The following is a 144179-nucleotide window of genomic DNA, read 5'->3' as shown; positions in this document are numbered from 1 at the left end:
ATCTTAAAGATAATGCCATCAATATTCCTATGTATACAGCGTGTCATATAATATGATTATTTGCATCATCACGTTGGGCATCTAATACAGCCAAACACCAAGCCACCTGGTTTTCTTTTATTTTCTTTTCTTTCTTTCTTTTTTTTTTTTTTTTTTTTTTGTATTTAGTTTTTTTATTTCTCTGTTTGCCACCTGGTTTTCTGTAAGTACTTGGATTCATTTAAGATGTATAATGATGCTACTTACTGAACATTTAGGCAGCCAATGCTTTGAACCTGCTGTGAAGTGATCACCATGTCACCAGATGCTGCACTGAAGTTAGCATGAAGGTAACACTTCATTAAAAGCATGTAACTTATGGTTGAGTTAATAATTCAAGAGAAAAGGAGTAGAATACACTCAGAAGATCTTTATTGTTTACAGCAAAGCCCCATTAAGGATTTTTTTTTAAAACCTTTACTTTTTATGGTATCATGAATTTCTTTATTAAACAATAAAATGGAGTCTTCCAGCAAGATGTTCACAACAAAATCCACTGACAGAACATAGGAAGCTGGTGCCTTCCGATGTATGGGATTTAAAGGGCTCTAGAGTGCTCCGAAGAACACTAAACTGTTCATGTGTAATGACCTGGACAGAAGCTAAAATGTGACCTTTGCCCTTTGAATAAACAAAAAGACTCACTGTGGGGAGTGAAAATAAATATAGCATATAAATAAACCAACCCAAAGCCAAGTGGATTGTGGTTCATATTTAAGAAAAGTTCAATTTTGTAATGTATCAAAGTCTTTTTTATTTTATTTATTTATTTATTTTCCAATTATAGTTTACATTTAATGTTATTTTGTATATTAGTTTCATGTATGTAGCATAATGGTTAGGCAATCATATACTTTACAAAGTGGTCCCCCTGATATTTCAAGTACATAGTTATTATAGTATTATTGATTATAGTCCCTATGCTGTACTTCACAACCCATGACTATTTTGTAACTGTCACTTTATATTTAATCCCTTTGCCTTTTTCACCCAGCCCCTAACCTCCTCTCCTCTGACAACCATAAGCCTGGTCTCTATCAGAGTCCTTTTTAAATTTTCTCTCCTTTTTTTTTTCTTTTTAATTAAAGTAAACTTTCCAGGAAATTAAACACCACATCTTCCTTGAAGGAGTACCTTGTTATATTCCTTGTGTTGAAATTGGTTAATGCTATGATGACTTGCTATCTGCCTTTCCCAGAACAACTCCTGGTGCTCAAAAGTTACTTACTGGCTGCTTTAAGTTTTGAGACAAAACCAAGACCTAAAATGAACAGGCAGAGAGGCACTGAGACAGCGCAGAATGTGAGCAGTGAAGGAAGCTGGGATGTTGAGTCTGTGTGACTCTCAGAGGCCCTCCCATCCCAAATCATCCAGAGCTACAGACCAGTAGTCAACCCTCAGCTTTGAGCCTTTCCCTGGAATCAAGACTCAGCTCATTCCTTCCTGGGACCCAGGAGTCTTGGAGGTGTGACATACCAGGACAATGCTGAATCTTAAGAGGCTTGACCCATTATTTCTCCTGCATCTTTTTTAAATATATATTTTTATTGATTTCAGAGAGGAAGGAAGAGGGAGAGAGAAGTAGAAACATCAATGATGAGAATCATTGATTAGCTGCCTCCTGCACGCCCCCCACTGGGGATCCAGCCTGCAACCCGGGCATATGGCCTTGACTGGAATCAAGGAACTGAGAGGTCAAACCTGGGACCCTTCAGTCTGCAGGCTGATGCTCTATCCACTGAGCCAAACCAGCTAGGGCATCTCCTGTGTCTTTGCAGCTGTCAAATGCATCGCCCCTCAGACCTTTGATATCCTTGATGTGCCCAAAAGGGAAGCTCTTTCAATGAGTTATCTTGTTATGACCTCTATCCTCATACTTGACTCAGCCTCCCACTCCACCCTGTGCTAAACTTTTCCTCTGTGATCTCAAGAAGCCCATTCCATCATCAACTAAGTTGGAATAAACCCTAGCCTTTCCACCGAACATTCTTTAGCTTTCTAGCCCTAAGAAATCTGGCTTTCCCCCACAAACACACTTCTTCCTCAGCAGTCCTCCCAGGTGGAGGCTACTGGGTCAGATTCTGTCCCACGCTGCCATGTCCAGAGATCTCAGTTCTTCCTCTGAGATCCAAGCTATAAGCCATTATGTCATGCCATTGAACCCAGTTGTCTTCTATGGACTGCCTGACCATACTCATTACTTATTGAAGATATTGCAAAGGATCCATACTGTTCTTTTTCATGCCAAATTCTGCCAACAACCTGCCACATTTGGTATATCTATGAGGCATGCTTGACCTCTTAGTTCCTTGATTCCATCTCTGATTACCTTCTCCATTCTGTTTCAGTCACCCAATCCCATGGCCACCCCAGGCTTTGTCATCAAGAAACCACAGCCCTTCTTATCCCATGACTTTCTGTTCCTCTAGTACTTCTCATTTGGTTATTTTTTACTTTGTTGACTTTCCAAATCTATTAAAATTTCTACTCTTTCTTCTTTCTCCTTACCTATTATCTATTTGCTGTCTCCTTTTCCTTCTCTACCCAGGAAGGATTTCATGCTTCATGACATTTGCCTCTGACCTGTGTCCTCAATTCGATTTATTTTTAAGTCTTATTTGTTGATTTTAGAGAGAGAGGAAGGGAGAGAGAAAAAGAGAATTTATTATCCCACTTATTTATGCTTCATTGGTTGCATCTTGTATGTGCCCCAATGGGAGGTTGAACCTGCAACCTTGGCCTATTGGGACAGTGCTCTAACCAACTGAGCTAACTGGCCAGGGCCTCAACTCATTGCTCCGTCATTCTTCTGTTTCATCTGCCTGACAAACTTTGGAACATGTACCTTGAAATTAGTTGTCTGCCTTGGCCATTTATTTACCTGGACTACTGGACTCTGCTGGAAAAAAACACAACCACACAGATTGAGCTACCCTAAAGTCATGCTCAGCAACCTCAAGTACTACTTCAGTGCTGTCTGTGGCCTTACCACTTGACATACTTGCTCTTTCTTTCAAATCTTCAGCGGCTATTTCAAGAATTCTTCTTTTTCCAAACCTCCATGCTTGCTTGCTCTTTCTATCATTCTCTGTAGGTGGTTTTATTTTCCACTCATTAAGCAGGAAAATAGATGTTATGGGACGTGAGCAATCTTAGTTTTCCATGCCAGCCTATAAATTTGCATCTTTACCCACCTTGCCTCTTATTATAAAAGAAGTTCTCTTCCCCCATCTAAGGCAGATCTCTGAATCCCATCTCCTCCTGACCTGTCAATGACCTCACTCTCAGTACCTCTTTCTCACTCTTAACTATTTACCCTTTTCTTCTTAACTGGCTCCTTCCTTCTCTGGTTAAAAAAAAGCCACATTCCCCTCCATCTGCAGCCCTCTCACCCCTGGCCAGCTAAACTTCTTGGAAAAGTTATCTCCATTCACTGTTCCAACTTCCCACTCACTCTCCCAGATTTCCTTCTCCAAGCTACCCAGTGATCTATGTGGAGCTAAATTCAAGAGATTCTTTTCAGTTCTATGTATTTGACCTTTTGCAGCATTTGGCATGTCCTTCTTAATACCATCCCTTTGCTGGGCATTTATGATACATCTATATGCTCCCAGATATTTCTCTCTAGCCCAGATCTTTCTCCTGAGCTTCATTTTCAGATAGCTACATTTTAATCAGTTTTGCCTATATGTACCATTGCCACCTTAAAGTAAAACTGAACTCACTCTCTTTTAACATGTACCTCTTCCTGAATTCTCCCTAATTTGTGGCAGGCACTACCATGGATTCATTGATGCAGCCAGAAATGTGTATACCAACCCTGACTGATTTCTTCTCACTTGCATCTCCTATGAACTCTTGATTTTGTTTCTCATATCCTGTAACTTACATCCTTTCTCTACACCCTCACACCTTACCTAAATCAATTTCCTGTTTCCATTCTTTCTCTTAAACCATTCCTCACACAGTAACCATGTGATTGTAACAACAAGACACCCCATAGGTACATGAGTCCCAAAACACTCAGGTATGCAAAAATGGAACTTTTTTTTTTTTTCTGGAGTAATTTACTGTCGGAATTTAAACATCCAGCCTTCTTTTTGGCAGCCAATTTATTCTAAATGCTCTAAAGTGAATTCAGTGATTTGTCTGAAATTGAGATTACTTAAGAATTTTAGTTCATAATTCAATTTGAGGCCTTTCCTCCCCTCTTCTTGCCTCTTACACTTGGCCTCGTTGGCTGGTTGACCAAGGGAAGTGGAGAAGAGGATGGAGGTCCATGTGTGATTGGCTCTATGCTGTGATGGAGTGGGAACTCTCCATCTAGTCCCATGTAGGGTGGTCCTAATTCTAGCATGAACTGCTAATGCCATTCCTGTCTATCTTTGCAAGACAGGCAGGGCCCAATGTGCCCTCTAGATTTTTGGGCCCTGCATGCTCTGACAGGTAGTAATGGATTGGCAGGTGTACATGCAGGTAGGTTTCGTGTAGTTTCCTCTCTCAGAGTGACAGCCATGTCTCCCACAACCCCAGTGGGCAATTCAAGAACATCTCTTCCTTTTGTCTAGTGTTTCTTCCAAATCAGTTAATTTCTTCTCCCCTCCCAACACAGATGGGAAAAACAATTCAGTGATGTTTCTATCTCTCTCCCTATCCCTTTTTGGGAAAAAAAAAAAATATATATATATATATATATATATATATATATATATATATATATATATATATATATATATATATATATATATATATATATTTTAGAAGCCCAGTGCATGAAATTCATGCACTGAGTGTGTGTGTGTGTGGGGGGGGGGGGGCCCTCAGCCCAGCCTGCCCCCTCTCACAGACTGTGAGCCCTCAGGGTATGTCCTACTGATGGCTTAGGACCGCTCCCCACCCTAAGCCACAGTCTGGCCTCCCTCTGCGGGAGGTAACTGGGCTAATCAGAAAAGGTGCCAGCCCCATCACCCTGCTGCTTCTGCCACTGCCATAGCCACCAAGGTGTTTTCATCAACACAGACTCCAGTTGCTTCACCATAAAAAAATGACAACTTTCTTTAGGCATTTTCAAGATGTCTCTTTCATAGGATATGACATTTCTTTCTTTCTTTCTTTCTTTCTTTCTTTCTTTCTTTCTTTCTTTCTTTTTAATCCTCATCTGAGGATATGTTTCCATTGAGTTTTAGAGAGCTTAGAAGAGAGAGGGAAAGACAGAGAGAAACATCAGTGTGAGAGGGACACTTCGATTGGTTGCCTCCTGCCTGAGCCCTGATCTGGGCCCCGACCAAGGAGGATCCTGCAACCTAGGTGCATGCCCTTGATCAGAATTGAACCCGGATCCTATGGTTGGCAGGCTGAGGCTCTATCCACTGAGCAAAACTGGCTAGGGCAGGATATGACATTTCTTAGCCCCATCCAGCAGCAGATCTTAGTTTTTTCCTCCAGGAGTATGGTGGAAAAACCCTACATCATCCTCTTGGATTCTTAACCCATGTTACCAAGAACAGTGCGAGTGGAGGTGTACAGGGAGCTTATCCAATGAGTTGGTCAGAAAAGGTGTTTCCTCTGCAGCTCATGTGCAGAGGGCCCCCTGCATTGTATCCACTGGGCCAGGGCATTCACGGAGCTGTGCGGTGGTTGCTGGGAGCATGCCCCTGGCCCAGCAACCCCACATTGTGTCCACAGCCCTCCCCCACTCTGTGGCCAGAGCGCTATGGGCGCCACCATCTTTGTGTTGGAGTGATGGTTAATTTGCATATTACCCTTTCATTAGATTATATATATTATGTGATATATATTAGACACACACACACACACACACACACACACACATATATATATATATATATATATAAATATATATATATATATATGTATATATATATATATATATATATAGAGAGAGAGAGAGAGAGAGAGAGAGAGAGAGAGAGAGTTAGAATTACCACCAAGGAAAGTAGGCGATGTTATTAAGCAAGGAAGGATAACTATAAGGATTATTACCTCTTGAGAGTTTAACTGAGGTTAGAGGCCAAAATTGGTATTGGCACTAGTCTACATAATTATATGATTTTTCCTTAATAACTTGGGTTATGAATGGTAAGAGCTGATAAAATGGGTGGTGGATTGATCCAAGACTTGGGGTTTGCTGGGAAGATGGGGCAGAAGAACCAAGGGGCAAGGAGTAAGGCGATTGGTGATGCTATGAAAAGAGGTTCAAAGTGATGGATAATTATATCTAGGCTCAATAGTGGTCAATTTGAGCCAGGTTGGCGCTGAAAGGTTACAGGGGACAGGGAGTAGAAGGTGGGTCAAGAATTGGATATTCTGATGTAGTGAAGAGAAAAAACAAACAAACAAACAAACAAACAAACAAAAACTAACATATTAGGAAACAGAAGATATAGAACAGAGAAGAGACTATGCATGATGCAATGGTTGCAGGGCGTAGGAAGCCTTAGACACCAGGACCCAGGGGAAAACAAACCCTGGAAAGGAGAGGATTCTCTTCTTCCTCTGAAATGAGAGGGAAGGATGGTAGAGAATGTCTTGTTTTAATTTTTCTTAGTAGAGAAAAAGCAGAAAGAGAGGATTCACATTGTAGAATTTATTCTATTAAGCAAGGTGGCAAAGCCATATGCAGAAAGTGGGATTTGAGCTTGAGAGAAGTTGGGAAGATTTAGAAAAGAAGCAGCAGGGAAGGTGGTAGGAAAGCACCTACCTTGATTGAAAAATCAGAGAATTGCCTGTTAGTAGTGAGGACTCAGCAGGAACCAGTCAGTTGACATTGGCTTGGATCAGAATTCTGATCTTCTCCAGCAATTTCTTCTGTTTTGGAACAGAAACAGAAAGTATTACGTGGTGAATTTCATTTGGGTCTGGGGATTAGGAAAACAGGAATGAATGAAGGACCAAGGAAACGAGGGCACCTATCAGGATTATTGCTGAAATTGTCAATACTGATCACAGACTAACTAAGAGGATGCCATGTGAGGGCTGATGGGTCCTTGGCACTATGAGAACAGTTATGAGCAAGGTTACAATGAGGAGGACAAACACTAGAGTATTCCAGACATTTTCTCCATAAAGTGAAAAGGTGAATGCCCCTGTAAATCATTAACAAAACTGGAATTTAAATCTGGGCACACTCTCCCATGTTGGGCTGTTCTGCTTGGCTAAGCACTGATAAGCTTCTGTGAACCCTTCAGGGCGAGCGAAGCATGATCCATCTTCCCTGTCTGGACAGGTTTGGTCCACCCTCCCTTCTCCTGCTGATGCAGGCTTGAGGTATGCATTAGGATTGCACATCTTAGACTATTTATCACATTCCAGAATGTAGGGCCCCTGCTGATTTCACCTTTTGGCTTTTAGAGGGCTCTGCTCTGGCCCTTTCTAGCTTGATCACAGAGTGAGGAGACTGGGGTCAATGGGATGTGCCCACTTACAATCCACATCAATCCCTTGTAGACTCTACTCTGGGTACCTTGGGCCACCTCAGAATCTCTTGCCCAAATGCCTCAAGCCCACTTCCAAGGACCCCCCTAAACTTCTTCCCAGTCCCTTCCTCTTAAGGGCAAACTATGCAACCAGTACATGTACTCCTCGGCCAGAAGGTGGCCTAGGGGAGCCTTGGAAATGTGCACAGAGTATGAACGTGTGGGCTGGGGCAACCACGCTTGAGAGGCCCTTCTCAGACAAAGCCAGGGATGGGAAGAGAAGAGGGCAGCTTCAGCCTGGGGTTCAACTCCCCCATGCCTCCACGTCCTGGTGCAGAACTCCAAGGAATCCAAGAATTGCACATTCAGACTTGGCCTTCAGGTCATTAGGATGATCAAATTAGGAGAATAGGACATATTTTATTTATAACCTTTTACATAGTTACACATGTGAAATGCGGGCCTCTTTTGTACTCTTGCTCTTGGTTCCTCAAAAGTTAGGAGCACTCCTGGTTCTTGCAATGTGCTGTTTGCCTGTTGTGAAGGAAGGTTTTCAAAAATTATTATTGTAAGTTTATTTGACATATAGTTAGGTCTAAATTGCATCCCAAGATGGTAAAAAATGGAAGTCCATTAAAAATCTGGTTTGAGCCCTAGTCATTTTGGTTCGGTGGGTAGAGCGTCAGCCTATGGGCTGACGGGTCCCAGATTCGATTATGGTCAAGGGCACCATTGAGGGCTCAATCCCCAGTGTGGGGCGTAGAGGTGGCAGCCAATCAATGATTCTCTCTCATAGCTGGTATTTCTATCTCTCCCTCTCCCTTCTTCTCTGAAATCAATAAAAATATATTTAAAAAACAAAAAATTCTGGTTTGGGCCCAGCCTACATGGCTCAGTGGTTGAGTATTGACCTATGAACCAGGATGATGGTTCGGTTCCTGGTCAGGCACATGCCCAAGTTGTGTGCTCCATTCCCAGTGAGGGGCATTCAGGAGGTAGCCAATCAATGGTTCTCTCTCATCATTGATGTTCTTATCTTTCTCTCCCTCTCCCTTCCTCTCGAAAACAAAAATCTGATTTGGATTTTTTAAGTGTTGGGACCTTAACCCAATTTTACAATTTTTAATATCATTTGATAGAGTATGTTTCCCTGTTTTACTAATGTTCATATTTAAGTTGAATTTTCTAAAAGAATCTGTGAACATTTATCCTACTATGACATTCAAAGTACTCAGGTTGACCTTGAGTATAAACTGCATCAAATAAACATTGGGACATATCTTCAGTACATCCTTTTTGAAGTTGAAGATGTTATCACATCTTTTTCATGCATTCCAAATGCTTACTGATACATTAAATATGATTAATGCTAGATTTGAGACCTGTCCTGCAAATTCATGCATTATATCTTCATTTCTTCATTATCAGATCTTAATTAAGGAGCAGAATCAGGTAGAGCTGAAAATGTTTAGTCATGAAGCTACAGAAAAGAGAAAGGAGAGCCTCTAGATTGCCTAACATGGCCTACTGTTACCATTCCATTTGCACCTTGACATGCCCTCTGTTACATCTTGCATCTCAGAATGAGAGGTAACCTCTTAAGAGGATCTGTGCTAGGACCCTTCTAATAGTAGTTCATAATCTGCCAATAAATCTTAGAGCTTAATTTGATGGGGATCCAGTTCTGAGGTGGAGGGCTGGGTTTCTAAAAGAGTCAAAAGAGAACATTGATCTGGGCTAGAGAAGACCCAAGTTCTGGACTCAGAGCTATGATTAAGTTGTTGCTAAAGTGACACTAAGCAAGTTACTTCACTTTTCTGTTCAGGTACTAACACTGATGTAAGATATGGGGGTGGGGAAGGGGAAAGAGAATTCATTTAGCTTACTGACTTCCAAATGTACTAAACTGTGAAACACCTTTTATTGCAGCAATATGCAAAAGGAACAATTCTTAGGGAAATGCTAGACTAAATCATTGGTTCTCAACAGGCAGGGAAAGCAGGGATTTTGCCCCACCCTCACCCCCAGGAGATATTTGGCACTATCTAGAAACATTTTTGGTTATCACAACTGGAGGTGACCAGGGATTCTGCTAAGGAATAGGTGCATAGGACAGCTCTCAAAAAAACAAAAACAAAAATTATCCAGCCGCCGATACCAGTTTGGCTCAGTGGATAGAGCGTCGGCCTGCGGACTGAAAGGTTCCGGGTTCGATTCCGGTCAAGGGCATGTACCTTGGTTGCGGGTACATCAGTAGGGAGTGTGCAAGAGGCAGCTGATCAATGATTCTCTCTCATCGATGTTTCTAATTCTCTATCCCTTTCTCTTCTGCTCTGTAAAAAATCAATAAAAATATATTTATAAAAAAAAATTATCCAGCCCAAAATATCAATAATGCTAAGGAGTTAAGAAACCCTAGACTAGATCAACTTTCTCTAAATCCTCTTTCAATTCTAAAATCTAAATGAGGTGGGGTTTGTTTGTTTTTTAACACACAAAATTTACTCAAAGTCAGCTATAGGTCTGGGTAAATTTCTATGTACCTCCATATTTAAGCTACTTTGATCTTATAGCACCTTCTTATCAATATGTACTCCTCTGAGTCTATGATTGCCTTGACAGAGGAAGAGAAAGCATAGAGGATTAAGGTTCACCCATGTTTCAACATATATCAGTACTTTTATTGCTGAATAATATTCCATTGTATGAATATAACACATTTTATTTATCTGTTCATTAGTTGATGAAATTTGGGTGGTTTCCACTTTTTAGATGTTATGAATTGTGCTGCTATGAAAATTTGTATACAAGTTCTTGTGTGGACATGTGTTTTCATTTATCTTGGATTATCTACCTAAAATGAGCATTACTGGATCATCTTATGCTTAGCCTTTTGAGAAATTGCCAGACTGTTTTCCTAAATGACTGCATCATTTTACATATCCATTAGCAATGAATGGCCATTCCAATTTCTACACTTCCTCACCAATGCTTGTTATTACCTGTGTTTTTTATTGTAGCCATCCTAGTTGGTATGCTGGTGTCTCATTGAGATTTTGACTGACATTTTCCTGAAGGCTAATGATGCTGTACATCTTTACATGTTCCCTTTAGCCATTTATATATCTTCTTTGGAGAAATGTCTATTCAAATCCTATTCCCATTTTTAAATTGGGTTATTTGTCTTTTCATTATTGAGTTGTAAAAGTTCTTTATGTGTCCTAGTTACACATATCATGTATGATTTGCAAATATTTTTTCTTATTCTATAGGTTTCTTGCTGGTGTCCTTTAGAGCACATAAGTTATAATTTTGATGAAGTGAAATTTATTTCTGTTTTCTTTGGTTTCTTGTGCTTTGGTGTCACATCAAAGCAACTATTAACCAATCTAAGGTCACAAAAGTTTATGCCTATCTTTTCTTCTAAACCTTTTTAATTTTAGCGCCTATATTTAGGTCTTTGTCCCATTTTGTGTTAATTTTTATATTTGGTGTGAGGTAGAATTTCAACTTTATCCTTTTGTATGTGATAAACCATTTGTCGCCAACCATTTGTTGAAAAGACTATTTCCCCCTATGAATATCTTAGGACCCTTGTCAAAAATCAGTTGACCATAGGTGCGAAAGTATATGAGTTTTTTAAATACTGCTTTTCTGATATCTATAATTTCTTTTCTAATAGGTTGAGTAATAGGCCATATCTCAGGTTTCTGTGAATTCTAAATAAAAAATTCTGGAATAAAAGCTACTTTTACAATTATTTTGTTCCTTAGAGCCATTTAGAAAAATTCTACTTGCAGCTGAAAGTCTTCTTTCCCCTTGGATGTATTTCACCACAGAGGTAACAGAAGTCTAAATTTGGGGACACAAAGGGTCTCCTTAATCTCTCGGTATGTGTTCTAATTTCCTCTTTTTATCCTCATTTTTATCTAGTAAAATAATATTAACTCTCTGTAAATTCATAGAGATCTCTAGTGTTTGGGCCCAGAATGTATTTCTTGGCTAAAAGATCTCTTTACCCACTTCCACATGTAGAAAAAAACTAAGCTATGGGATCCTGATCTCACAAATGTGGCACAAGGGTTGTTTCCTCAAATGAGACAAGGGCTTAGACTGAGAACGTGCCTTGGGTTGAGATGTTTTTTGTAAACTCAGCTTGAATTCTAGGCTTATTTGACTGCTTGTATTTTGTCCCCATTTATACTGATGATAATAGATTTAACTGTGTTATATTAATTATATCATTAATATTTCCCCTAGGTTTGAGTGCTATGTAGTTCTCCTTTAAACTTGTATGAGGATTAAACTTGGCAGTGATTTATGGTAATTATTTCATATGTCAGTTGTTAACAAGAACCAGTAATTAAAGTCTACTTTAGAGTAAGTTATTAACTCTTCAATAAAAACAAAGTAGTTTATCAACTTATCAGTTTTAGTTATTTGTTCTAGTTGACAGATGACATAGGGACATTATTGACTGTACATAATCACCTCTGTACTTTCACCATTGAACAACGGGGTCAAATGGAAGTTTGAGTTGTTCAAGTTCGTCATTTAAATCTAGAATAAACCAGTTCAGGTTGGTGGGGTAGGGGAGGGTGCCCTTGAGTCTTGATACCTTTGCAGTACTGTCTCCTTAAATTTTACAAAATCCATTTTCTCTCAGTTCAAAATTTTCAAACATCTAAACTAGATCAAGGATCTCAAATAGACATCTGAGATATTAAATCACCTTACTGTTTGTGTTTTTTATAATACTTTTAAAAATAACCTTTTAGTGTTCTCCTTATGAACCGGCTAAAGGGAGGAACTCTAGTTAAGTATAATCCCTAGGACACAACAGGTGCAAGCCTTTTATTTTAAGGCCTCAACTTGTCACAGATTTCCATCTCATGATAGCAGAGTTCCTTTTATTCTGCTCTAGTTCTTCTCCTGGCATCTGGTTACGTTTATTCAGTTCACAGGCACACCATAATGAGCCTTTGCTTTAACCTTGTTGGCTTGTGGTGAACTGTGACCAACGTTAAATCCAGCTCTGACTCTTTCATGTGGTCAGGGTGTCTATAGTAGTGGTTCCCAAATCCAGCTAATTATCGGAATTACCTGTAGTGATTTCTAAAGAGCTTCTCAGGCCTCACCCCAAATGTATTGAATCTGGACCTCAAGGGTGGAGCCAGTGGATCTGTATGTTTCAAATTGTCCCAAGATAATAGGGAGGTTCAGCCAAGTTTGAAACATGGTCCAGAACTCTCTCCAGGTACTTGGAGGTCCTGTGGGTTTAGCCTTAGGGCATTGCCTCTGAGAAAATGCTATCTACTTACCCAAAAGGCTAAAAAGACAGGGGGTGCCTATTTACAATTTGCACTTAATGACTTCTAACCTTGGCAAAAAGTCTTATGTTCCTTCTCTAACTCCCTTGGGCTGTTCTTGTGACTTGTTTTGTAAAGTTACTGGTAAAAGTAAGAGAGACTTGCCCTAGCTGATTTGGTTCAGTGGATAGAGCATTGGCCGTTGGACTGAAGGGTCCCTGGTTCGATTCCAGTCAAGGGCATATATGTTGGTTGCAGGCTGGATCCCTGTGCAGGAGACAACCAATCAATGTGTCTCTCACATCGATGTTTTTCTCTCTCTCTCACTGTCTCTCCCCTTCCACTCTCTCTAAAAATCAATGGGAAGATATCCTTGGGTGAGAATTAACAAAAACAAAACAAAACAAAAATAAGATAGACTTTGGTCCTGAAGACCTAATGTGGACTCTCTGTTCAGCCTCCTCTATGGATGCCATTTGCCTCATTTATAAAATGGAGGTAATATTGTCCTCCCAAGGGGGGTCACTTCATAAGTTACATAAATGTCTGACGATTGTGCTGTATAACTGAAACTAATAAAATGTGGAATGTCAACTGTAATTAAAAAATAAAAAATTTAAAAATATAGATACATTGTCCTCCCAAGGATGTTATGACCACCAGAATGTATTTGTATAGCTTCCAGAATACAATGCACCCTGCATTAGGCACTATTACTTGTTTGGTTGTACTTGTCCACCTCTATGAATATGGTGGGTTAATGAAGCTTGCTCATCAATTTTCCCTGATTGTAGTGCCCTGGATTGCTCTGGGCAGTATGTCTCAAATTAAAGGACACAGACCACCTGCATCTGAGTAGAAGGAAATGAGGACAGAAATCAGCTCTTATGTAACTAACATTCTTCACTTTTTAATTTTGTTGTTGTTGTATAACATACATATAGAAGTGTGTTGATTATAAGTGAACAGCTCAGTGAATTTTCATAAACTGAACACACCCATGTAACCAGATTAAGAAACAGAACATTCCCAGCACCCCAGAAGGCCTCCTCTGTGTGAGAACTTTTAGAGCCTCTGTTCTAGGAAGAGCCCAGCTGAGGAGCACTGCATCCAGTCTCACCTTCTCTGATGGGCCAAATCTCCATTACACGTGAGCCCTCTCCAATCTGAGAGGCTGGGCCTGTGGCCTCACATGCACCCTTAATAGTGATGCAACTTCCTTTGTGAGAAGGATCACAGAGGGTGTTTCCATATTCTTAGCATACACCCTAAACTGCTGAAAGTAAATGGATTCAGGTCGTGGCCAGCACGGAGTGGAGATCAGTCATTGCCTGAAAGCATCGGCAAATGCAGCATTTTCTCACAGAGGGTTGAATGAGGTGGATTCTAGGGTAATTACCTTAGTGTAATTGAAAACTGAATCACTGATGACTGCATAGTTTAAATATCTATTTAAATACTTTCACTTTATTTCACTTGTTTTTTACAGGACATGCTAGCACCAAATAGGCTATTAATTTTTCTAGCAGATTAAAATCTGAATGGGTACATTAAAAACTAGCACAGCTCAAATAGATGCCCTCTTTTTCCAGAGATCAATAGAGCTTTTCAGCCAAAACCGGTTTGGCTCAGTGGTAGAGCGTCGGTCTGCGGACTGAAAGGTCCCAGGTTCGATTCCGGTCAAGGGCATATACCTTGGTTGCGGGCACATCCCAGGTAGGGGGTGTGCAGGAGGCGGCTGGTCGATGTTTCTCTCTCATCGACGTTTCTGGCTCTCTATCTCTCTCCCTTCCTCTCTGTAAAAAAAAAAAAATCGATAAAATATATTTTAAAAAATAGAGCTTTTCATTCATCTTTAATCCAACTATTCAAACAATCTAATAGACCAGGACCTGTCATAATATAGATCTTGCCCAACAGAAGCCAGATATTCTAAGTAATGTAATTTAGGCAATATTTTACATAGTAGTACAAGAGCCTGGGGTATTTTTGCCTATATCCTCTCCAATTTTTACATGCATACAAATCACATGGAGATGTGGTCAAAATGCAGGTTCTGATTTGGTGGGTTCTGAAGAGCCCTGAGATTCTGCATGTCTTATGAGCTCCCAGGTACTGCTGATACTGCTGGTCTGAGGACCACACCTTGAGTAGCAAGATAATTCAGAATAAGCACTGATGAGAGGCCCATATAAATATCTGAGTTTCCATTTCCTGGTACAGTTAGACTCTTTCTAAGGTGCCATCTAACTGTACAATTTCACAATTCAGTAATCCCTCTTCAACTATTAACTAATTTTTTAAAAATATATTTTATTGATTTATTTTTTACAGAGAGGGATAGAGAGTTAGAAACATCGATGAGAGAGAAACATCAATCAGCTGTCTCTTGCACACCCCCTACTTGGGATGTGCCCACAACCAAGGTACATGCCCTTGACCGGAATTGAACCTGAGACCCTTCAGTCCACAGGCCAATGCTCTATCCACTGAGCCAAACCCATCAGGGCTATTAACTAATTTTTCCTTAGGCTGGTGATTCTCATTGTTTATATGCTGTTATATTAAATATTGTTCTTTTTTAGAAAGCCAGGTAAAAACTCTTGCTTATGGCTGACAAGTTTTATTTTTCAGCCTTCTACAAGTCTACCTCAATCCATGGGAAGTTTTAGCTAATAATAGCGTGATACTGGGCTTGGACCATAAGTTAAACTTGAGTCAGCATGGTTGGGCTTTGGTTAGATAAGCAAATGTAAACCTGGGAGTATACCCAAAAGAAAGGAACAGTTAATCCTACCAGAATTGGCAGTCCTTTTATGAATACAGGGTGGGGCAAAAGTAGATTCACAATTGTGAGTATGGGAAACACAGTTTATTCTCGTATTATATTTATTAATGATTGTATTATTTTCATATGAACAACTGTTAACTTACTTTTGCTGTACCCTGTACTTCACTCAAATAGGCAAAACTGGGAAGAGCTGCAGAATATGTAAAGAAAAATTCAAGGAACTGGAATTATTTAACTTGTGAAGAGAAAACAAGGATGGCTTAAGAATCATTTATTTTTGTTTTTAATTTATTGATTTTTGAGAGAGAGAGAGAGAGAAACATTTATGTGAAAGCATAACATTGCCCCATGCTGCATGCCCCGTACTGGGGATTGAGCCTGCAACCTGGGCATGTGCCCTGACCAGGAATTGAACCATCAACCTTTTGATGCACAAGATGACACTCAACCAACCAAGCCCCATCAGCCAGGGCAAGAACCATTTGTCAATGGCAGCAGAAATTAGCATATCCTACGAAGTAAATGGCTTTACGGTGCATCAGAATAAATTTAGGTTAGCTCTAAGGTAGAACTTTCTTGTGATAATGATGACTCTACATGCTGGGATTGCCAGTGGTCACTTTTTTAAGACTCTTAAAACCAACCATAACCTTACTCCATTGCCAATCAGCTGTGTTATTTGTTGATATATCAATGGATGACACCATTTTAGATATTGAATACAAAGAATTATATGCTTACAGAGCCATTAGGGGGACTAAAAGGACAGAAGTTAGAGGACTGTCCTTAGACTCTCTCAGGTCAGACCATATAGCAACAATCTAAAAGTCAAGACGCTATGGAAACTACTGCCAACATCACAGCTACTTCTCACCAATGAAGTTGGTGGCAAGAGAGAGGCACAGAAAGTCTTGCCAATGAAAATAATGTCTAGTACTAGAGGCCAATGCACGAAATTCGTGCACGGGGGTGGGGGAGAGTTTCCTCAGTCCAGCCTGCACCCTCTCCAATCCAGGACACCTTGGGGGATGTTTGACTGCCAGTTTAGACACAATCCTGGGGATCGGGGCTAAACCAGCAGTCGGACATCCCTCTCACAATCCTGGACCACTCACCTGCTTGCCTTATCACCCCTAACTGCCCCCCCCCCCCCGCCAGTCTGGTCATCCCTTACTGTCCCCACTACTGGCCTGGTCTCCCCAACTGCCCCCCTCTGTTGGCCTGGTCACCCCTAACTGCCCACCCCACTGGCCTGGTTGCCTTTTATTGCCCCCTCCTCTGCCAGCCTGGTCACCCCTAACTGACCCCCCTCCCCCCACTGTCCTGGTTGCTTCTCACAGCCCCCCTGATGGCCTGATTGCTCCGCACAGCCTGCTATTCAGTTGTTTAGTTGTCCCTCACTAACCTCCTGCTGGCCTAGTCACAGGCAGCCATCTTGTGAGGGCATGAGAGTTAATTTGCATATTACCTCTTTATTATGTAGAATGGCATGCACATCACAAATAACAGGGAAAACTGACAAATTTTCCTTTCAAGTTTCACATCATTGTATCTAGTTGGCAAAATCTATACAGAATCCTATTAGCATGGAAGTCTAAGAATTATAGTTTTGTGGGTTTTTTTTAACTATAAGTCAATTTTTATTAAAGTATAACACACAGAAAAAATGTGCAAATCATAATCAGACAGCTTGATGAATTTTCATAAAGTGAACACCCCCATGTAACCCGTACCCAGACTGGGAGGCAGAAATGACTGTCACACCAGAAGCTCCCCTCATGCTCTCTTATAGGCATTCACCTCTCTGAAAATGACTGCAATCTTGCCTTCTAATATAATAGAGCAAATTTGCCTATTTTTAAACCTTATACCAAGTGGAATACAGTATATACTCTCTTGCAACTGGCTTTTTTCACTCAATATTATATGTGTGAGAATTAGCTATGTTGTATATAGTCATAGTGTACAGAATTTTATTGGATGAGTACCACAGTTTTTACATCCTAATGCAGATGGACATTTGGGTTGTTTCTAGTTTGGGGCTATTACAAATAGCAATGCTAATGAACATTGGTGAACATATGTATGCATTTCCATTGGATATATAAGAGTGGAATTTCTGGGTTATAGGGGTTGCATATGTTTAGCTTAGTAGATACTGCCAAACAATTTTCCAAAGTAGTGGATTTGTCACATCCTTACCAAAATTTTGGGTTTTCCATCTCTAATATTTGAGCCATGAAATGCCTATTCAAGTATTTCTCCCAGTTTTCTATTATCTTATCTGACTTTTTTCTTGTTGTTCTTTGTAGTTATTTATTGTAAACCAGGGGCCCAGTGCACGAATTCGTGTGCCTTGAAAGGAACTGTGGGCCGCAAGGCTACAGTGGGCACAGGGGTGGGTCTTGGCCCATCCTCTGTGCCCCTGCCTGGCCCCTCCCACTGTGGCCCCCATTCCCCTGTCTGCCAGCAGCTCTGCTCCTGCCTCCGCCGCTCCCACACTGACAGTGCCAACCCTGCTCGCACCCACTGATGTTGCATAGTTGATTTCGGGCCGGTGCCAGCAGCTGCTGCAAATGGAGTCTTCACAGTCAGTAGGTGCAAGCGATGGCTACTGCCCTGATTGCCCCCTCAGGATCAGGGGGAGGTGGAGAAGCCTTCAGGGGCAATTAGGGCTGGCAGCCGCCGCTCGCACCTTCTGATGGTGTTGAGTGATTGGGGCTGGCACCGAGCACTGGCAGTGGGTGCGAGTGCCAGGAAGGACTGCAGCATGCAGGAGCAAAGAATTTTCAGCAACCAGCAGAGGCTCGCCCCAATGACAGCAACTAGCACCCCGCCTTGGTCTGGTGCCCCTGCTCACCTGCTCCATCATCCTGCCACAGCCAATACCCACCATGTTCTGCATGTATCCCCTGGTGGTCAGCACACATCATAGCAACTGGTTGTTCAATGTTTGGTTGTTCCACTGTTCAGTCTATTTGCATGTTAACCTTTTATTATATAGAATGAGCCCTTTGTTGGGTATATCTATATATATAAGAGGCTAAGTGACCATCTGATCGTCTGACTGTCCAGCTAGCCAATAGGTATGATTCGCACAGACCACCCGGGGGCAGATGCTCAACAGAGGAGCTGCCAAGTTGTGGTGACATGACAGCAGTGGTTCTCAGGTGATGCATCCCGGAACCAGAGAGGAGGGAGTCCAATTCCTCGCAGGGCCACGCTATTCCACCTTCAACATTGGGTTATGTTGTTGCTGGGGCACTGTTGGCCCCAAATTTGGTTTACTGCTGAGCTGCAGTGACCGCAGACGCCCTTCGAGCCATGGTGTTGCCCCAGGTGTGGCAGGCTGGGGAAGGACCGGGGGAGGTTGGCTGCAGGGCATGTCTGGCTAGCTTCTAATTAATTTCTTTTCAATGTGCACAAATCTGTGAACCGGGCCACTAGAGTATTGATAATACCTTTTGCCACTCTATGGCTATTTTTTTCACTCCTTTAACTGTGCCTTTTGATGACAAAGTTCAAAGTTTTTACATAGTTCAGTTCATTTGAGGTTTTCCTTTCTGTTTGTTTATTTTGAGTATGTTCAGTTTAAGAAATCTTTGCTGACTCCAAGGTCATGAACATATACTCCTATGTTTCTTGTAAAAGCTTTATTGGTTTACTGTTCACATTTGGCTTTATAATTTGTCTAGAATTGATTTTTGTGTCTGGTGAAAAAGGGGAAATACAACTTTAAGCTTCTCATCTTCTGTAATACTGTGGAGTGAGGATAGGTATCTATAAAAGGTGGTGAGAATGAATGCGGAGTGCCAAGAGACCACATATAACAGTTAACTTAGTTGAGTTTTTTTCATTATGAAACAGCCCCAAACTGAATTTTTCTGAACCCCTTTTCAAATGCGATGGTCTGTGATAACCATTTTCCACATTCCACACTTCCCTAATGGCAACAGTCCACCTCAGGCAGTTGCTTTGACTCTTTTTTCCTTACTCTGCCTCTTGGAACATCATCATTGTTACAAGAGCACCATGTTCTTTTCTAGAAATAACAGGGAGAATTGATCTGCTTCCAAATAAATGAAATTCTAACCAGGGTTAGACTTGGTGAATAATATGAATGGGAGAATACTCTTAAAGAAATTTAATTTTACAACCTAATCTAAAAAAAATATGATCAAATATTGGGCATTGTTCTAAAAGGCTTGAGAAAAAGTGGGTTCTTCTAAGTGAGTTAAACAAGCTCCCTCACTCTACCTCTTCCCACTTAGAGGCACAGCCACGCCCTACAATTTATTTTTCATGTGAAGTAATTGATGTCTCAATCCTATATCAGGTCTTGTATAAAGGAGGTTTGGAAACAAGTTCCTTAGCTTCCCTACACTGGACTGCTCCCAAAAGAGTCCTCTTCCAGAAATCACAGAATGGCCAATGGAACACTATGTATCTAATGCAAAATTCTTCTCAAGCATCTTGTATCTGAATCTCTGCTCTTTCCTTTGACACTTGGATATATCCTTTGGTTCCCTAATAAACAATAACTGAAGTGGGTTTTTTAATCAATTCTGTTCCATGCTGCCATGTGCCTGGGCTGTTAGGAAAAATAACACTGCTCATTTCAGGTCATACTGAAATGGTCATTTCCAAGCCATATTACAGCTCCAGGATTGTACACAGTTCCTTTTACAATGGGGTGAGTTTCTTAGCTGGTCTTTAACAAATTCACAATGATATGCCAAGACTAATACATACAAGGTCCCATGGCTTCTTTATGTCTAAGAGCCTTCTGTTGTTTCTGGGTCCCCTAGAGATCTGGCCATCTGCAGAGATGTACCCGATAGCCATTGCCCTTAGGTTCTTCTGGGTCCTATTTGTCAAGTACTCTTCTGATCACTCTATATGCATTTTCTTCTTTAACCCTCATCATAATCTAGATTATACTTCTATTATCTGTATTTTATATGTGAGTACCTTGAGGCTAAATAATATGTTCCATGCCCTTGTATCTTGTTAATGGTGATGCTTTTGCTGTGGGTTGATTTTTTTGGCTCTTTTGTGTGAATGCCCATAAATAATCTATTGGCCCGCCCTTGACCTCCCCCTCAGATATTAAACAAACCTGTCTACATCATTTTCACTTGCCTCCAAAATTTATCTTTGCAAAGACCCATCACACCACCCCCTGGCAATGGGCAAGGGGACTCCAGATTGGTGGTGTCACTCTTTTATCCATCAGGGGTAAAGCAGGCCCAGAGCTCTTAGTTCATCCTAGCTGCTGCTTGTGTTGTGGCAGGCTGTTTCATGCTTAAAGCTCATTAAAAAAAAAAAAAAAAAAAAAAAAAAAAAAAAAAGACGGAGAGAGACTCATCACACCAAGTCATGTCAGTCATTTTAGTTAATCTCTACTCGATTCATAAAGCAAATAGAAAGGCACCAGCTATATGTCCCACACAAGTTCTGACACTGAATGGGGTAGGAAGCAAAAGAAGTACAATTCCCTTTCATAGGAAACACAAGGAATTTAACTTACTGTAATTGGGAAGAAAAGTAAGTTACTAACCCATTGATTTGACACTTTGGACTCAGATACATAAACAGCTATTGTTTTTTATGGCCCTTTATTCTGGATCATCTCCTAAAAGAACAAAAGTTTCCTCTTCTGCTCATTTGAGAGTTACTGACCCCCTAAAGGCTTAACCATACCCACAGTCCCCCTCAGAGTTCAGTGAATCTCTAGTCTAAGTTTCCCAGTTCTTCAGTATACTCATGGCTTCCACAGGAATTAGGATGGGAATGGAATCTTGGGGCGATTGAAAGTGCCATTTCAGAGTCAGTATAGTTTTGATAGATTTTAAGGATGAACTTGGCACCTAACCACCGCATATAAGATTTTTATAGAAAAATATGAACATATGTCCCCCAAAAATACTCTTGGAATTTAATCTGGTGATATTCCTTGATTACCATGTAACCATGTTATAGTCTTTGCATTTCTTAAGAACTTTAACTTATAAACCTGGCCACTTTAGTATTTTTTCTATTTTTAACTCTCTCAGACTGAAGTACAGGGTTCTTCCTGACGCCAGTTATGGACTTGAGCAAAGTAGTGCTTCTAGCCACTTCAGGGAAAACAAAGCTCTCTGGCAGGGATCATTTAAGACTTTACAGCATTGTCGAAACCGGTTTGGCTCAGTGGATGGAGCATCGGCCTGCGGACTGAAGGGTCCCAGGTTTGGTTCCAGTCAGGGGCATGTGCATTGGTTGCAGGCATGTCCCCAGTGGGGGTGTGCAAGAGGCAGCTGATCGATGATTCTCTCTCATCGGTGTTTCTAACTCTCTATCCCTCTCTCTTCCTCTCTGTAAAAAATCAATTTTATATATATATATATATATATATATATATATATATATATATATATATATATATATATTTTTTTTTTTTTTTAAAAGACTTTACAGCATTGTTTTTCTAAGTTCTAATCACCCTCATTAATCTGAAATTTTTTGAAAACGCATCCCTCATTTGCTGAATGTAAGATAATTTACTGTGGGGCCTACTGGTACTGGGCCATTTCATCCTAGACTTCTGTGATGAGTTTAGTTGTAGAGAAAGGATCATCAGGACCATTTTCTCCACCCCATCATGTTGGTCCAGTACAGGAGCTTGGGCAAACAGTTCATGATACCAGGGGAAAAGCAGAGTGTCTGAGTTTCCTAAAAAGAAACATAAAATCCCTAACCCCAGAGAGTGATCAGTTCATCTTATTGCTTTCTCCTCAGATTAAGAATAATTTCAGTAGCGTGAGACCCCTGGGCACAGTATCTGCGAAAGGAGAGAGAAAGTGAAGAGGAGAAAGAACAAAAAAGATACCACGCCTCTAAGCAGCGCCCCAAGAAGAGGAGGCCAAGGAATAAGACAGGAATCACATCCCAGGCCCTGTTTGCAAGGGCAAGTGGAAAAATATGAAACGAATTCTCACCTTTTCTTCCAAAGGAAGAGATTTCAGAACAAGACATTTAATGCAAGACTTAAGAATGTTGATGCCTCATTCTAAAGCAGATACTAAAATGGATCGTAAAGATAAGTTGTTTGTGATTAATGAGTTTTGTGGAATGAAAAACTGCAATGTATCTATTTTGAAGCTAATAAGAAACAAATCTCTATATGTGGCTTTCAAATTCATCTCGTGGACTATCTGCTAAATTCCTAGTTCAAAATATCCAACCCCTCGCTGAACTAAAGGTGACTGGAAACTATTTGAAAGGTCCTCGGTCCCTTTTGTCTTTTGCTACTGCTTTTGATGAATTACTATATTATGCTTTGTTAAAAGAGCTCTTAATTCAGATCTTTAGTACACCATGCTACCATCCCAAAAGCCAACCATTTGTGGACCACGTGTTTACCTTCACTATTTGGATAATAGGATGTGGTTTCAGAACTTTCAGATCATAAAAGAAGATGCTGCCCTTGTAGAAATAGGACCTCGTTTCGTCTTAAATCTCATAAAGATTTTCCAGGGAAGTTTTGGAGGACCAATTTTATAGAAAATCCTCACTACCAGTCACCAAACATGCATTGGTATGTCATAAGATCCATCACAGCTGCAAAATACAAGGAGACACAGCAAGTTAAAGATGCACAAAAACTGAGAAGAAAGAACCAAAGACTATTCTTTCACATGATGTCACTGCCGATGTTTTTGTTACACCAGCTGAGGAAAAACCTATAGAAATACAGTGGGTAAAAACAGAGCCAAAAGTTTATTTGAAAGCAAGAAAGAAAAAGGTTTACAAAAGACAAAGAAAAGTGAAACAGAAGATGAACAGTGGAAATGTAAAATGAACCACTGGATAACTAATTTTTCAGTTATTTTGTATTTATTTTGTATTCAATACATAAATACTTTTATTATTCAGGACTATCTTAAATCTAATTAGTGTGGCATTTAAAAAACTTAAAATCTCGCCGAAACCAGTTTGGCTCAGTGGTAGAGCGTCAGTCTGCGGACTGAAAGGTCCCAGGTTCGATTCCGGTCAAGGGCATGTACATTGGTTGCGGGCACATCCCCAGTAGGGGGTGTGCAAGAGGCAGCTGGTCAATGTTTCTCTCTCATCGACATTTCTAGCTCTCTATCCCTCTCTCCTCCTCTCTGTAAAAAATCAATAAAACATATTTAATAAATAAATAAATAAATAAATAAATAAAATAACAAACTTAAAATCTTGTGGCTTCAGTAGTATCTGTTTTTCTAAATAAATATTCCTAGAATTCAAAACAAACAAACAAAACAGCCATTTTTATAGCTAATGGTTTTCAAAGACTGGAGATTGTTTTACTTGTTAAGTTGGATAAGATTTATTAAATTAGCTTTTAAGATAAGAGCTCATCTTAAGGTAAATTCCAACCTGGAAGCAAGAATGACTTAGAATAGATATCTTTTTCCAATCCATTCCAGTGGAAACCTTAGCCTGATTCCACCTGTGGAAGGAAAAAAAAAGGTCGGGGATGCGTGTGAACTCAGTAAGGGAGGAGAAAGGAAAGCTGATAGTGACTCACTCAGTTTTTGGAATGAGGATTATGCTTCCACTCCCTCAAGCCTGATGCCGAGAACTTCCACTTTGGAAGACCAGGCAGATCTTGACACGAAAGCCTGTTGAAGTAGTGACGCACCCTAGGAAAGAAGCTGAGTTCACTGCGAGCTTCTAGACCGCACAGTTAAAAATGCAAGGCAGCAATACACGGTGCCCAGTACACTCAAAGTGCACATACATTTTGATGAGCAATTTTAATTTTAGGACTATGCTTAGAAGTAATTAAGCATATATCCAAAGGTTGAACTACTAGGCAGATCATCCAAACTAGGTTCATCATACAGAAATAATAAGAGCAACCTAAATATCCAACTATAAAAGTTCAGACAAATACATCCATATATAGAATGGGGCAATAGATTTTTAATTGTTTATATGGAAAATAATACAAAAATTAATAAATACCAATACAATTGTTTCATGTATTCACAACTGTTAACCTACTTTTGCCCTACCCTCTATTATATACCATTTATATTTAAAGTAATGGAATAGACAAATATTGATTAATGTGATAAGATGTCTAAAAGTTATTAAGGACAAACACAGGTAACTAACCAATATGTACTCAATGATTCAGTTTTTGTAAAGTAAATGTGTGAATGTAAGTGTGGTTTTAAAAGCTCTTAAAGGGCTTCTGGTTCAAGGTGGTGGGCTAAATAGATGTATTTAATCTCCTCTTGCTCTTCAAATATCACTAAAATGATTTTAAAACACACACTCTCACAAAGAAGACAGCTTATAAAGGGGTGAAAAGAAACTCCTCTTGGTTTTACTCCCCAACCCAACTCCGGGTCTTGCTTCCATTTCTCCAAGTGGAAGAATGAGGAGGGATGAGACAGGAGGATGGGAAAAGGAGATTTCCCCCCCCTTTTTATTTCACATATTCTGTACCATTTGAAAATGTTCATTAGTATGTGTGTATTTTGGTAACTTTAAAAGTTATTGAAGAATATATATAAATATGTTAATATAATAGCATCACATCATTTTGCCCTTAGTTTCAGTAAGATACACCTAAACTTGGTAAGGGCAGAAGGCAAAAAAGAAAAAAATAAAAGAGAGAAGGAGGCAAAGAGCAAAAGAGTACATTTTTTTCTTTTTTTAAAATAAAATATATTTTATTGATTCTTTACAGAAAGGAATGGAGAAGGATAGAGAGCTAGAAACATCGATCAGCTGCCTTTTGCAAACCCCCTACTGGGGATGTGCCCACAACCAATATACATGCCCTTGAACCGAATCAAACCTAGGACTTTTCAGTCCGCAGACCTACCCTCTATCCACTGAGCCAAACCGGTTTTGGCAAGAGAGTACATTTTAAATGGAGTGCTGATTTCTGCCTTACTGTCCTTCCCACCAGCTTGAACTTTATCCAAAGTATATCTGAAAGAATGCGACCTGTTCTGGTCCCACAAGTTTTTCATACTTGAAGAGTCTGGTCACGCAGTGTGTGATTCTAATGTTAACAAATCCTTTTATTTGTGTTTGTTTACATTTAAATAACATGACTTTTTAATGCAACTACTTCATTAGGTGCTCAATTGTGGAAGCAACAGTTTTATTCCAACACAGTGATTTAAGGTACTTTCAAGGGTAATTCTCATTTCTCCCTTCCTAATTTAAATATTAATTCCCAAAACTATGAAAAGCTAGTGCAGATATTAGTAATCAGCAGTAGTACTAAGGTATGTTTTATTTTCTCCCCCTCTCTCTTTAGTCGTATTTTCTATTTGAATAATGAGGAAGTGTTCCTTTTGTATTATAGAAAACTATATTTTAAAATTTAACCATAGCCATATCTCTCATTCCACCTTCACTTGGCCTGTGGGCACCCAATGGCTCATTTTCTTTTCCAAATGCAACAAGACTTCATGACTCAACTCTGTTTTTAGACTCCAGCTGCCCCAAATAGAGCACTTTGTAAAAATATCAGCCCAGCCAGCAGCCAGCATGGCTCAGTGTTGAGTGTTGACCTATGAACCAAAAGGTCACAGTTTGATTCCTGGTCAGGGTGCATCCCCAGGTTATGAACCCCAGTTCATTTAAAAAAAAAAAAATAATAATATCACAATACCATAGTTTTGTATCTTACAAAACTTACCCAATCCCAACCATAGGGAAAGAGGTGATGGGGAGGTAGAAGAGGTTATAGGGGGATAAAAGGTAATGGAAGGAGACTTAACATGTAAACACACAATACAATATACAGATAATATATTATAGAATTGTAAAATGTATTATAGAATTGTATTGATGTATTATAGAACCTATAGAATTTTATAATATTAACCAAAGTCACCCCAATAAATTCAATTGAAAAGTTAAAGTAAATAAGTAAAGTTCTTCTGGGTCAAAAGGAAATCAAAACTAAAATAGAACATCACTAAAGTAGCAATAACAAAAATACTAAAACTATAGGAAAATAAAACTTTACTTGCAAACAAAGGTATACCTTAAACACTTTAATTACTAAAATAGGAAGAAATTAATATGAAGTAGTTATGCATTCAAAGAAAAAGTTAGAAAAGGAAAAAGCAAAATAAATTAACCTGGAAGAATTTTTTAAAAAATCAATAAACAAATTAAAATCATAAAATTGATACAGCAAAAAAATAAGTAAAGCTTTTTCAAAGTTGTAAGGGAAAAACACACCTTATCAAATTCCAATTTGTGTCAGGTGGTACTAATAACTAGCCCAATTGTTTTTCTTTTTCCTTGTATAAAATGCTTTTTAAATTTTTAAGAAGCTCAAATTTATATTCATCAGTAAAAAAAAAAAAATATTTTCAGAATTTGAATTATACTTGGAAAATGCCATTTGTAGCAGAAACATTAAGTACACTGCTACTTTATTATATAAATTTTTAAAATGATTCAGAAAACTGAAGATAACATAGAAAAGAAATTCTCTGATGAATTATCCACGTTCCTTTTTTCTATTGTCTGCTCTCCTTTAGTTGTTATAATAGTTACAAAATCTCATTTGGCTAGTCTCAGAGGTAGAGGCTCTCAGAGACGAAAATCTAAGTCTCTTCACAGTCTGTTCCTGCGTTTTTCTTTGGCCTCCTTCCTTCTCTTAGCCAAAAGTTTAGCATATTCTGCGTCCTCTTCCTTGTTTTTCTTAGTACTACGTTGTTTCTTCAGAGCAATAAGTCTGCGTTTGTGTCACAGGGCACGTGGGGTAACAAGACGCTGAATCTTGGGTGCTTTAGTCCTAGTTTCTTACCTTCTTTGTCTAGAGGCTTCTTCACAATGTATTTGTGGACATCATCTCCTTTAGAGACTGAAAAGTCCGCGGATTCTGCTGGCTCTTTGGGGCCCCAGGCGACGAGGCACAGTGGTGTCAGTGAGACCAGGATTGGCTTCCTCCCTCGTTTTCTACAATGACCAAGTTGAGAACACTGAGATTGGCATCCACAATGCACCACCCCGAACAGATTTGCGTTTTCTCTCTCCAGTCCTCCTCGGTCTGTAACAGGAGTGCCCCTTACTCAGCGCCAGGTGGACTCGGCCGTGGGTCAAGACACCCTGCTTCCTGGGGAAACCTTGTTTGTTGTTCCCACCACTGACTCGCTTCTCATAAAAGGTACGAAGTTTGCGTTCATCGTCCACTTCAATGCGTTTCTGGAACCCGTGGCTTTAAAGAAATGTTGAGCTTCACCCTGAAGCAGCTGAGGCGCCACGAAAAATAGCTTATCCGCGTTTCTGACTGCAAACCTGAAGAATGAGGATTGGGCTGCTCCCAAAGAATAATTTTGAAATCCTGAAAGGACAAGCAAGCGGCCATTTATCTCTGGCCTGTGGGATAAGCAAATCCTTTAGCAATTTTAGAAGTTAGAGAGTAAGATGCAGCTGAACGCTGCCTGGGGTCCAATCCTATGGAAATCTGTCCCGGGTGGTCACCTGACCAAGTTTTAGGGTTAACGGTTCTGATCTGGAGAGAGTGACACTCCAAGACTGCATGTGCTCTATGGAGGATGGATGCATGGATAGATACCTCATTACAAGGGATACAGTTTTTAATATCTTACTATGTGATGAAGGATAATTTAGTTTCCTGGGCTCCTTTATTTTTATAGATTTAAAATGGGATTCTACTCTTCGTTTATTCTGCAAATTAAATGAGAGATTCCCTGTGGGTGTATGATGCTGGCGAACGTTCTAAAGTATAAGAATAAGCTTTAAAATATTTATTAAGGAAAAAAGGATAAAACATGCTATGTACAGCAGAGTAGTTGGGCCTTTAAGTGTGGGAAGCAGACAAGCAGTTCTCAGTAAGCCCAAGTGGGAAGCCTGGGAAAATCATGTTCCCCTTTAGCATTTTGCACCTTGTTTACTAGTTAAATTAATGCCTTGGCAACAAGAATTGCATTTTTCTTGCATGGAATCCATCTCTAAGAAAACACACACCTGGTGGCTGTCAACAGCAATTTGCTAGCCAAACTAGAGTGAGCCCACTGACAGGGTTGGCATGGATCAGCCTTAATCCTTCCTCAGGGCGCTGAAAAGCAAAGGGCAAAGAGGAGTACCTGTCCGGGATGTCAAGTTAATCTCATTCTGCCTGACCATTCACCGGAGCCCGGCACCACCGCCGCCTTCCCTGTCATCTGAAATTAGGACTGCTGAACTATATTTTGGGAAACCTCAAACAGCTACAAGTCAGATATAAGTTCTGAAAATCTTGAGACAAAGGTCTGTTTTCTTAGCTCCACTAAGATGCCTGACAGCACCTCAACCTGGGTCTCTTTGTTCATCACCTCTAAGATCTTGGACATGCTGCTAAAACACTTATCCAATACCCAACTGCATCCCCAAACTTACCATAACTTTTCTGGGATATTCTGTCCATTGCACCATTTTACCCAGAACTTTTAGGTATCTAATATTTCCTTCCAGACTATGCTCCGCAACTCTGATGCATTCTAACAATTATTCCCATGCCCACCCTCACCAGCCTGCTGAGTTGGGCCTATTCTAGATCTTAATACCACCCTCACACACTCCACCCTACCCCACCGTTCTTCATTGGGACAGGGCCCTCTAGCAGAAAGCTAAAGTGTAACCTCAACTAGTCTGGCCTATTTTTTTTGGCCCTTGATTACATATGATAGATCTTGGACATGTCCCTTAGAGTCTACAATGTTTAATAATAAAATAGATTGTGACGGTGTATTTTCTGCTCCTCCTATTTTAATTTTTATTTATTTATTTATTTATTTATTTTTGCTTCTGTTGTTGATATTCTTTTGTTGTGGTTATTTATTTAACTTAACATAATATTTTCGAGGTTTTTCTGTATTTTAGCATATATCAGAATTCTATTTCTTTTTTTTCTTCCTGGTTTTTAATTCCTCCTTGTTTCCCTGAGAAGGGCACTGATAGGGAGGTACCAAATTGATCTGGAAAGGATGAACTAGGTGTGCTTAGATCATGGAGCTTGACCTCAATGGGGAGGAATTGGAATCCTTACCTATCAGTCCAACCATGATGTCTAATTTTAAGCTTTAAATATTTAAAATAAGAACTGCTATAAAAGTCCGACCTTCTTGTGAAAATGAAATCAAATTAAGTAAAATAAATGAAAGCACTTTGCCAGCTATAAACTACTTAAAACAAATAAACCATGTCAATAATCATTGTAGTGATTCTCTGCTAAGGCAAACAACCAAGACCTTGAGTGGAAAAGTTAGTGCATCTCCCATCTCCTGCCTTCTTCCTGGCCCCACCCCTAATGTCCCAATGCTCACTGTCTTCTATCAGATCCAAATCTCCCACTCCTTTTCCCTCCCCTGATTATTTCCTCACATCCTTCAGCACCAGTGGAAACTTCTCAACTAGTTCTTGATCTCATTATCAGATTATAGAATTCACGATAAGGCATGAATGAGGATTAATCCTTCTGGAATACATTTACATTTTAAAATGGTGTGTTAATCAGAAGAATTTTCTGTAAAGAAAAATGGGAAGCTTATTTTTCAGAGTTTAAGGTAATATCTATGATAGTCAGCAGAAATGTATTCATATTTTCACCAAAATATATGTACAGAAATATTCATAGGCGCAGTATTTATAACAGCCCAAAACCAGAAACAATCGAAATGCCCATCAACAGTAGAACAGATAGGTGCACAGTTTATGTTCAGTCTCTTCCCATAACTCCTCTCCCCTTTTCCCCAAGAATCGTCAGTTCACTCCCCTTCCATACCTCTGATTCTATTATATTCACCAGTTAATATTGTTCATCAGATTTTTTTTAATTTCCTTGGTTTTTAGATTCACTTGTTGATAGTTACGTATTTGTTGTTCATAATTTTTATCTTTATTTACTTTCTCTTCCAATTCAGCAATTCATATAATTCTGGTTTGGTGGTGATGAACTCCTTTAGCTTTTTTTTATTAGTGAAGCTCTTTATCTGACCTTCGATTCTGAGTGATAGCTTTGCTGGATAGATTATCTTTGGCTGTAGGTTCTTACTATTCATCACCTTGAATATTTCTTGCCATTCTCATCTGGACTGCATGGTTTCTGTTGAGAAATCGGCTGACAATCGTATAGATAAATTATAATCTATTCACATAATGGAATACTACACAGCAATGAGAATGAACTAAAACTTTATGCAACAACATGGATAAATCTCACAAACATCATGATGAATAAAGGAATCCAGGAACAAATGAGTATACACCAAAAGACTCCATGGATAGAAAATACAGTATAAATCAGAAAGAAAAAAAAAGAATCTTTGATGTTAGAAATCAGGATAGTGTTTACCTATTTGGTGGGGAGGTGATAGTTACTAGGAAGGAAGCACAGGGACAACTTCTGGGTTGGTAATAATGTGTTCCATGATCTGAAGACTGGTTACCTAGGTGTATTGATTCTGTGAAAATTCACTGAGCTATAAACCTATGTGTGCATGCATGATTTACCTAAATTAAAACATGCATTTTTAATTTAGTATGCATACATGTTATATTTAAGTTTAAGTATGTATGCATATTGTACTTAAATTAATAGTTTATTTAAAAATTAGCAACACAGCACTGGCCTGTGTGGTTCCATGCACCAAAAGATTGCTGGTTCAATTCCAGATCAGGGCACATGCCTGGGTTGCAGACTTGATCCCTAGCAGGAGGCATGCAGAAGGCAGCTGATCTACGTTCAACTCTCATATCAATGTTTCCTTTTCTTTCACCCTCTCCCTTTCTCTCTCTCTCAAAAAAAAAAAAAAAATCAATGAAAAAGTTAGCCATTCAAATGAATTTACTGTAGAAAATTCAGAATATAGGAAGTATAGAGTATTAAAGGAAAACTTTCAAAAAGGGTAAAATTATGACTCATTTAAATAGCAAATGAAAACATATCAAAGATTTTTTTAACTCATTAATTAATGAGGGAACCAGTAAGATGTTATAGCCAGTTCAAATGGATTTGATTTATGGAGATTTATATTATCTACCAGACAAAATTCATGTATATGTATTAATAGGAATCATTTATATAGCTATGGACAGGAAACTGTCCATTACTATCCATTTTCTTTTTATTTTGTTTTATTTATTTTTAATAGATTTTTATTGATTTCAGAGAGAAAAGGAGAGGAAGAGAAAGATAGAAACATCAATGATGAGAGAATTATTGATTGGCTGCTTCCTGCATGCCCCCTAATAAGGATCTAACCCCCAACCCAGGCAAGTGCCCTTGACTGGAATTGAGCCCAAGACTCTTTAGTCCGCAGGCCAACGCTCTATTCACTGAGCAAACCGGCTAGGACTATTCATTTTCTATATGTTAACTTTTTTCCTACGAAGTTGTAAAATAGTCTAATCAAAAACAGTGAAAGGAGAAATACCAGAATGGATAAACTAAATTTTATCCTCTGAATTTCAAAGACTTTCTTATACTAGAATAAAATCAAAACAACCCATAATCCTTTTATTTAGGCATCACCTACATATACACATTTGTGCCATATTTTTTAATAGCATGTGAGAATTGTCTCATCTCTATAGCAAAAAAAAAAAAAAAAAAAAAAAAAAGTTTATCGTTTTCTTCTCTATAGATGCTCATTGAAAGCAAAATACTCAACTGTTTCCATATTGAATACGGATTTTTCTTTTTGTTCCAGAAAGCATTTGTTCACGTTTCTAATTATTTCCTTAGCATACTTTCTTAGAAGGGAAAGTAATGGACCAAAATATGTGACTATTCTAAGACTTAATACATATTGTCAAATATGATCAGAATTACTTTGGAGTATATAGTGGAGTTTGTTGAAGAGAGAAACAACTTTTGTAGGCCACTTACATACTCAGATATTACTCCTGTGCACCAGACTTCAGGAGTAAAATGTGTGTTTACAGTCTTGCACGTACCCCCTATTGCCAACTTCTCCTTTACTTTTGGACTTCACCAGGATTGAGTAAAAACTCAGTCATTGAATAAGAAAAAAGTGTGGGTTGGCACAACACATTACAAAACCCCAAGCTCAAACACAAACCCAAGACTAGAAGAGGTCTTCCTACACTGTTGGCTTCATCTGTAATCCTTGAGGGATTTTCCAAAACAGAACTCAAATGTCTTCCTCCATAAATTTTCTGTGTTCACACCTATTTCCTGATCTGTTTTGCCTGTCTGGATTTTAAATTCTATAAGCTACATGTATCCAACCAAGACCTCAATTATTCAATAGTGTTTATCAATTGCCTACTAAGATCTAGGCATTGTGACATGTTTTTGCCCTGGAAGTCCAAAAAGTATGGTTACCATATAATATATAAAAATACTATATATTTTGAATGAGCATTATAATGTCAACTTATTTATTGTTTCATTGCATTTGCTGATTGTTTTCAGGAGGTAGGTCTTCTCTTTTCGCCAGATAAGATGCCTCTCGAAGGCAAGGCATTAGTTATATCGTCACTTCTCTGATATCTTCCAAATTATTATGCCCGTAATAAGTGCCCAGTAAAGAGCAACTGAATTGAAAACATTAGTGCCTCATGTTTGCATGGACCAAGCAAACTATTCCTTCCAGCTCCTCAAATAACTCTTAGAATCTCTGGGGGAATAAATAACAAATGATTGGGAGACATGAAGTAACTTATTACATAAGTGATCATTTTATATCTTCACCAATAGGTGGCACCATCAATTTTGAAATTATATTTTTTATATTGTTATAGCCCAAATATCTAAGTATGGAGTTCATTCAATAAATATTTATTGGGCACCTTCTATGTGAATGCTGCTCAAACAGCCACCACTAATAATAAAAATTAAAATTATTCAGATATGCTTTATCATATTTCCTCTTCCAGTAATGCCCTAAGGGACATTCTACTTTTATCCTTGTTTTATAAAATAACATCTAAGTCTTGGGTAACTACTCAAAAACAATAGTTTTGCAAGTGTGTGTGTGTGTGTGTGTGTGTGTGTGTGTGTGTGTTCCTACCACTGGATGAAAAAAGGGGCCCATATGCTAACCTGACAAGCATGGCAGTCTTGCAGACTCAAAGACCTAAAGTACCACAAAGGATGAGCTGAAATCAAAACTTTAATTAAAAGCAGTTCATAGTGGGTAGTTGTGTCCTAGGCCAGTATCTTCCTTGACAAAGGTCACTCTTACTTTAACAGCCTATTGTTTTATTGCATCTAAGATAACATACCTGTGAAATGTCAGTATAACTTGTAACTTTCCTTTTTCCTGATCTCTCAGGGCACAACCAAATGCACCATAAATTCCTTCATTGTTATTGTTATCATGTTAATTGTTGACTGTTAATTCTCCTGTACCCCCTTAAGTAAAAGAAGTATGTGTCTAGCCTTTTGCTATTTATCCAATCCCAGAGGTTTCCCCAATTTTCTTTCTCCCGCCTCCCTAACCTATCACCAGTGGATTTCATGTAACCCATTTACGCATCCTTTGATTGTAATGTATAAAACCATGTGTGACACTCATTAAAATGTCATTCTCTGGCCAAAACCAGTTTGGCTCAGTGGATAGAGCGTCGGCCTGTGGACTGAGGGGTCCCAGTCAAGGACATGTACCTTGGTTGCGGGCACATCCTCAGTGGGGGGGTGCAGGAAGCAGCTGATCGATGTTTCTCTCTCATCGATGTTTCTGGCTTTCTGTCCCCCTCCCTTCCTCTCTGTAAAAAAAAACAATAATAGAGTGACATTTAAAAAAATAAATAATATAAATGTCACTCTCTGGAGCATTATCCTAATACTCTTGAGATTGGGATAATGCTCCCGGGATTCTGCTCAAGATTCTGTTTCCTGGCAATTGTCGACAATTTGGCTTAAATAAACTCGCACACACACACACACACACACACACACACACATACAAAAAAAATTTTTTTTAGATGTTTGAATGCTTTTTTTTTATGTTAACACTACCCAATCCAATATCTTATTTTAAAGGGGGGGAGGGGAAACAAAGTTAAATAAAAAAGCAAATCGGAAAAATCTGGATCTGGAAAGGTTTAATCTTCAGAATTTAGTCCAAGTTGGCTTTTTAATTAACACAAGGTACCACTTCAAAGTGAGAAGATCTTTCTTTCCCTTTGGAAGATAACAGATGTGTGATCCAGGCATACCAGAATTGTTTCTACATCTTCCAAGGCTGCTCTGTCCATCTGGAGATGATAAAGGTCCATTCCCCTGTGTTTATTTCAAAAGGTTTGTTCTCTGGAATGACCTGATGTTAAAAATGCAGAGCATTAGTCAGCTGAAGAAGGCTGCTGCCTGAATGCTACTCAGGAAGCCTCTACTCCCTAGAAGACCCCCTCCAACTTCTCCTTAGAGTAGAAAGAGGCCCTTCGGCCCTTCCTGATAACTATTGTCTTCATCACAGGCTGAGGGGAACGGGCAAAAAAGAAAGAAACAGGGAAGGGGAGCAGTAGGAAAAAGGAACCACAGTATATGCATCAAACACCATAGAATAGTCATGAATTTATGACTAAATCTGTACCTCTTTTTACTGAGATTCTTTAAAGTGTCATTATGTACTTTGGCATTATGTACTTTGTGACCTGCAAGGATGGAGCATACAAGGATTTTGCTATCCAGGAGCTCCTTGTCTATTGTCTTGTGTAGTCGTGGTTACGAAGTGTAAGCTCTGTTCGTTTGAACCCTGGCCTGACCGCTTAAGCATTCTTGGATAAATTATTTAACCTCTCCATGTCTCAGTTTCCTAATCTACAAAATGGGGATAATATCTCTTATGGAGATATTAGGAGGATTAAATGAAGAGCATTAACATTTTAACAAAGGATTGCCTATTGTTATTTTTTTTTAAATCTAATACACAAAGGAAATGTTTGGTATTGTAGGAGAGGTCTAGAAAAAGCTATGAAAACTCGCCGAAACCGGTTTGGCTCAGTGGATAGAGCGTCGGCCTGCGGACTGAAGGGTCCCAGGTTCAATTCCGGTCAAGGGCATGTACAGTGGTTGCGGGCACATCCCTGATAGGGGGTATGCAGGAGGCAGCTGGTCGATGTTTCTAGCTCTCTATCCCTCTCCTTTCCTCTCTGTAAAATATCAATAATTAATAAATAAATAAATAAATAAATAAAGCTATGAAAACTCAAAGGCTGGAGCAATGACTTCCAATTATGGGGGCAGGGCAGGGCAGAGCATTCATTGCTGGCTTTATGAAAATGGCTTGGCAATTGAGTTTTGAAGAATAAGTAGTATTTGAAAATGGAGAGCTGGGAGAACAGAGGTTACTGTACACAGTGGTGATGGAAAAGGAGGTGAGAAGGTGTGGAGCGCTTGCAGCAGAGATAATGATTCGGTTTAGCTGGTGCGAAGGGCACATGAAGGGAAATGAATGTTGAAAATTTTACTGTAACAATAGGTGCAAGTTATGTGCAATGGAATTTGGAAGCCACGGGAGGTTTCTGAGCGGGAAAGTGGCATGCTTACAACCATGCTTTCATGAGTTGGCAACCATGTGTGACACTGATTAAAAGAAGAGAGCTGGCTATGATGTCAATAGCTGCCATTTGCTGAGTGCTAACATACTAACTCATTTATATGGTGAGAATAATAAAGGCAAAGGTGGTGAGCACTGAGAGAGAAAAGAGATATGAGATACTGGGTGGTTAGAACTTACTGATATTGACATGTATCGCATGCAGAAGACAAGACAAAGGGAGGAATCTCTGGCTTGGGGGAGTGAAAAGATAAAAGTAAGGATCTAGCCCTATCCTGTTTGGATCAGAGTGCTGGCCTGCAGACTAAAGGGTCCCAGGTTCAATTCTGGTCAAGGGCACATGCCCAGGTTTCAGAGGCAGCTGATCAATGATTCTCTCTTATCATTGATGTTTCTATGCCTCTCTCCCTCTCCCTTCATCTCAGAAATCAATAAAAATATTTTTTAAAAATAAATAAATGAAATGAAATGAATGAATGAATGAATGAACAAATAAATGTAAGGATCTAGCAAGCCTGGAGGGAGAGGGAGAAACTCAGTGAGTTCATTTGTTGAGTTTAGAGCAGCAAGGCACCAGGCAGTGTTGTCCAGGAGGCAGCTGAAGTGTGGACCTTGAGAGAAAAGAGCATTCTGAACACTAGGAAATGGTGGAGGTGCTCCTGCCCTCAAATGGGTCTGAGTTTGGGATGACTATATGGCATGATTTATACAGATTTAATTACATCTCTAGCTTTAGAACGTTGTTTTCTTAATCATTGGGAACTGACTTGGGTATGTGAGTTAGGTGCTTTGCTAAAGCTCCAGTGTTTATGGACCCAGTCCTCTGCAGAGGCCTGGCGTACTGATCTGCTTGGAAGTGGAAGTCAAGGGGAGTTTTCCTAAAGCCATGTTTTATGGCAAGCCTATCGTGTTTACATGGTGAATTATTATTTGGGGTGACCTGGGTTTAGAAGAGCGGATGAATGTGAGGCCAGACTTCCAACCAGTCCTTGGACTAGCTTATCCTTTCATGTTGCTGACCTTTCGAGATCTACTGTAACTATATTAACCCATTAGTTCCATTTACAACTAACAAATGTGTTAGTTGTAAATGGAACTAAGACCACATGATTTCCATGCCCTCAGACTCACTTGCTGGCTCCACGCACATCTAGATTGAGGGCAGTATGAGAGTTAACTTTTCTAGAACAGTAGGGCAAGCATTTTCGGGCAGCCTATAGCAGCTTAACACAGGCCTTTGCTGCCCTTGGAAGACTGGATAAGAAACTGCACACAACACAACACAACACAACACACAACCTGTTACAGCATAGATTTTACAACAACGCACAGAAACAACAAGATGTACATTTAATTAAGTACAGCAGAATGGTTGCTTCTAGAGCAGTGGTTCCCAACCTTTTTTTGGCCATGCCCCACCTAAGCATCTCTAAAATCCTGATGCCCCCCTGTGACATATAATTCTTTTTATTCAAAAAGTGAACTCCTATTCACATGGAGGAAGCCTAAAAGGCCTCTAACTTGGTCTAAACAAGCTCCCAAAGAACATGGCATCCATGAAAGAGAAAAGTAAAAGAACAAAAGGACAGTTGAAGTACTGAGAAAGAAATTACTAAGAAATTATTTTAAAATAATAATATGAAGTAATATGAAAAATAGCAAATAAAGTTTAAAACATAAAATAGAGAACTGAAATGCATAGATATGTCACCATATATATTTATATACTGTATATGAGGCCCCTAGAACCATAAAAAATGCAACAAAAAAAATCTCTGTTAATAACTCATTCTAAAATTGCCCCCTGTTAAAAATCAAATTGCCCTCCTGTGGGGGAGGGGAGTGTCCCAAATTGGGAACCACTGTTCCAGAGGGAGGGAGCAGAATGGGAGGAGATGATAGGTAGGCAGGTAGATAAAAGACAGATAAAACCAAAGAAGAGCCTTGCAGTGACCAATGAAGAGAGGGTCCTATGGACTAAACAGTGTGCTTAATGCAACCTCCTCCACCTGAAATTTTAAAAATCCAACAAGAGGCAGCTTTTCCTAGGGAGCACACTCGCGCCTTTCCAGGGGATGTTTTCCTTGCTTCTCTCTCTTTCTCCCAAGCTCCGAAGGCCCTTCTTTTGCCTCTTTAACTTGTTTCCTGAGCCAATTTCTTCAACGGATCATTTCTCCCTGTGTGACTTTCTAAATAAACTTTCTTTTATCGTTTGGGGGAAAAAATTTTTAATTACCAAATAATTTTAAAAATAAAAAATCCAACCAAAAGGACAATGATATCTGGGTCAGAACTGTGAACCCACTACTCATTGACTTTTTGTAAGTTAGCTGTCCCTCATTCATCACCTGTACAGTGGTGATAATATTAGTACCTACCTTGTGGGATTGTGAGAATGAAATGAATCTGAGTGTGTAAAGTGCTTAGAAGGGTAGCTGGCACAGCTATGGGGTCATGAGAATTAAGTAAAATAATCCATATAAAGTGCTAAGTGCAGCAACTGATCCATGGTGTTCAAGGGATGTTAATTAGCCATTCTTATCCTAGTCCATCATCATCGTCATCATTTCTTTCCCTGGGCAACACCATTCCTTTCATCAGGGAGACCTGGAGACTCTTTGCACAATGGAAAGCAATGCTTTCTCCTGGACTAATTCCACCTCCACCATTTCCTTTTGTGTAATCTTAGGCAAGTCGCTTTTCTTTCAGCTTCTCCAGGTAAGCCTCCTATACCTGTGGTCAGCATTAAGTCTCATTCTTGGCACATCACTCATTTGAAGGTTCTAGTGTTAGAATCCCCACTTAGTCTGTTCAGTTCTTGTGATAGGACCGAAGGCAAAGGCAAGGGCCTGAGCCTCAGGGAAGTCACATCGGTTCTAGTGCAGGTGCCAGACCCCTTAGGCATACCCTGCCTGTAACACAAGCCCCATCAGCACAGCATAGCCGTGTAGCCTGAATGTAGGGGTCATTGGGAACCATCCGTGCTACGTGGAAGCAGAGGCCCAAATCGAGAGGGGATCATCTGGGTCACCACCGTTGTCTCAGGGGTACTTGTCTGGTCCTGTCTTTTTGTTTTCTGTTTTGTGTCAGTTGCCAAGGACTTGCTATGTGTCAGGTGTTGTACTGTTTCATATGTAGTCTCTTATTTAGTCCTCAAAACAACCCAGTGAGCAAAGAGTTATTAGTCTCACCTATTTACGGTTGAGAAAACCAAGGCATAGGGAGGTTGAATATAACTTGCCCCAGGTTACAGAGCTAGTAAGTGGCTAAGCCACTAGCTGACCCCAGGCAGCCTGGCAGCAGAACCCTTGCTACTGTACTGATTCTTAGAAATTTCCAGGGAGTTTGGAAGTTTGGATCAAAATGGAAATTTGACATAATCTTGATCCAAAAATTTCATAGAGCTGTTTGTCTTGCTGTCTGAATGCAAAAGAAAAAAGTAAACTCACTTATAGGAAACTAGTTAAACAACTTATGCTACACAGTTGCAATGGGGTGATACAGACTCATGAAAAAGAATAATGCAAGTTCATATGCATTCGTAGGAAATATATATATATATAGTCTTAAGTAAAAATATAGTCTTAAGTTATAGTCTTGCCTGGTTGGTGTGGCTGGGTGGTTGAGCATCAACCTATGAACCAGGAGGTCACGGTTCAATTCCCAGTCAGGGCACATGCCCAGGTTGAGGGCTTGATTCTCAGTTTGGGTGTGCAGGAGGCAGCTGATCAATGATTCTCTCACATGACTGATGTTTCTATCTTTCTCTCCCTCTCTAAAGTCAATAAAAATGTATTTTTAAAAGATATAGTCTTAAGTGAAAAACAATTTGCATAGCTAGGTATATTTTTTAAAAGATTGCAAAATATATAGCATACTATCATACTATATACTCCTCCAGAGATCATAAAAATAAAGAATAGACCTCCCTGTCACTATTCTATTCATTTTTTAAGGATACTGGACATCTCCAAGACCAGTGCTTCTCAAAATATGGTCTCCAGACCAGCAGCAACATTATCATCTGAGAACTTGTTAGAAATGCATATTCTCAGACCCTGCCCCAGACTAATTAAGTCACAACTCTGGGGATGGAACTCAGAGATCTGTGGGTTTTTTGTTTTGTTTTTTTAATATTTTAAAATTTATTTTTAGAGAGAGAGGAAGGGAGAGGGAGAGAGAGAACCATCAATGTGAGAGCCCAAGCATTGATCAGCGACCTAGCCTGCAACCTGGACTTGTGCCCTGCGGGTAATTGAATCAGTAATCTTTTGGTGCATGGGATGACACCCAGCCAACTGAGCCACCTGGCCGGGGCCAGAGAGCTGTGTTTTAACAAGCCCTCCATGTGATTCTGATGCATGTTAAAGTGTGAGAACCAATGGCTTCACCTGGGAAGCATTAAAAAAATAATGCCTGAGTCTCACCCCACTCCAGAAATTCTGATTTAATTGGCTCAGGATGTGGCCTGGGCATGGGCTTTTCAATGTTCCACAGATGAGTGAGACACTATGACCTAGACCTTTGGAAGCAGCTACTTGTATCTGCAAATGGCTAATGGCACACCTATGGCATAAAATCAAACTACAGGGACCATCAAATATGAAAGAACACCACAACTTCCCAGTTTTAAGTTTCATCCCATTCCCCAAACCCAGCAGTGCTCTTTGGCTAAGGAGGTTTCAGCTTATTAGTTTGAGCACTTTAATAATATAACTTACGTTAGGCTTCTAAATTCAGTCTATTTAGTGAATGTTGAGAAGCAGAAGAGAAAATATAAAATAATTTAATAGAGGAAATGAGATCTATATACAGCACAGTAAAAGTCTAATCTTACCAGCTCACTATTTCTTGGGATTATAAATATATTGTATTGAAGATTACATAATATTGCATAGCACATCTCCAGCACAACAGGGGTTCAGTCAGCATTTGTCTAATAAATGAACTCACTAATCGATAAATGAATGAATGGATCTCATTGAAGGAGAAGCTGATACTGTCTTTAGCATCTACTTGCCAATGCTGTTCTTAGAGTGTAGCAGGGGGAACAGAAGTCCATTGACAATAAATGTTCTAGGAGCAGGTGCTAGAGCTGAAAGTCACCTGAGGGTCTATAAACCCAGATGGGACAGGAGGGAGAAAACAGGTGTGGTAGTCATTGGAGCTGGCAAATAAATAACTTAGGTCCCTTCCCTTGGATATAGTTGGGATGACTTGTCCCTACTTCTTGTAGTTCTTTGTGGCCATGTGACTTGCCTGAGTCATTGAAATGAGCAGAAGTGTTGTGTTTTGCTTTCAAATAGAAGCTTCAAGAGCCAGTGTGTGATTTGTCCCACTTCTCTGTGGGATGATCTGTGTTTCTAATTCACCTAAGATTGAGGAGTTTCCCAGGGTGTGGAATTTTCAGTGCTAGAATTGGGACAGTTCCAGGCATCAATATTTCAGGTATCAATCATTTCATCATCTTGGGTTCAAGAGTGGGGGCCCCAGAGATTCAGAGCATTGAAATAACCTGGCTATGTCCACACCACTAATAAGATCAGGGATGAGTTCCAGACCACATCTGTCTGGCTGCAGAATCCACAATCAGGCACCACTCCTGCCAGCTATAGGTCATCTTGATTGCAGGTATTTTTTTTATTTTGTTTTCAACTTTGGAGACTCTGGTCCACAAAGGTAGGTGAAAACATCACTTTTCCTAAATTAATTGAATGGCCTTCATTTCATAAACATTTACTGTGCTCTCCTGTATTCAAGGCTCTGTGTCTGGGTGTAATGAGCTACACAGATGCTATGATTTCTTTCCTCAAGAAACATATAATGTAGAGGAGAGAGAGACATGTACATGGCTAACTGTATCAAAAGGCAGAAGATGATAGATGTTATTAAAACATTTTATATACCTTTCTGTACTTGGCAAGTGTACTACATTAAGCACATAGTGGTAATATTATTTTTAAAGCATTTATTTTAGAAAGCAGCAATTAGAAGCAGTCAAAGTAAATTCTTCAGGTTACCAATTCTCTGAAAGCAACAATTAGAAACAAAGTATCTTTACTCTTCAGGTAGTCAATTCTCAGAATAATAATAATAATAATAATAATATCTAGAGAAAATATATTAATTCCTTCTTTTTTCTGAAAGTCAGCACCATTTATTCAAATTTATACAGTTGCACTTACCGGTCTTCATTGGGAGGAAGACTTTATTCCATTTTGTTGACAGATTTCCCATTGTATTCATGTTTCTTCCTTTGTCCTGTGTGACCAGTCCCCCAAGTCGGCATGCCCACTGGGCAGGATTCTCCACCAGGGATCAAAGCCAGCTAACTGGTCCAAAGGAGGTAATTCTTGTTAAGGAAAGAAGTAGTCAGCCCTCCCTAAAGATGCTACCCACAGGTCCAAAGGTGTTAGAAAAAAGCTTTACCCACAGAGGGGATGGTGACCAGGCATGCCACAGAGGATATTTGAAGCCCAGGGCCTCAAAGATAACAGGGTTTCCTTGCCAGTCCTAGACAAAGGAAGTGTGGTTTCTGGAGAAAGCATCACTGTCCTGCTGTCTGCAGCTGGACAGTCTCCAGGGCTGCAGTGAGGTTTTGGTCTGAGTGCAGCTCTGGTGGCTGGAACAGAAGTTAAGCTGCAGCTGTGTTTTGGGAATGGAGGGAGCAGGAACAAACCTGCACTGCGTACTGCTTTGAGATGTTTTGGGATGATGGTGTTCCCTACAGTATGGGTTTCCTTATTGCCTAGTCCAGGGGTCCTCAAACTTTTTAAAGTGGGGGCCAGATCACGGTCCCTCAGAGAGCTGGAGGGCCGGACTATATGAACTACTAATTCCTACTGTAACACCTCGGCTGCGCTCACTGCCCAAAAAACCTGGCGGGCCGGATCAGACTCCTCGGCGGGCCGCATGTGGCCCGCAGGCTGTAGTTTGAAGACCCCTGGGGTGGAGCTTTTGACGCTGACTGGCATAGAAACCAATCAATCAGTACCAAATCTGAGTGAAGTGTGAGGAGCCAATGGCTGCCTAGGAGGTGGATCTTTTGAAGCTGACTGGCACAGAAACTGACCAATCAGTACCTAATCTGGGTGAACTGCAAAGGCAGAACCTAAGGTGGGGGCTGAAGAGGGGTTTTAAAGGCAACAGCTATTTGGTGTAAGGTGTAAGGAAGCATCAATTTTTTAATGACTGGTTTGGCAGTATAGTGCATATGGCTGGCTATCAGTCCAGATAAAGGGACTATGTATTTTTGTCTGCCAAGAGCATCTCCTCATGATGAAAAAGGCTTTCCCCTCCCCCCACATTTAAACAATTCTATCCTACGTAATCTATCTATACTACTAAAAGGATAATATTAGACTGGGCTAATTAGACTGGGTCAACCAGCCATCTTCCAGATGTCCAGCTTCCTTCTGGACAAAGCCATTGTGGTGGGAGCCGAGGCAGAGGACGTTAGAGGCAATCAGGCTGGCAGTGGCTGGCAGTTGGGGGCAACCAAACCTGCAGGGGAGGGCAGTTGGGGTCGAGATCAGGCCAGCAGCACAGGACCATGGCGGGGGAGGGTGAGATCAGGCCAGCAGGAGAGGGCATTTAGGGGCGATATCAGGCCAGCAGAGCAGAGCAGAGCAGTTGGGGGCAAAATCAGGCTGGCAGGGGAGGGCAGTTAGGGGGTAATCAGGCAGGTAGGCAGAGGTAGTTAGGGGAGACCAGGCAGGCAGGCAGATGAGCGGTTAGGAGCCAGCAGTCCCAGATTGTGAGAGGATGTTTGATTGGAAAGGGTGCAGGCTGGGCTGAGGTAACCCCCTGCCCCATGCATGAATTTCATGCACTGGGCCCCTAGTGTGTGTGTGTGTGTGTGTGTGTGTGTGTGTGTGTGTGTATACTGCTTAAGATTATGCACTGCTTGTAAGAGCTGAAGGAGCTCAGGCCAAACAACAGGCAAAGAGATCCTGCATTTAAGCAAAACATCGCTTGAAAAAAAAAACCTGACTTTCTTAGGTTTTTTCAAAGTGGATTGGATTTTAAAATCATTTCAAAGCACTCTAATCTTTCAAAAGAAGTTTGCTTTAAAGAATACAGTTGGCTTTTGGTCAAAAAATGAAGTTTCGGTAACGCACAGTAACAATTGTATTATAATTACTGGCCACAAAATACCAGGTGTCTAACCAAGTCTTTTCTACTCATTCAAGAGAGCCAAGCCAAACAAAAATGCCCTGCCTAGCCATACCCAGTAGTTTGTGAGCTCTGTCTTTGTCACCAGGAAGGAATTAATTCAAAGAGCAAAGCCATTATTAGGCACAGCCTGGCATTTCTGTTGTAAACACCATTTGTTAATACACGCTGAGCATTGAACTTTCTCACATTTGAAAGAGTCCAGCTTGGGAGATAATTTACACTAAGCCAGTTTCAAGGTTATTTTCTTTTTTCTTTTCTTTTCCTCTCTTCTGTTTTCTTTTTTTAGATTTCTGACATCATATCTTTGGGATCTTCATAGTAGGGAAGTGCTGGCCTTGGAGTCCAAAGACTTTCCCAGCTATCATTTGAATTAAGGATTGTGGTGTTTTCTTCTGTGAACAGATTGCTTCAGCGCCAAAAGAATGAACTAGAAAAGAACAGGCAAGACACAGGAGTGTTATACGGAAGAAACATATTAAGAGACTTAAAGGTGTACTTCCTAGTTGTACGTAAGAAAGCTATTTCTTGGATTCCTGGATTCCTCAAGATATAAAAAACCAAGGGAATTTACTTAAGTTAATAATCTTATTTAATTATAATGCTAATACCACAGCAAACTGTTTTTACATTTCCTCTCTTTTCATTGCTTCCTGTTCATTAATGAGAGAGAAAAATCCAGTGTAACTTTTTTGTACTCTGATAATGATGAGGTTATCTAATTTGTTTTATATTTGCTTCGCAAGTATGTGCACGTGTGGGTGGGTATATCTTTAAATTGAATAAGAGAGACACGTTGTGTGGTTGCTATAAACACAGATATAAAGCTAAAGATGGGGCCCAGGTTTGTTAGAGCAAAACCCCATCATAAAAGCCCTCTGCTATGCTCTGGAACTGAGAGGAAAAACAAAATCTTCAGTTCTCAGGACAACCTGAAAAATCTGTGGCAATGAGTCAAAGGCCTTATTCTTCTTTTCTAATCCTGGGATTGGAAAGAAATTCTACATTCAGCTAAGGTGTCTGATCCACTTTGGTTTGTCAGTTTCCCACATCCTGGAAGCATCTGGATGTTCAGCTGGTGGGTCCTTGTGCTTCTCTGCCTATGGTGGCAGAGGAGGCAGCCACACCACTGACAGGGAATGTGCGTTGGCCTGTTCTGGTCCCCTGTGGTCCTCCTCAGGTAGGTTGGTGCCTATCTGCATTTCAGGGAAAAGAGAGAATGAGTTATCAGGCTTAACCATGCAGCATTCCTGTTTTTGCAGGTCAAAAAAAGAAGGCCTAATATCAGAAAGTTTATGTGAGGCCACCTAATACTTGCCCAATATCACAGAGTGAGTAGGTGCTAATTCCAGAGTTTGAACTACCCCAAAATGATAACTGTGTATCTATATTTCAGGTGACAGACCAGGGCTTGGAGCAAATGCATTTAAAAATAAATTAATAACATTGGCAAATATGTTCTCCCATGCAATGGGCTTTCTTGTTTTGTTAATAGTTTCTTTTGCTGTGCAGAAGCTTTTTATTTTGATGTAGTTCCATTTGTTCTTTTTCTCCTTAGTTTCCATTGCCCTCGGAGCTATATCAGTAAAGATATTGCTAGGACAATGTCTGATATTTTGCTGCCAATGGCTTCTTCAAGATTTTTATGGTTTCCCATCTTACGTTTAAGTCCTTTATCCATTTTGAGTTTATTTTTTGTGGATGGTGTAAGTTGGTGGTCTAGTTTGCATGTATCTGTCCAATTTTCCCAACACCATTTATTGAAGAGACATCTTGACTCCATTGTATGCTCTTGCCTCCCTTGTAAAATATGAATTGGGCATAATGATTAGGGTCGATTTCTGTTCCATTGGTCCATATACCTGTTCTAGTGCCAGTACCAGACATTTTTGAGAGCAGAGGCTTTGTAATATAGCTTGATATCTGGTATTGTGATCCCTTCAACTTTTTCTTTCTCAAAATTGCTGCAGCTATTTGGGATCTTTTCTTGTTCCAGATGAATTTTTGGAGATTTGTTCTAGATATTTGAAGTATGTTGTTGGTATTTGAACAGGAGTTGCATTGAATCTATAGATTGCTTTGGGTAAGATGGACATTTTAATAATGCTGATTCTACTAATCCATGAACACAAAATATCCTTTCATTTGTTTATGTCTTCCTCTATCTCTTTTTTCAACATTCTGTAATTTTATCAGTACAGATACTTAACTTCCTGGTTAAATTTATTCCTAGGTACCTTAATTTTTTTTTATATATAGACTGCCTAGAATTGGCACAAACTCCAAATTACTCTTGCGTACACTGTTAGGTACCTTAATTTTTGTGTTGCAATGGTAAATGGAATTATTTTTGGGTTTTTTTGGTTGTTTCTTTGGTTGAATGGTTGGTTGATTGGTTTTTTGTTTGTTTGTTTGTTTCTCTTTATGTGAGTTCATTATTGGTATATAAAAAAAGCCATAGGTTTCTGGGTATTAATTTTGTTTCCTGCTACACTACCAAATTCATTTATTAAGTCTAGTAGTTTTATGATGGATGCTTTAATCTCCAAATTTTATAGGAAACACCTACAATTTAACAAAAGGAAGATAAACAATAAAACAAAATAAAAATGGGCAAAGGACCTAAATAGACATCTTTCAAATATGAAAACATGCTCAAAATCACTAATCATCCAAGAGATACAAATCAAAACAACAGTGAGGTACCATCTCACACCTGTCAGAATGTCTATCAGCAATAAATCAACAAACGACAAGTGCTGGAGAGGATGTGGAGAAAAAGGAACCCTCTTGCACTGCTGGTGAAAATGCGGACTGGTGCAGCCATTGTGGAGAACAGTATGGTGTTTCCTCAAAAATTAAAAATGGAACTTCCATTTGACCAGGTAATACAATTTCTAGGAATATATCCCAAGAAAACAGAAACACCAATCAGAAAGGATATAAATACCCTTATGTTCATATCAGCACAATTTACAATAGTTAAGATTTAGAAACAGCCTAAGTGCCCGTCACCAGATAAGTGGATTAGAAAACTGTGGTACATCTACACAATGAAATATTATACTGCTATAAAAAAGAAGGAATTCTTAGTATTTACAACACCATGGATGGAACTGGAGAGCATTATGCTAAGTGAAATAAGCTAGTCAGAGAAAGATAAATATCACATGGTCTCACTCATTTGTGGAATACAATGAAAAACATAAACTGATGAACAAAAATAGAACCAAAGTCATAGAAGCATCAAATAAACTGTCCAACCTATGAGGGAAGGCAGGGTTCAAGGTAGTAAGAGAACAACCAAAGGACTTGTATGCATGCATATGAGCATAACCAATGGACACAGAGAGGGGGGTGGGGGAAGGGCATGTGCCAGGGGTTGGGGGAAGCTGGAGAGAGGTCAATGGGGGAAAAGGGGAGACTTATGTAATATATTAAACAATAAAGAACTTAAATTTAGAAATAAATAAAAAATAAATAAATAATGCTATTAGTAGATTACTTCCCTTCTTCTTCAGTCTGATTTCAACTACCAGACTTGATTTACATCATAGTGTGAAAGTTGGCTCAAGTCAGATAAGACTGCCCTGCCTGTGGCTACTGTTCCTGCTGTGCAGCTGAAACCAGCCCACCAACCCAGCTCTCTCAGACTGGCTGCCTCCACACCCACCTGCCCCAAAATATCTTCCTCTCAGGATGGCACAGAGCCTCACACCCCATCTTCCCAGCTGAACTCCCACTATTCAGGCCTTCCTCCCAGAGCCGTTGTTACACGTTGTCTGCAAACCCTATCAACCTTTCCTGTGAACACACCAATGATTAGTTTATCATCAGATTAAGTGAACTCGGGACTTGTATCTAGTGAATTTTGTTTGGGAGTATGAGGGTAAATCACAAACTGTTAGATGGGGCAGTTATGTGAGAAACTGTGTTGGCCAATTCATGCATTATACAGCTGAGGAAACTGACATTCAGGTACCCAAGACTTGGCATCTTGATTATGGTTCACCGATCGCCCCAGTTTACCTGGGATTATGGGAGTCCTGGGGTATGGACTTAGGTGCTGAAACCGGGAAAGTCCTGGACAAACCAGGATGAGTTGACCACTCTACTTGGTTGGAGCCTTCTGTTTTTCTTCACAGGCTGGACGTGGGCAGGGCCTTGCAGCAGGGCCTCAAGAATGCTCTATGCAGCTCAAAACCCTCGGTGAGGAAATAGCCGTACACACATTTACATCTCACAGCTTAATCAAGGCTGGCTCCCCCGAACGATCAGTCTCCAAGCATGAATAGGAGGCCACCTGGAAGCACCATGTGAGGGAAAGCTTGGTCTGCCTCCTGACTGCCTGCCCTCTGCCTCTCGGGCCACAGCCTCAGGGAAAGCTGGTTAGATGGAGTCAGTCTCAGAAAAGGAAAAGAAGAAAAATGGGCAAAGGACCTAAATAGACACCTTACATCAAACCAAGTCTGTGACCTGGTTTATTCACTTCATTGAGACAGGGCCACTGTGTCAGCCACGGCTGCGGCTGTGCGGTTCAGAGGCTTCGCGCAGCGGGCTGCTGCTGTCTGTCTCTGCTCCCTGTGCTGCTCAGAGGCTGGAATGGAGAAGTGCTCGGGCAGAAAGAAGGGTCAGCAGGGTGCCCCGTGCTCCCATCACTTCCTCCTTCAGAAGTTTGTCATTTAGAGGTTTTGAATTCGGCAATAAGCGGTCATTCTTGGCTAACTTTGGACTTTTTTCCTTAAGTGTTTTCTAATTTTAAAATATGTTTTGGTTTTATTTCTCCTCCTCGTCTATGTTGCCCCCAGCCCTTGGTTGCTTGGCAGTTGTTTCCTCCGCTAGACCTCCTGCTTCCTGTTCTGCGGAGACCCAGCCTCTAGCTCATGCCCGGCACCTGGGGATAAGCATGGGTTGAATAAGGAAGGGAGGAAAAGGGAGAATGAGGAGGGAATGGTGCCAAGATGCCAGTCAGGCAAAACTGTCACATGGTACAAGTGCTCTTCACCATTCCCTTTCCTGCATGCATTCCTTTAAGCTTCACCCAGCCTCCCCTCCACACCCCTGCTGGAACTGAGCATTTTCATGATCCACCCTTGTTCTCAACTACCACGGAAATGTCCTTCTTAGTCCCCGAACCAAGTGACTGGTCAGATAAATTAATCACTGCCAATGGAAGTTAAAGTCAGAAGCAGAGGCCTCAAAAGTAAATCTTAACACCCCTTCTCGGTCGTCTTATCACTTTAGTGAACCTAATTCCAGTGAAGGGGTTTTGAAATTGGAGGAGGGAGTAGGAAGCATAGTGGAGAATTATTTTAGGAGCAGCTCTTTGATGAGGGTTGCCAGATTTATTTTAAAAAATATATATATGGGATGAACAGTTGAATTTGAACTTCCTATAAACAATGAATAAATTTTTGATGTAAGGATGTCCCTTGCAATGTTGGTGAAGTAATTATACTAAACATTATTCATTGATTCTCTGAAATTCAAATTTAACTGGGCATCCTCTATTTTCTCTGGCAACCCCATGACCTGCAGTGTCTCCCATTATATACAGGCTGTATAGTAGAAGGCCAGGCTTGCTGTGGACTTTGGAACAGTCTCCACAAGTTTAACAGAAGGGAAGAACCAGCCCCTCCAAGAGGGCATCCTGTGGTTCAGTCACGTGAAATATCTTTCCTCCAAGCCAGGCCTGCTGAGGTGTGAGGCATCTGAGGTAGGCCTGGACAGGACGCCCGTGGAGGCTGGCCAAGGTGTCAGTAACAAGGGCATATTCTGCTGGATTCTTTCCCAAAGATACAGTGTCTGGTTCCGATGCTGACATCTGATCATCTAATACTCGTCATACTAGAACATTATTTTTAGGTCTGAGGAAGGAGTGGCAAGTTTTTTTTTAATCGGGTACTAGATATTGGGGGGGGGGCAGGGGGGGTGTAGAGGGAATCTACATTCAAAAGCTCAGTCCTGTCCAGGAAATGCAATCCGTGGGCCTGTTAACATTAGATGTAGAAAGGGTCAGTATGAGCAGCTTTCCAAAATGTAAAAAGGCCTAAAACGGAGACCCCACATTTCTTATACACAAAAGTGATGCTACTCCAAGAAAATTGCTTTTGCCATCTATAATAATCTATTGTATTTGTTTTCAACGAATGGAGAGGCTGCCTTGTTACCTGTTATTGGCTTCTGCATTGGATATACCATGTCTGCTCTTCCAGATCTGCCTTCTATCCTTCTCTCTCCCACGCTGTGCTCTGGGAGCTGACCTTTGGGCACTTCCTTCTCTGTCTTCTGGCACATCAGCAAGAGACTGGAGTTTGGGAGGACAGATAGGTCAGAAGAATAGTTTTATTGTGGTTGGTATTTATTAAAATGCTTATAGATTCACAGTCTTATAAAAAACACACAAAATAAGAATAAATGAGTGCTTTTTTAAATAAAAAATTTTAATTGATTTTAGAGAGAGAGAGAGAAGACATCAATTTGTTGTTCCACTTATTTGTGCATTCATTGGTTGAATTTCATAAGTGTCCTGACCGGGGATTGAACCCATAACTTTGGACCCAACCAACTGAGCCACAAGCCAGGGCAGGTGAGTACTTCTTTAACATGATAAAATATGTATACATTATAACAAAAGCCAGCATTTTGCTTGATGAGGATTCAAACCAGAAGCAATTTAAAATTTGATAGACTCAATTATGTTAAAAAAAAAAAAAGAAAGAAATTAATGCAGTGTAGCAAAAAAATCACCATAGTTAAAGTAAAAAATGGCTTGAAATTAATGGCTATAAAATAATATTGAATGTAAATTTTATTTTAAAAAATAAATGAAAAATGGCAAATTGAAAAAAGGATTTTCTACTAATATTACAAATTATTAATATCACATACATAATGCATACATACAAAGCACTACTTGAAATAAGATAAAAATTTGACAACACAATAGAAAAACGGTCAAGAGCAATGAAGAAACAAAGGGTTATGGTACCAATTCCAATTGTTTTCCCACAACTAGATGGCTTACAGTTCGACTCAGTCCAGACATCTACCTGCCCAGAGGATGGAACAGGGAAGTACTCATGCAGAAAGAAGGGTCAGCAGATTCCACAGGTAAAGGGTTCAGTCCTACAAGACTGTCCACCATCCACTTCAGATGCCAGTCATAAGTCCAGATTGCCACCTGTGCTTTCAATAAACCAGAAGTTCCAACAACCCCCTCTTTGGGTTTAATTAATTTGCTAGTGGGTCATAGAACTCATAGAAATATGTTATTCACTAGATCAATAGTTTATTATAAAGGATATAACCCGTGGCATGGCTAGATGGAAGAGATGTATAAGATGAAGTATTGTGAAAGATCTCGAAGCTTCCATGCCCTCTTCAGATACATCACTCTCCTGGAATCTCTACCTGTCCACCAACCAGAAGTTCTCTGAGCCCTCTCCTTTTGTGTTTTATAGAGGCCTCATTATCCTATATAATAAAAGGCTAATATGCAAATTGACCAAGCGGTGTAATGACTGGTCACTATGACTTGCACTGACCACCACGCTCAGTGCAGGAGCTGCCCCCTGGTGGTCAGTGCGCTCCCACAGGGGGAAGCACAGCTCAGCCAGAAGCCCTGAGCCAGGCTCAAGGCTGGTGAGCACAGTGGCGATGGCGGGAGCTGTTCCCGCCTCTGCGGCAGCACTGACAATGTCTGACTGCCCCACAGGGAGTGGGCCTAAGCTGTCAGGCGGACATCCCCTGTGGGCTCCCAAACTGCTAGAGTGCACAGGCCGGGATACCACCCTCCCTCCCTGTGCACGGATTTCATGCACTGAGCTTCTGGCAGGGATATAATTGATTAAATCATCGGCCACTGTTGTTGAATTCAATCCTTAGTCCCTCTCCCCTCCCACAAGGTTGGGGAGTGGGACTGATAGCTCCAACCTTCTAATCACACCGTTGGCTCCCCTGGCAACCAGCCCCCAACCCTTGGGTGCTTTCTCATTAACATAACAAAAAACACTTTCCCTGCTCTCCTAACTTAAGAAATTCCAAGGGTTTTAGGAGCTCAATATCAGAAATGTGAGAAAGACCAAATACATAGTATTTCTTATTATCAACCTAAAAAAAAAAAAAAAAAGAATCCATTTTGAGGCAAAGAATTTATTTGAAATCAAAGGATTGCAATTTGGGATATACATATTTAGGTAGAAAGATAAAGAATCTCATTTACAGGGTAAAATAAGGGGTTTTTATGAGAAGAAGAACAGGAATAATTACATGGGGGAGGGGAGAATTTCTATTGGTGCTGTTACTCTGAGCTGTTTTTAGCTAAACATGACTGGTTACTGAGTCTGTCTTCAGACAGGAAGTCCATAATCATCAGCCCTTGGGATCAGGATGTCTGCTTTCCTGCTAACTTTATAAACAATGGGAGACTTTTTTTAAAAATTATGAATTAGGCAAGGAAAGAACTGTTTTCTAAGTCCCTGAAGTTATCTTGTTGCAACAATGCCAAATTTGTTTAGACCAATGATTTTCAACTGTTTTCGTCTTATGACACACATAAGCTAATTACTAAAATTCTGTGGCACACCAAAAAATATACTTTTTGCAGTTTTGATAAAAAAAAAAATAGGTGTAATTTTTATTTATTCACATTGGACAGTTAGTGTGATAGCTGTTGTATTTTTTTTTATTTGACAATCAAAGGGAAAAGAGGTCAATGCCCTTGAATAAATAGTCAGATATTGCATATTTTAAAAATTATTATGGCTCACCAGTGTCCCATGGCACACTGTTTGAAAATCGCTGGCTTAGATCAAAGGTAAGCAGCTGAAATAAATATTTATCCCCTTCTGCAGGCTTACAGTGAGCCAATGGGCTTACATAGCACACACAATCCTAAGTGACTTTGGGTGTATATAAAAGTGGAGTTGGAAAATAATTCTGAATTAAGTCACAATGTAAAAGGGAAGGGCAGCAGTCATTAGCTCTAATGTACTAAGTATTACATGGATTTGAAATTAAGACATTAAATTTCAGTAAATTCTTAGCAGTAATACCACAGAATTTAGCCAGTAAGGGCTTCTAAATTACAAACATAAAATGTTACAAAGAACACTAAGAATTATGACTTATTTTCCACTTCCATTATTTTAAATTATAAAAATATTTTCTGACTGGAGCCTGATATTCTACTAGTGCAATAAAGCAAACCTCATATTATAAAGACCCCCTCAAGATCATGTTCCTTTGACTCAGAATAATTCCTTGATGAGTAGAAAATGAATGTTATAAATCTATTAATAAAAAAACATTTAGCCCTAACCAGTTAGGCTCAGTGGATAGAGCATTGGACCCAGGTTCGATTCTGATCAATGACATGTACCTTGGTTGCGAGCACATCCCTAGTAGGAGGTGTGCAGGAGGCAGCTGATTGCTGTTTCTCTCTCATCAATGTTTCTAACTCTCTATCCCTTTCCCTTACTATCTTTATAAAAACATCAATAAAGTATATTTATTTATTTTTATTTTTTTATTATTATTTTTATTTTTTGTAAACAACAGGGATTTATTTCTCACAGTTCTGGAGGATGCAAAGTCCAAGACAAAGGAGCTAGCAGATTTGATATCTAGTGAGGGCCAGCTGCCTGCTTCATAGGTAGCCAGTTTCTTGCTGTGTTCTCAGGTGGTGGAAGGGAAGCTTTCTGTGGTCTCTTTTGTAAGGGCACTAATCCCATTCATGAGGGATCCAGCCAGAAGGTAGGAAGGACCTCTTCTATCTCCTGGTAATTCCCTGGCTTGTGGTAGCAAGTGCCAATCTTCATACAGTACTATAGATTGAATGTTTGGGTTGCCCCCCAAACTCATATGTTGAAACCTAATATCCCTTGTGATCAGATCAGATCAATAAAGTATATTTTTAGAAAAACATTTATAAAATAACATATACAGCTTCCCTATCTATACATATAAAAGCCTAAGTGACTCAACGACTGAAGGACCCGTCGACCAGTCGCTATGATAGGCACTGACCACTAAGGGGCAGATGCTCAACTCAGAAGCTGTCACCTGGTAGTCCGTGAGCTCCCACAGCCAACCTCCCATGCCCAGCCAACTGCCTACAGTCTCTCTCTCCTGCAAACCTCCCACAGCCCCGATCACTGAACCATAGACCTCACCTGTGCCTTTATTTTCACCATAAACACCATGATCTCTAAGCAAATTAGCAGCTGATATTTTTAATATGAGACCTAATACAATACAACAAAACAGTGTTTATACAATGTACTCACTTTCCTGTCATCTTCTTATAAAAGCAGTGCTAATTTTGGAAGAAATCTTAGAAATCAAGAAGTCTACTGATACAATTATTCATTCATTTAACAAATATTTATTGAGTATCTCCACATATTATATAAAGTAAAAAGCAATAAGATAAAATGAAAAACACAGTCCCTGGGCCTTAAGGAACTTAAGTCTAAGCCAACCTATTTATTTATTTACTTATTGAGAATCTCTAGGTCTCTCAAGTTCAGACCAATGCTTGTTTTCATTATGCTGAATATCAAGCATTTATTAAAAGAACTAAAGAGTTTATATTTTTGGATTGGCAGTGGTCTCTTGTTACTTCAGTGCTTTTCGCATTGTAATTTTTTGGTTTTGGATGATCTGGCCGCTCCACTCTCGCTGCCCAGAGACTCTCCGCAGCCCAAAGGTCCATCCACGTCTGGGTGCAGAACACTTGCCTCGTTGCAGGGGCGATGTCGCAAGTGATCCCCCCCCACACTCCCTGCTGTTCCACCACCAGGATGGAACGTTTGCCTCATTGCCACGGCAACAAAGCAAGCATTCCACCAGGCTACTCTTGCTGCCTGCTCCCAGCAGCCGGCCCCCACCCCCACCCCCCAGAACTGGGGGATTCTGGCAGGGCTGAGAGGACTGGGCGCCACCATCTTGTGGCTTTGGGTACCTCCAGGTTTGTGATGGAGTGACAGTTAATTTGCATATTACTCTTTTATTAGATAACATTATGTTCTTCTAAGAGGTACCTGATTTTTTTTTTTTTCTTATAGCCATGTTGGTGCAAATTTCCTTCTAACACACACACTCTTCTACTTAAGACTTCCAAGCAGTAAAACATTTACTCTGTGATGAATGATCAATGCATAGCTCACTCAGAGCAGGGTATGTATTATTTCATTCATGAAAGTGATCTGTAGTAAAAGGGATAATTTGTGTAAAGTTCCATCATCAAATTTGGCACTGATTGGCAATTAGCTTTGAACACCATGGACCATGGAATCATATTATAAAGTCTGAATCATATTTCTTAGAGTAATATTCTTCAAATTTACTTATGAGCTATTAGCAATCAGATACAGGTTTCTAGGAATCAATATCACTTATTTGTAATGTATTTACATATTTAGATCAATAGCAATCAAGAATGGAAAACAGATATATGAACATCTTAAATGAATTTCAATTTGGAAATTATGGTGCAATTTGTATTGCTTCACTCTTCAAAGATTGTCATTAATTTAAATAAGGTCCGTGGCAAAAATTATTATATAGATCAGTGATTTTCAACTGGTGTGCAGCAAGAGGCATACTGGTATTGCCACAAGAATTTTTAAAACATGCAATGCCTAACTATTTGCTCAGGGGCACTGACCTCTTTTCTCTTAGATTATCAAGTTAAAAAATGACAACAGCGAACACAACAATAGCTATCTGGTGTGAATGAATCAAAATTAAACCTATTTTTTGGTCAGATCGGTAAAAAATATGATATTTTTTTTTTATGTGCCACTGAATTTTAGTAACTGTGTGTCATGTGATAAAAAAAAAAAGGTTGAAAATTGCTGGTATAGATCATAGTCGCTACATTATTTAATTATTCACAAAGCATTGGGTAGTATCTTGGGACCTAGCTTGGCCCGTTGAATAGAGCAAAGGTGACGGCATGAGCTAAACCTAGGATTTCACATGAACTCTGAAAAGTTACTAAATCATGAGACGGGGTGACCTTGGCCAATTTACTGTATCAGATTGAACTCAGCTTGATCACCTGTAAAATAGTTGTTGTGAGGATTAGTAGTGACATATATAGTGCTCGGAAGTAAAACCTCATACATAGTAGGTGCTCAATAAACCAAGTCTCACATAGGGCACACAATGATTTTTTTTTTTTTTATTGAATTGACTATAAGGAGATTAAGTGACCTTTTTCCTGGAGTGCACAATGGAAATTGAAAGGATATACTGCTGATAATACAGTATTTACTTCCTCAAGAGACTAGAATAGGCAAACTTTAGCAAGAAATGCCTCTATAATGTTCCTTTATGGAGAAGGCTATAGTGTATAGTGTACAATAAAAACTTTCTCTGTCTAATAAATCACTATTGTCACAAAATATTTATCCAGTGTTTAAAGCCTTTAAAAAAAACTTCAGTGACTTGTCAAGGTAGTTAATAGATTGTTTTAACTATGTTCATTAAAATTGTTTATGGTAATAAGGGTTTCAAAGGAAAAAGAATCAAGGGGAAAAACGGTAATAGTTGTTGCTTCTCAAAGCAGTTCAGGAAACACAAGTGGGTCCATAGAAGCATGGTGTGTGGAAGAAATTCTGAGGCACCAGTTGAAAGTAGTATGTTGTAGTTTCTTTTTTTCAGAACTCAGATATGCACAAAGGTACATATTTTATATTTTTCTGGAATTTTTATGTCTTTTAAATTAATAGTTAATGACATTTTCTTACTATATCCAGCAGCATGGTTTTGATTATCTAATAGCATAGTTTTTAACAGTGAAGTATATTGTAGGGTTGTATCCCTTCCTCCCAGTCAACATATAGAAAACATTACATTACACAGTAAAACCGCCGTGCCATGAAAAAAATAGTCAGCATCTTTAGTCATTAGGGGAATGGAAAGTAAATGCAAATTAAAACCACAGTGATGTGTGTGTGTGTGTGTGTGTGTGTGTGTTTTAATAAGACTATACCAAGTAGTCTTGGCAAGGATATGGAAAAACTGGAACTCTGATAGATTGTGGTGGAAATGTAGAACGTGTAACAACTAAGAATAGGTCTAGCAGATTCATATAAAGTTAAACATATTCCTACCATATAACCCAGTCATTCTCCTAGGTACTACCCAAGAGAAATGAAATGTATATCAGTCCAAAAGCTCTTGTCCATGGATGTTCAGAAGCTTTATTTGTAAGATCTAAAAAAATGGAAACAACACAATGCCTATCAACATGTGAATGGATAAACTAGTTGTGGTACATCCACACCATGAACAATACTCAACAACATAGGGGGATCAAGTATTAATTCATGCAAGCCAACATATGAATCTCAATTATGCAGAATGAAAGAAGCCAGATTATTTTTAAAAAGAGAATACATAACTTGATTCCATTTTATAATATTCTAGAACATGCAAATTAATTCATAGTTACAGAATGTAGATCAATGGTTGCCTAGGGATGAAATGGGGGACAGGGAGACACAGGATTAAAATTAGGCACAAGCAGACCTGGCTGGGTGACTCAGTTCGAGTGTCATCCTGTATATCAAAAGGTTGCAGGTTCAGTTCCTAGTCAGGGTGAGTGCAGGAGGCAACCAATCAATGTTTCTCTCTCTCTCTCTCTCTCTCTCTGTCTCTCTCTCTCTCTCTCACTTCCTCTCTCTCTTTCTCTGAAAATCAATAAAACATAACCTGGAATAAGGATTTTTTTTTTTAAAGAGGCACAGCAAATTTTGGGGAGTGATGGAAATGTTTATTACCTGGCTTGCATTAATGTCTTCACAAATATATATATATATCAAACTTATCAAATTGTGTACTTTAAATATGTGTCATTTATTCTATGTCAACTAAACTTCAATAAGGCTGTTTTGAAAAAAAACACATTGTGTCATTTTTCATAAAAATAAAGAGACAACTCTGAGCCTCTGCCATTAGATTGGGTAGATCAAGTGCCTGCTCCATCTGTGGCGTTTGCCACTTCTTGGATATGGGCTATTGTGATTTTGTATTACTGGGCCATAAGGACCTTGAGAGTAGAATTCATCTTGGTCTTCCCCCAGCATGGTATCCCTCATTAACTTCTATTTTTTAAGTGAATAAATTGTGTGGATAATTTTTGACAAAACATGGCTACCTGAATCCCTATTTCACCCTTGCCATTTTTTTTAAAAGCATCCATGGGAGGCAGCAGATCTTCATGCTTAAGAAATTTAGAGCCAGAGTGACCTGCTCAGCTACTTACTCACTGCTTGACCATAGATAAAATTAACTAGCCTCTCCACACTTCAGTTTCATCATTTCTAAAGGGGTAATAATATACTGAGCTCATTGGCTTTCTGAGAAGATTAAATGAAATAATCCATATGAAGTACATGACCCACAGTCCCAACTCAATTTTAAAAAGGCAGGTGAATTCATACATTTACCACCATCACTACTTTTGACAGTTTATGAACCCCAAAGACTAAAATATTTTATCTTTCATCAGGAGAATGAAAATGTGATGAACAGATACTTGAATCTTACAAGAAGAGAGAGCCCTAAACTAGCATTTAAGTTACTAGTGCCTTAAGCCTTTTAGAAGCATACAGCCAGAGGACTTTAATTATTAGAAGAAGGTAAGGGTTATAATAGCTTATAGTCTTGTTGGTACATTTTATACCTTGTTCTTAGACCGCATCATTAAAATAGAAAGATAAAGGCCCTGCCATTAGGTAGAGACTGGAGTTGCAAACAATCCATTTTGTCTCTCCCTGTTCTTCACGTTGAGGTTCTTCAATGTAGAATTCTGTTCTCGTGTTTGTTTGCAAGTTATCTGTCTAGTGAAAACTACTTTATCATTCTGTCCCTGGGGAATTAATTAAACAGAATGTGGAAAAATGTAATCTTCAGGGAGCTTTGCTGTGAGTGCTCTCAGTAAATACTGCACAGACAAGGGACTCTATAGAGACCTAAGCTAGAGTAGACTGAGCCTGAGTTTTAGAATCAGCCAGTTTTAGGTAATCATATTCCTGAGCATTGAGCAACTCACCTGTCTTGTAGCCTTCTGACTATGATATTGGGCCTAATCACATCTCCATGATTTGTGGGGATCAAATACATGATAGAATTATTATCATTAATAAATTGGGTTATTAATCTCTTCCAAAAATAAGGTGCTGACATGTAAATAAAATTTCACCTGGCCCTTTAGGTCTGGCCCAGTACTAGATTTTCCTTCAATAGTCCAAGTCAATTTGTTGAATGGAAAGAACATAATATAAAGAGTCAGGAAGTATTTATTCTACTCCTGGCTCTGCCAATAGTTAGTTCTGTGATCATTGTTAACCACTTCACCCCTCAGTTTCCTTAAATATTGCACTAAATCAGGGAGGGAAAACACCTGATGTATGCCACCACTCCTGCCATTCTGTACCTGCAGCAGACATTATTAGTCAATCACTGAAAATTTTCTACCAAATTAGGAAGCTCTTCTGAATTCTTCTCAGCAAAGCATTGTGGGAAGCTACTACCAAAACAACTGGAGTTGGAAAGTAAAACCTACTTGTCATCTTTGAGCAAGAAGACCTTGAATGGTTATTTTAATTATAATATTCCTCAAAAGCCAAAATATAAGAGTCCATGGTGCAGTAAATGCCAGATGAAAACTATCTTGGCAAAACTTACTTCCCTTTTCTCACAGTCAAGCCTCCAAGTGTGTTAAAGGCTTTGTCTGCAAGGCCTGTCCATGGGGATGCTCTGTTTGTCCATCAGTGCATCTTGCTTTTTGTTTGTCAAAATGAAAAGATTTAACTAATTTTTACCCTGATTCTAAAAATGCTTACTGTAAAAATTTGAACAGTGCAGAAAAGTACAAAGAGGAAAGTAAAAATTATCTGATATTTGATGCCCATTATTAAAAATTGGTAATTGGTCTTGCTGACATAGCTCTAGGCGTAAGTGCTTTTCTGTACTCTGTTTATTTTCCCCATACAACAATGTTATGTATGGGCAACTTTGTATAACATTCCAAAGCTGTAGTTCTTTGTGCTCTACTCGGTGTACTCACAAAATTCCATCCTTGTCCTATTCTGCTGAGCGAACTTTGCAAATACAGCGGTAGATTGAAAGGGCAAAGGATGTTTAGACCCTTAAACCACACTTAAAGATGTGGTCAAATTCTCCAGGCTCCACTCTAGTAGATACAGAAAGATTTGCAAAGCATGTAATTAAAATTTAATTTAAAAATGAAATGGACCCAGTAGCTTGGGGGAAAGCCAGTATTCCTCCTATAATCCCTCCTACCCCCACCCCCATATTCTTTGTTTCTTATTATAAAAGTAATATATGTTTATTTAGAAAAATGCAGATAGGCAAAATGAAAAAAATGAAATCATCACCAATCAGAATAATTATGGTTAACATTTTTTTGTTATTGTTGTTAATCCTCACCTGGAGGTATTTTACCATTGATTTTTAGAGAGAAGGAAGGGAGGGAGGAAAGAGAGAGAGACATAAATGTGAGAGAAATACATCCATTGGTTGCCTCCCACACATTCTCCCATCCACCCCTTTACCCCCACACCCCAACGACAGGGGTCAGGGATGGAACCTGCAACCCACGTATGTGCCCTTGACAGGGAATCAAACCTGGAACTCTGTTTTAAGGGCCAAGCGCTAAGCCCACTAGTGAGGGCTAATTATGGTTAACATTTTAAGCATATATTTCAGTCTTTTTTTTTTTCCTGTGAATGTATATTTATATAGGCATCACCACATATAAAGCATGCTTTTAAACTTCTGGATTTTTCTCTTTATGCATTGCACTGCAGTTTCTACAGGGCACTGTTTGTATTATGAGCAGGAAACTATTATACAAGTTAAAACTGGCTTTGGAGATTTACAGCCCTTTGTATCAGTGGTTTGCATAGTGAGGTATGCACACCAAGGAACCAAGGTTATGGGTGTGTTTTGAAATTAATACACTAATTATTTTGAACACTGCTGTACTGGAGTTCAGTTTATCCACTGGGCACGCTGTTCCTGAAGTTCAAATTCCCTCAGCAGATATTCAGAAAGTATCTTACATAACTGGTATAAATAAGGTCATGTCAGGTCCAGAATCTCTGTAACCTCCACCTACTTAATTGATGAAATGTCTAAATTCCTTAAGTGTGAGAAGCCCCAGTAGCCTAATGGATAAGGCATTGGCCTCCTAAATTCCTTAAGTGTGTTTGATAAGGAGAATATCTCACCATCACTTACTTAATGGTATGATATTGGTGCATGCTATGATGAAGTGTTCCTTTGTGTGTAGCAACACGCATATATTATAGAGAAGATAACTTCCTTATTCACAGGGAGGTCAGTTTGCTTCTGAGGGTTTGAGACTCTATTAAATTGGAAGGTACCGTGCCTGTATGTGCTCACAATGATGGTTAACAAACAAAAAACAGCCAGGAGAAAGCATACCCTTGATATTCAATATATTGATAATCAATATATGCTGTTTTAGTTAGCCACACCAAAACATAGTGGCTAAAAACAGTTTATTATAATCTCTCACAATGCTTTTTTAAAAATATATATTTTATTGATTTTTTACAGATAGGAAGAGAGAGGAATAGAGAGTTAGAAACATCGATGAGAGAGACATCGATCAGCTGCCTTTTGTACACCCCCTACTGGGGATGTGCCCACAACCAAGGTACATGCCCTTGACTGGAATCGAACCTGGGACCTTTCAGGCCTAAGCTCTATCCACTGAGCCAAACCGGTTTCGGCTCTCACAATTCTTTATTCTGACGAGGCTCAGCCGGGCAGACTTCTGCTGGTCTTGATGGAGCTGTCATATACAGTTATACTCAGACAGCAGCTGGGGCTGGATACTCCTGGGGCATGACGAGGTGAGCTGGAAGGGCCAAGACGGTTTCTTCACTCACATGTCTGGTGATTTTATTCACATGGCTTCTCTCTCCACTTGGAGTCTTATCCCCCAGGACTTCTCCCCATGGCCTCTCTTCCCATGAAAAGTTTAAACTTCTTACTCGACTTCTAAGAGTAAAATTAAAAGCAGCCGCATTTTTTTTAAGGTGGAAGCCTGACATCATGTCACTTCCAGCCTCCATCCACAATTTAAAGCAAGTCACAGGGCCACCCTTGATTCAGTGTCAGAAAACTACATAGCATTGTGCGTTGAGTGGTGATTTTTTAGGTACCATCTTTAAAAACTAGCTGCCTGGTATACGCCAACTGTAAACTAGTAACTCCAATGGTTACATTTGGAACTTAAACCATAATTCCCATCAGAGTCTGGATATGTTCTGGCTCAAACACAAAATACAATCCAGGGAAGGTGAAAAGAAGAGGAAAGAAACCTCAGTGTGATGATGAAAGGTTTTGAAACAGTAGGTACTTTCTTGGGCCTCGCAAACTTGGCAGCGTAGATCACAGAGAAGAGGGTGAAATAAATGGGTCATTGCATGACCATCATTCAAACTCTGTGTGCTCAGAAGGCTTATTGATGATGCTTATTTCAACTCTAGAGCAAATATTATAATTCTGACCATTTCAAGCATATATGGTTGTGTTTCCAAAGACAGCAAAGAATTCAGACCTGAATGGAAATGTAGAAGGGTTAGTAGTTGTGAAACCAATTAGTGGGGGAGGATTGGGGGGGGGGGGGGGGATAAATAGTAGGTAGGAGATCCTGGCAATAAAAAGGAATCCCATGGCACCGGGACAGGAGAGAAAAACCAGCATTATTTTTCCTGGTCCTCTGGAGCTTCTTAATGTCTAGTAGCTGTGCCCCCACAGCACAATATGTACATGTAGAGGGCAAGGCCTGTCTTCCATGAAGACAATCGCATTTCGGTGTTTGCCAAGACTGGAAATCCGCTTGACATGAGCGGTCTGAGACCAGGGTTCCCCGTTTGTTTGCGTACGGAGCCACCATTCCATGCCAAATAGCTCTCCTAGTGTTTATTTTTCTTAAACATGCTCAGACTCTTCAGATATTGTTCTACTCCCTTTGAAAACACTCTGCAGGTGGCTGAAATAATATGCTCCCAGGAATTGCAGTTTTGTAAAAGTAATTTCATTCAGTCTAAGCTCAATGGAAATTGGTTGGTTAACAAGGAAATACCAAATACTTTATAAACTCTTTGAGAGCAGGGGCCATGTCATATATAACTTTGGTATCTCCTACCTCTTGGGTTCATTGTCTACCTCCTGGGATGTAGTAGTTTCAATAAGTAACTCGAATTGTTAAACAATACACTCTTTGCCCTTCTTTGAGTCAGAAATTTTGTTTTGTTTCTGCAAGTTTCATGTCAGGTTCATTGTGAATAATTTCTTCTAAGGCTTCTTTTTTTCAGTGTGCCAGATCCTTTTACAGGCTTTCCCCATAACATCTGAAAGGGTTTAATTCAAGTTGAAGAACCTTGCTTCAATTACAAGCAATTAATTTAGGCTTCACTTATCTCAAGGAATGTTTGAACATATAAATTTACTGATAAATCCTGGGAGTGTTCAAATTATGCAACCTAGAGAAAGTAAGTTGAGTATTGACCTTCTGTGTGTGTGTGTGTGTGTGTGTGTGTGTGTGTGTGAAAGAGGGAGAGAGGTTTCTTGAATGAAATAGTAGAACCACCACCACTGGCACTACTTCACCTGGTTTTGCATAATATGAAGATGCTAGAAATGAAAACCAGTCTTGTTAAAGTTATACTATTTATACAGAAGAGAAAAAAAAAAACAATTTATCTATTCTTTTTTAAATCTTTAAGAATGTCACAACTTTCCTGTTTTCAAGAACTTTTAAGTTTTGTGGTCAATGATTCATTTTCAAGTAATTGTTTTTCATGTAAAATGTAATGTATTGATATATTCATCACAGACTGAAAACATACTTAAAAGTGACAGAAAAACAAGAATCATTCATGATCCTACAACTATTAATATTTGGTGAACAACTTCCAACTTTTTTCCTAGGCACATGTTTTTACAGAACGGGTCCCTTCTATACTACACAAACTATTTTATAACTTTTTAAAGTTTCCACTTTTAAAATTATATCCCGAGTACGTGAAAAAAAACTTATAAGGACGATGGCATGTCGAAGTACTGCAGTGTTAAATAAAGCACACCATCCGTGGCGTGAGCTTCGGTGGGAAAAGAAAGGTCTAGGTTGGCAGTGCCGACCACTCTCCGACCAGAAGAGACGACCTTGCCCTTGGCGCCGGGGCCCAGCCGGACTGGCAGCGCGTGGGAGACAGCGGAGGGCGCTCGGGGTGACCGCGAGCACGAGATCGCCGCGCGGCCCGCACTTCCCCTGGGCCCGGCCCGCCGCCCGGCCCCGGGCGCACGGAGGACGGGAGGGCGGCCGCGGTGCGCGCCCCCGGCTCCAGGCGGCCGCCCCCGCCCCGGTGGCGCCGCTCGCGGGCGGGAGGAGAGATAAAGTGGGGCAAGGTTCTGCAGCTCCGATCGGGGAGGCGCGGCTGCGATACCGGCGCCTTCGCCGGTCCCCGCCGCGTTTGTTCCAACTGTTTAAACTGTTTCGAAGCGTCTGACCCCGAGGGACCTGCGGCAAACAACGCCCAGCCTCTCGGGCGGGGAGTGTTGGCTCTACTTGCGGGAAGGGCGCACGGAACGCAGGGACCTGGTAACTCCTGCAGCCCCTTCCCGGCCCCGCAGCAGCCCAGCCGGCCCCCGGCCCCCGATCCTCCGGCTCCGGGCCCCCGGCCCCATCCCGCCCCCGGACCGCGAGCGGCTTGCGTCAGCCGGGGCCGGGCCGGGCGGGGGCGGGGATTTTCGGAGCCTCAGCCGGGGCGGGCGGCCGGGCGGGGACGGAAAGGCCCGGGCGCTCGCCCCGCCCTCGGGGGCGGGAGGCGTGGCGGGGCCGGAGCCCGGCCGGCGATCGGGGCCTGGCCGCGGGGAAGCCAGTGCCCGGGAGCCGCAGGAGCCGCCGCCGTCCGCGCCGCCCGGTCCGCCGCGCCTGGGCAGCCCGCACCGCACCGCCGTCGGGGAGCCTCAGCCCGGCCCCCGCTCAGCATGATGGACCTGGAGCTGCCGCCGCCGGGGCTGCCGTCCCAGCAGGTGCTGCCCCGGCCCGCCGCCCCGCCGGAGCCCCGGGATGGGAGCGGGGGCGCGAGGGGGGCCGGGGTCCCGGGGGGACAGCCGCCTCCGGTGTCTCCTCCCGTCCGTGGCCGGCGCCGGGGCTGCCGCGGGGCGGGGGGCGGGGGAGCGGGCACTCCAGGGGCCCGGAGGGGGCTGGGGACGCGCCCGGGGGACCCACGGCCGGGTGCCCGCCGCCCCCGAGGGCGCCCGGGTGAGGGTTTGGGGCTCTGGAGCGAGTGCGCGTCTCCGGCTGCGGAGCCCCAGCGCGGGCCCCCTAGTTGGAGCTGCCCCGGAGGCTGCGGGGCAGGAGGGGCGGACGCCGGCGGTCTGAGCCGGCGCGGCCCGGCCCGGCCCGGCCCGGCCCGCACTTCCGGGGCCGTGCGGCTCCCCCGCCCGCCCGGGAGCCGGCAAAAATGTGCCTAGTCACGGGGCCGCTCTTGGGGGGGCTGAGCTCCCCTCCGGCCGCGCCCGAGCCGCTTCCCGGCCGCGCCGCGCCCGCTGCAGTGAGGTCCCCTCTCCCCGCGGGGTCTGTCACAGAGGCAGGACGCGTGTGCCCGAGGTTCCAATATTCAGGACATCAGAGTTTGGAAGGAAGAAAAAGGTTTATTGCTTCAGAGGGCCTAGCTGGAAAAGCGGGCGAGCTAATAATTCCCAAATCCATTTTAGGCATCGTTCACTGTCAAGAGGAGGGAGGAGGGGCGAGGCACCGGGGGAAGGGAGGGGGCGTACACAGGTAGCATCCAAAGGTGCCCTCGCTGGTTAGAGCCCTTTTCCAAGTCCCTGTGCTCCGGGTGGGCCCCTGCTACCTCTGAGTCTGGTTCTGGGGGTCCTCGTATGCATCTCCCCATCTCTTGTGCTGATCAAGGGGTTCCTCCAGCAGAACCCTCTAGTTCGCTATCCAAACGGTGTAGCGGGAGCTATGAGCCTGCAGGCCATAAGAGAGAGTGGAAGCACGTCACTCCGTTACAGGCCGCCCCGAGCGCTCCTTTGGCCGTCCGTGAGGTCGATCTCCTAGGCAGCTCGGCCAGAAAAGCCAGCCCCCCGGGTGCGGGGCCCAGGAGGCTCCCCAGTGCCCAGCGCGTTACGGTGCCCCGACGGGCGGCTGCTAACCCGGGCCGCGCACCGCGGGGAAGTCCCCCCTGGAAGACCCGGGTCAGATCGGGGCCGGCGCGGGGCAGGAGAGGCGGGGCGGGACTCTGCGGTCGGAGCAGCCGCGCCCCTCGCCGCTCCATCCTCCCACGGTACCTCCCGGTGACGCACCCTCCCGCGTGCGTGGCCTTGGCCTTCGTGACAGCGGCCGGTTGGCTGTCAGGGCGGCCCTCGGTTGGCCCTTTCCTGCTTTATAGCGTGCAAACCTTGCCTCGCCGGAGCCAAGGGACAAGTTGGAGCTGTTGATCTGTTGCGCAACTGTTTTTTTTTTTGTTTTTTTTTTCCCCCAGGCGGCTTTGTCTTTGGATTTAGTGTTTCAGAATTGCAGTTTCAAAATGTGTGAGGCAGGATACTCTGTGTTGTGCTGTCAAGGGTAAGAGTTGCGAGTGTAGATTAGAATTTCTGTTGCTTTTCGGCTTTCGTATCTTAATATGGTTTTCCTTAAATGTTTGAGAATTTGCGTCAGTTTCTTAGCATGCTGCTGCTTTTATAAGAAACGAGGGTGGGACACCTGTGTTTCGTCGTGTTTTGCTGTGAAGTTCTGTAAATTGTTAAAAATGTGAAAATAAGTTTCTGTTCATACTTTGTAGGGACTTTTAAAGGAGGAGATGTTTATATTTCCTTTATTTGTAATTTTTTTTTTTGTAATTTGGTTCAAGGAAATGTGTAACTTATATAGTACAGTAAATACCTAATGTTTTAGTAAAATTTAGACTGATCTGAAGACCTAGAGTGAGGTTTTAACATATTGACAATGTATTATGCTTTCGTGGTTTTTTTTCCCTTTAAAACTTTGTCTTGAACTTTCCCCCAGTAATGATTGTGATTGTATTCCTCTTGTTCTCACTGGTATGAAGAAGTATGCTTTCAGATTTAACTGCTATTCAAGAGTTATCTGTATGGCCATGTATACAGTAATCTATATGACAAAAGGATATATGATGCTAATGGACTTTCCATTTTCCTAAATTCAGGAGTTGAGGCCTAGGACTCTCCATTTTTACATTTTTTTCTCTTTTCTGAGTAATTTAACATTCTATATACAGAAGTGCATAAAGGTTATATACTTTCTCATTTAAATGTGAGTTTCTAGTTTTGTTTGATAACTCCTTTTCCACCTTTGTAATCAGACACCAATTAGCATACTTGAAGACGATGAAAAAAGAAAATGGAGTAAAATTTAGAATGACTTTCATATCTATAACTAATTCACATGAAATCAGTGTAGTTGGAAAAGAACTGAACAAAGAGTCAAAGTGGATTCTGACCTTTTGCCAAAGAAATTCCAGGTATGGTGTGGTATTAGGGTATGTTTTTCACCCTCTGTGCAGAGGAGGTGTTGATGAATAAGTCGGTAAGGAGAATCTTAGATTCTTTATCTCCAGTAGGTGGAAGGAACCATCCCTTTACTCACGTCAAGGCTGTCTTGGAGAGATAAAATGTGTGAGGGATGAAACTGATCTTGGACTAGCTTGATAAGATTATTTTAAAAGAAAAACAGGACAGGCCTCCCATCTCCTGAATGAATGTTAACCAGAGAACAACTTGCCTTTTTCGATGTGAAGAAGTTTCTTGAGAGACTGTGGAGGCAGGATGTAGGCATGAGTACACAACTCACATCAGTCTTTCTGCATTAAGAATAGCTTGGGCCATTTTGGAATCTCTCCTTTTTACTTGGGTTTTTATAAACAGTGTTGGGGAAAACAAAACCCTGTCTGTCTTTAGGATTACTAGGAAGAGTTAGAAGCCAAATACATTAGTTTTCATAATATTGATTTTTTATTCAGGATGAATTATTATACACTTACAAAACTGCATGAGGAAAGGAATGATCTATAAATGTATAAGTACTACCTCTTCTCTCTTTGCTGAACAAATTTATTTAAAGAGTTTTGCATACATAATATTTCCTCTAATTTTTCCTTCATCTGGGATGGATTAGTGTCTTAAACTTGGATGCAGGAAGAATTTGGCAATAAGATGGTAATAGATGTGTTATTGGTCACTTACTCGCATGCTAGGCAGTGCGATAATGGCTTCAAATGCATAATTTCACAGTAATCCCATGGGAGATTCTATTATCTCTAGTTCCCAGGTGAGAAAAGAGGCATGGAGAGGCTAATAGTTCTGCTTTAAAGAGACCCAACTATTAAGCAGTACAGGTGGGATTCAAATCTAAGTAGTCTGACTTGCATAGCACTTAATCACCACTTCCAAACTGGACCAGGACTAGTTAAGTTCTGAACAGGGAGGAAAAGCTCACACTTAAAACTGGGGAAAAGAGAGGCAGGAACAGAAGAGATTATTCATTTAATATAATAGCTTTTAAACTTTCTGGGATTTCAGCAGTGCTGTAGATTCTGACTCATTTTGGGGGGACAGTTTCCTTTTTCTTAATGAAATTTCTTAGCCACTAGAGTCTTTGTTCACCTTTATTTGCCTTGTTAGTTAGAACGTTCTCCTGTTCTGTTGACTCTTTCTTTTGAATATGTATCTTTACTATCAAAGTAAGTTTGATAATAAAGGTACATATTTATGCCAAGCCTGTGTGGCTCAGTTTGTTGGGCACCCTCCCTTGTACTATGAGGTTGATGGTTTGATTCCAGGTCAGGGCACCTACCCAGGTTGCAGGCTCCATCCCATTATTATAGTGTATGTTCTACAACACTCATTTGTCACAAAGCCTCATATATGAAAGTATGTTTGTGTGTGAGTGTGTATAAGTTTATTTGACCCAAACTCTGGTAGTAGTAAAAACAAATCCAGGACATAGGATCGATTTAGAGCGCCAAATCTTTCAAAGGCCCTGTTGATAATTGACTTGTGACTCATTATAATCCATCAATAGCCTGTAATATAGGAATGAAGGAATATACACTGAGTGGCCAGATTATTATGATCTCTGAACCCATAATAATCTGGCCACTTGGTGTGTGTGTCCGGTGCCAGCCTGGCCAGGGGGAGGGGACATGAGTGGTTGGCTGGCCTGCCTGCTGGCCAAACTCCTGGTCGAGGGGACATTTGCATATTAGCCTTCTATTATATAGGATATACACTGAGTGGCCAGATCATTATGGGTTCAGAGATCATAAAAATCTGGCCACTTAGTGTATATCCTGGCCAGTGTGGCTCAATGGGGGTTGAGCATCAACCCATGAACCAGGGGTCACAGTTTGATTCCTGGTCAGGCCACAGGCCAGGGTTGCAGGATCTGTCCCCAGTAGGGGATGTGCAATTATTCTCTCTCATCATTGATATTTCTATCTCTTACTCCGTCTCCCTTCCTCTCAGAAATCAATAAAAACATATTTAAAAATATATTTATACATATAATTTTTTTTGGCAATTTTAAGAGGTCATTCTTCTCTCACAAGCTTAGAAATAGAGACTTTGGGGTCTGTGGTATCAGGAGCATACTGAGGGAGATCCACACACACACACACACACACACACACACACACACACACACACACTCTCTCTCTCTCTCTCTCTCTCTTTCTCTCTCTCTCTCTCTCTCTCTCTCTCTCTCTCTCTCTCTCGCACACGCGCGCGCTTTCTTTTTCAGTTTAGAGAAGAAAAATATCAGAACATTTTGGCTTTCAAGCCTCCTGAATCTTAATTTTTACTTTCTGCATTAGACAATTCTCTTCAATGGTCTCTAAAAATCTCTTGATGCTTATCTTATCTGTGTATCATTTTTTTCCTCTCTATAACTAAATTTTAAGTTTCTTGAGAGCTGAGCATAGAATTTATGTTTCTGTTTTTTAACAGCTTTATGAGATATAATGACTGTTTATAGCAGACAGTTCAATCAATGATTTAGTATATTCAGAATTGTACAGCCATCACTACACTCAATTTTAGAACATTTTCAACATCAATCCACTGCCTCCTGTACACCCACTACCAGTTGTCATGGCTCAGTGGTTGACCATGGACCTATGAACCAGGAGGTCATGGTTTGATTCCTGGTCAGGGCATATGCCGGGGTTATGAGCTCAGTCCCCAGTGTGTGGCATGCAGGAGGCAGCCTATCGATGATTCTCTCTCATCATTAATGTTTCTCTCTCTTTCTTCCTCTCCCTTCATCTCTGAAATCAATATATGTATATATATATAATTTATTTATTTATTTATTTTTAAAGAACCCCATATCCACTGTAGTCATTCCACAATTCTAAGCACTCCCTTGTAATTCCCTTGTAAGCACTCATATATTTTCTGTATCTGTGAAGTCTGTCTGTTCTGGATGTTTCATGTAAATGGAATCATACCATATGTAGTTTTGTATGACTGGCTTCTTCCACTTAACATAATCTGTACAAGGTTTAACCATGTTGTAGCATGTCCGGTCCTTTTTTGTTGCTAAATACTATTCCATTGTATCGATACACAAAATTGTATTTATCCTCTCATTAATTGATGAATATTTGGGTTTTCACTCTATATGTTTCTTTTTCTTTCCTATAGCAATGGTCTGCTGTCTATTAGAGTCACCATTAGTATTTTAAAATACTGCTGCTCAGACCGTATTCCTCATTAAATCAAAGTCTCAGGGGATGGGACCCAGACAGCAGCACTTTTTCAAGCTGCTGAAGGGATTTCCATGTGCAGTCAGATTTGAGAACCCTGCACAACCAATGCTTCATAACCACTGGTATTTATATTGTGACTTAGAAAATCTGGTTAGGATGTCTTACTGAAATCATGAAAGGAAGTGTTTTTATATTTGTTCACTGATCTTCACAGCCTTAAGAGCAACACCTAAATCTGAGAACTGTGTTTCAGGTGCCTGGTGAATGTTTGAAATTCAGTAAATAGAACTTGAGCTCTTTAATCCTTTATGGAGATTTGGATGTGATTTTTTTTATCCAAAGGTTTTCCCCACGTGGGTCAGTGGAAGTTTTTCATGTTTTGTCAGGAGTGTGGCCTGTGGTGACCTGTAGTCTGGATTATTTGGGAATAGCGTAGGAAAGGCAGTGAGAGCAGATGTTTGGGATAGGTGTAGAGCCCAAACGCCCGGATGAACTCAGCCTTACCCCAAGCAAGCTCTGTGCTCTGTATTTCCTTTAATATTTTTATTGACTTTTAGAGAGAGAGGAAGCGTGAGGGACACCCAGAGAGAAACATCGATATGAGAGCACATCAGTAATCCCCTGCCTCCTGCATACCCCCTACCAGGGATCGCACATATAACCTGGGCATGTGCCCTGACTGGGAATCAGCCAGTCACCTTTTGGTGCATAGGACAGTGCCCAGCCAACTGAGCCACAGGGCTAGGTCTGTGCTCTGTGTTTTTTGAGCCTTATTATCTTTTCCCAATAAAAAAATTAAAAAACTTAAATCTACAAAGCATCTTTTAGCAACTCAATTTTTTGATTCTCGATATCTACTTAGTAAAGTCCACTTTGTATTCTGACCACAGAATGGCTACCATCTGTACTCTCCCCAATGGCTTTCTGGTTTACATATTTGGAAACGGGGGCCAACTTCTGAGTTGTTTTTGAGAGAGAAAGAGAGGGAGGGAGTGGGAGCGGGGTGGGAGTGAGACACGGAGATGTTCCGCACAGCAGTCCCGCTGAGAGACTTGAGGGTGTGGGTCTGGGCTTTTGAATGTGGACGCGCCCAGAAGGGAGCTACGCCCTGTGCCAGGCCTCTCTCCAGTGTTGCCAAGCAGAGGCTGTGCAGCCCAGTCCAGTCTTGTCCCAGCCAACCTCCCATTGGAGGGTACGTTTCACCTCCCCGGGAGGCTGCCTGCTTTTCTAACTCGTCATGTTAATTCATCCCCTCCTTGTGCTTTAAGATTTAAAAAACGGTATTCTAGCCCTAGCCGGTTTGGCTCAGTGGATAGAGCATCAGCCTGCAGACTGAAGGGTCCCGGGTTCCATTCCAGTCAAGGCATGTACCTTGGTTGCAGGCACATCCCCAGTAGAGGGTGTGCAGGAGGCGGCTGATTGATGTTTCTTTCTCATAGATATTTCTAACTCTATCCCTCTCCCTTCCTCTCTGTAAAAAAATCAATAAAATATATTTTAAAAAATAAAAAACAGTATTCTATTCCTTCACTTGTTTTTAATTTTTGTGCTGATGATGTGCATAATTGTTCACCTCAAAACAGAAGAATTTCAGTGTTAACAGTTAGGTTCTATGCAATACATACTCGTATCTCTCTGTTTTAAAGGTTTATTTTATTTTATTTTATTTATTATTATTTTTATAGAGAGAGGAAGGAAGGAAGGGAGGAAGAGAGAGAAACATCAGTATGAGAGAGAAACATCTTTTGGTTGCCTTCTCTGCGTGTCCTGACCAGGGAATCAAACCCAACCTGGGTGTGTGCCCTGACCAGGAATCGGCCCAGTCACCTTTTGGTGTACGGAGGACACTCCAACCAGCTGAGCCTCACTATCAGGGCTGTACTTGTGTTTTAATGAATCATTTTCCCCGTGAAATGCCCTCCCTTCCTTCCTTCCTTCCTTCCTTCCTTCCTTCCTTCCTTCCTTCCTTCCTTCCTTCCTTCCTCCCTCCCTCCCTCCCTCCCTCCCTCCCTCCCTCCCTCCCTCCCTCCCTCCCTCTCTCTCTCTCTCTCTCTCTCTCTCTCTCTCTCTCTCTTTTTTTGCTGGAATGTAGCCAACATTCAGGGTAGGTTAGTACCATTTTGGCCCTCACCCTCCGAAGTCTGTGTGAGAAGCAGCATTGATAATATTGACGGGGTATGTAGGTGGCCTACCGATAAGAGTATGGAATTTTGCTTCACTCCGGACTTGACAATCCTCTGTCTGCTCTGCTTCAGCACAAAATTATAGCAGACATGGATGCAGAACCCACCCTATTCCCAGCCTAAGGGAACAGAGTGCAGGGGAAAGAGCCTCGTGCTTTGCGCCTTCTGTGACCAGAATGGGAGCAGAGGCGTGACGTACGGAACTACACTCCTTCAGGTGCTGGAGGGCTGACCTGCACTTGTTGCCAGTTTTTTTTTTTTAGAATACTGCAGTCTTGCTGTTGTGTGTGGAGAGTATTGAGGAAGCATCCATTTTTTTGACCTAGCAAAAAATAATATTTTGTTAACCATTAAAACTCTGGTAACGAAAACCACCCAAAATTAAAACAAGTCATTTTTTTACTTGTCATAGGAAAATAATGCAAGAAGTTGTTTTTATTCTGGGCAGTTTGTAATGAAACACAATTAAAATCTACATTGAGAAATCAACTCCGAAGGGACAGGGCAGCTTTCCTTTGTGCTGGTTGGGCCCTCCCTCGCCCCTGACCATGTGCTCCCCCACATGGTTCCCAAGCTGAGACCAGGCCGAGAATGAACACCGTCCTCTGGCTCGGATTTTCCTCTCCCAGAGACAGAGACGCATCCTCTGCTGGGAACCTCTCTACCAGGCTGCACGTTTGGGAGCGTCCTCGCAGCTGAGAGGATGGTGACTCCGAGATGGGAGGTTCCAGGCTACATTTCACTTGAAATGAGTTTTGCAATTAAAAGGAGAGGGACTGAGAAGAAAAAGATTAGCTTACAGGATTTCTTTTAATGAACCCAGGAGGACTGCAGCTTTTTTGGATTATTCCTGAGTGTTCAAGAATAAGGGATTTCTTTACAAATTGTAAATTAACAAAGACAGTGTCCCAGCCTCAAGGGGCTCACCTCCGTGTTTATCAAAAGGGGCGCTGCTAGCACGTGGGCTGAAGGGGTTCTCTTTGGAGTGGAGGACAGCCCCACATTGCAGGACGTTTTACCACAACCGGAAAGTGGAGCCATCCACCCCCATACAATTCCAGACATTCCAAAGTGGTGGCAGCAGCCCAATGGAATCATTGTGATGCATTCACTTCTAGAATGTTACTGCTTGTTCTCAGGAAATCTCCCTTAATCTTTAGAGAGAGGCCCCCATCTCCTCAGAGGGCAGCCTGCACACACCTTGTATTCTAAACTGAAAGGGGGTAATGAGAGAGAGAGAGGTCACAGAAACTGGTGACGGCCCTAGAAACCAGAGGGACTGGGTCCACTTCACTTACTCAGGCAGAGTATCTGGTCCAGTTCCCTTAACAGAGAGCAATGCTATTTGGTGGTAGTTGTTACCATGATTTACCATTTCTTGGGCTTGTAGCTGGGAAGAATTGGCCTGGAAAAGATAAACAGCATTTTTAATATTCAAGATACAGTTAAAAATCTCTTTCCAGGTCTTTACCGTCTTTTCTATTAGATACTTTTTGAAGATGTCAGAGAACTAAGGTAAGAAAGTAAGGATAGCTGAAGAGGTTGAGATGTAATAATTGGATGGTTTAGCACAAAAATATTGATTATGAGGACAAAGTGAGGTTGCCCATTTCTTATCTTTTTTTCTGAGGGAAATAACTAGTGTTTTATAATATAATACACTTAGTCAACATTTGTATTGATTAATTAACTAGAGGCCCGGTGCATGGAATTCATGCACAGGGGACTGGGGGAAGGGGGTTGTTCCTCAGCCCAGCCTGCACCCTATGCAATCTGGGATCCCTCTCACAATACAGTCTCCCAACCACTCACCTGCCCTTGCCTGATTGCCCCTAGCTGCTTCTGTCTACCAGCCTGATCACTCCTTAACCACTTCCCTGCCAGCCTGATTGATGCCTTACTGCCCTCCTCTGCCAGTCTGGCCGTCCCCAACTGCTCTCCCCTGCTGGCCCGGTCACCCCTGTCCTCTCCTGCAGGCCTGGCACCCCCTCCCCCCCAACTTCCCTCTGCTGGTCTGGTCAACCCTAACTGCCCACAACTGCCCTCCCCTGCAGACCATCTTGTGGCTGCCATCTTGTGTCCACATGGGGACAGTCATCTTTGACCACATGCGAGTGGCTATCTTGTGTCTTGAAGTAACAGTCAATTTGCATATTACTCTTTTATTAGGTTATATTAATCCAAATTACAAAATTCTTTAATGGGTATTTGAAGATACTATCATGTTCTCTCAAAAAATTAATTTCATTGTTAACTTGGAGTGTGCATTTATAGTTCTTAAGATATAATACTTTGTTTTTAGTAGAGTTCCCAAAGGATAATTTGAAGTATTGATACTGTAAATGAAGTTAAATAATTTTCTATGACTAATAGTTGGGTCATAAATTATATTAAACATGATACATTTGTTACTTTGATAACTAGAACCCTTTAATCCCAGATATCCTAAGTATACAATTAAAATACTGAATTCTGGGTGTAAATGTACACTTATTCATTCTGCAAATATTTATTAGGTATTTACACACCCTGGGGAACTTTTCAAGGCGTGAAGTTACTTTGCTCATCCAAGATAATGCAGCAAGTATGTTGTCCTTTTTGAAGGACATTTGCTTTTCAAATTGACCCTTCTCATTAATCGATCCCTTTGCTCTGTACCCACCTGGGTTATAGGGCATGCTTCATGCATAATGACTCTAAATTACTTTACATCTTTATCCTTCTGCTTAAGGTATGATCTCTTCTAAAATAGGGACTGTCATCTATTTTTTTTTTTCATTTTTTTTATTAAGGTATTATATGTCTATTCATTTTTGTAACTGATGTCTGGTACTATGCCTAGAACTTAATTGATAGTAATTGCTCAATAAACATGGGCATGAGCCTATTACTACGCTCTAGGAACTTTGTGTTCATATAAGCTCCTCTGTGACATATGACAGCTTCATGACTGTACAGAGGAGGGGTAGCATTTTAACTGGAGTCTTTCATTAGCTCCGAATTTCACTTGGCTCAAGCTGCAGGCACCAGTTGGACGGGCTGTGGCTGCATATTGGGTCACTAGGACTGGGAAGGTTATTTGGGGGTCTGTAGAGGGTCTTCAAGTGCCTGTGTATGGATTGCAAGTATACAGGCAGCTGGGAATCATGGGAGGCTTTGGGAAGGACAAGGCACATGACATGGATGTGGACAGGGAGTTCTGATGGCCTGTGAATTGTGGTTGGAGGCAGAGAGATGGTGAGGGGACTCTTCTGTGAGTGAGTGCATCAGCACACGTATTGGGATCTCTAATTCTAACTCTTACCTTTGTTAACTGTTTAAAAACAGTTTTTTGTTTTTTTGTTTGCTTTTAAGTTTGGAGGGGAGTCGATTCTCCTAATTTTGGCCCCAGGACACAACTATTTGTGCTTAAAGTTGCATGCCCTGTTAGTGCTGTGTTTTAACAGAAACCCATCTGCCAGTGTACTAATTCCACTGATGCAGGAGAGGAGGACAAGCCAGAAAATGCCGTTTTGCTGTGAGGATGGATTGTTTTCTTCAGGGAGGCACAGGGGGAGTTTCTCTTTTTCTGTCCTTTTCTGAGATTGATTTACTCCTACCATCTTCAGTCACCTCTGACAGTCTCATCCTTGGCTGCCAGTTTCAATGATTGGCAGTAGTCACCCAAGGAAAGAAGAAAACCAGTATCCTTTCTCTTCCCTCCCAGGGGCTTTGCCTGTAAGTCCCGAGCCAGCAGAGGTGGCATCTGACAGTGTTGGTGATGGCAGATGCTGCCTCTCAGGCCCTGCACTAGGCTGGGCAAGGTGCTGAGTGCTTGAACAAGCCGGTTTTGTCATGTGCATTCCTTGTTCTGCCCTGTGAGGTAAAGAGCATTGTCCCTGTCTTATAGGCAAAGAACTCAGGGCGTGAGAGGCTGATAGATTTTACCGTGGGACGTGCTTTTTTTTTTTTAATCTTCTTTAAGCTGCAGCTGATGCCTTCATCACAACATTTCTAAATGAAGAAAAGAACTGGGCACAAGATGGAGCACACGGTACACGTTCAGCAGGTGGTGGCTGTGATTAATGTCCCATTTCCTTTTTGTCAGGGATATTCGAATATATGGAGGTCATCTTAGATTATCTCCTTGAGTTCTAGCCATGTGACAGCATAAACATCCATGCCTCTTCTTGCTCCTTGCCATAAACGTCTCACTCTCCTGTGGTCTTCCATATGCATGTCCCTGGTCACGTGTGAGGGCCTGGCTGTTGTGGTAACTGAAAAGTCCTCAAACAGAAAACCGATCCTTGCCAAAACCGGTTGGGCTCAGTGGATAGAGCGTCAGCCTGAAGACTGAAAGGTCCCAGGTTCGATTCTGGTCAAGGGCATGTGCATTGGTTGCAGGCACATCCCCGGAGGGGGGTGTGCAAGAGGCGGCTGGTTGATGTTTCTCTCTCATCAATATTTCTGGCTCTCTATGCCTCTCCTTTCCTCTCTGTAAAAAAATCAATAAAATATACTTTAAAAAAGAAAAAAAGAACAAAGAAAACCGATCCTTAGCTAATGTGTGCCCTAGGTCAGCAGAGGGCCACACTGCCAGCTTCCCCTTGTCTGCAGGATCCCCTGTACCGATGTGGATTGATAAACCATCTCACTGAACTCCCTCCCAGATGCACTCCTTCACATGTGGCATAAGTCCTTATCCTGGAGCTCTGGGCTGGAAACGGAATAGTGTCCACAGGCCGGCTGTGCGAACAGAGTGAGTTTGGAGAGAGAAGTGCGTTAGTGCAAGGCTAAATCCCAACATGTTCCGAGCTGACCCTGTGGCCTTGCCTTCTTCCAAAGCCCACGCCCTCTCTTGGTCTTGTTTCTTTAGTAATAACTACCTAAAAATAACTGACCTTAAAGAAACAAAAAGGAAAAGATCCCTGTGAGACCCTCGGGGAGATGACATGGCTGAAAACTTTTTACACTCTTGTTGCCATGCAGATGTCTTATACATAAGCAAGTTAGGACCTACCTTCTATTTTTTGTATGTGGTTAGACTCAGAAGCCTGAAAATTAGACACTTCTCATGTTCATTTGACATCTGCAATAGGGATTGAATTTATTAATAGTATTAATACCTCACCCTGAGTTGTCCTGTACTTTACGGGGTATTTACATAATGTTTTTTCATATGAAAAAAAATTCTGTGAGAATGTGTGTCCTGTCTGGGTTTTCCCTTACAGGAACAGCACAGTGAGGTTAGGTGGTGAGGCCAAATCTAGCCCTAACTGGCACCCCATGAGTCTTTACTAAGCTGGTATTCTTTGCTCCCTTAAAGAAGCCGAGGTTATGCGGAAGCAAGAGACTGTGCTGGTTGAGTGCCTGTAACATGAACCTGGGTTGGGTCTCATTGTCACCATTTATTAGATGGAGGTTTTCAGGTAACATGACCTCTCCATGCTCTGGTTCCCTTACTCCAAAAGGGTGATGATAGCACTGCTACTCACAGATTGTTATGAGCTAAACAGATAATGAATAAAAGCACCTGGAATAGGGGTGAGCACATAGAAAGTGCACAATGAGCGGTAGCCATTATTATTACTTGGATTGTGCCATACCTGTCTTGAATCTGGACTTAAAATATTGGCACTGTGACTCCTGAACTTACTTGAAGTGAATGTAATATGATATATTCACTAATTATAATTTCCTTTTTAAGAACTCCAAATAGCTGCCAGGCAATTGGCAACAAGTGGGTGCTGTGCATTTTCAAATGCATACATCCGAAAGCAGTTGAAATACCGTTTCCAGACTCAGGATTATTCATATCTTTAGTTGAGACAGATAACACTTTCCCATCACTTAATGCCCCGTAATTTCTACTCAGTCATTAGATGACCTTTGCAATAAAGAATCATGGTGATTGGGTGGCATCTGGACCATAACTTTGCTGAAGAATGTTAAGTTGACCCAGTTAGTCATTTGGATTCACAGGAGTACTTTCAGGTCATTGAGGTAGCTTTTTACAAATAATTGCTAGAATAGTATAAATACTACCTAGTGAAGTTTGGAAGGGTTAATGTTCCCGCTGTATCCTCAGGAAGTACATTATAAAACAAAGGCGTTGGGTTCAACAGAATCCCCCCCTAAGGGTGTGGAGGGCTCACTCCAAAGGCTTCTGCGGAGTTGCACTGTCCGAAGACATTGTCACTAGCAACCTTTTTTTTTTTTTTTCTTTAATAAATCCTCACCCAAGGATATGTTTATTGACTTTAGAGAGAAAGGAAAGAGGGAAAGGGAGAGGGAGAGAGCGAAGGAGAGAGAGAGGAACATCATTGTGAGAGAGATGAATGTGAAGGCTTCAACTGAGGATCCAGCCTGCAGCCTAGGTTTATGCCCTGACCCGGAATCAAACCTGAAACGTTTTGGTCCCCAGGAGGATGCCCCTCTCTCTTTCCCTCCCACTCCCTCTCCATACCTCTCTCTCTAAAAATCAATTTTAAAAATTAATAAAATAGCGTGTCCTAATCTCAGACGGGACTGGGACCTGATGTTCTCTGCACACTATTGCTTTGTGTCCTGGGTTTACTTGGCATTGGAGCATGGTGGGCATCAGGGCCGCAAAGGACTTCAGCTTCCACCTAATCCAGACTAAAGGGAAGAAATTATTGCAGTTGGTAAGTAAAAAGAACTTTTTGTGCGGTGCCTACCAGTGAACAGTGTGATCCAGTTATGTGTTCGACGTGTACTTTTGTTGGGTAGAATAATGATACTTCCGTGGGGAATATTAATAAGGCAAAAATAATTCCCACACTTTGTGTGAGAATTTACTTTAGAACACTCCATACAACTGGCTTTCAGATTTTAACTTAAGTCCTTTTCTCTTAAGCCAGAGATTTTAAAGCGGACAACTCCCAGCTTTTGTCCTTGGGAAGACTAATGGCTTGACTTCATGTGTTTATTATTCAGTTAGATTGTCTGAGAACATTTGGTAAAAGTGTTAAGCCTGTTTTATGCTATTGTTTTCCTAGGAATGTAGCAAAACTGATTTAAAGGAAATAGACACCAACAACTACAGTGAACATTCTTAGAGCAAACCAGAATCTGACATGTTTTGAGGAGTAGAGGAGCAGAGGGAGGCATTATGACATACTAAGTGGTGATTTGATTTATGGGTTTGTCCATCAGATTTAGAGGAGGGCTGCTGCTGCTGAAAATGCCACATCATGGTGCAAGTGCTTTGTGCTCTGAGGCTCTCCAGATGTAAGGGTTGGTGTCTCCAAGGGCTTTCTTTCCCCGGGGAGATGTGGAACTGTCCCTTGGGTTGCACTGGTCATAGTGAGCCTTTGGATGCATCAATCTGGAATGTGCACTTAGCGGCACATGTCTTTGACCCCATGATTTGGAAGTCCTTAGGGCTCCACATTGATTTTGAGCTACTTTTGCTCTTGCTAACAGATCTGTCTGAAGGGGTTCAGCGCTGCAGGGCTCTTAGTCAGATGTATTGAGCTTTGGGGGTGTGGGAAGGAAAGTTTTCTACAGAAAAGAGAGGGTCAAACATTGGTTGGCTTCTCCTAATAATAGTTTCATAGGCCAGTAATTTGGCTGCAGGATCAAATCCAATATAACAGTGTTGCAAAGGTCTGTTTTCAGAGTAATTCCTAATAGTTCATGAATCTTTAATTAATAAAATTGCAATAGGAAAGTCTAGTTTAAAATCTAATTTGTATTGGGTTGACCAGATGACCCTTCCTGGGTTTCTGGGTTCTGCTCAGTCAGATGAGACCCAGGGCTGGTTCCCATTTAGCATCTTTGGGCCTCAGGATCCTCATTCATAAACCTGGGCTTTGGACTATGATATGCAAGATCACTGTCAGCTCTCCTTAGTCAGTTATGCATTCTAAATGTAATTTAATGGCCAACAGACATCTGCTCCTGAGAAAGAATGACTCCTTCATGAGTTGGTAAATGGGTCATCCTGGCTGGACTTGCTTTTTCTTTGAAGTTTACCTTACCTGTTAGGAGGGCTGAGGTTGCTGAGTTAGCCTGTTATGTCACCTATTGAGACTTTGCCCATCTTCTCTCTTATCTGTGTGCACCATGGCCTCTATGTTACTTGTCCTTGCCACTGTTCTACCAGCTCCAAAGTCACCAGCCTAGCTTAGCTTAGCCAGAGCAAGGCTGGGCATGGACTTGTGGTTAAAGAATGCAGCTCTAACCGGTTTGACTCAGTGGGTAAAGCATCGGCCTGCTGACTGAAAGATCCCAGGTTCGATTCTGGTCAAGGGCATGTACCTTGGTTGTGGACACATCCCCAGTAGGGGGAGTGCAGGAGGCAGCTGATCGATGTTTCTCTCTCATCGATGTTTCTAACTCTCTCTCCTTTCCTCTCTGTAAAAAATCAATAAAATATATTTTTAAAAAAAGAAAAAAAGAATGCTGTCCTCTGGCCAATTGACATTTCTGTATGTGAGGATTATTCTCTCTTTAGCCTTAATTTTATTGTCAAAAGATAGTGGGGAGGGCTAATTTTGAAATGATTCTGAAAATAACATAGATCTTTTAAACAGTTAATATGTATTTATTGAGTGGATACCATGTGCCAATTTGATGCAAGGTGTAAAGGACACACAAGTTGGAGAATGGCACTTTCACCCATGGCTGGTGGGAGTGTAAAAGGCACAACTTCTGTGGAGAGCTATTTGGCAGTATCCATCATAGTTTAAAATGCATATACTCTTTGACATAATGATTCCACTTCTACATATTTATCCTACAGGTATCCTCACACATTATGAAATGATTTATGGACAGGATACTCATTATAGTATGATTTGTAGTAGCGAAAGATTAGGAATTAAAAGCCCAACAAGGGACTGATTACATAATTAAATTGTTAAATAATATTATTATAATACATCTGAATAATGAATATCTATTTACAGAAGAGATAGCCAGGAGTTTACTTTATCAGACCATTGTAAGAAAGCCCAGATAAGACATGTAAAGTATAAAATACTGGCTTTGTGGAAGGGTTAAAATATGCTAAGCTCTCCTTATTCAGTTACGTTGACCTGATTTACCCATAAGTCTTCAGGGCAGGCAGGTCTGAGGTCAAGAGGGCTGCCTTCCAAGTCCTAGTGTCGTGCTTGGGGAGAGGGTCCTGGGGTTAAACCAGTTCCCAGACCTTGTCCTGTGTGTGAATACCGAGAGCAGCACCACAGCATGAGAAGGGCCTGCCAGGCTCAGAAACAGCTTTGGATTGAGTTCTGGCTCTGCTAGTTGCTGGACATGTGATTCCAGGCAAGGTTGCTCAATGCCCAAAGTCTAAATGTGTTCATCCATAAATAAAAATAAAGCACCTTACCTCTTGCTACTTCAGTGAGGCTCAAATGAGACAGGGATGGGCCGAGAACACGCCTGTAAACCATGCAACACCAGCTGTAATAGAGGCTGTTAGGTACCCAGAGGCTAGCAAGCTGGAGCAAGAGATGCTCATTCAAAAACACATCTTTCCCTCTGCCAAATAGCTCGGCATGAGTTGTAAAAGCAGTCAAGTAGGCCAAAGGTGATTCTGAAATCCTTGACCTCAGACCGTGGCGCAAGTCATTGTACCTTTCTAGACTCGTTTCCCTGTTTGAAAAATGAAAGGGGCTGTCTGTGTGGGTCCGCCGGTCCCGTCTCGTTGTAGCATTCCGTGACAGTGTGGCAATAGCAGTAATTCCCATCCTGGCTGAGATGAGTCATACTGACCGAAAAGTCCAAATGCCAGGAGGAAGTCTCTTTGCGTATGAGAATTTTCCTTGCACTGGAAAGCTGAGCCTCTGAGAGGAAAATATTCTCTTAAGAATGCATATAGTGGGGATGTATTCATTGTTTTGTGTCCTCTCCACCTCTGTAACCTCCTTTGCTATTAGATATTGGCTTGCACTAGGCCTTTGGAAAACCAGGCTTCACCCTTGGTTTACTAGGCAGGATGCTCATACGGTTGTGATTGCTGTACTTCGTCAGTTGTCACTCCCATGTGAGGTCTTTCTGTGCAGTTTAGTGATGCCTTATCTCTTAGTTATCTTCTCATCACATCTCAAAACTAAGATCAGAGACCATTTTTCATCTGTGTCCTCAGCACCTCCCACAGTCCCTAGCACCTGAGAGGTGATTTCTACACAGGTATTAGGTGGGCATATGGATTAATGATCCACTTAGAGTTGTGTGTATACTAATCTTGTTGATCTTGATCACCACCTTTATTGTAACTACCACCATTCTGGTAAAATTAAATTTTAGCCATTAGTCGCTTATAATTTATACTTTTAAAAGTTCACACTAGCCGGGACCGGTTTGGCTCAGTGGATAGAGCGTCGGCCTGGGGACTGAAAGGTCCCGGGTTGATTCTGGTCAAGGGCATGTACCTTGGTTGCGGGCGCATCCCCAGTAGGGGGTGTGCAAGAGGCAGCTGATCGATGACTCTCTCTCATCGATGTTTCTAACTCTCTATCCCTCTCTCTTCCTCTCTGTGAAAAATCAATAAAATATATTAAAAAAAAAAAAAAAGTTCACACTAAGAAAATTAAACCCCTTGGAACATATTTTAACAGGATCTGCAGGGTATTTTTTGTTTGTTTGTTTGTTTTGTTTTTTTAAAGGAAGCTAAGTATTTTAAATAGGCTCTCTATTACAATATATAATATACATATTTTAAAAATTATCATTAACACCAGTGCTTAGCACCACCACAGACACACAAGTCTTTGGCTAACAGCAACAAATTTCATGTAGTACAATGTCCCCCAAGCCTGGATGACTGTCCTGCAAACTGAAGGGTCCCTGGTTTCATTTTGGCCAAGGGCATATGCTGTGGGCTCAATCCCCAGTAGGCGGCATGCAGGAGGCAGACAATGATTCTCATCATTGATGTTTCTACCTCTCCTCCCTTCCTTTCTGAAATCAATAAAAAATGTATCTTTAAAAAAAGCTACAATAAAGAATTTAAATTTTTTGGAAAAGAGCTAATTGTAGGCAGTTAAATCTGAAAAAGGAACATCACCTCATTAGTCCACACCCACTTAATGTCAGTGCACATAAGTTAAAGTAGGTTAGGGAGTTAGACCTAACACTCCTGAAGGTTCTGGTGCTAATAATGGTGGGTGCCTGTGTGTGTGTGTCTCCCTGGAGAATCATTCTAGTAGTAATGGGAGACTTACACACAAAGGCTCCTTCCTTATGTGGAGGCCAGCATCCAGAACTGGCTTATTCAAAAGTGGGGAAGAGATTAGAAAAATATATCCTAAAATTTGCTTATCACACCAAGTCATTCTCTTGGTAAAGTACAGTAAAACCTTTTGTGGATTTCAACAGATATGACACACAAAATTTCTAGTCTGTATGTCATATGTGAAAATTAACGCCCTGTTAATTTTAAAAAATATATAGTTATTGATTTTAGAGAGAAAGTGAAGGGGAGAGCGAGATATAAACATTAATGAAGAAAGAAAATCACTGATCAGCTGCCTCCTGCACGCCTCTCACTTAGGATCCAGCTGCAACCCATTAATGTGCCCTGACTGGGAATCAAACCAACCGTGACCTCCCCATTCATAGGTTAACATTCAACCACTGAAATACGCCGGCTGGGCAGCACCCTGTTAACTTTAAAATGCTTTTAAACAAGATTTGCTTATAATCAATTAACAGTTTTTTGTTATTGATTCACTGTTACTTTTAACAAATTTTAGCAAATAGGTCATATGTTGGGGGCAAAAACACTATAGTAATTTCACCGGCATAAATAAATATTACATATCTACAACTACAGTCTACATATTTAAATCAACTCCTAAACAATGTTCTGGGAATGATTAACACGTGGTCACACTGAATTGAGGGCAGTAATTGGTTCCACTGTCACGTGGTATGATTTTCTGCAGCAGTTTTCACCACTGCCGGCTGAGTGTCGGCCGACTTGCACCAAGCCAAACCCCAGCCAGGTGGGTTTGTGGACTCCTGGTGCCTGGTGAATGCACGGATTTACTAGACCTACTCATTGTAAATTTAACATTACTGTAATACAGAAAACTTTTCTGTGAAGTTAAACTTTTCATGCATACTCAATTTTAATTATACGAACGTGTCTACATAAGTAAAAACAGGTTACACTAATTTGTCAATTTTTTAGCATACACATTCGGAGAACCTGCTTTATTATATAACAGACCTTTGGCTTTAACGGACTTCCCCTCGTCTGAATTATTCAGCCCGTTATATTGAGGTTTTACTGTAGTGGTAACCCGTATATAAATCCCTTGAGAGCTAGCAGCAGCATCCTGCTGAGATAGATACTAACCAACAAGAAATAACTCTAGTGCAGTGATTTTCAACCAGTGTGCCGCAATAATTTTTAAAACATTCAATACCTATTTAGTCATGGGTACCAACCTCTTTTCCCTTAGATTGTCAAATTAAAAATTGTTAACAGCCAACACAATAGCTGTCCAGCATGAATGAATCAAAATTATTCCTATTATTTTTGTCAGATTGCCAAAAATATATTTTTGGGTGTGCCACAGAATTTTGATAATGTGTGCCATGAGATGAGATTGGAAATAACCGCTCTATTAGAATCCAGGTATGAAACTTCTCATGGAAACATCAGAGCCATGCACTTTTGGTCCCAGGAGGGGATCATCTACTATTTTGGAAAGTCACTTTCTGATCTATTTTGGGCCCACTACTTGTGTGTGTCTTGGGAAAATAAATAACCAAGATCCTATTCAAAGTCACTTTCCAGTCTTGCTTTATCTTTGCATCAGCCTTTGCAGTTTGCAGACGAATGTAACGGGCGAGTTCCAGTAAACTGGCGGTGTCATATTTCTTAGATTGAATCATTGCTGAGAAACTTGTTTGTGAACAGGAAGCAGCCGTGAGAGTTACAGAACAACATGTCAGACGGAGGAAACTGGACCACTTTCTTGTTGAAAAACAAAAGGCCAGCAGGACAGTTCTATAACCAGGGAATAGCAAATTCGTGATCTAGAGGGTTTTCATTTGAACAATTCGTTTCTTGGTGTGTGTTTGAGAATTTTTATGCTTTAAAAATCTCTAGTTGTTGAAGATTAGGGAAGTAATCCTTGGGTTTTTCTGGAAGGAAAACTTGGATTAGTGGTAACTTTTACTACCATTAGGAGTCTCTGTTGACATATATAACTAGTTGCTAGGTCAGTTATTTTTTTGTATATATAAATGGAGCTGTAATTACACAGAAACAAACCTGGTGACATTTACATTTGACTTTAGGCCTTTCCATCAACAACATTTGTACTCTATATTGGGGATGGGTGGGGGGGAAATCAGGGAGATTTCTTAATTTATTAATTTTTATATTGTTATTGATTTTTAGAGAGAGAAGAGAGAAATAGAAACATCAATGAGAGAGAAACATCAAGCAGCTGCTTCCTGTACGCCCCCTACTGGGGCTGGAACCTGCAACAGGCATGTTCCCTGACCAGGAATGAACTGGTGACCTCTTGATGCATGGGTCAATGTTTAACCACTGAACCACATTGGCCGGGCAATGTTAGTTTTTTTTATTTATTTATTGGGGTGATGCTGGTTAACAAAATTATACAGGTTTCAGCTGTACAATTCCATAACACATCACCTGTACACTGTACTGTGTGTTCACCACCCCAAGTCAAGTCTCCTTCCACCACCATTTCTTCCCCCTATACCCTCCTCCACCTCCCTCCATGATTTTTGTTTTAAATCACCTAGTTCACAATTATTGAAGCAATATGTGCAAAAGTTAGCAAATCCATCCAGTAGAACCAAAAATACTTAAATCTTGGATAACTAAAAAGAGTAACCTGTCACCTGCCCTCTCTGGAATTCTCACAGAGAAAATGATCGGCATTGTGCTGTGTACTTGTAATGAAGCAGTGGGAGAGAAGCAAAGAGAAGTAAACAGGTAGATAAATATTGATATTTATAAAGCATAATGGTCATCAGCGAGATAGCTGTAGGCAAAATACACTTGCTTGGTGTCATTTTACTTTATTTAGTAAGGATTGTAACTGTAAAGAACAGCCTTTTGAATCAAGGAGAACTTTTTTGTTGTTTTACCAATTCTGCAAAATTCAGGCATGCCCTCAGTTGTTTTTGTAGGCTATAGCTTTTCTTTTGGTTTATACCCTAATGTGGTAGGATATGATTCATGTTCCATCTGCTTTTGCTCAAAAATACTTGAGTATCTTCTACGGAAAAAATATTAGATCAGATTTAACTTTTCAGTAAATAATCTAACAACCTGGGCATAATACAAAGACTGAAATGTGTGGGGGAAAACATTACCAGGTATAACTTAGACCACATGTGTCAAACACAAGGCCCGCGGGCCAAATCCAGCCCGCCAGGCCTTGCAATGTGGCCCGCACCGCGCTGTCATCACTGCACTCCGCTGTCAGTTTATGACATTGTCAGTTTATGACTGTTCAGTAAACCATTCGGCCCGCGATTTAGGCTGGATTTTAGATTTTGGACCCTTCTCTGATTGAGTTCGACACCCCTAACTTAGACTCTGAATGGTAGTGATTAATATTTGGATGACCAGATCTCAAAGGAATAAACTAAGATTTAGCCTGACCAGCATGACTCAGTATTTGAGCATCGACCTCCTACCCAGGAGGTCACAATTCAATTCCTGGTCAGGGCACATGCCTGGGTTGTGGGCTCCATCCCCAGTGTGGGGCCTGCAGAAGGCAGCCAATCAATGATTCTCTCCCATCGATGTTTCTCTCCCCCCTTTTCCCTTCCTCTCTGAAATCAATTTTTAAAAATGTTCTAAAAAATGTTTTCTTAATGAAAATACATGATTTTAAGAAGGAATAACATGTTTTCTTAGCCCTTATATTTCATTTCAAATACTTTCCAAAGCCTCTGTTTACTGGATTGCTTTAATTTAGAAGGTTGTGATATATTTTCTGGTATTTTCACTTTTGCTTTATCTTTTTGTATTTTGGGAGGATTTTCTGAGCATGCTAAATGCCAGTTTGTTCAAGGCACTAAAACTGGCTTGCAAAAAAACATATATAATATAGGATTCTGTGTTCAAAGCCTTTCTTCTTTGTTTATCCTGGAACAAAGATGTTTGTTTTAAAGTGGTTCAAGTTAATTGTCCAACTTCAGATTTTCTATAAAACATGTAACAGATCATCCAGATGGAAAATGATATACTGTGTGTGTGTTAAATACGAGTATTTCTCTTGGCCAGATGGTGATTTCATGTGAATTGTCAAACATTTATGTTTTTTTCTTTATTGTTTAAGGTATTATATGTGTCCTCAGCCCCGCTCATGCCCTCATCCCGGGTTTTCTATAAAACCGTCTTTTGTCTAAGACCAGCTAGTAACATAATTTGGAACACAGTCAGGTATCACCAAAGAACAGCAGCCAAAACTCGGACACTAAGTGGCTGCAGAACTGGCTCCATGTGGCATGGGAAGGTTCACAGCCAGTGCCTTCCTTGCCCTTGGAAAGCTTCCATCTTAAGGAAATACCCGTTGGGGTGCTGTACAAACCAGTCCCCTGCTTTTCCCTCCACCCCCAAACCCTTATCTGCCATTTTGCATGGCGCTCGGAGGGGAAGAGACAGCTGTACTTCCTCAGTGCCTGGGACTTACGTGCAGAAGCAGAGTTTCAGTTCTTCCTTAGGCACTTCCCTTCCCCTGGCCAGTGTCATGTTCTTTGTTACGGGCTCCACCCGGGCCGTTTCCTCCTCGATGGCGCCCAGCTTTGCCAGGATGGGTCACTTGTGGAAGGTCATGTGCCTAGTCACAGGGCTCCTTGTAGGAAACGCTTACTGCCTGGGAAGTGAGCGTAGGACACACAGTCCTGAGGCTGTGGGCTCCCTGGCACTGAGCCTCGGGTGGACAAGCTGTTCTCATTTCCAACATAAAGCTTTGAGTATTTCATAGTATCAGATCCCTGCAGGTGTTTTTCTTCTGAAACTTGGGCAAAAATCTGAGTAACACAGGATTCCATATTAAGGCTATGACAAGAAACCCATTGTTGTTGCAATCTAGATTTGAGCAGAACAACTGTTTGTTTTCAAAAGCCTAGTTCTTTCACGTCTCATTTGATCCAATATCTGTATGATCAGGGTGGGATGGAATAATTATATAATTTATAGCTAAACTATCTGAACCCACTCAAGACATCTCATCTGGTGGGAAGAAAAAAGAAATAGTCAAACTCTTGGTGTGATTGCTGCCAATAATTTTCGAGTAAATTACATTTAAAATTTTCCTCCAGCCATTCTAAGGATACTTTGGAATAGTCAGATTTGTGAGTTGTTTCCAAATTAATTGCTTCAGTGCTCTTTCATTTCTTTTATGGAAAGGCAAAACTGGACACAACCCTAGCTGGTTTGGCTCAGCGGATAGAACGTCGGCCTGTGGACTGAAGGTCCCGGGTTCAATTCCACCCAAGGACACATGCCTGGATTGTGGGCTTGATCCCCAGTGTAGGGCATGCAAGAGGCAGCCAATTAATGATTCTGTGTCATCATTGATGTTTCTGTCTCTCCCTTCTCTCTGAAATCAATTAAAAATATTTTAAAAACTGGATACTGGTTATCCTGGGATCTTTTTTTTAATCCTCACCGAGGATATGTTTTTATTGGTTTTCTGTAGAGAATGGGAGGCAGGGAGAAATATTTATGTGAAAAAATAATTGCTTGTCTCTCATATCCTCCCCAACAGGGGATCAAACCTGCAACCTGGGTATGTGCCCTGACTGGGAATCAAACCTGCAACCCTTCAGTGCACAGGGTGATGCTCAACCACCTGAACCACACTGGCCAGGGTCTAGGTCGTCTGGGGAAAGTGAGGGAGGGATGTAGTATGTACAGAGTGATCTCCAGGCGGTAGGACAAGTATTGGATTTCTCTTTTATTGATCTTCCGAATATTTCAGTGCACATTCTGCATCAGTTTTTGAGATTGGTACGGAAGGTACTGCCTATTTTATACAGACTGAAGTTCAGTTGAGACTGTGAGATCATGTATTTTAGTGCTTGCATTTAGTAGATGTAAAATCTAGGTAAGATGGTCTGCTGTGTCTAAATTCACTAAGATATGGCCCAACCTAACCGAAATTTTACCTGGGCCTTTGACTTTCACCTTTTATCTTTGGGTAAACATGCTCATTAAATTGGAAAGAAATAATTTTAAAATGGAAGTTATTTCAGTGATATATGTTTATGGGGAGTTCCCTGAGAAAACGGCCGTAAACGCTTCTACGTTACTTTTGTTGCTTGCGGCCAGGAAAATGATCCCAGTGACATGTCTCAGTCCAGCCTTCTGTAAACTGGCCACTCCACACTACCAAAATGTCAAAGCAAAGTATCTGAAACAATGGATTGATTTTATACCCAGTCCAATTTAGGAACCACTGGCCAGTGATCAGATTTTATATTTTTAGTGCAGGCTAATAGTTTAAAAAGCATGAGTCAGTCCATGGTTGCAGCTGCCTGGTGCAACCATTCTATCTAGTACATAGTCTCCCTTGCACTCTAGTGGCCTAGAATACTTTCTCTAATTTCTACATTCTGAGATTTCTTTTAATTCAGGAACGTGAAGGTGCAGCATTTGTTAACTTTGCTCTCTCATGATCTCTAGCATCATCCAGTCACTAATAATCCAAGTAAGAAATGATTAGAATGGATGACTGTGTTTGTAGATTATTTATTGTCTTTTAAGTGAATCAATTTATTGAATGGAATTAATTGTGCCCTTCTAGAACATTGTGTCTATGTTTCCATTCAAATTTTGTTTGTAATTGCCCTGCCACCCACCATCAACAATGGCATAAGGTGAATTTTGTGGTATCTGCTACTTTAAAACCATCTTAACCATGGTCTCTGTCCTTCCTTTTTTGTCTTGAACATAGGAAATGGATTTGATTGACATACTTTGGAGACAAGATATAGATCTTGGGGTGAGTCGAGAAGTATTTGACTTCAGTCAACGACGGAAGGAGCATGAGCTAGAAAAACAGAAAAAACTTGAAAAGGAAAGACAAGAACAACTCAAGAAGGAGCAGGAGAAAGCCTTTTTCGCTCAATTACAGCTAGACGAAGAGACAGGTGAATTCCTTCCAATTCAGCCAGCCCAACATATCCCGTCAGAAACCAGTGGATCTGCCAACTACTCCCAGGTACAGAGTGCTCAGTTCTTGGAAAGATAGCAGGGTTTAAGGAAAAACATTGACCCCAGAGTTAACACATCTGTATTTCAATTCCAGCTTTGCCTTTTACTATGTCATCATGACTTCGTCAAGTCATTCCCAACCCTGGCCTGCTGATGAGTTCAATAGACTTACCTCACAGAGTTTTAGGGATTAGGAGGACATAAATCACGTGAAAGAGCTGTGTAAACTATAGTAACGTCAGGAGGATCAAGCTGCAGCGGTGGTTGTGGCAGCAGTGGGACCAGTAGTAGGGATTACTTTGGCACCATCTGTGACAGGCACTGACTGTCCTAAAGCACCTGACATACTGATTGATTTAATCAATACAATGATTATCTGAATTAGGAGCCATTATCCCCCTTTTATCTAAAGATGAGCAATTAAAGCTCAAAGAAGTTAAATAACCTTCCCAGAGCTTTCAAGAAATTAGGGGAGCCCATTTGAACCCAGACTGTCTGGTTTGATTCTCGGCTCTTAACTGTGACACTAAACTGATTTCTGAACTAAGGAATCTGATTTGAACAGATGTAAACATTTTCAGAACATCAATCATGAACCTTTAACCTGGGGAATAGAACATTAAACAAATTTTTCCCTCTTTTTACCTTTCCCTTTTATCCAGGTTCCCCACATTCCCAAACCAGATGATTTGTACTTCGATAACTGCATGCAGCTTTTGGCAGACACATTCCCGTTTGTAGAGGACAATGAGGTATGTAATATTTGATTCGCAGCTATATCTGATATATATTATATAGTTCCCTTTAATGTCGCTCCATTTTTTAAAAAAATGAAAAACTTTTTAGGATGAAATTTGTCAAGGAAACATTAGTCTATATGTATCTTTACAGATCCCCACACAATACAAAACCCAAAACCTATACTGCTGCACAGCCAGAAGCATGGATTAGCATAACCATGGGACTAAGTAACCCATTTGTTCTAAGCACTAAAAAATAAATTTTGGTGAGTAGGGCAAGCCGAGTAATATACCAAAACTTGTTTAGCGATTTTTATAAACCTACTGTGTTTGAAGCATTATATTAGTATATAGTATTATATACTAATAAAAAGATACACTTTGTCTCCCCAAAAGTGGCCAGAGGTAACCTCTGAAAATGGTTCACTATTCACTTGACCTAGAAAGCCCCACAAAATCATGCATTTCAGGAGGTTCAAATATCTGGGTTCAGTTTAAGAACACTCAGGAAACTGCCCAGGCCATCAAGGGTATGTATATCTGAAAAAGCCACCGAGTATCTGAAGGGTGTCAGTTTCTAGAAGCAGTGTGCCATCCTGTCATTACAATGATGGAGTTAGTAGGTGTGCCCAGATGCAATAGTGGGGCTGGACACAGGGTTAGTGGTTCAGAAGGAATGCTGTACTGCTGCACATGCTTAAAAATGCAGAGCCATGGCCAGGGTGGCTCAGTTGGTTGACTTTCAGTGCACCGAAGAGTTGCAGGTTCAATTCCTGGTCAGGCTACATGCCCTGATTGCGGGTTCTATCTCCACTGGTGGTCATGCAGGGGCCAGCTGACTGATGTTCAGCTCTCACATTAATATTTCCTTTTCTCTCCCTCTCCCTTCCTCTAAAAATCAATTAAAAAAACATGTTTTTAAATGCAAAGAATGCTGAACTTAAGTAGACTTTCTGGTCAATGAGCAAATCCAAGTGAACAAAGCTCCTAAGTGTGTCATAGAATTTATGGGGCTCATGGGCAATGGATTTACCCATACACAAGCTCTCCTTGCCACCCAGAGGACCCTGCTGAAAAAAAGCAGGTTGTTACTAACCCAGAAAGGAGGTTGCACAGAATAAAATAAAGATGTCCCAGAAGAAACTGAAGAAAAAAAAACTTAGGCCCAAGAGTAAGTTCAATGTAAAATAAATACAAATAATAAGTCCTAATTGGTTTGGCTCAGTGGATAGAGCATCAGCCTACAGACTGAAGAGTCCCAGGTTCGATTCCGGTCAAGGGCATGTACCTTGATTACAGGCACATCCCCAGTAGGAGGTGTGCAGGAGGCAGCTGATCAATGTTTCTCTTTCCCTTCCTCTCTGTAAAAAAACAAAAACAAAAAAACAAACAAGAAAATAAATAAAAGCAGGGGGGAAAAGATACAAATTAAATCCTAAAGAATACCCATTTTCAAGTTTGCCTTCAAATGCATAGGATAACACAAACCACTAAATAAGTACATCCGGAGTCAGGTGGGTAAGAAAAAAAGATGTTTCCTTGTATAAAAATAGGGGTCATAAGTAGTTCTAAGTGGAATACAGAACTGTAGCCATTTCCAGCTCGCGGTGTTGTGATAGTGTCTGAGAGGGCACTCGCCCACTGCTGACGACAGATTCATGAGGACAAATGCCTTGTTGATTTCAGGTTTCTTCACCTACGTTTCAATCACTGGTTCCTGATGCTCCCAGCCACATGGAGAGCCCGGTCTTTCCTGCACCTGGTCAGACTCAGTCACCTGAGCCTGCTGTCCTTCAGCCAATCAGTGACTTAGGTAACATGCAGCAGGACATTGAGCAAGTTTGGGAGGAGTTACTGTCCATTCCAGAATTACAGGTAACTGAGACCTAAAATAATAAATACCAAAGATGCTATTTTATATTCAGTCCCTTTAAATTAGTCATTCTGGTTATTTATTATTTATATGCCACCTATTTACAGGGAGGATTTGAGAGTGCTTTTAAATTAGTCATGAGAGCTGCCCATGCTCACTCAAATGCAGTTTTGTTAAAGGGGCTGGATGTCTTGAGGATAGATAAGCTGTAAGCCTGAGGTCTGATCTAGAAACTCTGAATACAGATGCTTAGGCATAAATATCTGTTGGAAATGGGTATTTCTCTCTGAATTATAGAAGAAAACAGCTTGGAGAGAATGGGGGTTGGGGAGTTTTAACTTAGATATAGACTATCAGGTAGTGAAAATATTTAACCTTGATTTACAGAATATAAACTTCTTTTCCATGCAGTGTCTTAATATTCAAAATGACAAGCTGGTTGAGACTAGCACGGTTCCAAGTCCAGAAACAAAACAGGCAGACATTGACAACAGTTACCATTTCTACACATCGATCCCTACACTGGAAAAAGAAGTAGGTAACTGTAGTCCACCTTTTCTCGATGCTTTTGAGGATTCCTTCAGCAGCATCCTCACCACAGAAGACCCCAGCCAACTGACAGTGAACTCATTAAATTCAAATGCCACCATAAATACGGATTTTGGTGATGAATTTTATTCTGCTTTCGTAGCAGAGCCCAGTATCAACAACATGTCCTCCTCGGCTACTTTCAGCCAGTCCCTCTCTGAACTTCTTTATGGGCCCATTGATATTTCTGATCTATCACTTTGTAAAGCCTTCAATCAGAACCACCCTGAAAGCACAGCAGAATTCAATGATTCTGACTCTGGTATTTCACCCAACACAAGCCCCAGCATGGCATCACCAGAACACTCAGTGGAATCTTCTGGCTATGGAGACACACCACTTGGCTTTAGTGATTCTGAAATGGAAGAGACGGACAGTGCCCCTGGCAGTGTCAAACACAGAGGTCCTAAAACACAGCCAGTTCAGACTCCTGGGGAGACAATTCAGCCCCTGTCACCACCTCGGGGGCACAGTGCCCCAGTAAGTGATGCCCAGTGTGAAAACACACAAAAGAAAGAATTGCCGGTAAGTCCTGGTCATCGCAAAACCCCCTTCACAAAAGATAAACATTCAAGTCGCTTGGAGGCTCATCTCACAAGAGATGAGCTAAGAGCAAAAGCTCTCCATATCCCATTCCCTGTAGAAAAAATAATTAACCTCCCTGTTGATGATTTCAATGAAATGATGTCCAAGGAACAATTCAATGAGGCTCAACTTGCATTAATTCGAGATATACGTAGGAGGGGTAAGAATAAAGTGGCTGCTCAAAATTGCAGAAAAAGAAAACTGGAAAATATAGTGGAACTGGAGCAAGATTTGGATCATTTAAAAGATGAAAAAGAAAAATTGCTCAAAGAAAAAGGAGAAAATGACAGAAACCTCCACCTACTGAAAAAACAACTCAGCACCTTATACCTAGAAGTCTTCAGCATGCTCCGAGATGAAGACGGAAAACCTTACTCTCCTAGTGAATACTCCCTGCAGCAGACGAGAGATGGCAATGTATTCCTTGTTCCCAAGAGTAAGAGGCCAGATGTCAAGAAAACCTAGATATCGAAAGATCTGACCCTTTTCTGAGCTAGTGTTTTTTTTTTTGTTTTTTTTTATACTATTACGTATACTAAAGCTCCTACTGTGATGTGAAATGCAGAAATATACTTTATAATTCTATGCAAAATTATAGTCAAAACTAGTGTAGAAAATAATACAAAACTTTAAAAGCATTAAACTGTTCTCAGTATGTGGAAATCAGTTTCACTTTAACTGCAAACTTAATTTCTTAGAACACCATTTGGGCTAGTTTCTGTATACCTGTAAATACTACAAAAACTTATTTATACTGTTCTTATCTCATTTGTTACATTCATAGATTTATATGTTTTGACATCTGGCTAAAGCAAATTGTAAAACTAACCACTATGTACTTTTTTAATAAATATCATATGAACAAAAAAATGGTATTTTTTATATTAAATTGTTTAGCTCTGGCAAAAATAAAACTAGTTGAAAAGCTGGTACTAATAAAGGAATACTATTGTTAAATTATTTGTAATTCATTTGCATTTATTCAAGGTATTTTCATTGACATCACATGCTCATATTTAGGTGTTTTTCATTTTCAGAATGCTTTCATTGAAAATGTTTTTAAAAAAATCCTCACTTGATATTTTTCCATTGGTTTGTTTTATTTCTATTGGTTTTGTGTGGTGGTTTTTTGTTTGTTTTTTTTTTGAGAGAGAGAGAGAGAGAAACATCACCTTTCTGTATTCCTAGCACCAGGAGCCTGCAATGAAGGTACGTACCCTTGCCCGGAATCAAACCTGGGAACCTACAGTCCACAGTCCCAAGTTCAAGACACTGAGCCAAACCAGCCAGGATGAAAATATGCATTTTTATACTAAACTTCTAGTGCTAGAAATATAGAAAAAAGTGCATTGAGAAGCTATTTTATCATTTCAACATTAGGTGTATCTCAACCAAGTAAAGTGTTATTAGGTGTATCTCAACCAAGTAAAGTGTTCTACCTTGACATGAAAACTGTTCAGAAACCCATCCTCCTAGAACTACTAGGGAAAGATAACAAATGTATTACACTGTGCAAGAGGATTGGGAAGACCAGTAAAAACGCATTGCAATTTGAAATAGGGTAAAACCTCATTGAGACTGCATAGGAAACACATTCTGTTGAGTAAAAAGAGTATTTCAGACAGGACACAGCAAGTCCCAAGGCTCTGAACCGTTTGAAAACCCCCCACAAGAACCATATGGCTGAAAATGGGAGGGGGGGGGGGTGGCGGAAAAGAGGTGAATGAGTAGAGTGAACGTGGCAGAGCTCTCTTAAGCCTTCATAAAGACTGGTTTTTACCCAGCAAAGTGGGGAGGCGCCAAGAGTAACATCTGATTTTTAAGTCTCCCCTGCCTTGTTTTGAGAACAGCCTAGAGCAGCGGTTCCCAACCTTTCAGACCTCATGGACCATCAGACTGCCAATTGGCGAACACTGGTCTAGAGGGTAAAGGTGGGAGCAAGACCAATGGGGAGGCTTTGCAGTAATGGAATATGGTGTCTTGGGGTGATAGGGCATAGGATTTTATTTCAAAGGTGAAACTAAATGGGTTTTCTGACAGATGGATGTGGGGTGAAAGTGGAGTCAAGGACTTAAACACCTTTAAGAACTGAATTGCCAAGAGATAGCAAACACTAGAGTAAGATCTAGGTAAGAAAAAATCAGTTCACGTAAAATCAGTTTCATCTCACATATTGAGATTAAATGTGAAAAATCAAGACCCCTCAAAACAAAATCATTCTGCTGCCGAATAAACCACAGCATTGATCCACTATCTCCTCACCTAATGTCTTGTTTTTTTAAAAATATATTTTATTGACTTTTTACAGAGAGAAGGGAGGGAGAGTTAGAAACGTCGATAAGAGAGAAACATCGACCAGCTGCCTCTTGCACATCTCCTACCAGGGATGTGCCCGCAACCAATGTACATGCCCTTGACCGGAATCGAACCTGGGACCTTTCAGTCCACAGACCGATGCTCTACCACTGAGCCAAACCAGTTTCGGCTTGGTTTTGTTTTAAAGTAGGAAAATGTAGATTCACTTGAGGGTTAAGCATGTTTAGAATAAGCACTATGTAAATTATTCAGACAATCATTAGAGGCCATTCAGAGGTACACATGCTCAAGCCAGATAGCCTGGGCTTGGTACCATTCTAGAATAACCTCCAAGAACTCAAAGCAGTCAGGCTTGTCTGTGAGCATACTTAGTTACTACACTGTATCTACACACTACTAATGGGCCTTTTCTCATTTTCTTTAGCCTTACATTACGGTGCCTTTTGATTTCAAGTGAAAGAAACTCAAGTCAAATTAACTTGATTGAAAATGACTTAAATGTGAAGATTCTGCTGAGCTTCCTTCTGTGATCAAGAACTTCCTGGCCATAGCCCATTTGGCTCAGTGGACTGAAGGGCCCCAGGTTCCCTTCTGGTCAAGGACACATGCCCAGGTTCCCAGCTTGATCTCGAGTAGGGGGAGTGCAGGAGGCAGCCAATCAATGATAATTGTCATCAATGTTTCTCTCTCTGAAATCAATGGGAAAAAATTTTTTTTTAAACTTCCTGTTATGGTGGTGATGACTTCAATTGTGGAAGACAAAAAAAATTTTACTTTGAACTACTGAACATACTGTGTACTTTATGTATTAGAAACTAAGCCTTTTAAATACTGGCACACCTCAGTTTTATTGTGCTTCACTTTATTGCACTTTAAATATTTACAAATTGAAAGCAAGACCATCCACCACCAAAGATAACTGCTCACTTTACTGCATACTGTGGAAAAGATCCACAATCTGAGGTCTGTGTAAAACAAATCTTAACTTACCTATGACTAAAAAATAAAAAATAAAAACAAGTTTTTATTTCTTGATCTGGATTTGAAATGTGAGAGCTTTGTGTCCTGATTGGGTAATCGTTAAGCCTTTTTTTTTTTTTTTAAAGAGGTTTGTTCCCTTCATCCATGCATTCACTGGTTTATCTAAGGCCAAGTTTGAACCTGAAGCCTTAGCACATTGGTATGATGCTCTAACCATCTGAGCTATCTGGCCAGGGCTGAAGAAACATTTTATTAGAAACCTTAATTTCTCAACACTGCATTTAGTATATTTTTAAAAATCTTGCTTTCTCAAGCCTATGCTTTTAAGGGAGAGGATGGCTACTCAAATGTATTTTATAGTATTTCCTATACCCATACTTTTGCTTTTAAGCCTCCAACATATACAATTCTCATCCCTATTTTAAGGATACTTAGCCAATTTCACTTGGGAAAAAATTAATGTCATAAAAACCTTAGTCACTTGTAGAGAGACATTGGCATAATTCTCACCTAATAAAACTTCAGATTTGCTTCAGGATATTAAGGCAGTAACATTAATTACCAAAAATACTATTTTTAGAGATCATGGACCAGGCACTAGGTTTAGCTCGTTTAAGTTCATTTTTACATTTAACCATTACCCTCAATGAAGGTGGGTATTATCTCCATTTTACTTTTCTAACCCCTACCCACACCCACTAAAGAGGTAGATAAAAAGTTTTTAACTGGACAGAATTTAGGGCAGAGAATTTTGATTGGAAGAAGTTACTTTATTTTCAGTAACACTAGTAAAATTCAACAATCCTTCATTATAGACAGCAAACCACAAATGGTATACACAGTACTACTATCATTTTAAAAAAATCACAACTTTAACAATCAGATTACTTTGCCAAGTATCTTAAAATCACTTCAAAGTTAGACATCAAACCCATCACTAGCCTCCTGTTTAAGGCACATTTACGAAATCAAATGTTTTGCTATTTCCAATGTAATGTTTAATTCTACATATTTAATGCATATGAAATCAACATACTAAGAGGGTCAACTAGCATCATCAAACTACCAACAGATAGCATGGCATAAAGATTAAGTCCCAAACAACTTGCCCAACCTCACAAAACTCAAGTTTTTAAATTTTTTACTGATAGGCAAAAACCTACCCATTACTTTTCTCCCAGTACCTATTAAATAGTAGAATCCAAACAGAAAATTTATCAGTTCCTTCTACATTACTTTGATAGAATGCATGGGCCAACACAATTTTTAAAAATTACCTTGCAACTTTCCATATATCCTTATTATAATCAGCTATCCTTATTATAAACCCTTTAACTGAAATGGCATAATGAAATTTAACAACTCGACTCTTTTGATTTTTAAAAGCTGTCAACACCCTTGTATGTTATTTATCCATTACTTATCAATGAAGTTTGCAAGTTGAATATGGGTAAATTCCTATTTCCTAGCTGATTTTCAGTACTGTGCCCATTTTATTTCTATCACATGAAGGCAGTTAGTTCTCAATACATCTTTGCCATTACCTGTCCAAAAACATGATGGGCAAATGTGATTTATCTTACCTATTACCTTACTCTCTTTATCGTTGGTACTTCTTAATTCTAAGTCAACCTAATATTAACAGGATCCCATTCTTTGCAAAAGTAGCACTGACCATCAAAAATTTAATTGGTCTGTATTGAGTACATGTAGGATTCCAATTTTTCCTTCTTGCCTAGTTTCAATACTTTCATTCCAAGAAAACATTTATTTTGGTGGAAATGCAAGAGTTGTTTTGGATTCAAGTATTAACTGGAATTAATAAGGTACTTACAGCTGCAGAATATAAAACCACTGCATAGAATATAACCAGTGTTGAATACAGAATGTGTTGCAACCCAATTAACAGCTTACCAGTCCCATTTAAGACTCAATTCACAAATTATTTCACTTACCATTTTAACAGTTAATGCTAAGAATCCATATAACTTGTTATATTTTTATGTCACATTTATCAAAATCCTAACTCAAAATTGTTCAAACTTTAACAGGTGGCTTTATTTGGGTTTAAGTTGCAACACTGTCGTTTAAAACTACTTGATCTCATGAAAGCTTTTGCCCAACCCCATCATAACACAAAATTTCAACCAGCCAATCCAATGACTATAGGAAACCTAATACTGTGTGGAAGGAGTCCCCTTTTCATCCTCCCAAACCATTTTTCACTTGCTCAATTATCCTTAACTACATTCCTCCCCTCCCCCAATAAATCATTGATCCCTCCGATATCACTTAAGTATGTACATACTGTTTTTCAAGGCTTAAATCCTTAAGGGGCAGTAAGCTTTCTGTTTAAGATATTTTTCCATGCCTATTTCCCAGGTCAATGTTTTCCAGTGAATAGAACCCACTTTCCCATGTTTCAAATCATTACTTATTAAGTATGTCATATTCACCTATAGCATTTAAATTTCACGGACACTGTGAAGTGACAAAACAACACACACATTTCTAAAAATAGTTTAATGAAAAAGTTAGCTTTCTGTAAACATTTCATTATCCTACAAATGAAACATTTGAATCCATTGCAAACCACCTCTTTTAAGTCTTAAAAATCAAGACATTGAAATATAAAACTTTGAATACTCACACAGGCTAATATGTTACCCCTGTACATTAGCATGCTTTTCCCTATACTTTGTGACGTAATTACTGGAAATCCAAGATACTGTCATTAACGAGAAATGTTTCAAATTGTGACTTCTAGATTGGAACTCCTCAAACCAAGCAGATCTCAATTGTTGTTCCGTAACAAATGGTCTTTATTACCAAATTTTATTCATTAGGACGTGTGTGTGTGTATGTGTGTGTAAAGGTAGGATTTTTTGGTTGTGTTTTAAAAATATGATGTGGAAAGCAGTAACCTTGAGTTGCTTTGACAAAGTTTGCCTTGACTATTTCCCTTATGAACTTTGCTTATTGGTGTTATAACTTAAGAGCATCACATTTTTCAGTAATGACAGTGTAACTACATTTAAATTAAATCACTTTGTTTCATAAAAAATTAGGTGGACTGAAAAACTTTAAAAAAAAAAAAAAGAATGTTTATCTTGGGAAATCTGCTTCACTAAAACCATGCTGTAAAATAAAATTCATCAAAATAATTCTCTTGCTCAACACTTCTAAAGTGGTGTAGAAATTTAGTTCTGGTTTAGATAGAGTGCCAGTCATATTGTGAGAAAAACTCTGGTAAAGTTACTCTGATTTATGTAAGAATTTGTTTAAAATTTAGAAACTAGTTTCATTTTAAGCATCTATCCCCCAGGTGTTGTTTTTAAAGTGAACTGTCAAATTTCAATATTTAGCCAGCCCTTTTGGGCTAGCAATAATAGCCCTTAGGTAATCACCAACTGATCTGCACAGAAATTAATAGTTTAATTATTCTTTGGGAAGTTTTCTTTTTAAAATGGAACATTAGAATAATTAGGTGCCCACTGCTTCTGATTAACAGGTTAAATGACACAAACACACACACACACACACACACACACACACAAAAAAAAAAAAAAACACTAAAAAGAACCAAATTATTTATGCCATTCATCTAAATTTCCTGATTTTATATGTAATTTATATATTAGGCCACATGAATGAAGACCATTTTTAATTTCTGTCAACTGGCAATTTAAAAAGTTCATCCCAAGGTTTTCCCTAGAACGAAGACTGGCAGGCTCAACGATTCTGTTATAACAAAGTCATGCTTATTACAATACAAAACTGCATTAACTTGAGGTCACCTCCCTTTATCAAAAACTGACTTTGCCCTAAAGACACCAACAATGAATTATGTACATGAGGCCACACGCCACTCAACATGAACACTCATGGTTATTTGCAGGGAAGTTTTAAAAACTGTTTAAAATGTTTTGGATAGTGTACCTAGTAGTTTTAAATGTGTAATATGAATTTGTAGGGAAACAAATGGTGTCATCAGGTTTTACTGTGAGCTACAAACCTTACCCAGCCAGAAACCTTCGTATTTAAGATGGTAGGAAAGACATTCCTCATTTAGGCAAGAAGGATTCTCATTCAACCTGCAAATCAAAAAGATTACTCTTACCTTGCTTTACAAAGAAGTACTCTTTTAATAAGTGAAAAAATTCAAATTCAAGCCTTACCTAATGCTTATTGCCCTTTCTTGCAGGTCTAAATGCTAGACCTAGTGACTGTGGCAACTATCTCTCAATGATGTTCCAAAAGGCGAAGAGCTCCTTCCTGCTAGACTTTCTTCGATATTTCAGTTGTAATAAGCAGATTTAACTAGCTTTTGAAAAGTTGCTCACTATCATCATAGTATTTTATGCCTTCACTTCTCAGTTGAAGCTCTTGCTGCTGCCTTGTCATTCTTTATTTATGCTGACTTGTCCATACTCAAAAGGCTGCTGAAGTCCTGTCTTAGTGAGTCTCCTTTGATCCACACTGTGCTCAAAAAGCACATTTTAGGTCCTTTAAAGCTGGTTAAATCGCTCTCCTCATGGCTTACTTTTCCACACTGTTCACAAGAACTAAGCTAAATACAACTTATAAACAGGTCACATACACAGATTTCACCTGCTTATAGGTTGCAAACATCACTTACTGAAAATATATTTTCACTATTAAACTAGTTCCAGAACACAGAAAGTTTGTTAATAGTACAATTAACTTCATATGCCATTAAAGGATACTGTCAAGGTTGTGTCAAACAATTTCACAAAATAGAAACAGGAAATGTTAATCGCCCCCATTCCTTCAACCTTTATTATATGAATAAAAGAACTTTAGACAATTTAGCTCAATTTTAATGTTTCCCAAGCATTTTGACCAGGTACCCAGGTTTAAATTATAAACATTGACAGTGTCCATTTATAGAACCACACTTGAAGTTGTGAAGACTTAACCATTTACTAATATTTGCCTATTTTCTACGCTGCTTATTCACATACGTCCATTAACAAATGTCATGTTGTCTGTTACATTTATTGGTTTGTGAGTGTTTTCTGGAAAACTGCAGTATCTGTGAAGACCGATTTCCATGCTGGCATTGCATGCATCCAAATATTAATGCACAGAGGCACAGAATTAGAGCAACAAGAGAGCATATGCAAACACTAGCACGCCCCACTCCCCTTTTTATTGCTTGTTTTGCTTAGTATTTCTTAAAACAAAAATAAGAACCTTGAATTCAATGTTCAACTGCCAAAGAAATAACAACAGCAGGGCACATACTTAGGGCTTGAATGAAATTGTAAGCACTACGCTGGCGCAAAACAGTAGACATTGGTTTTTTATATATATGTATATGACCTTATCATCTAAAAATCTTCTCACCCCGGGTCCTCCAAACAAATAAGCTCATTCCAACATGATTTATGTTTAAGCATACACATAGAATGACAGTATTTTTTTGGGATTTTGAATAAGAACTCAGACAATCCAAATTTGAATTCAGATCTTTGGGAAGTGGGAAGCTTGTACTAAGCAACTATGGTACACTTTGGCTGCATTATGTCATTTGGGCCAATTATATCTAGACTCTCCTTGGTTTCATCCAGTAAAATGTAGAGGGTACAAACAGGAAAGCATGCCCAGCCAGTGAAGGGTTCAACAATGCATGGTTTTTATTCTCTTGCTTTGAGAGCTTATATAAAAAAAAAAATTAAACCAAGGAAAATAACGAAATATTTATGGGCCTCTTGTGCTTTAAAAAGGAAAAAAAGGTAGCCACCAATTTGCTCAAATACAGCAGGCTTAGTGGTCCTATATTTTGAAGTCTTAAAAAACGGTTTTTTAATGGAAGAGGAAGGAAAAACATCCACTACCCCTTCCCAGAATTTAAACAGAGGGCGGCAGCAGACATTCTTTACACCCAAATAAAACTATGGCAGTAGTTCACATGTGACCAAGGTGAATGCAGAATGGAGATGTTCTAAACACAGCTCAGACTCTCAGCAAAGCCAACACACTAAAATCATGATTACATTTGGAAAGAAAATGCACAAAAACCAAATAGGAATTTTGAGAGTTTTCATTTGAAGGTAAATCTTGATGTCATCAGAGTCACAAATATGCTAATTTAAATACCCAATTCTATTTATCTAAAACACACATTGCAAACATACAAATATCTATTCTCTCCACATATCAGAGCCCATTCATTTCATGTTTGGAAATGGGGAGAATAGATTCCCCTTAAATTGCAAGTCAGTAGGTGTTTCTTTACAGTTAACTTTAGCAAAATTCATACAAAATAGTGATTAACAATGATCTTCTTTACTTGTTAACTCACAAGGAAACACCTTCAAAACTGCATTTTGTTAAAGTTTCTGTACTAAAATGTAGAAAAACTGAACTACACAAATATTGAAAAGTTAAAAATTCCTTAATTTTTTATTCCTGGTACCACTACCACAATTTACAGGGCAATATACCTGATGTAATGAAAAGAAAAAGAAAAAGACAAAGCTACAACAGATAAAAGACCTCAGGAATGTACATCTAATTGACACTACATTGCATTAATCAATAGCTGCACTTTTTGCAAACTGTGGCTATGACAGTCCTGAACAAGAAGGGTTTCCTGTTTAAGCTGCAGTAACTTTTCTGACTATGGATCATCGTTCCTCCTGTGGCAGATTTTTACAGTTCCTCTAATGCATTTGGGACGACTGTCTCAAAGTAACCTGCAGCTTTCCTGACAACTCCTCGCTCTCTCTCCTGCTAAGAACTGTAGCCTGTTGAATAATACAGGATAAAAAAATTATTACACTCAGTGAACAGTTCCACATATGCTTTATCATCATATTAAAAATTTAAATTATACCTACCCTTTTCTGCTGAGTTTTTAGAACCTTCTGCTACCATATCCACCACTTCCACCACCAGATCCATAACCACCTGGAAATAATATAGGTTAACAGTTTTAAAAGAAATATTATACATGAGTTTGTAAATTAAGAAGGCTATAAAAAAATTTTAATGAGAAATATTATTTACCACCATAGGGGCTGCCCGAGCTTCTTCCACCAAAACTACCCCCCTTCATGGGTCCATAATTTGATTGCTGTTGTCCACTGTAATTTCCAAAATCATTATAGTTTCCACCTCCACCATAGTTACCTGAAATTACAAAGGTTTTTTATTTGTGGTTAATTTGCACTATTATTTCCCTCTTCTAAAATACGTACATTATCGTAACAATCATGATAGCATACTCTACAACACTAACTTGCAACTCCTTGAAAAGAGATTTTAGAGCTACCAAATTCTCTACACCACAAACTGAGGCTCACTAGCACAGCTCAGACATGGGATAAGGCAGCGTTTTTCAACCGCTGTTCCGCGGCACACTAGTGTGCCGCGAGATGTTGCCTGGTGTGCCGTAGGTGCAGACAAGACAAGAATTTTATAATTTTTCACTATTTTGTTTACTTAATATTTCATAATAAAGTAATTATAAAATACTTTCTTTGTGTTTATTTGATTCCTATTCAAGAGAATTACTTTATATATAGTCAATATAGGCACAGAGTTAAATTTTTTAACATTTTCTAATGGTGGTGTGCCTCGTGATTTTTTTCATGAAACAAGTGTGCCTTTGCCCAAAAAAGGTTGAAAAACACTGGGATAAGGAATGAAAAGGAGTGAAAAATGGTTCCAAGAGCATGTGTCTGAATAGCTGTCATATTTTTTTATAATTGATGCTTTACTCCAGCACATTCTCTCCTACATACCACTAACACAACCAAAATTGTCAGTTTGATTCACTCTAATTCTGATGTACTACAACTTTTAAAACAATAGAAATTATTCTAAGTTAATTTAATAAAAATCTTTTATTGTTGATACATTAATAGTTCAATGTAGTCGATTAGTGTCCTGGAGTAATAATGCAGTCTTGCTTATAGTCTGCAATGCATCTTTGACACACTGAGATTTCAAGTGATTTTCTCATTTAGACCCCAGATGACACCCTATTATTCATTTTAACAATTTACAATTCCCATTTGTCAAGTTTAAAATTGCTTAGCTTTAGTAAACTAAGCAATTTTAAACTGGATAAACAACTGATAAACAATCATTTCAAGTATAGAGTTGAATGCATTTACCAATTTACTAATAAGCACAATAAAAAAAATTTTAGTTCAATTACCCATTAAGTAATTTCTGATTTTACAAATTATGAAATTTGACCAAATGTTACGTTTTAACACTTTTAAACATCTGAAATGGAACTATAAACAATAATGAACACTTAAAACAAATCAAAACTTACCACCAAAATTTCCCCCTTCATTGTAACCATCGTATCCTCCACCACCGCCACCATATCCACCACCTTGGTTTCCATATCCTGGTCCACCACCACCACCATAGCCTCCTCTACTACTATAACCAGGACCACCGCCATAGTTGCCACCTAAAAAAAATTGGGTCACAAAAGCAAATATGTAACTGAATTCTAGTTTGTATTGCATTTAAACCACTAGAAAATAAGTCAATGAATTGATTTAGCATTAAAGCTTGGTTACTAGAACCAAGAAATCTGGGCTAGTAAGAATTTAAGATAAATGCTTAAATATATTTTAATATTAAATTTTTATTTTTAATTCTTTAAATTTCACTGAAGAAAATAGTGAAGTCTCCTGAGATATTATGCCAGCTTCATTAACTAGTACAATAAATGTAATTGGCCAAAATAACTAGCTACTGTTAAATTCTTAGGAGAAAATAAGTTTAGCCTTTTATGATATTAGTTTAGAACCATACTTTAACTGTCAAACCATTCAATTTTGATTGAAATGAAAAAATAAAAAATAAAACACTTGTCTATAAAGCCAGGAAACAAAATATGAATTTTTTAAAAAACTTACCATCACCTCCAAATCCATTATATCCACCATCACCTCCTCCATAACTACCTCTGCTGCCACCTCCGCCACCGTAGCCTCCTGCGGAAAAGCAAGGCATTAATTTAAAAAGTGTAACATTCAGCCTACAAACAAATTTTAGGAAGACACATAGTTAGAAATAAGATAATCATCCTACCTCTTCCACCAAAGTTTCCACCACGGCCAAAGTTACCTCCACCACCTCCAAAGTTTCCTCCCCGACCCATGAAATTGCCAGATCCACCTCCACGGCCTTTAACACAGGCAAGGAAGATCTTTAAGAATCTTACAAACACCACTCACATTTATTGTTTAAGTATGTATGGTATTACTCACCTCTTTGTGATCCAGCAGACTGCATTTCTTGTTTGGAAAGGGCCTTTTTCACTTCACAATTATGCCCATTAATAGTGTGGTATTTCTGAACTAAATTTTTTTTTTTAAATCAAACAAACAAAAGTTACTTGGTGTTTGAAAAAGCACATATAAATGCTATCCTTTAGCACTACACATAACATTAAATATCTAGGATGTTACCGTTTGTTTCTTGATTCGGATGTAGTCACTTTATGAAAACTGAATATACTTTATGCACAATACAGTATAAGTAATTTAGCAAATTTAGTGTAGTCGACTTGCTACTTACCAACAATTTTATCAACTGTATCATGATCATCAAAAGTTACAAAAGCAAATCCTCTTTTTTTCCCACTCTGCCTGTCCTCCATAACTTCTATGGTTTCAATCTTGCCATACTTTTCAAAGTAGTCTCTCAAATTATATTCTTCTGTATCTTCTTTAATACCACCAACAAAAATTTTCTTCACTGTTAAATGGGCACCAGGTTTTACAGAATCCTACAAGAAATATGCAAGTTTAAAAAAACCAACACAAAGTTTTACAACAATCTCACATTATACAACATGGTATTAAAATACCTCTCTAGAAACAGCTCTCTTTGGTTCCACTACACGTCCATCAACCTTGTGTGGTCGAGCACACATTGCTGCATCCACCTCTTCAACACAAGAGTAAGTTACAAAACCAAAGCCCCGGGAACGTTTTGTTTGGGGGTCTCTCATCACCTACAAAATAAAGAGTTTTAAACCTTTGAAACACTTCTCCACAAGCCTTTCTACCTCTCTCTAAAAACTCTTTTGTCCTTTAGTAACTTACCACACAATCTGTGAGTGTGCCCCATTTCTCAAAATGTTCTCTTAAACTGTCATCTGTAGTTTCAAAGCTCAGACCACCAATAAACAGTTTTCTCAACTGCTCTGGTTCCTTAGGATCATGGCCCTGAGAAAAAAAACCAACACATTTTATTTATATCTTTTAGTGAATTGCTAAGATGCACAAGCATTTTAAGTTGCTACAAATAAACTCAATATCAACTTCTGTACTAACACTTTGTCCAGTTAAAAACTGGAGTAGGATCATACAAATCAACTTAATAAAGGAACCAAAATACCAAGAAAACCTATAACCATCCTTTTAAATGCCAACATCACTTAACTACATTTTAGTCCAAGGGAATCCCCAAAATCAAAAATCCCTTAATTTTAAGCTACAAAGGGGCTTTGGAATAGATTATTTCTGTTGTTGCTACTAAGAAAACAAAATATTGTAGAAGCAGTTTTTCATCCATGCCATTTCTTCTCATGTCAAGCATTAATTTTAAACCAAAGCTCTGAGGTACAATTTAAAAAGTTTTGAGTGGTATTTTTAAGAAATGTAAAAATCTTCCTTACATTCCCTCTTTAATTCCAACTGTATAAAAAAAATAGAAAAACTACCATTATCTGAAACATTTAAAACCTTACTTCCTGACACTGTTGTCGATTTGGCTCAGATAAATTTTTTTTTTTAAGGCGAATTCATGTCGCTCCCCACAAAACTCTAAAAAAATCCATCACTGCCCTGGCTGGTTTGCCTCAGTGGATAGAGCATCGGCCAGCAGACCAAAGGGATCAAGGGCACAATGCCTGGGTTGTGGGCTGGGTCCAATGTGCAGGATGCAGCCAATCAAATGATTCCCTCTCATCACTGATGTTTCTCTCTCCTCTCTGAAATCTATATATATACATATACATACATATATACACACGTGTGTATATGGGCAAACTGGATTTAAGTATAAAATTTATTGCTTGAGCTGAAACCGGTTTGGCTCAGTGGTAGAGCGTCGGTCTTCGGACTGAAAGGTCCCAGGTTCGATTCCGATCAAGGGCATGTACCTTGGTTGTGGGCACATCCCCGGTAGGGGGTGTACAAGAGGCAACTGGTCGATGTTTCTCTCTCATCGACGTTTCTAGCTCTCTCTCCCTTCCTCTCTGTAAAAAATCAATATATTTTTTTAAAAAATTTATTGCTTGAAAAAAAACGAGATTTTCCTTAAGGATATGGACTGAACTATTTTACAATTTAATCAATTACATGAATTGCCATTTAATCCATGCATTTAAGATATCTTTCATTCCAAGTCCTTACATAAAAGGGCTCACATTTACATTCTAATGTCTTCAGGGTCTTCTAATGGTACAGTTGTTAAGGTATAAGGAAGATACTGTCATATGCTAGGGAAAAAATGTTAAATGATTAATAGCCTACAGCATTTAATTCACTTATTCTTATCTTTTCAAGTCCTGGTTAAGTGCATTTAATAAGCAACAACAAAATGACTTAAAAAAAAATCATACAACTATGCCTCACATTATATTATCTCAGGCACATGAAAAATGCAACTGTGGTTGCAGTCCGCTAAAATAAAAATCCCAAAACTACAACCAGAGCCATGAGGGAGGAAAAAGATCCTTAAAACTTTAAGTTCCTGCTGTATAAGAGTGCCAAGAGATGTATAATTATAAGTACTTTAGCAAGAACAGATCAGGAAGTATTTCATCGCAGCAAACATTTTAAAATTTTATCTTTAACTGGATGCTGCGAGAAAAATAGGTTTTATTTCCTTTCGTCTGTAAGGCCTAAAATCCTGTCGCCCTAAGTTCGGGAAAAGCACTGCGCCCAAGCCTCGAGGCCATCTGCGGCATTTCCTGCCGGGCCGCCTCCTCTCTCTCCCTTCCAATCTCGCGCTCTTTCCCGGCGGCGGCGGCCATTGCGGGCCAATGCGCCATTTCGTAACGCGGCGGCGGCGGCGGCGGCGGATCAATGTCAATGTGGCCGCCGCCCGCCTGCTCGCTCTCCCGGATGTGCCTGGCCGTCCCTCCCCTCCCCCACCGCCTCCTCCCAACCGCTCCCGCCCAGGCCCGCCATGCCGCTCTCGGCCTCAAACCCGAGGCCGCGCGGCCGGCGGGCCGGCCCGCACCCGGAGGCCTCCCCGGCCACGCCGCGCCTCCAAAAAGGGCCGCCTGTGCAGCCGAAGAAGAAAACGAGGCGGGCGAGAGGCCCCGAGGAGGCCTCCGAGGCCCGCTCCCTTCCCCCTCCCACCGCCCTTCTCCACGCAGAGCGCGGGACCGCCAACCCGTCCACCCGGCCTCCCCGCTCCCACCGAGCCAGGCCCCCCACGCCGGCCACTACCCATCAACCCCCCGCTCTCCCCCTAATACCTCCTCCCCCCGGCGGCGGCGGCGGCGGCCGGAGTCGGGCTGGGGGCGACCGGGCGGCGGTTTTACCTCCATTTTGAGACCGGACTCGCCTCTTCCAACTCGAGTTCAATATGGGACCGAGAGGAAGAGGCGGGGCCAGCCGTCACGTGACGCATTTTCCGCGCGCCGCCGACCCGGTGGAGGAGGAGCGCGCTGCGCGAGGGGCGTGGCTAACCGGGCGCAAAGAGGCACCGGACGAGCGGATTGGCGGGTTGGGAGCGGGGGCGTGGCCGGCCGCGGGAGCGCGCGCGCCCCCTCAACTTCCAGCGCGGCGCCGCCCTTGCCGCCGTTCGCGCCGGGGCCGCTGCGGGGGACGCCTGCCCGGGCTCGGCCAATGGCGTGCGCACACGTCGGGAGAACTTCTCGTGACCGCGCGTCACGGGAGAAAGGGGCCTTTTCCTTTCTTCTCGCGCTTCTTTCTTCTCCCTCCCTTGGAGGCCTAAGGGTCTCAGCGTCCGAATGCATGCCATTGCCCGAGCCTGCATGAACCCACGCTGTTTCCCCCCGTTCTTTAAGGTCCCAAGAAGGGCCCCTCGGCCCCTCGGCTTCTCGCATTTTTCCCAAATACAAGCGGCCCGTTTCTGTGCCTGCGGCGCCCATCGCGAGTGCCTGCACGAAAAACCCCTGTGACACCGACGTAGGTGAATCCCGAGCCTTTGGAGAGGCCTCCAAACGCGGCTCACACACTGAGCTTTTCCCCTTAAGGACCTGCGGGGGGACTGTCAGTTCCTTAGGTTCCCACGGATCTCAGATCTGTCGGCAGTATTTCCCAACATTGTCCTAGTGACTCGGAAAGCTGAAGAGCTGAAGCAGCTTTTCCTGGGGATGGAATTGAGGGAATTGAATGATTTTCAAGACCTTAAACGTGGGGCAGCAAGGCATGCTACCTGATGGCCAGTAACTTACACCTTAATGCTTCTAATTGTGTTGTTGTGAAGCATAATGAACAGGATCGATGAAAGAGCCAGAAACTGGAGATGCACTCCTTTTTTCGGCCCAGCTAAGGGATTTTAAGTCATTTGACGTAAATGAGCTCCAGTGTTAGTATTTTTTAAATGAAGGGATAAGATTTGGTAATAACCAACACTTAAGAAACCTCAGTTAATCTATAGGCCCAAGGATGCTGGTGAAAGTGTGTAATTGACAAGTATCCCTAACCATAAGAAAGATTAGGAATTGAATCACTTACATTGTAAATTGTTTAAACGCAGTTTGTGTTGACAAATAGAGGGAATCGCTTGTTTGGGACTTGGAAAAAAAGGAGCACAAAAAATAAGAATTTGTTAATGTTTATTTAGCATTGCCCAAGCATTACAGGTGTTTTATTGGGCAGGCAGGAACAAAAGGTACTTTGTTTCAGGGCAGAAACCAGCCACCAGGCCTTAATAACTTGGATGAAATAACCCTCCAAACTAGCCGCCTCCTGTTGCTCTGATTCCAGAATCAACAAGCAAACTGTTAGGCATTCTGCTTTCCAGGCACTCTGATACCCAGCAACCGTAAAATGTGTACCCTGAGGGTCTCAACATATGAAGGCTTCTTGAATTTACTATGAATAGTCATGGATATCTTGATTTCGTTTTTTTCTTTTTCTTTTTTTAAAATATATTTTTGTTTATTTCAGAGAGGAAAGGAGAGGAAGAGAGAAATAGAAACATCATTATGCTAAATAATGAGAGAGAAACATTGATCAACTGCCTCCTGCATGCCCCACTATTGGGGATGGGCATATGCTCATCCTGGAATCGAATCAGAGACTTTTCAGTCCACAGGCTGACACACTATCCACTGAGCCAAACTGGCTAGGGCGATAACTTGATTTCTGATTCAATTCTGAGTTGTAGAAAAACGAAACTTTAAAGACCTTAGGAAGATGGCATTCATACCAAAGTAACTAGTGAGAAACTGCAAGGGTGATTGTGAAAACTGATCACTTGACACACATGTTGTCTAGGTGTTTTCTAACCAATTATTTTAAATCAATAACTTGTGCCGGGACCGGTTTGGCTCAATGGATAGAGCGTCGGCCTGCGGATTGAAAGGTCCCGGGTTCGATTCTGATCAAGGGCATGTACCTTGGTTGCCGGCACATCCCCAGTAGGGGGTGTGCAAGAGACAGCTGATCGATGTTTTTAACTCTCTATCCCTCTCTCTTCCTCTCTGTGAAAAATCAATAAAATATATTTTTAAAAAATAAATAAATCAATAATTTGTGTTATTCTTTCTTCTTTGAATTGCATTAAATTCTTATATTAATTTGAAAAATGGTGGGAGATGGGATACTAAGTACTTCCATCCAGGAACATGAATGCCAGTCCTAAGGTTGGAGAGAGTAGAAGACAGATTTTATAAATTTCAACTTCTTTCATATCACAACATATGCAGAAAACATTATTTTGTGTACAGCACACAGGTTGCATAAACAGAGATTTGGAGACATCTAAATGATGGCTGGTTAAAAAATTCATAACATTTTCTTTAAATTATATAATTATGCTAAAAAATACAATGTATTAGAGAATATATTAAAATTCATTTTGAATAAAACATTCAAATAAAAAATTTCCACATTTTTTTCATGATCATTTTGAACTTGTTCCTATGAATATGTTTTCATATTAGGTTTTATGGTTGAAATGGCTTTATGCAGTTTCTGATCTCGACTTTTTAATGATAAACTTCTCATATTATGAATAGTAATTATCAGTAAAGGACTCTGATCGCATAAGTGGGTGATAAAATATTAAAACCATGTTATACCATCATTCAAAATTTACAATTGTAATTATATTTAAAGAATAACAACTCCTTTTATTGACAAATGTAATGTTGAAATTTTATATGAACATGCAGATGAATTTCAAACTAATAGTACATTTTTATATCAAGATTTCCACAATGAAATTCTAGCATATGTTGTCAATAGCTAGTCTGAGGGCCATTAAAAGAGATCATCGTGCCCTAACCGGTTTGGCTCAGTGGATAGAGCATTGGTCTTCGGACTGAAGGGTCCCAGGTTTGATTCCAGTCAAGGGAATGTACCTTGGCTGTGGGCACGTCCCCAGTGGGTGTGTGTGTGTGTGTGTGTGTGTGTGTGTGTGTGTGCAAGAGACAGCTAATCGATGTTTCTCTCTCATCAATGTTTCTAACTCTGTCCCTCTCCCTTCCTCTCTGTAAAAAAATCAATAAAAAAAAAAAATTAAAAAAAAAAAAAAAAAAGAGTTCGTCGTCACAGAGAAATAGAAATAGCCACTATCTCTGGCTGGATATATCAGGAGCATGTTGTCCTGATGCACTGGGATTGCTGGTTGGGGCACATATAGGAACCATCCAGTGAATTCATAAATAAGATCAACAAATCAATGTTTCTCTCTCCCTTTCTCTCTGAAGAGAAAGAGAGAGAGAGAGAGAGAGAGAGAGAGAGAGAGAGAGAGAGAGAGAGAGGAGAGAGAAATAGCCACTATATTAAGGGCAATGCTGGCAGCTGAGCCCACCGGGAACCCCACTCAGTCAAGGCTTCTCTCTCAGGTCCCTGGAGCTGTGTGCTGTCCCCCTTGGGCACCAAGAATGGAAACTTGTGCATTGGTTCCATGATGTCGGGTCCATGTTGGGCTTTGCAGATAGCTGTCCATGTGGCAGGTATCCTTGGCCATGCACAGACAGAAGAATGTTAAGTGTTGGTTGTTGTTTACAGTGCTTGGCATACACCCCAGACTACTCAGCACATGCTGCCCTGAGGATCCCTTAACAAGGCTGCTCATGGACAAAGATACTGGCCCAGGGGTTCTGACCTCCCCTGATCTCTCTCAACTGCCTCGTCGCAGAAGGGGTCAGTTTCTCACCCACATTCAGGACACCAGGATGCCATAGTCCACTAGTTAAGAAGCACTGTCTAGATTGTGCAATTCATTTTATGAGTGAGGAAGCTGTAATGCAGATCAAGGAACTGATTTTTTCCAAGCAAATTATGGCAGATTCAGAACTAAAAGAAAGAGACTATAAACTGAATGAAAATATTTTAGATAGGACAGTAATTTTTAGAAGGGAAAAATTGTAATAAACTGAACTTTGTCATTTACTACTGCTATATTCTCAATAAGTAAAACACAAAACAAAAATCTGTTCCCTCAAATCCTATTACACAGCTTAGCTGGCCTGGCTCAGTGGTTGTGCATCGAACTAAGAACCAGGAAGTCACAGTTTGATTCCCCGTCAGGGCACATGCCAGGGTTGTGGGCTCAGTCCCCAAAAGGAGGCACACAGAGGCAACTGATCAATGATTCTCTCTCATCATTGTTTTTCTATCTCTCTCTCCCTCTCCCTTCCTCCCTGAAATAAAAAATATATATTTTTTAAAATTTTATTGTACAAATTTGACCACAGTCAACAAGTTAGTATACATGGTATCCCCCCAAAAATGTATACACACTGAATAATTATTAATTCCAATGCATTAAATCTGAAGAGAAATGTCAATTGAGCTATCAGCTGTAAAGTGTATATACATTTTGGGGGACACCCTCTATATCCTCTTACATCTTTTTCTAGGCCTAATCAATGTTTTAAGTCTGTATGAGTCTGTATAACCATATTGGCTTCATTTATACAAAAATATATCAACCTATCCAGATTGATCTGAAATTTCTTTTTTACCCCCATTTAACAAACTAGTCACTTATCAAACTCTTATGTGCTTGGCCATACTAGGTGCTAGAAATTATCACAGTCAATCACACATTATTATACACTTAACATGTATCTTGCACTGTTCTAAGCACCTTGTGTTCCTGATCTTATTTAATTCCCCTAATTTATTCTCATTTTTTAGATGATGTTAAAAAGAAAAGCCACAAGCCCAATATGGTGTCACTTCTGCTAAAAGCCCAGGATACCAAACCTAAACTTAATACTTAAGTAATTGTGGTTTCTGCCACTCCCAAGAGTGGAATTTTAAACCAATCAGCCTGGAATTTCCTGACCCACATTAGTGAGGTAATCTGTCTGATAAGACCCTCTGCCTCCCCCTAAGGGAAGGTTTCCTGGATTGAAATAATCCACTCTCAATTTAGTCTCTTCCTCTTTCTGCCTATGAAAACCTTCCATTCTGTACAACCCTTTGGAGCACCCTTCTAGTTGCTAGATTGTATGCTGCCAAGTTTACAAGTCACTTAGTAAAGCCAGTTAGGTTGAATTTTGCTTGAGTAAACTAGGTTTTAGGAAAGTTGAATACATTTCCTGGGGTCATATAGGCCACACAACAAAGGAACTGAGGTAGAATGTCATGTCATAGCTAGCTGTATTTACATTTTAATATTGAAAATAACACCCCTTTCTTCTATATTTTTGTCAAACATCTGCCATGTTCACTACCTTCTTCATCATGTCTACAGAAACTACTAGAGTGCCTGGCTTGTAGTAGGCCATTTATGTATTTGTCATTGAATAAATAAGTGAATGAATGATGAATGAAATATTTTCAGTCACGTCAGTGCCCCTCGTGTCCTACTGCATAGTATGTGGGCCTAGTGCAAGATGAAAATGCAGGGCCCTTGTTTAAATTTTATTAAAAATTTCAAGATACAGACATCAAATCAGTAAGCCATGCCAGGACGCTTCTGGGCACAGGACCCTGTGTGACTGTAAAGGTCACAGGCCCATGAAGCGGCCCTGGTGCCTAGGGTAGTGCTCTCTTTAGAGCAGGATCTCCCTTTTGAGAATTTTTTTTTTTTTAATTTGCCATTTTATGATTTACTTCCACTTCCTCCTTAGTCACTAATTTCTTAAGTTTTCTGCCCTATGCTACAGAAATTCTTCCTTCAAAGTCACAAATGATTATCTAAATGTTAAATTAATTTTCCTATTCTCAATGTTAATCCTCCTATCTCACTCAGTTTGGACTACTTTAACAAAATACCACAGACTGGGTGAATTAAAAAACATTTGTTTCTCATAGTTCTGGAGACAGGGAAGTCTATCAGGGTGCCAACATGGTTGGTTTCTGGTGAGAGCCCTCTTTCTGGTTTACTTGCTGTATCCTCCTAGGGCAGAGAGAGGGCTCACACTAGCAAGCTCTTGTGTGTGTGTGTGTGTGTGTGTGTGTGTGTGGTTTTTTTTTTTCTTCTTCATTTTTTTTTTCTTTTAGTTTCAAAGAGAGGAAGGGAAGGGGAGAGAGAGAAACATCAATCATGAGAGAATCATCATCGGTTGCCTCCTGCACACTCACTGCTGGGGATTGAGCCCACAATCCGGGCATGTGCCCTGACCAGGAATTGAACCGTAACCTCCTGGTCCACACTGGCTGGGCATATTTCTTTTTAGTAAGGGCACTAATCCCATCGTGGGGTTCCACCATCATGACCTTATTACCTCCCATCTCCCAGTATTATCAGATTGGGGATTATGGTTTCAACATACAAATTGGAGAAGGGGTGTGTGTGCAAACGCAGTTCATAACACCGCCCTAACCCAGAGATTAAGATTACTATTGCCCATTCTTCCCGTTTGATGCTCTCCTCCCTTGTCTTTATTAAGGACACTGATTCTTCCTTTCGGGGCTGTCTCTGCTTCTTTCTGGATCATCCCCTCTTTCATATCTTTTGCCCTCTGTTTCTATAAGGCTTTGTTACATAAAGGTTTGGAACCTCTTGAGGAACTTGGTGAAATGCACCCATTGCTCTTCCCAGAGCGACCACTCTCCTAGGAAAGAAGGTGTGAGTGAGGTACAGGCCTGAGAGGCCACAGGGAATTTGTATGTGCCTCCTGGGAGTCTGAGGTAGCGGTCAGGTCTGATTAGTGGATTAAAATGATGGAAAGTATTACACTCTCTTTCACAAACACACATACAATGAGTGGGTAATTTAAAAGGTGAGGAGGTAACCTGACATTAGAAGTACTGATGAGTCACACACAATGACTACTATATCTCAGGTAGGTTCCAACTTGGACCTTTGAAAGGTTAAAATCTTTGACTCCCCAGTATTTCCCATGTCTTTTGGGATGAATATCTGTGTTTTGGCCTGCCTAGTATAGAGTTCCCTAGTAGTAATAGTACTTTAATTTTCTTTTTATTTTTAAAATATATTTTATTGATTTTTTACAGAGAGGAAAGGAGAGGGATAGAGAGCCAGAAACATCGATGAGAAAGTCACATCAATCAGCTGCCTCCTGCACACCCCCTACTGGGGATGTGCCCACAACCAAGGTACATGGCCTTGACTGGAATCGAACTTGGGACCTTTCAGTCTGCAGGCCAACACTCTATCCACTGAGCCAAACCGGTTTCAGCAGTACTTTAATTTTCTTATGGAATCATCCATTTCTCATTTTTAGACCATATGTTTCAGTCCCTGACCACAGGGGCAGCATTTGATTTAGGCCTGGCTAATTAAAACATTGAATCCCTCTACCTACAGGAACTGATTCAAGATTGGTCAAGTGACGTATTATTTATTGATTTATTTATTCATTCAAAAATATATATTGAGCACCAGCTATGTACCTGACAATGTTTTAGGTGCTAAGGATATATCACTAGGAAAAAGAAAAGATAAAAGTTCTTACTGTAGGGATTCAGAACAAAATGTGCCTCTGTGGTATAGGCATTATTTTGAGCTAAAATCAATGGAGACCCTGTGAGCAAGAGAAACTTCTACACCCCAATTAACTACTTAGAGAAATTTAAATTAGAAATATTGCCCATACTAGGAGATGTCAGAGATAACTTTTTTTTAAAATTTAAATTATTTATTGTTTAATGTATTACATAAGTCTCCTTTCCCCCCATTGACCTCTCCCCAGCCTTCCCCAACCCCCAGCACATGTCCTCTTCCCCACCCCCTCCACCCCCATCAGAGATAACCTTTTGACTTGTCTGTATGACAGGGTAAACTATTAATTATTAAACATCTACTCTTCTTAATATCCTGTAATGACCTTCCTCCTCTCCGAAGCCCCAAGGCCTTTGCCATATGTGTGTGTGTGTGTGTGTATATACACAATAGTGTCCCCAAAAATGTATATATACTTTAACAGCTAATAGGTCTACATTTTGAAAATGAAATGTATTTTAATAATACATTTATTAAATGTAATTTAATAATACATCTCTCTATATAATTAAATGCCTTTGTAATTACTCAAAGTGTGTATACATTTTTTTGGGACACCGTGTGTGCGTGTGTGCGTGTGCGAGTGTGCGTGTGCGTGTGTGCGTGTGTGTGTGTGTGTGTGTGTGTGTGTATTTGTTGTTGTTGTTTTTCATTTCTTCCTTTCTGTCTCTGAAACTCTCAAGTATGTGGGGTCTCTGATTCTCTCATTAGCTGGGTAATTTTCTCCATCAGTTCTCTGTAGACTGAGTGTGAACAAAGAAGTCAGCCAGTTAGTTTGGTCTAGGATTGAGGAGTGGGATAGGAGGTCTTGGGAAACAAAGGAGTTGAGAGTATTGATAAGAATGGCTGAGATTATGGATCATGAAGACTAAATAAAGAAAGTCAGACAGATGAATTGGGAGAAAATTGAACAATCAAGGACCCCGATGTTGAAAAAGAAGTATGGAAATAATTGGACAACGCAGCTGGGATCAAAGGTTGTTGTCAAGAGTGGTAAATAAACATATTTCAGAGGCAGAAAAGTCCTCTTGATGACAAAGTCCATGGAACTGGGCAGAAATAAAGGGGAGATTACTCCTCCTGAGAGTGAGAGGGTCAGGGAAATATGAAGGCAGAGTATTGGGTTATTTGGACAAGGACATTAGATTTATCTCTGATAACAATAGGGCTTGGAGTAGAAAACTATGCTGGATGCCACATCTTCAAGGTAATACAGGGAAGTAAGAAAACATTTCACGACTAGGAGAAAATGTACAGAGAAAAAAGATGACTTTTCAAGGCATTTAATGCTGGGTAGTTGAAAGAAGATAGAAAGTGAACTTTTATTTTATTATTTTTTAAAATATATTTTTATTGATTTCAGAGAGAAAGGAGAGGGAGAGAGAGAAATAGAAACATCAATGATGAGAGAGAATCATTGATTGGCTGCCTCACGCATGCCCCACATTGGGGATCAAGCCTGCAACCAGCCATGTGCCTTGACTGGGAATCAAACCATGACCTCCTGGTTCATAGGTCAACGTACAATCAATGTCAGGCCTTTTTATTTTTTTTTATTTTAGAGAGAGGGAGGAAGGGAGAGAGAAACTAAAGCTAATTTGTTGTTCCACTAATTTATGCTTGTGCCCTGGATGATTCATGTATGTTCCTTGACCCTGGATCAAGCCTTGGTGTATCAGGATGACACTCTAACCAACTAAGCTACTCGGCCAGAGCTGGAAGGTGAACTTTGGAGTCAGCAGAACCAGCTGCTGATACTCATGAGCTGTGAAAATAATATTTTCTTTATTTAGATCCCATTTACATTTTAGAATACTTTTGCTTTATCTGCTGATTTTAATTTCCTTTCTTCTAGTTCATCTGGTCCTTTTAATCATTGCCTTAGTTAGTATCATACAATATAGTGTCATTTTGCCTCCCATTGAGGACTTTTTTAAAATTGTCACTGAGGATATGTTTTCATTGATTTTATAGAGAAAGGAAGAGAGAAGGAAGGAGAGGGAGAAGGTCCAGGAGAGAAAGAGAGAGAGAGAGAAAGAGAGAGAGAGAGAGAGAGAGAGAGAGAGAGAGAGAGACCAGAGTCATCATTGGTTATCTCCTGTATGTGTCCATGGGATCAAACCAGTAACCTAGGTATGTGCTCTGACTGAACATTGAACCTCCCTTCAGAGGGGAAGACACTCCAATTAACTGAGCCACACTGGCAAGGGCAAGGACATTTTTTTTTATAGTATATTTTTTATTGATTTCAGAGAAGAAGGGAGAGGGAGAGATAGAAACATCTATGATGAACCCTAGCTAGTTTGGCTCAGTGGATAGAGCATTGGCCTCTGGACTGAAGTGTCCTGGGTTCGATTTTGGTCAAGGGCAGTTGCCCAGGGTTGTGGGCTAGATCCCCAGTAGGTGACATGAAAGGGTGCGGCCCATCAGTGATTCTCTCTCATCATTAATGTTTTTCTCTCTCTCTGTCTCTCTCTTCTCCTTCACCCTTTCTCTCTCTCTCTCTCTCTCTCCCTCTCTCTCTCTCTCTGTATATATATATATATATATATATTTTTTTTTTTTTAATTTTTTTTTTTTAAGAAAGAAGCATTAATGGTGAGAATTGTTGATTGGCTACCTCATGCATGCACCCCACTGGGGATCTAGCCCACAACCCAGGCATGTGCCCTTGATCGGAATCAATTCCAGGACCCTTCAGTCCACAGGCTAACTCTGTCCCCTGAGCCAAACCAGCTAGGGCACTTTTTTTGTTTTTTTTTAAACTTCAGATTTCCTAACAAGGATATTTGTAGTTTCTTGATTCACTTAAGTCTTTCCTGAATACATAAATCTGAAGGAGATTCTGCTAATCTTATACACTACAGAAAACCAGTATACACAGTCTTAGGAGATAGATAATTTACAAATTAAACAAGGATGAAGGTTTGACAGGCTTAAATGTGAGTCAGGTATTCCTTCTCTCCTGTGTTGTATGGTGTAGCTGAAGGAATGTCTGATCCCAGCTCGGGCTCCCTTTCACCTCAGAGCTCTGCTCACATAAAGACTCTCTCAGTAAAAGGAATCTTGGTATGAGCTGCTAAGAAGTTGCTTCTCCTGCCCACACACCATTAAATATAAATAGAGGAAACTATGTGCTAAGGAAATTGCCTTTATTTACAATTATACAGCTGAGCAAACAAAATATGCCCGTTACCATTGCAGCATATTTTATTTTATTTTATTTTATTATTATTTTTTTTTACCATTGCAGCATATTTTAGACACATTCTTTAACCCCCCAAAATTAGAAAATAGAATAAAAAGAAGTAGGAGTAGAAAGAGCCTGATTATTATAAGGCCTTAGAGGTGGGCATTATTATCTCTATTCCCTTAATAAACATTTTCCCCCTAACATTTTGTTTGTTTGTCTGTTTGTTTATATTGTAGTAAGATATGCATAGCATAAAATATGCCATTTTAGCCATTTAGGTGTACAATTCAGTGGCATTAATTACATTTCCGATGTTGTGTAACCATCATTGCTATGTCTAATATTTTTCTATTACTGTAAACGGAAACTCTGTACCCAGTAAGCAAATAACTCCCACTTCCCCTCCTCCCAGCCCTGGGAACTGATAATCTACTTTCTGTCTCTATGAATTTGTCATTTTTAAAATATGAATTTTGGTGGTTTTGTGAGTGGGCAATGGCTAAAGAAATGCAAAAGCACAAGACTTAGTTCTTACTCTACGGGTAACTTAAAAGGATGGCCTTCGAGAACCATTATTGTGATGTTCTCTTTTGCTTTCCTCAGAGCACAACCTTTGCTCTAGTTGGCAGATGTGCTCCTCTAACTGGCAGCACTTGGAAATTAGGACTTGAGATAGAAAGGACTCAAAACTAGTATATGATAGTTTCTGAAAGCAAAATAGTGTTGTGCTCGTCAGCAGCTTTGCAAACTGAGTTTTTAAGAGAGTATTTTTCTAAATTCCCTTATTATTCACTGGCTCATACAGTTCTCCGATATAGAGAGGATACTCTTCTGTTTATATTAGAAAAGCCACAAGTCTTGCTGCTCAATAACAGAAAGAGGGGAATGGTTAGGTTAAGTTTGCCTGCAAGTAACAAAATGTTTAGTATAATAGTAAAAAAAAGGTAGAAGTTTCTTTCTCTGTCATATTCCAGAAGTATTTTTAGTTCATTAGGTTGTCAGTCCAAGTTTGGCTTGGCATTCTACAAGACTTGGAGATTTAGAATTCTTCTATCTTGTTATCTGCTATGCTTCATGCCAGACATTAAATCTACATTGTAGCCAGCAGGCAGATGAAGAGGGAAAGAAGGATGCATCCTTTGCTCCCAAATACTAGTTAAGAGTTTTTTGTTTTTTTGTTTTTTTATAAGGGGGGGAGATGGAAAACAGAACAAAGAGGTCAGGGGGAGGGCCTGTAGACATTGCTGACCAGGGATTTTCATGGTCAGTATTCTTGAGTTGTTTTTTTAAATTCCTCATGCGAGGAATTTACAGGAAATGTCCTTAAGACATCTATCTGTTTTTTTGTCCGTGAATTCTGTGTCTGGGCAGTTGGTGTTAGCCAGAGCCTTGATGGTCAGGCTGCTCTATAGGGACTGAAATTGCTGAACTGTAAAGTATAAACAAATATTTTAACATGCAAGTTCTAGTTTGAGAAAAAAAATCAGGATAGAGTAACAAGTTGGCTTTAACATTTACAAAGATTAATATGGGTAGCTATATATAAGTATAGTATATTCTTTCCTTATTATACTACTCCTTGCTATCTTTGTAACTTGAGACCACCAGTTACCTTCCTGTATGAAAGGAGATAATATAATACTATAGTATTTTCGCTGAAACCGGTTTGGCTCAATGGATAGAGCATCGGCTTGGGGACTGAAAGGTCCCTGGTACGATTCCGGTCAAGGGCATGTACCTTGGTTGCAGGCATATCCCCAATAGGGGGTGTGCAAGAGGCAGCTGATCGATGACTCTCTCTCATCGATGTTTCTAACTCTCTATCTCTCTCCTTTCCTCTCTGTACAAAATCAATAAAATATATATTTAAAAAAAAATAGAAAAAGAAAAATTCCTTTAAAAAAATACTAGTATTTTCCTCATTCTACATGACTACACAGACCAGAGATACATTATTATTGTAAAATTCAATGTAGTTGATCCTGCCAAGTGGAGATGGTATTTTTTTTTAAACTTTATCCCTATATATAGCATTGTATAGTGCCTTTCCTATAATGTCAGATTTCTTACCAGTGGTTTTGCTTTTGTTTTTTACAAGGTGTTTATAAGGTTCTTATATGATTAAATTAATTAAAATATGACATATAGAAAAAGTTAACTTTTATGTATTACTAGAGGCCCAATACACGAATTTGTCCACTGGTGGGGTCCCTCGGCTTGACTTCCAGGGATCATGCCGAAATCAGCTCTCCAACATCTCTTGAGGGGTCCTGGATTGAGAGGATGGTTCTCAGGTGACACACTCCGGAATCGGGCTCCCTCCTCTCTGGTTCTGGGTGTGTCACCTGAGAACCACAGTTGCCAAGTCACCGCAGCTCAGCAGCTCCTGCATCAAGTGTCTGCCCCTGGTGGTCATTGTGTATCATAGTTACTGGACTAGTCGGCTGGTCAGCCAGTTGGCTGGTCAGCCGGTTGCTTAGGCTTTTATATATATGGATTATCATTATAACAAAATGGAAAAATGGCTGGAAGAACATGTCTCTAAGAAGTTTACTTAGGCTCAGAAAGTAGGTGTGTATTGATTCTTATAGATGTTGATGTAGCATGATGTAGATGGTGATAACCCACAATACTTTCAAAAGTTAGTTGATGAATAAATACCCTGTTTCCCCGAAAATAAGACAGTGTCTTATATTAATTTCTCTCCCAAAGTTGTGCTAGGTCTTATTTTCAGAGGTTGTCTTATCTTTCCATGTGCTAGGTCTTATTTTCAGAGGATGTCTTATTTTCGGGGAAACATGGTATGCTTTCAGGTGTATTTTAATTAATGCAATGGAAATAACATTAAATCTATAGGAAATGACAGATACCAATGGGTAAAGGCTGATTTATGAATTATTTTTACAGTTGAGCAATATTAAATCCAAACAATGTTATTTTGCTCTTTATGTGACAGATCTATGCTTTTGGTTAGTCCTTTGCAGCAATTATGACAATCACAAAACTGCAAGTAGAAATCAATGCAATTCAGATTGTTCTTGAGGGTAAATATAAGAAAGAACAAAGCAGGACCACTAGTAGAAATCTGACATAATAGTAGAAACACTATAAAGGATTGTATGGACAGAGTAGATAGAACACTGAATATGTGGGGATTTTTTCCTTTTTGAAAGATACAAGCAATCTCCATTCAGTAGAACTAACCATATTGGATTTAGAATGATAATACACCTCTGGGTCTTATTTATACCCTATAGTATATTTATAGAATGTTCTAACTAGCATATTCTCTGAGTTTACTTCAAACTACAATATCAACTGTATATCAGTTCAGTCCAAATACTACTATGGCCTTTGAAAGTTGTAGTTATAATACTTTAAGTACTATCTATGAAATATACTAGTAAGTCCAAATTAATTCTTTTCAGTTTATAGCTGAGATTTCTTTAATTTTAATAATTTTAATTATCTGCATATAATTATATTCCTACTATACTTTTTTTTCAGCAGGTTAACTATGTTTTGGTCAAATGTTCCTCAAATAAGATTATATCATATGAACTGAATGGAAAAATAATTATAAATATTCTAATATACAAAGATTTAAAGTTAAAAAAGTTTTAATGAGTTCTAGAAATAAAATTTATATATTACTTCATTAATATTATTTTACATTTGGGTTTATCTTAAGCCTTAACTATTACTATTAGGTATAAGACAACTTAAAAAACAGACACTATTGTTATTAAATAATAGAGCAATAAAAATGTTAGGTGGGGAGAGAGGGAAGAAAGGAAGTTTCAAATACACCTAAGCAGTGACCCTAGCTGCTTAAATAAAAATAAAATAGCATATAGCACATTAAAGTGTGCTAACATGTTCAGAATACTTGATTCCATATGTCTGAGGGATAATTGTCACAAATTTTGATCCCCCAATTTGAAATAATTTTGAATTTTTTCTCCTTTTGGCTAAAAAGAACTTAATTTTGAAATTACATAATTCTTAGTCTATACCTTATAATAAGTAACAAAGATAAACTGGCCACCTGCTAGAGCAATTGCTAAAGTTAGAACTGTATGAGATAGTTAATCTGAGTTAAGTTTCTAAAATACAGAAAACTGACTTTCCTTCAATGAGTCTTGCTATTTACTGAGAGGTAAAGCCACTTCTATAATAGCTAGTGGGTGTGCTCACCACTGCTCTGAATCAGAGCCCCCCAACTCACCCTCCAGTCTCTCTGGGACTCTGGTCTGCTCTCCGGAAGCACTTTGGGTCAGTTAATTCCAGGCAAGGCACTTATATAATTGTTCCTAGGAAACTAGCAACAGAGAGCTTGTTAAACCAAAGGTTTAGAACTTTAGGTGGCCCATGGAGTCCTTTCAAAGCTCTGCTTTCTATTCACTGCCTATCAGAGATCAAGCCAGCCCTACAGGCAGTTGTGAGAAAGCTACTTGAATTAGTTTAAATAAAAAGGATAAAGACATGGACTAATAAAGATTTCACAAAATCAAATACAGTCAGGCTTCATAGGAAACAAGGCTGTGCGGGAAGCCGCCCATTGTCTTCACTAGCAGAGAGGTGTGGACAAGGAACCCGGGAGGCTGGTGACCCTGAGCTCTGGCAAAGGTCAGGGCTGTACACCCACTGTTTAGTCCAAACGAAGATAGTGGAAGCAACTTCCCCAGCAGACAGCCATGTAAATCCTTACTGATAAGATAGTCTGCCTGTTACTGGAAATTGCCTGCCTAAGGGCTATAGGTGGATCCCAAATTGAATAAAAGGATGGCGAGGGAGTCCTTCCTCTTGAGCTGGGCTCCTGCCTGGTCCCCCAATATTTCCAAATTATTGTTTCTTGTCTCGTCTCTTTTATTTCCAGAGCCTGAACCCTGAACCATGCGGAATGTGGGTCATTCACAAGGCTGTAATCTATGAAACTGTCAGGAACCAAATAATCTATATTTTCCCCTTTTCTGTTTCACCGGGGCCAAGTACTGTCTCCTCTTCTGTAGCACATCTACTCCATTTTCCTCTTTCACGTAGCTAACACATTAATGCACACGTTCCCCAAATGGTAGAGAGCCTCTTAGTGTATGTGACCTTTCAGCATAACCACCTTCAGGGTTTAGGTGTATATTTAAAATCTTTGTTGGGAGGGGACTGAATACCATTTCAAACAGGAAAGCCAATGGACAGACCAGTTAGTTACCTCAGGTGTCTATCTTTGATCCAATCAACTTTGGTTGCAGAGCTCCCAGATGTTAAAGATTAATCTTACTCATAAACCACCACCACAACAAAATGGAATATAAATAGCAAAACAAACAGGAAGATGACTATTGTAAAATACTAATAATTACTACATTTTAATAGTACTAATTACTACATTTTCTTAATATGTTAGCTAGATTTTATGATATCCAGTTGGTAAGACCTTAAAATAATAAACAATTTGTAGGAACAACTTTGCAGTGTGGACACAGTTGGGGAATAAACTATTACTTTTTTAAACTTGCACTATTTTCTATATATATGTCCTTTTCTTTGGTGTATTTTCATTCAAACAAATGTAAACACCAAACTTCTTATTCTAACCCTAGTTGGAGACACATTTGAAAAATCAAAATTCTTGAAAATACTTAGAACTATCAAAAGTACCAAACCCTCATGGTAGTTATTACAGTATTTTAGAGCAGGAAGAGAATTTACAGATTGTTTAGTTCAAGTCTACACTTTCACAGAAGAGTAAATTAAAACCCAGACAAAGAGAGGGCCTGATCCAAGGCCACACAGTTTCCTGGAGATGGAATTGGATTCAACTTTTTATCACTGTACTTCGAAATTCACATGTTTCTCAGGAATGCTATTTAATGCCCTGGCCAGTATGGCTCAGTTGGTTAGAGGGTTGTCCCATGCACAGGAAGGTCTCAAGGAACATACCTAGGTTTCAGATTTGATCCTGAGTCTGAACATATTCGGGAGGCAATCGATTGATATGTCTCCCTCCCTCCCTTGTCAATTTAAGAAGCCCTAACTGGTTTGGCTCAGTGGATAGAGCGTCGGCCTGCAAACTGAAGGCTTCGGGTTTGATTGCGATCAAAGGCACATGCCTGGGTTAAGGGCTCAACCCCCAGTAGGGGACGTGCAGGAGGCAGCTGATCAATGATTCTCTCTCATTGATGTTTCTATCTCTCTTCCTCTCTCTTCCTCTCTGAAATAAATAAAAATATATTTAAAAAATAAAAATAAATAATTACTGGTTAGCAAACAAACTCACATTACTAAAAAGGGCAATGTTATGGACTTAGCCTCCCCACCCCCATTCATCGTTTGAGGCTCCAGTTCCCAGTGTGTTGGTATTTGGATGTGTAGCTTTGGGAAGTAATTAGGTCATGAGGATGGAGCCCTCAGGAATGGGATTAATGCTCTTATAAAAAGAGTCATAAGAGGGATGACCCCTCTTTCTCTGCCATGTGTGGATTCGGCAAGGCGGCTGTCATCTACAATCCAAGAAGTGGGCTCTTACCAGACACCAAATCTGGTTTGATCTTGGACTTCCCAATCTCCAGAATTATAACAAATAAATGTTGGTTGTTTAAACCACCCACTCTATGGTATTTGTTATAGCAGCCCAACTGACCAAGACAGACAAAGTCTAATAAGGTTATTGAAAGAATTTTATTTCAATATTTGATAATTTTAATGAATTTTCATTAGGTTGACAGGAGACCATGAGTGTGCTGCTTACTCTCTAGGGACAGTTTTTTTTCAGTTATTATAATTCACTTTATAATAATGAAGTTCTATGTACATTCAAACCCATCAAAATATAATTGCCTGATTGGATTAAAGAAAGGATTCTATGCCTCAGGTGTTTCAATTAGTTTAATTGTTTCTATGATGATGTTATTATCCTCTCACCCTCTTTATATTATTTATGAAATTTTATTGTAATAGAATTTAGAATATTAGACCTGGAGGAAATATTAGAAATTATGTAGTCCAACTCCCTCATAAAGTTATACCATATTTTATTCTTCTAATTATTGTTGTAATATACTAGTGAGGTAACATAAAGGAAAAGGAAAATCCATGACTATATAAAATGAAGTACTTTTTAGAGAAGAAATGAAATTCAAATGAGGCTACATCTTTATCAGTGCGTGAAGCTTTATTCATTTACGCCATAATTATTAGTTGAATATTTATATGCTAGATTTTTGTTTTTACTTGCATAACGTGAGTTATAGTATTTACTGATATGAAATAAGAGGGTGGCCATGTTTATGGTTTCTATTATAGTAAATAAAACCAACTTTTAGGAATTCTGCTATATTCAAAAAAGCCTCAAATATACATAGACTATAAATTTATCATTGATGTTGAGATTTTTCTTTGTAGACAAACCTGTACAACTTTTATGCTATTTGATAATGAAAGCTTATTTCTATAACATATTCATTAATATTTGCAGTGCTCTGGTGAACAAGGCACCGTCTCAGTTTTAAGGAATATGTGCTCTGAAGTCATCAAGCTAAAGTTCCGTGTCAAACACTTAAGTTTTGTTCATGTTTAGTGACCACACACCTTGGAGAGCTGAAAGGAGTCTTTCAGCATAGCAATTGAAGGACAGACACCAGGCTATTTTTAGTTGCCAAGAATATCACATTCTAGCCAACACATTTTTTTTTACATGGGTAGAATGAGCCAAGTCCAAGGTGTCATTAAAGTATCCCTTAATATGTGGAGCAAAGGTTGTTTCTGAAAAGTATTCCTAAAGCAAAATTCCTGATTAGTAAAAAAAAAAAAAAAAAAAAAAATTACAAAACAAATGTTTAAATTAAAAATAAATTCTTGCTCATTCCTCTGAGAACCAGTTTAACTACAGTTGAGTAATTCTCAGGTATGAACTGTGCAGCCATCTCCCCCATTCCTGGCTCCCTGTCAGTTTCAACATTAGATTCCGTGCTGTTTCCTGTGCTGTGAGCTTGAATTTCTAGGCAATAAAGATAACGAGGCAGGGCCCTGGCTGGGTAGCTCCGTTGGTTAGAACATTGTTTGGATACACCAAAGTTTCAGGTTTGCTCCCTGGTCTGGGCACATACAAGAATCAACCAATGAATGGATGAATGGGTGGGACAACAAAGTTAGGGTTCTCTGTCTCTCCCTTCTGTCCCGACCAGCGGGAGATCAACGTGGGGGCGAGGAGGCACCTAGAAGGGAATGATAGAGGATAGGAGATGCGAAGAAATGGAGGCAAGACAAAGTTCTGATCAAGCCTCGAACTTTATTTTTTGAAATGGCTGTATATATACAGCAGAAACAAAGGGGGGCAGGGTTGCCTATGCAGAGGGGTCTTTGGCAGTGTATAATTGGTTTAGGCACTGAGTGACAAGGTGGTAAGGTATCTGGCAACACAGGATTGGCTAACTGCCAGGGCGGCGTAAGATTCCAAGGTGTAACATTCCAAGGCTGGGCTAGCTATGGGGGAGGATCAGGAAGGGGAAGTTGCAAAGATGCTAAGCGGCAGGTTAATCTTATCTTCTGGCCAAACCCTCAGGGCACCGCATAACTTCTGCTAGAAGGAACTTAATTCTATTTCCTTAAGACGGAGTTGCTTGTCTCAACTCTGATGGCTCCCAACACCCTTCCTCTCTCTCTCTCAAATCAATAATAATAATAAAAAAAAGGTAACAAGGTAGGAACAATATGGCTTCTCCTTATACCAGTATTTAAAAGGTAGAAGGTGGATGGAAATGCACATATATTAAGAGCCTGCTAGTTGCCAAAAGTTTTTTGCAAACATTGTTTCAATTAATCCTTTGATTGGCCATAGGTAGGTTTATTATCTCCATTTTATTTTTATTTATTTATTCACTAGAGGTCTGGTGCATGAATTTGTGCACAGGTGGGGTCCAGTCAGCACTCCCCTGCCCCCAGCATCAGGCCGGCTGGGTTGGCCATAGGGAGAGGCTGTAGGTGGTTGGCCAGCCGGCCCCACCCCCCTGTTGAACTCCTTCCTGGTTGAACCCTGGTTAAGGGGACAATTTGCATATTAGCCTTTTATTATACAGTCCTTGGGTTACATCAGAGATCCTTTCCTACTGAGAGACTTAACGTGATTTTTGCTCTAAGTCGGAACCCACCTACATAAGCACCTACGTCACTCACATAGAGCACATACACAGCAGTAATGAAGTGAAACAGTAAAAAAAAAAAAAAAAATTTAAAGAAAGATAACAATTCCTGACCTTTACTTGTGGTAAATAAACAATAACAAACATAAAGCACATATGTACATTTGTCGAAATGATAAAATTTTTTTTTTTTATAAATAAATGGGAGATGGTGATATAATCACGAAATGACATATGTCGAGTCCGACATAATCTGAGGACTGCCTGTATATGATTTTATTAATCCTCACCCCAGGGTATTTTTTCCCATGATTTTTAGGGAGGGAATAAAGGAGGGAAAAAGAGAGAGAGAGAGAGAGAGAGAGAGAGAGAGAGAGAGAGAGAGAGAGACATCAACGTGAGAGATATCAGTTGGTGCCTCACACATGCACCCTGACTGCTGGGAATCAAACCTGAAACCCAGGTATGTGCCCTCAACCTGAAATTGAACCCACAGCACTTAACTGCTCAGGCTTATGCTCTAACCAATGAGCAACACTGGTCAGGGCTATTGCTATTATTTCCATTTTAGAAATTAGAAGTCTATGTGTCAGAGAAGCTAATTTGCCAAATATCCTATGGCTAATAAGGGTAAGACTGGAAGGAAAAAAAATAGGTCTGACAATAAACAGGAATAGTGTGATATAAATGTATCACGTATGAAAGCAACTCTACCCATGTCTTTCTTCTTGGGTCTGCCACACCAACAGTGGCAATAGCAATAGCTTAGCCAGCCCTGGGCCTCTGTGCAAGATGAAGGCAACTGCCATTCCATAAAAGCTTTTAATTTTCTGAAATAAACCCATGGCCTGCCAAGTATATTTGGAGTAAAATGCCATAAAAAATTAAAGTATAATATTGAATTCCTTCTTTTACTAGCAGTTTTGAAGTGAAAATTTTCCATATGGATTCGGTAGAGCTCAGGATGCAAGATGATGGGGAGCGCCTGTGCCAGAGCTGTTTTCTCTTCTGGTGACTTCAAATAAGGCTGACAGGCTTATTTTTGTGCATTCAAATTGCCCTCCAATTGATTCTCTCAATTAACTGGCATTTTGTTTCTTTGAACTGGCTTTTATTTTTATTTATTTTTAAAAAAATGTATTTTATTGATATTTTACAGAGAGGAAAGGAGAGGGATAGAGAGTTAGAAACATCGATGAGAGAGAATCATCGATCAGCTGCCTCTTGCACCCCCTCCACCGGGGATGTGCCCACAACCCAGGTACATGCCCTTGACCGGAATTGAACCCGGGATCTTTCAGTCCACAGGCTGATGCTCTATCCACTGAGCCAAACCGGTTTCGACCAGGACTGGCTTTTAGTAAAGATTTTTCTTTCGAAAGGGGTGTGAAATGTAGATGCTAATTGGATTTTCCTCATCTAATTAGACGTGTGAGTTGAGTGGTATAAGTTAAGCCACTAGCTACTTTCTCACCATAAATCTCTGATTGAAGAACAAAATGACATAAATCGTAATAAAGATAGTATATGATATCATTTCATGCCAGAAGAATGAATTATTTCCAAGGGCTCTCGCTGAGAAATTAGGTTGGCAGATTGGTTAAATCCTCCAATCCTCCCTGTGTCTTTATCCACGAGAGAAACAAAGCCATTTGCAATACACAATTTAAAGTGAAGTTATAATTATCACCTAGTAATCTCTCACCATGTAATTTCTAACATCTTCACACCAGTCTGTGTCGGCAATTCTCTGCTCAAAACTAGCTCTGCGCTAGAAACTATTGAATATCAAAATCAATTCCTTGACTAGAGTACATAATAGGACAACAAAACAAAAAAATTGCTACACAAAAAACGCCTTTCATCTCGCATTAGAAATACACACAGCCACTCACCCCACCCCAAATGCCAGTAGGTCATCTGCAGATAACAAGCAGTACTGATCCTAAACACTCCTGGGAAGGCTGTCAGGCCTAAACAGAGCAGAGCTGGTCCTCGGCCCTCATCTACCTTCAGTAGGATATGCACTTTTATGATTTTCTTAGGACAACCCTCCAGACCATGCTCTGGCTTCCTGGGACCCCTGAATTCCTTGCCCACACACCCCAGAGCACACAGCAAAACCTTCATTGTCCCTTCTCTCTATCTCTTCTTCCTAAGGGGCGCCATTTTGTGAGCTCCTTAGATGAATGGGCTGCCCTGTCCATCAGAATACTCCAGAGGTCCCTCTTAATGTGGGTCTGAGCAGAAGGTGGAAAGAGAAGGTGGGGGCAGCCCACAGGCAGTGGCCTCCATTTGTACTCTTGCCCCAGACCCTGCAGATATTACCTGTTGCCCTGGATGAAACCGAAGTGGGCTTACTCCACCCACCCTGGGGCCAGGCCTACAATGGAAAGTGCTTATTGTACGTAAAAACTAAAATATGTTGCTTTCTGCCGAAACCGGTTTGGCTCAATGGATAGAGCTTGGGCTTGGGGACTGAAGGGTCCTGGGTTCGATTCCGGTCAAGGGCATGTACCTTGATTTCGGGCACATCCCCAGTAGGGGGTGTGCAAGAGACAGCTGGTCGATGATTCTCTCTCATAGATGTTTCTAACTCGCTATCTCTCTCCCTTCCTCTCTGTACAAAATCAATAATATATATATATATATATATATATATATATTTAAAATGTGTTGCTTTGTCTTAGAGTTCATGTAAGGAACCATTTTGTCAATAGCCCACTTCCTTATGGAAGCTGCACACTTGAGTCCCCTGAAAAAATGGATATAATTGTTATGAAATACATTTTGAATTAAGTTATAGACTGTTTATATGTCACGTATTACATGGAAAATAGAGAAGCTAGTTCTCACTGCTCACCCCTGTAAGGTGTAGCTGGCAGAAGGGATACCTCTTTATCTCAGACACGCTCTGATATCATTCCACTGACGTGAGCAAAGATCCTTGTTCTATGCTTGCCGAATGAAAGCCCAGGCATCCCATTTGATTACGGTAATGAACATTTGCTGCTTTGAGATTTCAGGGAAAGAATTCTTAGAGGAAATGGGAGATGGTCTTCGTGTCCTCTGAACCTTACGCTACTCTAATATCAGAGACAGTTTATGCGCTTCCTTAGATTCTCTCTGCCCCCACAGGGCAGATTGCTTTGTTTTAGCTCAAACGCAGCTGACTGGGGCAGAGAGGCTCTGCTGCTGGGGTGGACAAGTTGCTTATGGAGGTGTTGGTTCTTCCTGGCTGCTGCTATGCCAGTTGTTGAGTTTCTGGCTCCTGCCACCACTTTGAGACTGTATGAAACATCACACTCAAGAGCACAGTATTTGGCTTCCCAAATGGCGGCCAAAGGATCTGGATGATGCAATGGGAAGGGCTGGTTGTTAACTACACATGGGATGAACTTTGATCAGTAGAAACAGGAGAGTGTGGCGGGCCAATCATCAACCTCCTCTCTCCCTTTCATGGACTAAATGCCCCATGGCACAGTTTTCCCATAAAGCCTACCTGTGCATTGCTTCCCATTCTCTCCCGACTCTCCTTTCTCTCTCTGCCCTGGGTTTACACCTACCAAATAAAGTAAGAACACTCTAATCTTTCTCTGACTGTCTTCCAGTAAACTGGGCAAAAGCATAGTTTTTGAATGAATCTGAAAAAAATAAAATCTGAGAATATGTACAGTACAGACTTAGGTGGTCTTAAGGAATAACTGATAAGGATCTTTTTGTTTTATTTTTCAATTAGTTTACATTCAATATTATTTTGTATTAGTATCAGGTATACAGCATAGTGGTTAAATCATGTACTTTACAAAGTGATCCCCTTGACATTTCAAGAGCCCACATGATAATACATAATTATTATAATATTATTGACTACTAGGGGCCCGGTGCATGAAAATTTGTGCACTCAGGCAAGTCCCTCAGCCCTGCCTGCACCCTCTCACAGTCCAAGACCCCGTGGGGGGATGTATGACGTAGGCCCACTGACGGGGGGATTGGGTCTAAGCTGGCAGTCAGACATCCCTCTGGTAGCCTGGGAGCCCTCAGGGGATGTCTGACTGATGGCTTAGTACTGAGGGGAGTGGTCCTAAGCCACAGTCGGACATCCTTGGCACTGCCAAGGAAGTGGGAGAGGCTCCCACCACCTTCATCAGCCTGGCTTGTGGCTGAGCAGAGCTCCCCCTGTGTGAGCACACTGACCACCCGGGGGCAGCTCTTGTGCTGAGCATCTGCCCCCAGGTGGTCAGTGCATGTCATAGCAACTGACTGGTTGTTTCACCCTTTGGGTCAATTTGCATATTGCCCTTTTATTATATAGGATATCCCCATATGCTGTACTTTGCATCCCATGACTATTTTGTAACTACCAATTTGTATATCTTTTTTATTTTATTTTATTTTATTATTTTTTTAATATATTTTATTGATTTTGTACAGAGAGGAAGGGAGAGAGCCAGAGAGCCAGAAACATCAATGAGAGAGAGTCATCGATCAGCTGCCTCTTGCACACCCCCTACTGGGTGTAACCAAGGTACATGCCCTTGACCGGAATCGAACCCAGGACCCTTCAGTCCCCAGGCCAACGCTCTATCCATTGAGCCAAACCGGTCTCGGCCCAATTTGTATATCTTAAAAAATATATTTTATTGATTTTGAACAGAGAGGAAGGGAGAGAGATAGAGAGTTAGAAACATCCATGAGAGAGAGTCATCAATCAGCTGCCTCTTGCACACCCCCTACTGGGGATATGCCAGCAACCAAGGTACATGCCCTTGACCGGAATCAAACCCAGGACCCTTCAGTCCCCAAGCCGACGCTCTATCCATTGAGCCAAACCGGTCCTGGCCCAATTTGTATATCTTAATCCCTTCACCTTTTTCACGATAAAGACCTATTTTTATACTAATATCTTCAAATTGCATGCATAGTAATTAATTGCCTTGATATAGATTTGGAGGCAATATAATGCTTGAATATAAATTTCATCTTTTCCCCCCTCAGACTCCTAAAACCTATATCCTAATTAATCAAGAATTTGTTGATAATCAAGTATATGTGCAACACTATGCAAAGCTTTAGAAACACTAAGAAGTCTTAAGGCACCTTCACTCTCCTCAGAATATGGTTAGGACAGGGAGACAATATACGAGTACTGATTCCTGTGATCTAGACCAAAGTGCTGTGCCTCTGTGAGGTGGGGAAAAAATTGATGGTCTCAGGGATTGAGGAAGGTTTCATGATAGACATAAAGTTTCTGCACCCCATTCCAACATTGGATGGGAGGATTCAAGCAATTCTTGGACACTAGCTGTCCTAAAATTCAGCTCAATTATGACACTATTTACCCTTAGATATCATCAAATCCTAAAGTTAAAGACTTAGTTCTGCAGGGCTGATTTTGGAGCGTCTAAAAGATATCCTGCCAAAAGAACCTGTTTTAATTTTTTAATTTGAAATGAAATATCACAATACTTTAGGTAGGAACTATACCGTGATGTTTTTAGAAGCATTTTTCCTTTAAATGGGTTTGTCTGCACCGTCTCCTGTGGTTGCCTTAGGAAGACTCAGGAGTTTCTGGCTAGCATCATGTTGCTGAGAAAATTTGGTTTTTAGGATTAAGAAATTAAACATTTAATTTACATTTAATCACAAAGCATTGCCAAACCTTGATCATGATAGTATTTAGTAATGGAGTACTTTACCACCATTTCCTCCTAACTCAGTCAACATTTATCTCCTCATTGTGGGTTGAGTAATTTGACCAAAGTCTAATTGCTGAACGTGGGCAAAGTCCAAGTTAAACTCCACGTTTTTATTCCTTATCCCTTTTGCTTTATCTTTTAAAAAATATCCAGAACACTTATAAAGTGATAAAAACATATTCATGAAAAAAATCAATAGCATATTCCTGCAGATAGTATTTCTCAGCGCGCTCCATGTTATCGAGACCAGAACCAGAACGCTTCCTATTGCACCTTCACCAAGTTCTTTCAGCAACAGAATATCCTCTGTCAGTTAATTTCCTTTAGTTCAGGGGTCTTCAAACTACGGCCCGCGGGCCACATGCGGCCCGCAGAGGGGTCTGATCTGGCCCGCCAGGTTTTTTGGGCAGTGAGCGCAGCCGAGGTGTTACAGTAGGAATTAGTAGTTCATATAGTCCGGCCCTCCAGCTCTCTGAGGAACCGTGATCTGGCCCCCACTTTAAAAAGTTTGAGGACCCCTGCAAAAGTTTAGTTCATTCGCCCATGTCTTTCAGGCTAAACCAAGACGTTTTAGTAGATTGTTTTTATACATGTATATATTTACGGTAACTTTCTCTTCACACCATCTCAGGACAAATTTACAGCACCTAACCAGGCACCTCTCTACCTTTCTTACATAAGAACGTTTTTGTGAATGTTTGTATTGTTATTACTATGTAAAACATAAAATGTGACTTTTTAGATTAGTTTCCTTTTTCAGTACCTGTCACTTTTGAAGTAACTGGATCACTCCTAAAATAAAGATAACTTTCTTTCTTTTTATTTTTTAATTTTTTTTAATTTAACTTTTGCATTTGTTTTGCATTAGGTATTTCCTCCTGAGCTGCTGGTTAAGGGTCCAATCAAAGTTAAAGAAGATTTGATTATTTTATATATATATATATGTATATATATATATATATATATATTTTTTTTTTTTTTTAATTGATTTTTTTTTTCCACAGAGAAAAAGAGAGAGGGACAGAGAATTATAAACATCGATGAGAATTATCAGCTGTCTCTTGCACACCCCCTACTGGGGATGTGCCTGCAACCAAGATACATGCCCTTGACCGAAATTGAACTCATGACCCCGCAGGCTGACGCTCTATCCACTGAGCCAAACCGGTTAGAGCTAGGTCTCCTGTCTTTACACTTAGCTCTGTGTACTTGGGCCTCCCTAATCTTTTGTTTGGTTAACTTGATCTGCAGGAAAAAGAGCTATTAAGTGCTGGCAGGAACGGCACCAGAATGTTACCAGTGGTTAGACCGCAGTCCAGCAACCTCAGTTCTTGACTTCTGTTTAAAAGAGAATTCAGAGCCAAGACTCAAACTGTAAGATAAAGTATATTTAGAAAGTCACAGAGGTAGGAAGAATAGCCAGCGGGGCATGGGCTCAGGAAACAAGTGATAGGGTAAAAGATAGGGCACTTGGCGCTTAGGAGAGGGAAAGGGAAAGGGAAGGTGCCAGGGGTAGGCCGCAAGAGGTGGAGAACTGAAAGGCACAGTCATGCTCCCAAGAGGGAGAGCAGTCTGGGTCTTCCATCCTAAGAGCTTTTAAGATTGGGGATTTTAGGGGAGATCCAGGGAGGATCTCAATAAAATAGTGGTTAGCTTTCTGGGTGTGTCCTTTCAGGGTCATGGTCTCCACTAATTAGTCATTGCCAGGGCAGGGGGACATTAGTCAACGCAGCTGGTCCTGATGTCAGCCATGGTGTCACTTGTCTGGCTTTGCTGCTTTCCTTGGCCTGCAGCTGAAGCATAACTGAGGCTTAGATGTTGTCCCTAGGGGTTAATGCTTCAGGGAATGGCTGTGCAAGGGCCCACATGGGAGTGGAATGAGGGTACTCTTTGAGGGTTCTACCACATGACTAGCAACATGCCAGGGGAGAAAAGGTCAGGGGAGGGTCCTAGCCACATGACCAGTCATATGCTAGGGGAAGAAAGGTTACCCCGGGAGCGCTGCCCTTTTCCCAGTTTTGCCCATTTCTAGGCACCTGGGACTTTCCACCCTGGTGATCTTCTGTGCCTGGCCCATCATCCTTGCTCTGCTCATGTCTGCCCAACTGCCTACCGTACAAGTAGTTATGTATTTAACTATATATATAAGTCTGTGCTCAGCGACGGCCATGATGGGAACATTTACACCTCAGAAAGCAGCAAACCTTCAAATCAGTTTTTTTTTTTTTTTTGGAGAGCTCCTTGTCCAACATTTATGAGCACACTCCTGGAGCAGATCTGATTTTACCTGCACTTATTGAGAATGCCTAAATGAAATACAGCTTTTGAGAAACGTTTTCTGGGCCACAAAGAAGTTGGCAGACCATGCCTCGGTCGGATATTTTCGTCCTTTCTGAGTAAAATGCAGAGTGAATATTATACTCTGAAGAACTATGAGTCATTTTATTATTTTACATCACTATTTGTTTTAAGAGATGGCACTGATTTTCTTATATTTGCTAAAACTAATAAAGTTATATTACATGCCATTAGCTTTCTAATAAATCTACACAAAATGACTTTTCAAATTGTGTAGAATGTCTTAAGATGTATCAAAAGAAGTAAAAACTCTTGATGGTGCCGAGACCAGTTTGGCTCAATGGATAGAGCGTCGGCTTGGGGACTGAAGGGACCCGGGTTCGATTCTGGTCAAGGGCATGTACCTTGGTTGTGGGCATATCCCCAGTAGGGGGTGTGCAAGAGGCAGCTGATTGATGACTCTCTCTCATCGATGTTTCTAGCTCTCTATCTCTATCCCTTCCTCTCTGTACAAAATCAATAAAATATATTTAAAAAACAAAACAAAAAACTCTTGATGGTGAGCTTGGAGTTTTGTAAATTCAGCGTTTAGTGGATTAATCAGTGAAGTAATTACAGAAATAGTTGTGTTCTGGGGAAATGCCACTCTTCTGTGCTTTATGTGCCAGGGATCAGTGTTAATATTTCTTTAAATTCTCGTTAATATTTTCCTTCCGCCGAGACCGGTTTGGCTCAATGGATAGAGCGTCGGCTTGGGGACTGAAGGGTCCCGGGTTCGATTCCGGTCAAGGGCATGTACCTTGGTTGCGGCATATCCCCAGTAGGGGGTGTGCAAGAGGCAGCTGATCGATGACTCTCTCTCATCGACGTTTATAACTCTCTATCTCTCTCCCTTCTCCTCTGTACAAAATCAATAAAATATATTTTAAAATATATATATTTTCCTTCCTTTTGGGCAATGGTATTGGGATACTGTATTGATTTATTCCACATTACTCTTGGCACTCCAATTCCCCCCCCCCCCCCCCCCCAGCAGCTTGCTGTAGTGGCTCCCTAAAATTGCTCCTTGAGACTATTAGGGTCAACCATGGCATCACAGTATTGGTAACTAAAGCGTGAGAGCACTCTCCCTATGTCTCTGTGCCCACTCCTTTTCCTGTTTCTTTCTCAGGCTTTTGTTAGGCCAGATTTCGGCTTTGGTGGGTCACTATTTGAGCTATTTATTCACCTTGGTCTTTTATCCCATGAAACTAGCTGGGCTTAAGGGATGAAGATGCCAAGATGTGAGTTAGGCTTACGGGGAGGAAAGGCACTCATTTGGAGTTAAACCTAAACCATGTGCTTGGCCTATCAACCAGAAAGCTTTGCATCGGCATTTAGGTGTCTGGTTCTTGGAGTTTCCATTTCTCATCGCCTTTAAATATCTTTCCCAGGAGAAGATGTGGCTGGCCGAGGCAGAAGTTAGTTACTTCAGGACCCTTTCCTTTACTAGCACGAACTTCATTCCAATCAGAGCTGCCAGCTGTGGCTATCTGGTTTTGAACTACAGCTTCCTGCCCCAGCCTCTCCCTTGGCCAGGCTCTGATGTAGGACATCTTTCTCTCAGGAATACAAAGGCACCCTTCAGCCTTGTTTCTTAACCTGATAGCAACTCCTGCTTAAGCTTCTGACAATGATGATCCCATTAGGGAGACAGATTCTGACCCAGTGTTCCATTTCCTAGGCTTAAAGAACAACCATAAGAATGATTCTGAGTGCTCCCTTCGACAGCACATATAATAAATTGGAACGATTAGCAGAATTGGTGGTTACCTGGCTGGGACAGTGGGGTTGAGCAGAATAGGTGAAAGGAGTCAAAAGATACAGTTATAGTTATAAAGTCATGGAATTGAATGTATAGCATGATGACTGTAACTAACACTACTGCATTGTCTGATTGAAAGTTGTTAAGAACATAAATCTTTTTTAATGTTTTTATTTTTATTTTAAAAAATATTTTTTATTAATTTTTTACAGAGAGGAAGGGAGAGAGATAGAGAGTTAGAAACATTGATGGGAGAGAACCACTGAGCCAAATTGGTTTTTGGCTTTTTTAATTTTTTAAAGATTTGTATAAAATATATTTTTTATTGATTTTACACAGAGAGGAATTGAGAGGGACAGAGAGTTAGAAACGTTGATGAGAGAGAAACATCGACCAGCTGCCTCTTGCACACCCCCCACTGGGGATGTGTCCGCAACCAAGGTACATGCCCTTGACTGGAATCGAACCTGGGACCTTTCAGTCCGCAGGCCAACGCTCTATCCACTGAGCCAAACCGGTCCCGGCTGGTTTTGGCTTTTTTAATGTTAAAAATTTTCAATTATAGTTGACATACAATATTTTATTAGTTTCAGGTGTACAACATAGTGATTAGACTTTTATTCCAAAGTGATCTCCCCAATAAATATAGAACATATCTGACATAGGGGAGTAAATCTTAAAATCTTACAAGAAAAATAATTCTGTAACTGTATATAGAGATGGTTGTTAATTAGACTTATGGTGATCATTTCACAGTATATATACAATAAATGTTGAATCATTACATTGTATACTTAAAACTAATATAATGTTGTATGTCAATTAAACCTCAATTTTTTAAAAAGAGAATTATTTTGAGAGGGGAAAATAAAGCAGTCCTCGCATCACGAAAGTAAGCTCCTCCCTGAGAATGTGCTCTTTTGTTGGGAGGCTTTTTGGCATCTCACGCATTGCCCCTTCTCCTACTCTCCTCTAATTTGCTGGACTTGTCTGGATGCGTTTGAATGTAAGTAGCAGACGCAGTTTGAGTTCATTGCCAGGGGCCCCTCAGGCTCCTGCCGGGCCTGCCCCACCAGTTTGACAAACACATCCAGGCATGCTTGAATCCTCCAGTGGACAATAGATTTCCCACTATGTAAATAAAGTAAGGGAGGAGGGAAAGAAGCAAAGAGAACGAATGGATAATGGGAGAAGGGTGTAGCACCATGCCACTGCCTTCCTCAGTTCCTGTTTTGGTTTGTAATTTGATGGTTAATTTGGTACAAAAATTGCCATACACCCGCAATTCTTCTCCCCACATCTTGGACCATAAATACTTTGTGGGGCAGGTTCCTTCCTGGCCTAGGTGTAGTGCTCTTTAAAAAATGCTTAAAAACATTTTTGATGACAAAACTTTTTTTTTTTCTATAGAAGGAGTGGTGGCCAAAAATGAACTTAGATGTGAAACTAAAACAAACATAAAGTCTTTTAACTTTGTTTTGAACTGAGTATATTGTTAAACAAACAAGGCTCTTTCTCCAGTGACATAGTTCTGCTGTGACCAATTTCACCAAGTCTGTTCACTGGCTTTCTTGGGAAGTAGATCAACTGTGTTATGTATCTTTAAAGATAGCAGCACTAGCCTGGCCAGTGTGGCTCAGTGGTTGAGTGTTGACCCATGCACCAAGAGGTTACTGGTTCGATTCCTGGTCAGGGCACATGCCCAGGTTGTGGCTTGATCCCCAGCGAGGGGCATGCAGGAGGCAACTAATTGATGTTTCTCTCTCTCTCTCTCCCTCTCTTTGTAAAAATCAATAAAACATATTTAAAAAAAATATGGCAGCACCAATTCCTGCTGCTAGCTAAAGCTCAGACACATGGGAAAGCAACTCCCCAAAGTTAGAATTGATTAGATCAATCAATTTTTCTTTAGTCTGGCCTTTACATGAAACAATGAATATACAGCCAAACCCACTATCTCCATATCTTGTATTTCTGGGACTGTTAATGAGATATCATAGCACAAATTATAAATGTGATTTTTGTGATGTTTCTTAAAAGCAGCCAGATATCCCTCAGTTTTACTCAGTGGGTAGAGCGTCGGCCTGCAGACTGAAGGGTCCCAGGTTCGATTCCAGTCAAGGGCATGAACCTTAGTTGCGGGCACATCCCCAGTAGGTGGTGTGCAAGAGGCAGCTGTTTGATGTTTATCTCTCGGTAATGTCCATTTTATATTTAGTTGTATTTTATTGAAATTGTTGTGTGGGGCTGTGGCTATGTGTTTACCTGTGCAGCCATCTTGGATCCTCCTTGATGTTTATCTTTCATCGATATTTCTAACTCTCTATCCTTCTCCCTTCCTCTCTGTAAAAAAATCAATAAAATATTAAAAATAAATAAATAAATAAAAGCAGCCACATAAGCAAATGCATGGAATTAATACAAATAATGTCACATCAAATGGCGTTGAAGGTTATGACGAGGACTCTTGTCTCAGAATGTCTCACCAACAAAGTTGTTGGGGAAGAAAAAAAAGCTCCTCTCCAATGATGAAGTAAATTCAGGTGGCCTCAACCTCCTATCATCTACATCAGTGTTTTTCAACCTTTTTTGGGCAAAGGCACACTTGTTTCATGAAAAAAATCACGAGGCACACCACCATTAGAAAATGTTAAAAAATTTAACTCTGTGCCTACATTGACTATATATAAAGTAATTCTCTTGAATAGGAATCAAATAAACACAAAGAAAGTATTTTATAATTACTTTATTATGAAATATTAAGTAAACAAAATAGTGAAAAATTATAAAATTCTTGTCTTGTCTGCACCTACGGCACACCAGGCAACATCTCGCAGCACACTAGTGTGCCGCGGAACAGCGGTTGAAAAACGCTGATCTACATTGATCAATATTTTAATTGCTTCTGCATTTGTGTAAAATATGCTGGTGGAGCCACGCCCCTGTGGCTCAGTGATTGAGCATCAACCTATGAGCCAGGAGGTCATGGTTTGATTCCCATTCAGGGCGGTTATGGGCTCTATCCCCAGAGTGCAGGAGGCAGCCATTCAATGGTCCTCTCTCATCATTGATGTTTTCATCCTTCTCTCCTCTCCCTTACTCTCTGAAATCAATGAAAAAATATTTTTAAAAAATGTGTGGTGCTGGTGGTGGGAGTGGGGAGTGCAGTCCTATCACCAGAATCTGTTTACAGAAGGAGTGTTTGAGAGGTGAGTGAATTTGAGAGTTAAGTGAATATGTAGTGAAAACGTCCACAGTTTTCTGCTGATCCTCATTCTCTTCATTCATTTCCCTTCCATGTGACTGAGTTCTGGCCAGGGCGGTGTCTACGTGGAAGCGAGACCACTTATGGGAACTTCTTGCTT

The 144179-nt window shown here is 40.3% G+C and overlaps 2 protein-coding genes and 2 pseudogenes across 8 annotated transcripts; 2 read left to right on the top strand and 2 right to left on the bottom strand.

Annotated features, from left to right (window-relative positions):
• Nucleotides 1-16012: 16012 nt before the first annotated feature.
• On the top strand, nt 16013-23518 carry LOC311626984 (ribosome biogenesis protein BRX1 homolog; annotated as a pseudogene). The gene is made up of 2 exons: nt 16013-16128; nt 22496-23518. The product of its transcript is annotated as a ribosome biogenesis protein BRX1 homolog (transcript).
• Nucleotides 23519-27123: 3605 nt separating this feature from the next.
• Nucleotides 27124-27957, bottom strand: LOC311626979 (small ribosomal subunit protein eS6-like; annotated as a pseudogene). Its single transcript has one exon. The product of its transcript is annotated as a small ribosomal subunit protein eS6-like (transcript).
• A 37169-nt stretch (nt 27958-65126) lies between these two features.
• NFE2L2 (NFE2 like bZIP transcription factor 2) lies at nt 65127-96058 on the top strand. Of its 2 annotated transcripts, none has more exons than XM_084892367.1 (5): nt 65127-65404; nt 91202-91468; nt 92124-92213; nt 93888-94076; nt 94486-96058. In XM_084892367.1, the coding sequence occupies exons 1-5, from the start codon at nt 65360-65362 to the stop codon at nt 95710-95712; spliced, it is 1818 nt and encodes a 605-aa protein (XP_084748493.1). In that variant the 5' UTR covers nt 65127-65359; the 3' UTR covers nt 95713-96058. The 2 variants fall into 2 exon arrangements, with proteins under 2 accessions (XP_084748493.1, XP_084748494.1); XM_084892368.1 differs by lacking the exon at nt 65127-65404 and adding an exon at nt 66797-66947.
• Nucleotides 96059-101048: 4990 nt separating this feature from the next.
• Nucleotides 101049-111194, bottom strand: HNRNPA3 (heterogeneous nuclear ribonucleoprotein A3). 4 transcript variants are annotated; one of them, XM_084892370.1, is made up of 11 exons: nt 111038-111194; nt 108651-108773; nt 108413-108559; nt 108121-108331; nt 107811-107900; nt 107632-107727; nt 107457-107534; nt 106859-107002; nt 105580-105702; nt 105411-105480; nt 101049-102638 (listed from the first exon to the last, which is right to left on the bottom strand). In XM_084892370.1, the coding sequence occupies exons 1-10, from the start codon at nt 111107-111109 to the stop codon at nt 105428-105430; spliced, it is 1137 nt and encodes a 378-aa protein (XP_084748496.1). In that variant the 5' UTR covers nt 111110-111194; the 3' UTR covers nt 101049-102638; nt 105411-105427. The 4 variants fall into 4 exon arrangements, with proteins under 4 accessions (XP_084748496.1, XP_084748498.1, XP_084748495.1 ...); XM_084892372.1 differs by having other exon boundaries at nt 111104-111168; XM_084892369.1 differs by lacking the exon at nt 101049-102638 and adding an exon at nt 104947-105317 and having other exon boundaries at nt 111038-111190.
• Between the last annotated feature and the right edge of the window lie 32985 nt (nt 111195-144179).

The sequence above is a fragment of the Pipistrellus hanaki genome, assembly GCF_964339955.1.
Source record: "Pipistrellus hanaki genome assembly, chromosome: 8".
In the NCBI taxonomy this organism is placed as follows: domain Eukaryota; kingdom Metazoa; phylum Chordata; class Mammalia; order Chiroptera; family Vespertilionidae; genus Pipistrellus; species Pipistrellus hanaki.
Note: the sequence above shows the minus strand (reverse complement) of the source record. Positions and strands in the feature narration are given on the sequence as shown.

Coding starts and splice junctions, on each gene's coding strand:
- NFE2L2 (XM_084892367.1), top strand. CDS start 65,360: ATGATGGACCTGGAGCTGCCGCCGCCGGGGCTGCCGTCCCAGCAG. Junction 92,214..93,887: donor CGTTTGTAGAGGACAATGAG/GTATGTAATATT, acceptor TGTTGATTTCAG/GTTTCTTCACCTACGTTTCA. Junction 94,077..94,485: donor TGTCCATTCCAGAATTACAG/GTAACTGAGACC, acceptor TTTTCCATGCAG/TGTCTTAATATTCAAAATGA.
- HNRNPA3 (XM_084892370.1), bottom strand. CDS start 111,109: ATGGAGGTAAAACCGCCGCCCGGTCGCCCCCAGCCCGACTCCGGCCGC. Junction 107,728..107,810: donor GTCTGCTGGATCACAAAGAG/GTGAGTAATACC, acceptor CCTGTGTTAAAG/GCCGTGGAGGTGGATCTGGC. Junction 107,535..107,631: donor TGGAAACTTTGGTGGAAGAG/GTAGGATGATTA, acceptor GCTTTTCCGCAG/GAGGCTACGGTGGCGGAGGT.